The 104127-nt window shown below is 41.8% G+C and overlaps 2 protein-coding genes across 5 annotated transcripts; both read left to right on the top strand.

Annotated features, from left to right (window-relative positions):
• The first annotated feature begins 14789 nt into the window (after positions 1–14789).
• On the top strand, positions 14790–51101 carry ZNF76 (zinc finger protein 76). 4 transcript variants are annotated; one of them, XM_003340368.3, is made up of 15 exons: positions 14790–15036; positions 29290–29456; positions 38625–38705; positions 38872–38949; positions 39417–39616; positions 40606–40674; positions 41023–41139; positions 43754–43829; positions 44814–44939; positions 45207–45386; positions 46289–46522; positions 46627–46787; positions 47989–48150; positions 49018–49131; positions 50224–51101. In XM_003340368.3, the coding sequence occupies exons 2-15, from the start codon at positions 29384–29386 to the stop codon at positions 50326–50328; spliced, it is 1776 nt and encodes a 591-aa protein (XP_003340416.2). In that variant the 5' UTR covers positions 14790–15036; positions 29290–29383; the 3' UTR covers positions 50329–51101. The 4 variants fall into 4 exon arrangements, with proteins under 4 accessions (XP_003340416.2, XP_007483789.1, XP_016286483.1 ...); XM_007483727.2 differs by having other exon boundaries at positions 46687–46787; XM_016430997.2 differs by lacking the exon at positions 46289–46522 and having other exon boundaries at positions 46687–46787.
• A 1183-nt stretch (positions 51102–52284) lies between these two features.
• Positions 52285–103586, top strand: DEF6 (DEF6 guanine nucleotide exchange factor). The gene is made up of 11 exons (XM_001378389.4): positions 52285–52570; positions 67841–67981; positions 68638–68823; positions 86388–86615; positions 86705–86851; positions 89185–89293; positions 89862–90160; positions 96943–97109; positions 99525–99723; positions 102308–102398; positions 102963–103586. Exons 1-11 carry the CDS (start codon positions 52382–52384, stop codon positions 103187–103189), a joined length of 1983 nt encoding a protein of 660 aa, XP_001378426.2. The 5' UTR covers positions 52285–52381; the 3' UTR covers positions 103190–103586.
• The last annotated feature ends 541 nt before the right edge of the window (positions 103587–104127 follow it).

The following is a 104127-nucleotide window of genomic DNA, read 5'->3' on the forward strand; positions in this document are numbered from 1 at the left end:
TCTAATAACAATAGAATCTATCTGCCAGTTATTACAAAGAGATTATTACCATTATTACAAATAAGATACTATTTGTAAAGTGCTTAGCACAGTGCCTGGCATATAATAGGCATTTAATCAATATTTATTTCCTTCCCTTTTTTCCTTATTTTGCTTATGTTTTATATTTGTTTACCTGTGAACATGTTTTCTTCTCATAGGAAATTTCCTTTTAAATTCCTTTAGATATGGGGATAATTTCATCCTTGTCTTTACATATCCAAAACTAAATATAGTGCCTGGCACATAAGAGGCATCAATAAATGTATGATAAATTGAGCACCAAATGACATCACACAAAAAAAAGAAATCTCTTGTTGCTAACATGGAAATAATTTCTAAATCAAAAGCATATGCAAAAGGGGTGGCTAGATGGCTAGTGGATAGAAATCTAGGACCAGGGATGGGAGGTCTTAGGTTAAAATCTGGCCTCAGACACTTCCTGGCTGTGTGATCCTTGTTAAGTGGCTTAACCCCCACTGTCTAGCTCTCACTGCTCTTCTGTCTCAGATTCAATATATCATATTGATTTTAAGAAGATAAAGATTTTTTTAAGTGTATACAGGCAGACACTAGCTTGTTAGAACAAGCTTCAAAATTAACACAAATCTGGAAAAACAAGAAGATATATCATTCAATGAGAATAGTACTAATCTGATCTGTTTAAAGATGATATTGATGCCAAAAAAAAAAAGTAGATGGAGGAAAGGACATGAACACTGACCATTATTTTAAACAAAAGTGTAACCACTATAAATCAACTGTCATAATAAGGAGACAAAAGGAATCTTAAAAACTGCGTTAATGAGTAAATATTTAACTTACTTGCCAAGCAGCTTGGGAGTAACACTAGTTTATTTGAAAAATCTTACAAAGAAAAATGTTGGAAGACTATGGGTAGTAATATTTCATAATATAATAAGAAGTAGTGAAGGTAAAGCTAGGTTTTAAAATTTCTTTATTAATATTTTTTGTTTTTGTACCAACCTCATCTCCTAATTTATCCCCTCACTCGAGTGCTATCCTTTGTAATAAGGAATAAAAAATATATATAGAGAGAAGGAAAAAGCAGTTCAGGAAAATTAAACAACACATCAAGTGGCTGTACACCGTATTTTTACCCATAGTCTTCACTTCTACAGAGAAGGGAGCAGGATACATTTTCTCTCCCTTCATTTGGATCAAGCATGATTATTATTACTATATTACAATTTAGTTTCATTTGGAGGTTCCTTTTATTTCCATTTTGTAGTCACTATGTATACTGTTGCATAATTCAAATAGTGTTCTCATGCTTCTCTGGATTTTCATCACTTTTTTATGTCAAAGTAATCGTCCATTATATTCATATTCCACAATTTATTCAGCCATTCCCCAACAGGTACCTGTTTCATTTACAGTTCTTTGCTACTAAGACTGCTGCTACAAATATCTGGGTGAACATGGGATGTTTCTTTATGTCTTTGATCTTCTTGTAATATGTATGTGACACTAGGATCTTTGAGTCAGAGTATGAGCAGAAAATGCAGTGTAAAGAAAGCCTAGTAAGAGACCTAAAAAGAAGGAAAGTGATCCCAAGAGTATTTAAGGATGAAACTAGAAGGGCAACAAATAGATGAAAGATAGAAAAGATCTGCAAGTACTTTCACATTTAACATCAACATTAGTGACCAGAGTGAATTTGGATTCTAACATCTAACATATTTGTGGAAAATACAGAAATGGTTCCAACGAGAAGAAATATGGAAAAATGTAGGACTAGACAAAATGCACATAAGTCTGTGATACAATGTTGAGAACATCGAGAATTGGTTTTCATTATATCCAGAGAGAAAAGATGCCAAAGGAGTAAAAGGAGTCTCAGATTTTAATACATTAGTATTAGTAGTAATAATAATAATAATAATACTTTTGTGGTGTAAAGAACTGGGTTTAAAAAATGTCTAACTGGGAGCAGCTGGTTGGCTCAGTGGATTAAGAGTCAGGCCCAGAGATGGGAGGCCCTGAGTTCAAATCCAACCTCAGATACTCCCTAGCTGTATGACCCTGGGCAAGTCACTTAACCCCATTGCCTAGTCTTTACCACTCATCTGCCTTGGAATCAATACACAGTATTGATTCTAAGATGGAAGGTAAGGGTTTTAAGAAAATGTGTACCTAGCATTTGGGGAATAACAAAGTAAACAGTAATATATAAATGTAAGGAATATTATTTTATGAAAAAAGAAACCACTGCATTCCCAGCTCAGAAACTCCCTTTTCCTTCCAAACTCTATATGAAACCTTTCCTGATACAGTAGCTAGTGTGCATGACCAACACATTTACTTCATTTCTAATATTAGGAAACCATTTCTGTGACCAGTATCTAGCATACTGTGCCATTACCTTCTGCAATTAGGAGTGTTACCTCTCAGGACTTAGGCATGTGGTCCAACTGGGTTCAGTTCCAGAGGAGACTGACTTCTAATGAGAAGGGTTAAGTTCTCTTTTTTCACTCTCTTCTATTCCTTATTCCCTTATCCTGACACACTGGGGATGTCCTGAGTTGTTTCCCCCATTGGACTATGAGCTCCTTGAGGGTAGCAACTGTGTTTTTGCCTTTCTTTAATATCGCCAGCACTTTACTCTTTAACCTAGCAATAGCACTACTAGGTCTGTATTCCAAAGAGATTTAAGGGGGAAAAAAAGACCTATATGTACAAAAATATTTATAGCAGCTCTTTTGTGATTGCAAAGAATTAAATTGAGAGGATGCCTATCAGTTGGGGAAATGGCAAACAAGTTATGGGATATGATTGTGATGGAGTACTATTGTGCTATAAGAAATTATGAGAATGATGCTTTCAGAAAAACTTGCATAAACTGATACAAAGTAAAATGAGTAGAACCAAGAGAACAGTCTTATAACAGGATCAATTGTGAATGATTTAGCTATTCTCAGCAAAACAGTGATCAAAGACAAACCTGAAGGACTCATGATGGGAAATGCCCTCTAGAGAAAGACATAATGGGGTCTAAATGTGGATCAAAGGATATTTTTAAAAATTACTTTATTTTTCTTGAGTTTTTTCATCTTGTGTTTTCTTTCATAATAATAATATGTAAAACATGTATTATAAACATATTATACTATATACTATATTGTATATTATAAAAACTATAAACTTAAGGATGTTCATCAATGGGGGAATGGTTAAACAAGACGTGATATGTGATTGTGATGGAGTACTATTGTGCCATAAGAAATGACAAACAAAAGGATCACGACTTGTATGAAGTGATGAAAAGTGAAGTGAGCAGAACCATGAGAGTGTTGTACACAGAAACGGCCATAAAGTATGACGATCAACTGTGAATGACTTAACTATTATCAGCCTTGCAGCAATCTAGGACAACTCCAAGGGACTCATAATGAAAAAAGGCTATCCACTACCATAGAAGGAACTGACAGAGTCTAAAAGCAGATTGAAGTATATCATTCTTCACTTTATTTCCTATATGACTTTTTCTGGAGTGTAAGAAATATGTGTCTTCTTTCACAACATGATGAACATGGAAATATGTACTGTATGAGAACACATGTACAGCCTATATCACACTGCATGCCATGTTGGAGAGGGTAAGAGAGATAAGAGATATCTTGAAAGAGAGAACATGAATCAAAAAATGTCAGAAAATGTTTCTTAAAAATTATATCCGGGGCAGCAAGGTAACTCAGGAGGTATAGAAACAGGCCTGGATTCAAATCTGGCCTCAGACACTTCTAGCTGTGTAAGCCTAGGCAAATCACAACCCCAGTTGACTAGCCCTTACCACTCTTCTGCCTTGGAAATGATTCTTAGTATCAATTCTAAGATAGAAGGTAAAGGTTTAAAAGGACTTATATCAACATGTAATCTGGAAAAAAATTTAAAAAATTTTTTAAGATTTAAAATTTAAAAACCCAATAATATAGAAATGTTTTGCATGACTGCACATATATAAACTATATCCAATTGCTTGTCTTCTCAATGAGGGGGAAGGGGAGGGAGGAAGAGAGGGAGAGAAGTGTGGAAATCAAATTTTAAAAAACAAATATTTAAAATTTGTTACATCTAATTAGGAAAAAATTAAATACTTGAATATTGTATAATATATATATATACATATATCCAGCATTTAACACAGTGCCTAGAACAAGTGCTTAATAAATATTTGTTGTTGATGATGATGATTTGGGGCTATGTCTAGGATTTTTCTAAAACAGATTAGAAAGGTATATTCAATCTACAATTTAAGTCAAGTGCAAGATGGGCATTTATTTCTTACACACAAAATTAATAATAAATACTAGCATGTATTGGTAAAAGCAAATTTCAAAAAAGTAATATTAGTCAGAGATTCCTATTCTGCCACCATTTAGGTAGGAGTTGACTAGGACTCAGGACATTTGAATCTCTCAAACTTATAAGTTCACCTCCAAACCTAGATATGTCCATCTTGGGAATGATACCTATTTATCCAAGATCAGGAAAAAATAAACCCCAAAGAAGCATCTCAAACTCGGGTTTAGATTTACACAGGCAGGACATATACTTCAAATATATTCCATGGCCAGGGTAAAGAGAGCACAAGCCTCCTTGTGTCCCAGTCCTCTTTTGGAAAACTTTCAGTTTTCTCTCTTTCCAGCTACAAATCAAAGACATGATTCGTAGCTGTAAGGAGAGAAAACTGAAAGTGAGGATACTTCCTTTTAAAAATCCACTGAAGAAAGATTTCAAGACCAGGCAAGATTTAGAAAAAATTACAAAATGTAAAATAAATAATTTTGATTACATTAAATTAAAAAGGTTTTGTACAAACAAAACCAGTGCAACCAAAATTAGAAGGGAAGCAACAAATTGGGGAAAAAAATCTTTTATAACAAAAACCTCTGACAAAGATCTAATTACTCAAATTTATAAGGAGTTAAATCAATTGTACAAAAAAAGCAAGACATTTCCCCAATTGATAAATGGGCAAGGGACATCAATCAGCAATTTTCAGATAAAGAAATCAAAACTAATAATAAGCACATGAAAAAGTGTTCTAAATCTCTTATAATTAGAGAAATGCAAATCAAAACAACTCTAAGGTATCACCCCACACCTAGCAGATTGGCTAATATGACAGTAAAGGAAAGTAATAAATGTTGGAGGGGATGTGGCAAAATTGAGACATTAATGCATTGCTGGTTAGAATCGTGACTTGATCCAACCATTCTGGAAGGCAATTTGGAACTATGCCCAAAGGGTGCTAAAAGACTGTCTACCCTTTGATCCAGCCATAGCACTGCTGGGTTTGTACCCCAAAGAGATAATAAGGAAAAAGACTTATACAAGAATATTTATAGCTACACTCTTTGTGGTGGCAAAAAATTGGAAAATGAGGGGATGCCCTTCAATTGGGGAATGGCTGAACAAATAGTGGTATATGCTGGTGATGGAATACTATTGTGCTCAAAGGAATAATGAACTGGAGGAATTCCATGTAAACTAGAAAGATTCCAGGAATTGATGCAGAGTAAAAGGAGCAGAACCAGGAGAACATTGTACACAGAGACTGATGCACTATGGTACAATTGAATGTAATGGACTTCTCTACTAGTAGCAATGCAATGATCCAGAACAATTTGGAGGGACTTATGAGAAAGAATGCTATCCACATTCAGAGAAAGAACTGGGAGAGTAGAAATACAGAAGAAAAACAACTGCTTGATCACATGGGTTGATGGGGATATGATTAGGGATATAGACTCTAAATGATCACCCTAGTGCAAATATCAATGATATGGAAATAGGTCTTGACCAATGACACATGTAAAACCTAGTGGAATTTCATGTCAGTTACAGGAAAGGGATGGGGGAAGGGGAGGGAAAGAACTCTTGTAACCATGGAAAAATATTCTAAATTAACTAATTTAATAAAATTTTCCAAAAAAAAAACTTCCAATGCAAAAAAAAAATTATCTATTTCTGGAAAAATAAAATAAAAATAAAAATTCATTGAATCATCAGCTTCTCTGGTTCTGCAGCCATTAAGAGAATTCATCATCATTTAAAGTGAAAGGCCTGGGGGCAGCTAGGTAGCTCAGTGGACTGTGAGCCAGGTCCATATAGGAGGCTCTGGATTCAAATCAGACCTCAGACACTTCCTGTGTGATCCTGGGCAAGTCACTTAATCTCCATTGTCTAATCCCACTGATCTTCTGCCTTCGAACCAATACACAGTATTAATTCTAAGTCAGAAGGTAAAGGTTTAAAAATAAAATAAAATATAGTGCAAATCCTTTACCTTGAGTAATACATGACTGAAAGCAAGATCCAATATTTCTACATGGTCAACCAGAACCAGGAACCAGGAAGGGCAACTCCAGGCATGCTCCATGGGATGGACCTTGTTACATATTCATTTTTTATATATTTATCTATACATACATTGCCTCCCTCAATGAGATATATACTCCTTTGACAAACTTATTATTTTTGTCTTTGTGTGTCTGGGGCCTAGTACAGTGCTTTATCCATTGTAGACTTTTGTTGGCTGACCAACTGCTTGAATGAATATGATAAAGAGAATCATGGTAGATTTAATACAAACTTTAGAATTTTAGAGATGGAAGGGATTTTTGAAGCGATTTAGTCCAACCCATACAAGAAATTAATTCTTACTACAATATACTGGAAAAGTGGTCACCCAGTCTCTACTCAAAGAAAGACCTCTAAGAAAAAAAAAGAACCTACTACCTCTGAAAGCAGCAAACTGGTATGTTTTGGACAGCTCTAATTGTTAGGAAGTTGTCTCTTTGCAGTTTCCATTCTTTGCTCCTTTTTCTTTTTTTTTGGGGGGGGGGAGGCAAACCACAAAATTAATCCATTTTCCAGATGACAGCCATTCAGTTATGTGGATATAATTATCACATTCCTCCTTATGTCTTTTCTTCTCCTAGTTCCTTCATATGGCATTAACTCCAAACTATTCATCTCTCTGATTATCTTCCTCTGGATACTCTCCAACTTATCAAGATCCTTCTTAAATGGTAGCTTCCAGAATACTTTGGATAAGGTCTGAGGAGAGCAGAATACAACAGGTCAACCTCTTCCATATCCCTAGAAACTATGCCTCTCTTAAAATAGCTGCATTAGGTTTTTTAGCTCCTATTCCTCATTCATATTGAGCTTACAGTCCTCTACAAATCCCATATAGTTTTCAGAACAACTACTTTAAACTATTTCACTTGTGTTTTGTACTAAAGTATATATAGGGCATTAGATGATGCAGTGGATGCCTGACTTGGAATCAGGAAGACCTGAATTCAAATATGACCTAAGTTTCCTCATCTGTAAAGTGAGTTAGAGAAGGAAATGGCAAACCATTTCAGTATCTTTGCCAAGGAAACTCAAAGAGAAGTAACAACGAGTCCAACACAACTGACAATGACTAAACAACAACAGGAAGACGTATTTATCTTCATTTAATTTCATCTTATTAAATTCAGTTCAATGCTCTAGCCTGTTGAAATCCTTTTGGATCCTAAGATCCAGTGTATATATTGTCCCTCCCATCTTTGTTTCATCTTTAAACATTTAAGCATTCTATCTACGACCTTATACAAATCACTGATTAAAAAAAAATGTTAAACAACACAGAAGCAAGCACAGATCCCTGAGATACTCCACTGGAGACCCCCTGCTACACTGACACTGAGTTTTGAATAATTTTTTCAGTCTGACCATCTACCTCATTCTGAATCTTTCTGATTAAATTATTTATCATCTAATCCATATCTATCTTCCTGACAAAATATGTAAGAGGAAATTTATCAAAAGTTTACTAAAATCTAAGTAAACTATAATTAATATTTCTCTTCATCTTCTACTTTAGTAAACCCTATCTAAAAAAAGAAATGGAGTTGGTGTGTTCTTTCTTTTTTTAAAAATTTAAAATTTTTAAATGTTTTTCCATTTATTTATTTATTTTTTGATTACAATAATCACTTTATTTCCCTCTCCCCCTCCACTCACCCTTCCCGCAGCCAACACACAATTTCATTGGCTATTACTTGTGTCCTTGATCAAAACCTATTTCCATGTTGCTGTTTGCACTAGGACGTTCATTCTATATCCCCAACAATATCCCTTCGACCCTTGTATTCAAGCAGTTGTTTTTCTTTGGTGTTTTTACTCCCACAGTGTTTCCTCTGGATGTGGATAGTGGTTTTTCTCATAAGTTCCTCCAGGTTGTTCAGGGTCATTGCATTGCCACTAATGGAGAAGTCCATTACATTCGATTGTACCACAGTATATCAGTCTCTCTATACAATGTTTTCCTGGTTTTGCTCTTCTCACTCTGCATCAATTCCTGGAGGTTGTTCCAGTTCCCATGGAATTTCTCCACTTTATTATTCCTTTGAGCACAATAGTATTCCATCACCAATATATACCACAATTTGTTCAGTCATTCCCCAGTTTGTATGTTCTTGATGAAGCCAGCCTGGTTCTGCCATTACTACTGCTCTTTCTAAATGTTCAAGAACCATTTCTACAATGATCTATTTGAGAATTTTCCCACATTAGGCTCTAATTTGAAGCCACTGTTCTCCATCCCTTTTTGAAAATCAAAACATTTGTCCTTTTCCAATCTTCGGTACTGCTCCCATTTTTCCATGATCTTCCAAATATCACTGACAGAAATTAGTTATAGACTAGCATTTCACACCATACCAAGATAAGCTCCAAATGAGTATGATTTAGATAAAAAGGTGACATTGTAAATAAATTAGAAGATAATGAATCAAAGATCAAAAGTCAGACCTATTGTGAATTTTAGATTTACTCCACCCTGCTTAGTCTAGCAATCAGGAATGTATACACTACTACTTAAGGATTAAGTGTTGAGGAGGATGGCCTATGATAGACATGTGCTGGCAAATGACAAATAAGAAACAACTGACAGACCCCCCTGGGCTGTCCTAAGTCAAGCTTAAGCTACCATTGGTACATGTGAGAAGCAGGAAGTGTTGTTAAAAAAAGTCTATATATTTGTGTCACTTCCTCTTGCTGCTCTCTCTTTGGCTGTGGAGGTATTGAGCTTGGAGTCTCTCTCTCTGAGACTTTGGGTTCAACTAGGGTGTGGCTTGTGGCAGCATTTTGGCATCTTGGCTGGGTCAAGTGAGGCGTCTTCTCTGAGCTCTCTGAGTTTAGGCTGATTCTTTTTTTCCTTTACCTTTCCTAAAACGCTATCCTCCTAGGAGGCCCCTCAGCTCGGAGGAGGCCTTGTGGCTGGTAGCCAAGATAGATTAAATCTTGGAGGAGGCCTTGTGGTTGAGGTCTCTGAACTCCCCTTGGCTCAGGCTAGGCCGTAGAAATCTTATGCCCTTTTCCCTCTCTCTTCTTCTTAATTCCTTCCTTCTATATTAATTAACCCACCATAAAATTCCCAAACTGACTTGAGTATTTTTATTGGGATTTGAATTAATCCCTGGCAATCATAAGTATAATACATTAGTCAAAAACCCCTAAATTTACCCCTTACACTATGAATAGGGGAAGAATTCATGACCAAACAAAAGACAAGGAGGCTCACATGAGGCAAAATGGGTCATTTTGATTATATAAAATTGAAAAGTTTTACACAAATCAACACAGCTATAATTGAAGAAAAGCAGGTAAATGAGGGGAGGTCTTTGCAGCAAGTTCCTTTGATAAAGGTTTCATTTCATATGTATATAAAGGAAACTGATTCAAATTTATAGGAATAAGAGATTCTCCAATTGATAAATGGTAAAGATATAAGAATAGGCAGTTTTCAAAGGGAAAAATCCAAGCTACCCATAGTTATATAAAAAGTTCTAAATTATTAAAAATTAGAGAAATGGAAATTTAAACAACTCTGGGGTACCCATCAGATTGAACAAGTTGACAAAAAATTAAAATCACAAATGGCAGAGGAGCTGTGGGAAAATGGGTACATTAATGCATTATAAATGGAGCTGTGAACTTATCCAGCCATTCTGAAAAGCAAATATGCCCCCAAAGTTGTTAAATTGTGCATATTTTTTAACCTGTCAATACCACTATTACATCTACATCCTAAAGAAAGGGGGAAAGGACCCATAGCTACAAAAATATCTATATCAATGATGGAATATTATTGTGCAAAAAGGAATAATAAAGTGGAGGAATTCCATGGAGACTGGAACGACCTCCAGGAAGTGATGCAGAGCGAGAGGAGCAGAACCAGGAGAATATTGTACACAGAGACAAACACACTGTGGTATAATCAAACGTAATGGACTTCTCCATTAGTGGCAGTGTAATGTCCCTGCACAATCTGCAGGGATCAAGGAGAAAAAAACACTATCCATAAGCAGAGGACAAACTGAGGGAGTAGAAACACCGAGGAAAAGCAACTGCCTGACTACAATGGCTGAGGGGACATGACAGAGGAAAGACTCTGAGCGAACACTCTGATGCAAATACTAACAACATGGCAATGGGTTCGAGTCAAGAACACATATGATACCAGTGGAATCACGCGTCGGCCATGGGGGGTGGGAGGGAGGAAAAGAAAATGATCTTTGTCTTTAATGAAAAATGCATGGAAATGATCAAATAAAATACTATAAAATTTAAAAAGAAAAAAAGAAAAAAAAAACGTTAACTGCTCATGAGTAGGATGAGCTAATATAATAAAAATGATCATCCTACCCAAAAAAAAAAATATCTATATCAAAACACTCTGACAGTGGCTCAGCCATGCCATCTGCCATCTCTATCAGTATTCTAGGTTATTCATCTGAGTCAAGTGACTTGAATTAATCAAAGGCAGCCAGTCGCTCTCTTATCATCTGCTTCTATATCTTGGTTATCAACCTGACTATTAGTCATTCATGTTCAGTCATTTCTAGTGTAAAGTTAATTCTCTTTTGCTAACAGGAACTAAATAAAAATTCAGCAGTTCTGCTTCCCTTTTGTCAGTGACCATGGTTCCATCCATGCAAACATCCTAGCCCTCTTCCGAACTTTCTTTTTCTCTAACAATATAGCTATTAGATTTTTCTTTTCGTTTCCTTAACTTTCCTTGTCAACCCCAACTCAATCTGAGTTTAAGCAGTCCTGAAATTATTTTTACAGGTCCATGCCACACTCTTACATTCATTTTCCATTTCTTTGCTTTGCTTCCATCTTCTGTACAAATGTTTTTGAAATCTACAGTGGTTGGTGAGCTACCTGTGCATCTGCCTCAGTCTCTTCATACAAATTCCATTTTTCCTCATTAGAATTCTTGGTCTTTGTGTCTTCAGGATTTAATTCTTGAGTATCTCTCATCCCTTCTGAACTACAGCATCTTAATTCACATGCCCAATTTATTTTTAAATTTTATTTTCTGAATTAAATATGATAATTTTTTAGTTTTATTTTTATGATCATGCAAAACATACTTCCATATTGGTCATTATTGTAACAGCAAACTTATTCAAAACCTAAAACCCAAAATAAAACCAAAAATATGCTGCTGTAAAAAAATATGCTTTGATCTACATCCATCTGACTTCAACAGTTCTTTTTCTGGAGGTAGATAGCATTCCCCATCATAAGTCTTTCAGGATTGTCCCAGATCATTGCATTGCTGAGAGTAGTCAAGTTTTCAGAGTTGATCATAATAAAATATTGCTGTAACTATATACGATTTTCTCCCATTTCTGTTTATTTTGCTCTGCATCATTTCATGCAGATATTTCCAGCGTTTTCTAAAATCATCTTGCTTATCATTTCTTATAGCACAATAGAATTTCATCATCAACATGTACCACAATTTGTTCAGCCATTCCACAATTGATGGACATCCCCTCAATGTCCAATCCTTTGCCACTACAAAAAGAACTGCTGTAAATATGTAATAACAATTTTTAACACTCATTTCTGGAAATTATAAGATCCCAATTGTCTCCCTCTCTCCCCAATCCCTGAGATGAAAAGCAATTTGAACTGGGTTATACATGTATGATGATGCAAAACATATGTTCATATTGGTCACGTTGTGAAAGAATACCTATCACATGTCCAATTTATCCAGTGGGATAAGCAGAGCCAAAAGAAGAATGTACAGTGACTATAAACAATAGAAATTTTAAAATGTTTAAAAAGAAAAGAAATTCTAAGTAACTAATGCCCCAAATAATAGGTAACTACATATAACTCCCTCTTCTTCAAAGAAAAACAAGAGACTATAAGCAAAGAACCTTGCACACACTGGCAAATGTCATTATGGGGCTATTTTTCTTTGTCAGGAGGAAATGAGTTCAAATCCAACTTCAGATACTTATTAGCTGTCACTTTATCCAGTTTGCTTCTTCCTCATCTGCAACAAGAGCTAGAGAAGGAAATGCAAGTTACTCCAGTATCTTCGTCAAGAAAAAATGGGATTACAAAGAGTCAGGCATGACGGAAATGACCAAACAGCAACAAAAACTGGAAGAGGCTATACATTCACATTCAGTACAAACTAATCTCTCTGATAACATCTATTGTCAGATAAAAGAGAGCAGATCACTTGAGGAATGTGGCACAAGAGGAAGAAATTTTACTTAAGATGAATTAGGAGACAGCCAGAAGAAGGGAAGAGTATCACCATCTAGGACCCCATGGTAGGTAGTAAGCAGAATGAACACACTTAATCTAGCAGTGGCAGAAATACCTAAAGAGGTGGGGAAGAGACATCAAAGAAAAAGTGTGGACCCTGAAATTTTGCAGAGTCCTTATTCTTTCTTTCTCCCCTCAGTAGCCTTACAGACTTACTTTCCAATCTCCATCATTAGGACAACTAGTCAGTTATCATAAGAGTAACTCATGTTTTATATAGCACTTTAAACCTTTGCAAAATGTTGTACATGCACTAACTTATTTGGCCATCCTACTAACTTTGCAGGGCAGATAATACAACTATTATCTTCCATATGTACCTGAGAAAACTAAAGCTGAGAGGTTAAAAAAACTTGCCCAGTTAATAAATTGGTGGAGTCAGAACTCAAAGCCACATCTCACTCCAAATTCTGGGCTCAATTCACTGGAATACATTGCCTCCAAAACTACCTACCATTTCTCTTGCTTCTTTCCTAAAAGCTTACATTAACTAGAGTTCCAGTACATTGTATGATCAGGATCACTTATAGAGGAAGGAAAAGATCCCCTGAACCAAAAATATCACCTTCACCAGTATTATTACACTCATGTTTTAAATTTACATTATTATATTTTTAAAAATCCTTCTCTTCTGTCTTATTATTAATTCTACAACAGAAGAGCAGCAAGGGTTAGGCAATTGGTTTAAGTAACTTGCCCAGCAACACACAGCCAGCAAGTGTCAGAGGCCAAATTTGAATCTAAGTCCTCCAAACTCTTAAGCCTAGAGCTCTATCCACTGTGCTACCTAGCTGCTCCCCACATCACAGTATTTTGAAGGATTAACTTTTAAATAACTAAATATGAGGATCCATAGTCAAGTCATTGCCAACCATTAACACTTTAAGTATGAATTGGTCTAACACACTGTAACTTCCCTTAGTCCAGCAACCAAAATTGTAAATCTCTCATAGATTCACAGGATTTAGTGATTGCAGGAACAGTGCAGAAACCGAGGCCCAGAGAGGGAGAAGGGGCAGTGATAACAAGCAACAAAACTAGGATTTCAACCCAAGTCTTCTAAATCCAAATTACAGAGCTCTTTGCGCTGCCCCAAATAATACTTGGCTTTCTGCATATGCCAATTAGGCAGCTTAATAAATATTTCTTAAATGAAGGAATTAGAGCCCTAAGGAGATGTGACAGGAGGTAAATTTTTGTGGGCGGTGGCTTTTATGGGGGGTAGGATAAAGTTCCAAAGCAGAGGTTTCTGTCTGTCCCAAGAGGGTAGCCAAAAAAACAGCATGAGGGCAATGAACGACGGAAGGAAGTATTTATTCAATACTTATTTTTTTTGAAAAGCTATAGGATAGCTAATATTCTAATGGAAGAATTTGGAGGACCAAGTGGCACAATGTGAAAGAGGACACCCAGGGAGCCACTTCACTATCTGACTGGTTTACTACGTGCCTGGGGCGCTGGACAAAGCACTGGAGATGAGAGAGAAAAGAGAGAGAGAGGCAGAGAGAGAGGGAAGCCAGGAGTCTTTCCAGCCTTCTTTCTCTCAATTTCATTTCAACAAATATTTAATAAGCACCTATTAGGGGAAGACCTGAAGACATGAAGATAAAATGCGACAGCCTCCAGTCTTCAAGGAGTCCATATTCTCACAGCCTAGATCATTTGCTAGTAAACTCCTGAATCGCCCATCTCTGTAGATCTGTCTCGACAGACTCCCAGGTCGTGACAGAACTTGCGTCCTGACAGTTCCCAACGTCGCCAGGCTGGTGGCGGCCAGTATAAGAATTCCCTCTTAAAGTCCCAAGCCGCCTCCCAAATCGCCTTAGGAGAACAGTGGAATGAATAATTTATCCCGACCGACTGCGGCTCTCTGGTTGCCATAACGACGCCTAGCATCAGGAACACCTCCCCGACCCAGCGTCATGACGCCAACACGCTCCCTCGCTCTAGGTTCCCCTAGTCCCCTCTACCCTCGCGTCAGCCCTCGGAGGGGGAGGAGCCTTCGAGAGGAGCCTCCGAGAGACTCCGACCGGAGCCCTGGTGGCCCAGGCTTCAGTTGCCCCGGAACCAGGATAAGCAGAAGAATCGCCTCACCAGGGGGCGGAAATCGGGCGTGTTGTGCTGTAGTAATGCAGGTTCCGGGGTGGCTGTAGGGGCGCGGCCGTCAGGCGGGCGGGTGAGGTGGGGGCTCCGGCCCCGGAACCTGTATTTCTGGCGAGGCAGCGCTGCGCGCGGGCGGGAGGGCTATGGCGCAGGCGGGTTGCGGGGCCGGCGCTGGTAGAGGGGCCCGGTGCATGGCGGTCTGTCGGCGGAGTCGGCCTCGGGGGCTGTCAGGTTGGTGGCTGCGGGGGAAAGCGAGGGTGCCGTCCCGGGGCGGGGGAGCCGGGCGGGCTCAGGGCCCAAGGGGGAGCGGAGGCCCCGAGTCTGGCATGCCCAATCTTCTCCAGCCCATATGGGGCATCCGGGCGGGAAGGAGGGTAGGCCTGGCCTGAGCCGGCCGGGCTCCTTCTCAGAGCGCCCCCTCCCCAGCACAGGGTCCGGGCCCCCCCTCGTCCCGCCTCCCGTGACCCGCCCCCTCCGCGCGTGATCGCGCCTCCTCCTCCTCCGCCCCCCGCCGTCCCCGTGACCTTTGCACTCTGCCCCCCTCCTTTACCCCTCCATCTGGACCCACCCGTTTCCCCTCCCCTGATTTGCCGGTTCAGTCCAGACACTTCCTGAGCCTGAAGGGCCAAGTAAGGAACCCCCTACTCCCGCCTTCCGCCGCAGGGCCCCACCTTCCCTCCGCTTGTGCCCCGAGGGTGCCCCTGGCACCTCTCATCCAGGGATCGCTGCGCCCCACATCAAGCTGTCAGTCAACAGCATGAGCCCAGCTCTGTGATATGTGACCTTTGGCCATTCTTTTAACCTGCCTGGCCTCAGTTTCCCATCCGTAAAACCTCTGAGAACCTTTCGAGCCCTAAAGCTATGATTCTATGAAAGGCACAAGATAAGGGCTGCTAAGACCTTTTCCACTCCTTATTCCTTTGTTCTAATAGCCTCTGAAAGAAGGGAAGGGAAATAAGCATTTATTAAGTGCCTACCGTGTGCCAGCCACTATGCAAAGGACTTTCTATAAATATTGCCTCATTTGATCCTCACAACTACCCTGAGAAGTAGAAGCTATTAGTACCCTTATTTTCTAGAGAAGAAAACTTAAGTCAGATAGAAGTTAAGGGACTTGACCAGGGTCATACAGCTAGTGTCTTGAGGTCACATTTAAATTCGGGTCTTTCCTGACTCCAGACCCAGCTCTCCACTGCTCCAAAAGGATACAGAGAGGATAATAATATTATCCAGAAGGGATAATAATAAGTAATAACATTCTTTCTGCAGATATTAGGATATGCATAACCTAACCCTTTATTCACAGTCCTCAGCCTCTTGTTTCCAATAACCCCAGTATCTCTATTCCTTAATATTGATAGTTCCTGTTTGCTCCCATGACTCTCAGTTCTACACCTATACATTCTTTATATCTATAGAACTAATCTTCAGCTTTCACACAGTGTTTGACACATAGTAGTAAATGCTTGTTGACTGACTGACCTTATTAATACCCCATCCCAAAATCATATGATCCCTTGAAGTTCCTATCTCCTTTCCCCATAATGATAATATCCAGTGACCATAAACAATGATAGCTTCCTATGTTAGACCTGTATTCATCCCATATGTTATGCTTCCTTTCAGATTTATTCACTTTTACATCTGCCCTAATTCCAAATTCTCATGGATGTCTTCTAAACATCATTTCTTCTCCATTTCACCTCTGGGCCCCACCAATTTCCCACTATCCTTTCCCTCTCATCTGATCCTATGCTCATCTTTCTAATGAATTGATTTTAGCCTAGACCTTCTTCCCAAAGTTACCTTTCTTACCCATCTTGACCCCCCAGATGCTTCAACCATTTCATTCAATTATAACCATTAGATCACAGCTCTGCAATTTCATCCTGCTCATTTTTGCTCAAAGAACTATAACTGTTCAAGGATTTAAAGCTAGCTTCCAACAGCAGATCTATCACCAAGTTCCCTCACTTTGAGTTCAAAAGAATTGAAGTCATCAGTTCCTCTTGAAAGCATATATCACTGCCACAAATATATTTATGAAGCACTTTCCTGTGTATACTCTTCATATGAGGTGCTTTGTACTTTAGAATTTATATGCAGACATTGCCCCATGTTTTGTCTATAACTTCTTCCTGTGTCACTCTAATCCTGGGAGTATTTACCAATATACTCACACTGGAAAAAAAAGATCTAGGTTGGGGAGTGGCAGAACCTAATCAATAATTAAGAGTTAAAACGGTCCATTGAAATGTTCAATTCAATTATGATGTCTCTCCATTGCTGATGAATTTACTCCAGAGGTGATTTTTATAGCAATAGTAGATGACTTTGTACTTACATATTGAAGTTCCAAATTCAGGAATTCACAAATTCAGAGAGAAGGATGGGGGAAAGCCAATGCCTTCATTCACAGTCAAAAAGAACACTATAAGAGGGGCATAAAACAAGAAACTTGTTTCTGGTGCTGATTTCTACATATATTAAATAAATGTGCCTCCCCAAAGGTCTTCCACTTTCCACTTTAAATATCATGGTGAGTGTTAGTCCTTGGCCACTGAACATTTCTGGCACTGAGGATAAACATATATTTAGGTCATAGTAGTTAGTTAGCATGTATGGACTTCAAGCTATTACAACCACTGGGGAAAAGACATAAGTACCATGTCCTTGGGCTGAGTCAGTTTTTATATAGTTGATGTCAGCCCTCTACCTTAGTCTTTGCAGTCCAAGAGACATTAATATATGGATAACAAAAATTGGCATCCTAAAGCAATTAATTCATCTGGTTGCTATTCTATTCTTTGTTCAATCCTGTCACTAAGCATATAATTAATTGCCCTGCCCTGACCCTACTCCCTAGTTCTACTTTTGCCCACTGACTCAACACCATTCTTCTGCTACTATCATCTGGAATTTCCCATTAGTGAGTAGGAGGAGAAAGTAGGGCTGGAGCCAGGTCAGACCATGGGTCTTAGAGATTAGAGCTGGAGACAGATCCATTTTAATGGAAAGGCCACATAATAAAACTCAGTTTCTGGCCATTCCTCAAAGTACTTTAGATAACTGAGACCTGAAAGGCATAAGCAGTATAGAAAAGGCAGGCAAAATTCCTTAAAATATGAAATAATTAAGGAGCAATTGCAAGGTAATATATAAGCAATTCAATTCAAGGTTACAAGCATTTATTAAGAATGTGTATAGATCTACACTATGACCAGGTAGGATTTATGCCAGGAATGCAGGGCTGGTTCAGTATAGAAAAACAGTCAACATAATTGACTACATCTATAATAAAATATAACAAAAATCATATAATTATCTCAATAGATGCAGAAAAGAATGTATATGGATCCAGCGAGAGAATGTATGTCAAAGCATTTGAAAACTAAACTATGGTAGTGAGTGATAGTAAGACGTTTAATATCTAGATTCACAATGTTGAATCTGGAAGAGACCTTTTAGAGATCACCAATTGTGTGCCTCCATAAGCCATGAAGTAATTTTGGAGTGAAATGTTAGGGAAGGCTTTGTCTTAAAGGAAATTATGCATAGGGATCAAGAGAAGGGAAACAAGATAGGGGTAAGAATGGAGAATAGTAAGGTGACTGACTGCCACAGAGGACCAGCTTGTGCGTAAAATATGCTCAGATTGGGTAAGTGAAAGAGGAGAGGTTAATTGATGGTGGTCAAGAAGAAAAGGATTGGTGGGGAGTTTAGTTTCTATCCTGACAAATAATAAGGAGCATTGGGGTCTGGATTCCAATTTGCATTTATGAACTTAGTTTGAAATTGAGATACAATATTATTTATCATTTATTTGGTCTCTGTGGGCCTATGCTTTGCTAAGATTTTAGTTACTAAACAGTTGTTAAAAGCTTTTTGTGTATTGTTAATTCAACATTTAAGTACCTATTGTATGAGAGTTATTACTCCCACCCCAGTTATTATGATATAATAAATATACCTGTATCTGCATATATATACATATATATTTTTAAATTAATCAATTTCTTGAGAATTTCCTATATAGACATACTATACTATCCTTAAGGATAGCAAAGAAGAGGGTATACATTAGGGTCTGTAGTCCTTTATATGACCCACAGTTATTTTCAGTTTGTTATTTTTAAGGTTACTCTTCATATCATGGGAAGAGTTCATTTGTTCATCTCCCTGGTAGTCTGAGATACCCATTCATATCCTAATTGCTTTTCTGATTGCTGGCAGGAGTCTTTTAAATCCCCCATACATACAGATTATGTTCTCTCACTCCCCATTGGCAGGAAAAATTAGCCCCAGTGAATATGAGAATTGAATGAGAAACAAACATTTGGTAGCAAGATGCCTTTCACACATTCAGTTCTTAGCGTTGTTGAATGAATGAATGAATGAATGAATGAATGAATGTAGCTAACTACCTCAATTGAAGAGATCCCTAGAATTGCTGCTGACATCACCTCATTGTATCTTGGTCCTTGTGGTTTTGATGTAGATAAAAAGCAAAGGCAGTATAGGGATAAATGTAAGCAAGACAAAATATGCTCAGTGCTTTTAAAGCAAAAATAAGGTTCTGATAGCAGCTATCCAAGATCTTCTCTGGGCTAAGAACTATATAGTTGCAGCTCATAATCAAAATGATGCACAATAATTTAATAGCTTAGCCAAGACTGAATGTCACTTTGATATGGTTAACCCATACCAAAAAAAAAACTTTCTTTGGTTTTTCTCTTCCAGTGTTTTCTTTACATCATACATTGTAACATCTGTCATAAAGTTATAATAACTCTTCCTTTGAAAGTCACAAGTAACCTTTGTTATTTTGGTAGTATTTATTTTATTTAATAGCATGTTACCTTTGAAGGAGACTAATTACAACAAAATAACAAAGGTTTAGATGTATATTTATATACATATATATGTATCTCCCTTTAAGGTTTGCTAAGCATTTTCCTTCAAGTTCTTTAAGAAGGGTAGAATGAGTATTTTTATTCCCATTTTACAAATGAGAGAACTGAGGCTCTGGGAATGTTAAGTGATATGTTCACAGTAGAACAACAGGTCCCCTCACTCCAAATCAAACAAACAAAAAATAGCCAGTTTAATACTATTAAGGTCAAAATCAGAATATTCTGTAAATATGTTGTAGGACTCACTACGTTGTTATAGTTGTGAAATATGGATAGTATACTATAAGTTTGACCAGTTTTACATTTTTAAAAGTATTTTATTTTTCTCCAAATACATGTTAAAACTTTTTAATATTCATTTTCTTTAAGATTTTTAAGTTCCAAATTCTCTCCTTCCTTCCTTTCCACTCCTCTCCCCACAGTAAGCAATCTGATATAGATTTTACATGTGCAATCATCAGTTTTACATGTAATTCTTAAGAAATACATATGGATTGTCAGTATAAGATTCTGAGCCAAATGGTATTCCAGAAATGTAATAGCATTTTCACTGAACCAGCAATATATCTCATGAATAGAGAATCTTAGAATTGTCTGGAGCAAAGCATGCTCTGAGGCATTCCTTTAAATGTTACCAAGATTCCCTAAAGGCAAACTTAAGGACATGTGACATCTGTCCTTATTCATGGCAGTCAGCAGTGAAAATGTGCCCCCACACAGCACATAATGTACCACAGTGTAGTCCAGCTGTTTGAAGAACATCAGATTAAGGTTGTTTGTTTTTTCCTTTGTTACAAGGGAAGGCTCTCTTGATCCAAGTGGGGGAGGAATATATCTGAAAAAGACTGATGTAAAAACAAAAGGCATCAATAAAACCTAAAAAAATCTACCCAATTAAGAAAACAGTGAATCTTTCTTTCTGCTGCCTTTCTTATATATATTTCTATTTATGTCTTTTCTCTACTCAGAAATCTTTGGTTGTTCCCTAACGTAAAGAGGGGAAAGGAGAACATTTCAGGCTTTAGGAATAGAGTGAACCAAGACTCATATATATGAGGCCAAGATATGCTTTGGGGGTGGCATGTAACATGAATAGAGGAGAATAATATGAAATAAGGGCAGAAAAATAAAATGGTACCAGATTGTTAAGGACCTTACATGGTAATTAAAGGAATTGGTCCTTTTCTTAATGGCCAGTAGAGAGCCTTCAAAGATTCTGGAGCAGAGGAGTAACATGATCCATATCTGGGTATAAAAAAGATTATTTTGGCAACTATATGAAAAATGGATTGGAGGAAGAAGTGAGTGAACATGAGAAGACTTTTAAGAAGGCTATTCCAGTAGTCTACAAGATGATAACTTAGAATTTGTCCTCCACAAAAGTCTTCTTCTCATTTACAGTGGAAATCACTCATTACTCTCAAAGAATATGCTAGGGGAATGTATGGTAGAACCCTCTTTAGTCTTACTATACTAGAAAGACTTTCAGTATGGTTCCAGCAACAAACTTAGGGTTTGTTTGTTTTTTTTTTTTCTGAGAAATAGATTAGCTAGGGAGCAATGAGGTAGCTCAGTGGATTGAGAACCAAGCCTGGAGATGGGAGGTTCTCAATTCAAATCTGACCTCAGACATTTCCTAGCTGTAAGATCTTAGGTAAGTTATATAACCCCCATTTCCTGCCCCTTACCACTCTTCTGCCTTGGAACTGATACTTAGGTTTGATTCTATAATGGAAGGTAAGGGTTTAAAAAAAAATAGATTGGGTAGCTTCAGAAATCCATTCACCAGTAGGCTAGCAACTTGATGATGAACTCCTTGCCCCTTGAATGCATGAAACAGAAAAAGACTAAATGATTTTCTGTCCTGTGCAATGACACCCTACCCTTCCCTCCTCAGCTTCTACAGTAATGGTAGTGGAGTAGTAGAAAGGTAGGGAAGTGGGGTATAGAGGGTACTCAAGATAATGTAGATATTGGTACTCTAAATATGGAGTCCTTGTCTAGTGACAAACAAATGGACATACTAGTGGATGAACTGAATTGTACCAGGTGGCATACTCATGATAACTGAGACCAGAGGAATTGCTCAAAAGAAGCTGAATAAAGGTTGTCATCAGAGAATTGTATGATGTATGAACAGCAGGGATAGCAAGAATGAGAGTTTATCAACGAACAGCCCAATGCTGTAATAATATTCATGTAATATCAACCAACCTAACGAATGACTTCCAGCATGTTGCATGGTTCACCCAATGGGAGATTTCCAGCAAGATGTAGATAAAAAGTCCACAGTGTGAAAAGGTGTGGATGGATTGTGCCTGCATTATTGGATGGAATAGCCCCATCAGCAGGATCACACATCCATCAGTCATTCAAAGTAACTAGAATAGCAATAGTGGGAGGCATACAAAAGATGGGCTGTAAAGAGAAAAAACAATACTTCGCTGATGAAACTAATAATGAAGACAAATCCACAAACTTTTTGGTAAGCTTATGGGATCCAAAATGTGGCAAACCTGGTTTTAGGAGGGATATCTCTAAATGAGATGCAACTGTTGTGAGCTTTTGCCTGGCTCATGCCAGCAGCAAATTATTTTCAAAGAACAAGATTATTATTATTATTATTATTATTATTATTATTGTTCATCATATTCACCCTATCACACTATAATGTGGGATAACAAAAAATAAAGAAACAAGACTGAGGACCTAAAATTTAAACTCACTGATTCACCACTATGTAAACTGACCCTTAAGATATCTGTGTTCTAACATGTCTTTGCCCCAAACTTTCCTTCATTTCTGGAATTTGATTTTAAATTTAGCCATTATTACCATGTTAGGTGAGGCATATACAGTGATATAGTAAAATGTATTTAAACTTGTGGATAAAAATGTGATTCTCAGAAGTATTTGTTTTAGCTGAACAGATTGCAGTTTGTTATAAAATTCAGCATATTGAATGTTCTTTGGAATGGAGAACAATCCACTTTCCCTAATCTTCATGGCTATAATGCAGATCATGTGTGTAGATTTCTAGCAGCTGAGGGTAAATCATATTAAAAAGTTACTTAGGATCTTAAAATCAATTTGTACCATCACTGTGAGTTGCTTTAGATATGCCTTTAATTTGTGTATTACATTAATGCAGATTTCTGCAATTAATTTCCTGTTTTCCATTTGGTTTTTACTTTGTAGAAACCTCAGAGTCAGATTTTTTGTTTACTATAATCTGTATGTGTGTATATGTGGTAGAAACGTGTCATCCAAGAAAATAACAAATGTTTAATTCATTTTATAGCATGTATTCAAAACCCATTTTTTATTATTTGTCACTTGTCATTAGTCCTGCAAGTTTTCCTACATCCTTAATGAGAAGTTAAGTTTCCCTAGGATGCAGAGGGAAGCATAGAAAAAGGAATCCAGGATTTGAGTTCTAACTCTACCCCTAACTCCCCAAATGACTTTGGGCAAGTTATTTCCCATCTGATAACCTCAGTTCATCTGAAAAATGAGGAGGGTTATACTGGATGACACTTCATGTAAACCAGCTAGAAGCATCTATGATTGGGGGGGTAGGGGCTATGAAAATTTTCTTCATGGACATGGTCTTAAATTTCATATCAAAATGAAATCATCCTCCATCTTTTTTTTTTCCTTTCTAAGCAAACAAGAAGCTTTTATTTACTTGACTTTTGGATTCACTTTCCCTGTGGGATGGGACAAAGCACAGACAGCTTTGTTCCAAATGTTCAGTGGTATCTCAGTGACCCATGTGATGGGATAGAGAACAGGTGCATTTGGTTCAGGATGGCCCTAGACTGGATGTGTACATCAAATTAAAACTCAACAAGATTGGGTTCAAATCTGGCCTCAGATACTTCCTAGCTGTGTGATCCTGGGCAAGTCACTTATCCCCCATTGCCACTCTTCTGCTTTAGAACTAATACACAGTATTGATTCTAAGATGAAAGGTAAGGGTTTAAAAAAAATAAACTTAACTAGAACATATCAACAAAACAAATCCCATATCTATTCTTATATTTCCTGCCCTATCTGTACCTCTCCTCTCCACCCACCTTTAAGAAGAAAATCAAGGGGAAAAAAATGTAGGATTCTTTTCCCCACATGATTTCTAGTCCCCAATATGCTTTTATTTTTGTATTTTGGAGTTTTATGCGGAGTGCTAGGATTAGCAGTCTATTTCACAGCTGGGGAGAGAGCTTAAAATGTTGCCTAATATTTTTCACCGTGTTTACATTAATGAGCATTTATTATATAGATTCAAATTACTTGTGTCAGACAAAAGTTTAAATAAATCAGATTCCTCATCTGACTACTTATTCTGATGAGATCATTGTCTTACCCCTCTGTGGTTATCTGTATTGTTTGAACTTTCAGTACCTTCAGCACTATGGGGGAGTAACTACATCAGTCAACTTGGCTCTAGTGACTGCCAAATCTGGCCAAGCAAGAATATTCTGGAGTACCCCTGTCAATGAGACCAACAATTCATTGCAATATTGAAATCATTGTGGGATGGGATAGAGAACAATTTTCAGAACTCCTCAGACCATCTTCTTTGGCATATCCCCAAAGGCAATGACTGCCTCAGCACTTGCTTTATTTAATACTTCTCAGATTCATGATTCACATGATTTCAGATTCCATCTGAGTGAAAGTCCATTCCACAGATGAAGATCTCGTTCTAACATGCCTTAACACATAAACAGAAAAATATTAGAAGGTCCTAAGTGACCAGGTTCTAAAACCAAGTATAGTTTTGTTTTTTAAAACGCTTACCTTCTGTCTTAGAATCAATATTATGTGTTGGTTCTAAGGTAGAAGAGCAGTAAGGGTTAGGCAGTGGGGGCTAAATGACTTGCCCAGGGTCACATAACTAGGAAGTGTCTGAGACCAGCTTTGAATCTAGGACATCACATCTCTAGGCTTGGCTCTCTATACACTGAGTCGCCTGACTGCCCCCCAAGTATAGTGTTTTAAGAAAAATTGTGACACTAGTTGTGTCATCCTTTGAATGAAAAATCCACTATTTCATCAGTATAGGTACTCTTTCCACTGGGACAGAATCCTAGCCCTAGTAGACATGCCTTAGGAGACATTCTCATAAGTTGCTGTGGTCCCAAACATCCTTTAATCCACTTTCCTTAAACTTTCTCACAGGTCTGAAGCAAATCATGTGTGTGTGTTTTTCTAACAGCTGAGTTGAAACCATATTGAAAAGCTACTTAGGATATTAAAATCAATTGATGCCATTGTCGTGAGATGCTTTAGATAGGTCTTTACTTTGTATGTTATATAAATGTAAATGTCTTCAAATAATTGCATACCATCTGGAGATGAGCCTTCTAGAGCATAACTAAGCAGGGCAGCTAGGTGGCACAGTGATAGAACTGACACTGGAATCTGGAAGATTCATCTTCCTGAGTTCAAATCCAGCCTCAGTGACTCTGGACAAGTCATTTAACCCTATTTGCCTTAAAAAAAATTTTTTTTATGCTCGTCGTAAGACTAGCATAGTCCATTTCTAGGTAGATCTTGAAATCCTTACTACCTTGGTAGTACTGCCAGAGCTTGTATCCCACCCAGACTTAGAGCTTTGAAAGCAGCACCCCTTCCCCAGCCCATGATGATGATTGTGGTAGAACTTTAATGGATTATAATGATATGTAATAGAGGGAATATAATAATATCTGAGAACTGAAAAATAATCCACTATATTCAGTGATAGGTGATAGGGGATGAATGACTGGATGTGAAGGCCAGTTCTGGGGTTAAACCCACTGTTACAACCACAGAGAGAGAGTCAGCTTTACAGTAGGCCAGCTCCTCGCAAGCAAAAGATAGATAAAAGGATAAAAAGTAAGTACCTGAATGACTGGGAGAAATAAAGTTGAGCAGGTAAAATGTATAGCACACAGATTGTAACTAGGTCTTCCATTTATTATGACAAAGAGAAAGGTTTTTTAATAGAAAGTAGAGTACTACGCATGACATCATTTTTAGGGGTGTAACTTTCCCACAGAATATTGTTTATAAAAGAAAACTTTATGCAAAACATTTCTGGGGCACTTCTACAAAGCCAAGCAATTGAAGAATATTGACAATAACTTAGGGGTTTACAGGAACCACAGTAAAAAAGAGTCTGTCTGGGTCATTTGGTCAAGACATACAAAAGCTTTGGTCATCAAAATAATGAACAACTCAAGGACTATTTTGAAGGAAGCTTTCAGGAGATGTCTTTAGCTAGACAGTACTTTTGAGCTGCTATTTTGTGATCTGGCCCTTCCATGGAATCCCAGGCAAACTCACAAGTACGTCTTTTATGACTGTTTTTTCTTCAGTGGGCCTAATTTGTCCTAGGTTCCTCCATAATTCAATATTATCTAGGCTTTATTTAAATTTCTTTTTTTTAGTTATATATATTATATGGTTGTGTACATATATACACACATATGCTTATATATTGTAAAATATGGAGAAGTTGGAGAACAATAAATATATATGAAATGAGTTAGGATTAATTTAGAGAAGACTAGGAGATAAAATTTGGCTTATTGATTTTATTAATATAAGGAATTCTTAGTCAAGAAACTTTCCCTACTGATGTAGATGGCAACTGTTGTACAACTTACTGTTTTTGAGAGTCAGCTGTAGCCCTGGGGTAGGGAGTGTAAGTAGATAGAACTTGATTCCAAGTAAGTACTACAGGTATTACCCCCATTTTACACATTGCTGAGGCAATTTAAGTGATTGATTTACCCACACGTGTCAGAGGAGGAATTTGCATCCAAATCTACCTAATTCATATCCAATCTGCTATACCAGGTGGCCTTTCCAAAACTATCTAAAACCAGTCTCTTTCTTTTTTAAACCTTTCTGTCTCAATAACAATCCTAAGACATATCTAAGACAATAAATGGGGGTAATACCTGTAGTACTTACCTCAAACGGCTGAGAGAACAATGCATACTTTTGAAACTCTAAAGCAATTCTAAGACAGAAAGGCAAGGGTTAGGCAAATAAGGTTAAATGACTTGCCCAGGGTCACACAGCTCGGAAGACTGAGGTCACATTTGAACCCAGGTCCTACCAAATCCAGACCTGGCAGCCCAACCACTATGCTACCTAGATGCTCCAAATCAGTTTCTTTGAAACTTTTTTCTTTGAAAGGGAAAAAATATACACTCTCATGTATCTTTATAGGCATGTAGCAAAATTTATATATTCATCATTAAGATATGTATATATTTACCATTTAAAAATTTTTTTATTCAGATAAAAGGAGGGGGTAAGCATCACTATTCTTTTCATTTTTACCCCCTTTAATTGTCATTATTTTCTCTATCTGTCAATCAGTAAGCATTTAGTAAGCTTTTGCCATGGGGCAGCTGGGTGGCACAATGGATAGAACACCAGGCCTGGAGTCAAGAAGACCAGGGTTCATATCAGGCATCAGACACTTATTGTATCACCCTGGGCAAGTCACTTAACTCTACCTCATTTTTAAAATGAGTTGGAGACAGAATAGCAGATCACTTTAGTATTTTTGCCAAGAAAATCCCAAAAGGGGGCCCAAAGAGTAAGACAACTGAAAAACAACTAAACAACAATAAAAATTTGTATAATGCATGTACCAAGATTATGATTATTCACACTGAGGTTTCATTCAAGCCAAATTAAGGTTGAAGGGCAGGAAGTGTAATCTGTATTCAGACTAATCAAACTAAGTAGTTGACACCAACACCACTGAGGAAGACCTATCCTCACTTGAAAATCTCATTTAGAAGTTTCTATTGACTCAGTAATACCATTATGACAGTTTGAGGGGTTTCACATCATTGATAAATTAAGGTATGAATTCTATCTCCATTTGCATAAGGTTAAATCTTAAGGAAATCCAAAAATAAATCATTTTTCTTAGAATCAATACTGTGTATTGGTCCCAAGGCAGAAAAGTGGTAAAGGCTAGGCAATGGGAGTTAAGTGACTTGCCCAGGGTCACACAGCTGGGAAGTGTCTGAGGCCAGGACTCTAGGTCTCTGGGCCTGACTCTCAATCCACTGAGCCTTCAGCTGCCCTCAAATCCAATTTTTTTTTAAAAACAGTATTGATTCCAAGACAGAAGGTAAGGGTTAAAACACACACACACACACACACACACACACACCAGATTGATCCTCATTGCCTCTTCCATTTTGGTGAAGAGATGGGCTTCTCATCAGATCCTTCCTGTTGACTTTTTGGAGCAGTTAACCCCATGTCATGATGAGATCTGTATGGTGCCTAAGCAGGACAGAAAAATCTTGACCTGGAATCTGGTGAGACAAATTGGCCATCATTGCTGAGCAGTCCTTTAGAGGAGATACAAATATAAATCCGGGTTGAGGGGCTGGCTGGGTCCAGAACTAGCCTAGGAGATAAGCACAAATAGGTTTGCAGTATCCAAGTAGGCAGACTATGTTTAGGGTCAAGAGCTATTAGCAGACAAGAAGAGTTGAGCTTATTTATTCTTCCATAGAAAGAACTGATAAGTAGAAATAAGCAGGATGAAGTTTTATATATATATACACATGATCTATTTTTATTTTATTTTATTTCCCTAGTTACATGTAAAACAGTTTACCACATTTTTCAAAGAATATTGAATTATTGAAAATAAAGAATTCTTTCCCTCCCTCCATCTCCCTAACCCCCTTGAGATAGTAAGCAATCTCATATAGATTTTATATATGCAGTAATATAAAACATTTTTTCATATTAATCCTTTTGTGGAAGGAAACTCAAATAGAAAAAATATTAGGAAAGTGAAAAAAAAGTTTGCTTTAGTCTGAATTCAGACTCAATTCTTTTTCTCTGGAAATAGATGACATTTTTATCATATATATGATCTTTTTGTCAAATGATGCCTTCTCTGGTGTGGGGAAGGGAGGGAGGGAGGGAGATATTTGGGAACTTTAATGTTCCCAAATTCCCAAAATTTAATGTAACAAATACATTTAAAATATTTTAAATTATATATAAATTATACCACACCTAGGGCAGAAGACATCCACTCTCTACTTTGGTTTCTGTCCTTTGGAGTTCAGGTAGGCAAGAATTCACAAGCATATATGTGCCTGCTACTATAAAGAATCACACAGCAGTGGCAGTTAACTCCTATATTTAGCATAAATAGACACTTGGGCTTTTGGTGATATCTTGACATCAAGGATCGCCAGCTCTTATACTCATGAGCCCTGAAAAGAAGGGGCAATAGGAAGTATCAACTGCCTGCTCTTCCATTAAATTTAAAATTTTAAATAGGATTCCATTGGAAAATGGATTTTGATCAATGAATTCTTATTTTCCAAGCCTTTTGATTGTAATGTCTATTTCATTGGTATTCTCTATTTAGTCAATTATTCAACATATTTATTGAAAGTTCTGATAATTATATTGTAATGGTTCACTCTTTTCCCTTCCAGGCCCTGGCTGTTCCTTCCCTATATTCCTTTCCAGTAGAACTGAGCTGTGTAGTTAACTGTCTGTCATTGTTCTTTCTTGGCAGATTTGTGACCTAAAAGGAAATCTGAACCCAGCTGTGGCTTCCAGGGCTGCCTAAAACCAAAATTCATGCCTGAAAGTACAAATAGCAGTGTGCCATGGAGAACTTGGGATTACAGACGGTGACCCTCAGTGATGGGACAACAGCCTTCATCCAACAAGCTGTCAAAGGTAAAGGTTTTAGGGCAGTTAGGTGGCTCAGTAGATAGAGCAGTAAGCTTGGAGATGGTAGTTTTTGGTCTCAGGTGCTTCCTAGCTCTGTGACCCTGCAAGTCATTTAACCCCCATTGCCTATCCCTTATCACTCTTCCACCTTGGAACTGATACTTAGTATCAATTTGAAGACATAAGGTAAGGATTTAAAAAAAAAAAAGGTTAAGGTTTTGGGACCCTTGGTTGCAGAGAACACTAGAGCCACCTAGAAAAAAAGCTACCTGTGTAGCTCCTACATCCTCCCTGCTAAACACGTGCTTCAGAGTCAAATTGTCACAGCACAATTGAAGTACAAATTCAAATCCTCTCAGGCACGGAAAGCGGGATTTATTGTATGTCAATTCTCATTCTCAACATTCTGTCTTCACTTACCATAATAACAATAATTGACATTAAGGTTTTAACTTTATTTTCTCCTTCTATCCTAATAGTAACCATATGAAGTAAGTAGTAGGGTTATCCAAATCACAGATGAGGAATCTGAGACTGAACAAGATTAAGGGACTTGGCCAAGTTTATATAGCTAATGTCAGAAATGAAATTTGAACCTAGGTCTTCTTGATTAAGTACTTTTTAAATTATACCATAACTGCTTCTCTTTAACCAGAAAATCATGGCATTTAAATCTGGAATGGACCTTAGAGATCATTTAATCAGCCCTTTTGTTTTTTATTTTTTAAAAAACCCTTACCTTCTTTCTTAGAATCAATACTGTGTATTGGTTCCAAGACAGAAGGAAGGTAAGGTCTAGGCAATGGGAGTTAAGTGACTTGCCTATGGTCATACAGCTAGAAAGTGTCTGAAGTCAGATTTGAACCCAGAAACTTTTGTTTCTAGGCCTGGCTCTCTAACCCCTGAGCAATTTAACTTCCTCTCTCTCATTTTAAGTGTGAGAAAGTTGAATCCCAGAGAAGGCAAGACATATCCAAAGGACAGAACTAGTATTCAAACACATGTTCTCCAACTTCAAATCCAGTGACCTTCCCACTCCAATTTCTCTTCTTCTATATGTACTTAGTATTTCAGTGTTCCTATGAGGCAACTCAGCACTCTGCACACTGGTAAGACTGATTAGTCAGCATGCATTTGTTGAGTCCTACTCTATGGTGGCCCAGGAAAGATGGGGAGGGAGCAGGATTCAAAGATACATAGGTTTTACTACTTACTTCCTGGCATCAAGGAGCTCACAGTATGCATGAGGAGATAACTGTGAGTTATTATTATGTAGTAATGAGAGTAATTTCCTATGAGGTTTATGGAGAGTTAGCTCATTACCCAAGAGGTACCTCATCTTGGGCTGAACTTATAACTAGTATTTGGCAGCAGTCTGTGCTGCTTTCTTGGGGAATGGAGGAGAGGTAGAGATTGCCAGAAGGTGGTGTGGTCAGGGAAGGCTTCACGGAAGAAGGGAAACTTGAACTAAGTTTTAAGAATTGGGTGGAGAGGGGAAGACCAGACCCTAAAAGACTATGCAAAGGAAACCTTAAATGTGTGCTTCTTCAGATGTTGATTGTTTCCACATGGAACTAAGAAAGCTCAATGATGATATTTGGGAGCCACAGAACATGTTGAGTTTATGAATTAAAAGCAAGGTCTGGCCTATAATTTCTTTTTCTTTTCTTTCTTTTCTTTTTTTTTAAACCTTTACTTCCTTCTTAGAATCAATACTATTTATTGCTTCCAAGGCAGAAGAGCATATGGGCTAGGCAATGGAGGTTAAATTACTCACCTAGGGTCACAGAGCTAGGAAGTATCTAGGACCAGATTTGAGCCCAGGGCCTCCCATCTCTAGGTCTGACTCTCAATCTACTGAGCCACCTAGCTGCCTCAAAGAGCCATAATTTCTTAAAGGAAAGAGAACAGATCAGTAGGACCATGTTGTCATATCAAAGGAGCCACTTAAATCCAAAAGCCTGAATGTTCACAACAGGGTGAAACTAATTCTTTATAACTACCCCAAACAATTGGGATATTTCTTGGTAAAGGTAGAGATGGAATTGAATAAATGGGAATTTGAGTTTGGGGTTTGTTTGGTTTTTTATCCTTCTGAGGTGACCTTTGGCTACAGTTTTATACAAAGCTACAAGTGCTCTCATTTATATGTACGTAAAGAGGAAAGGGATGCTAGTTGAGCAATTTAAGCCACCCTGAGGATCATAGGTTTGGAAAATGGTGATGGACAGCTTCTTGTGATTAACATAAAATCAGGTAGGCCAGAGAAAGAAATTACATTTAGAGGAAATAGATGTTTGAGTACTTATAACTTTTTTGCTTTGTCCCCTTTGACTCCAGTTCTTTAGCCCCGTCTTCTCTTTCTTCTTCCTATCAGAACCTTTAGAGTGCCTCACCCCAGGGTGAAGAATGGAACATAATGGTTTAATTGCTTAATACAGTGCTCCTAATGGTTAAATGACTCTAAGACAAACTACATTTGCATTTATCATTAGCCATATGACATATGCTCTTTTGAGCCTATAATATAAAATTCTAATATGAAAATTAGAAACTTTGAAAAGCAGAAATATAGACAAAAAGGCATTATTTTTCCCAACCATATTTTGAGATAAATACCTTTTTAATGAGTTTCTTGTAAACTACTCATCTAATCCATAATATATATGGCTAGATCCATGTTAAATTTAATTTCAGAGAGCAATACTACAGAATCACAGATTTCAAGAGTTTGAAGGGAATTTAGCAGCTTAGACCAATCCATATATCAAAGAATTCTCCACTATAATATATCTGACAAAGGATTATCCAGCATCTACTTGAAGACCTGCAAGATAGGAGAACTCAGCCATTCTGTGGCTCCCAGAACTGAACACATACTCTGGATGAAGTGTTATTGGGTTGTTGTTTTTTTTTAATCCTTATTTTCCATCTTAGAATGTGGTAAATGACTTGCCTAGAATCACACCTAGGAAGTATCTGGGGTCAAATTTGAACTCAGGACCTCCCTTCTGTAGGCATGCTCTCAATCCACTGAACTACCTAGTTGTCCCCTCTAGATGAGGTCTTTTTTTTAATTATCATGCAAAACACACTTCCTCATTGGTCATTGTTGTAAGAGCACACTTGTACAAAACTAAAACCCCAAAATAAAACTGTAAATACACTGCTGTGAAAGATAGTATGTTTTGATTCATATAAATACGATTCCAGTAGTTCTTTCTCTGGAGGTAGATAGCATTCCCTATCATAAGTCTCTCAAGATTGTCCCAAATCATTGCATTGCCAAGAGTAGCCAAGTTTTCAGTTGATCCAGATGATATCTTTTTTTTTATTTTAATTTTTAATTTCAAACATTGTTTCTTTTAAAAAATTCATTTTCTTTTCCTCCCTCCCCTTACCCCACCCCCCCCATAGCCAACACACAGTTTGACTGGGTATCACATGTGTTCTTGATCAGAACCTCTTTCCATGTTGTTGGTATTTGCAATAGGATGTTCATTTGGAGTCTATTTCCCCATTCGTCTCCCCTTTGACCCATGTCATTAAGCAATAGTTTTTCTTTAGTGTTTTTACTCCCACTGTTTGTTTTTCCTCTGAATGTGGATAGTGTTTTTTCTCCTGTACCCCTCTGGGTTGTTCAGGATCAATGCATTACCACCAATGGAGGAGTCCATTACCTTCGATTGTACCACAGTGTATCAGTCTCTGTGTACAATGTTCTCCTGGTTCTGTTCCTTTCACTCTGCATCACTTCTTGGAGGTTGTTCCAGTCCCCATGAAATTCCTCCACTTTATTATTCCTTTGAGCACAATAATATTCCATCACCAACATATGCCACAATTTGTTCAGCCATTCCCCAATTGGAGGGCATCCCCTCATTTTCCAATTTTTTGCCACCACAAATAGCGCAGCTATGAATATATGTCTTTTTCCTTATTATCTCTTTGGGATACAGACCCAGCAATGCTATGGCTGGATCAAAGGGCAGACAGTCTTTTATCGCCCCTTGGGCATAGTTCCAGATTGCCCTCCAGAATGGTTTGGATCAATTCACAACTCCACCAGCAATGCATTAATGTCCCCACTTTGCCACATCCCATCCAGCATTCATTACTTTCCATAGGTGGATCCAGACGATATCTTAAAACAATTATTAAGGTCTTAAAAGAGTTATTACCTCCCTGTTCCTGGAAGCCACACCTCTCTAAACACAGCACAATATTGCATTACTTTTTATTGCTGCTACTACATCATACTGTTCACTCCACTGATTCCTGTTTACTTTTATTAGATTCAGCCCAATGCTCTAGTCTATCAACATCCTTTTGAATCCTATCATCCAATAGCTAGCCATCCCTTCTCATCTTTGTGTCATCTTCAAATCTGATGGACATACTATTATCTGTACTTTTTTTCCAAGTTACTGATAAATTTTTAAGCAACACAGATCCCTGAGATCCTCCACTGGAGACATTGCTACTCCAACATAACTTACAGGGACTCTGAATCCACCCTTCTTCACCATGCTGAATCCATCTAATTGCATTGTTATTTAATCAGCCTTTCTCCATAATCTTTACAAGAATAGAATGAGATAATTTATCAAAAACTTTGCTAAAATCTAGGTAAATTATATTCATAGCATTCCCCTCATCTACTGACTTAGTAACCCTGTGTTAGATTTGTGGTTGGACTGAACATTTAATTGGTGTTCACCAGGAATTTAATTTCTTTTCTAAATCACCAAATGAATTACTAAAGTAAAATGGAATTTATGGTAATTTATTTTACAATAGAGGGAAAATTTAAGGAAGAGACAGAGAGAGACAGAGACAGAGAGAGAGAGAGAGAGAGAGAGAGAGAGAGAGAGAGAGAGAGAGAGAGAGAGAGAGAGAGAGAAGCGCATCCTCTGAACCAGTTAGACATTCTAAGGCACCAGCCAGGGAAAAGAAGTCTCAAGATGAGACGATGGGCCTTTCTCAGAGGTTCACACCTCCAGAAAGGGTAAGGAACTAAGTCAGCCTTTACTCTCACCATGGTGACTGTCTAAAAGGAAAGCAGTCTGAGGTCTCCTGCAGGAGCTCCTCCAGGGGTCCAGTTCCACAGCCAAGTGTCTTCACTCCAATTCTGAGTGTCTGTTTTCCAGCCTCTCCTCAAGTGTTTCTCTTCTGTGTCCCTCTGAGTGTCTGATCATGAATGATCCCTTGTGTGTCTCTGTTTTCACTATTTAAAGACCTTTTTCTCTTGTGTCACCTCCCCTAATTTTACATCTACCAATCAGCTTTTCTCCAGGATTGCCAATTTTTTCACATGTGGGTCACAGAGCTCCCACTCAATGTATGAAATGGGTATTCACACCTTTTGTGGTTAGTTTATACCTTTTTGTGGTTAAAATGGGTAGATCTACTTTAAATACTGGGTTTACACTTTGGGGATTAAAATCTAAAAATGGACAGGGGATTACAATCTAATCTTTACAATCAAGGAAGAGCTAAGTATCTTTATTGTTACAATCAGGGGAGAGCTAAATCCAATCTTCACACCTGTCTAAAAAGGAAAAGAGGTTAGTCAGGCAGGATCTGTGCTTTTGCTTTTAAAAAATTTATTTTCTCCTGTTACATGTAAAAACAATTTTTAATATTCCTTTTTTCTAAAGTTTTTAGTTCCAAATTCTCTCTCTTCTTCTGACCTTTACTCCTTCCTCACCCTCCTTCCTCCCTGAGACAGTAAGCAATATTATTTAAATTTTATAAGACATAACCTATTCTTGATGTAGCTGACTTAGTCTCTCATCACTTCTCCTTCTATAGATGTTTACCAATTTCTCTTTAATGACTTCTTCTACCAGGAATTGAAAAGTTAAACTCAATGGCCTCTTGTTTGCAGCACTCTTTTTGAAAATGAAGATATTTTTCCTTCTCTAATCTCATGGTAGCTCTCCTGTTTTTTCCACAATCTTTCTAATACCCTAGACAGTGGCTCAGCTGTCCCATCTTCTGTTTCTTTCTTTAAAAAAAAACAACAACCCTTACATTCCATCAGTACCCTTACATTCTATCAGTACCAAGTATCAGTTCCAAGGCAGGAGAGTGATAAGCAATAGGCAACTGGGGTTAAGTGACTTGCCCAGGGTCCCATAGATAGGAAATATCTGAGGCTGGATTTGAAACCAGGACCTTCTGACTCTAGGTCTGGCTCTCCATCCACTGAGCCACCTCACTGCCCTCTCTCCTTTTTTATTCCTATCTGTCATGTATCATTTTTTTCTCCTCTCTCTTATGCATATAACTAGGTCACAGAACTGTGGACAGCCAAGTAAATATTTCCATCTTGAGTAATTGTGGCCATGTAAGGCTTCTTTCTGAAGTCTAGGTTGAATCTGCTTCTCTAGAACAGTGCAGAGTACTTCAGTTTTCCTCCTGAGAGCTTACTTCTCTGAGCTCCCAGGAGAGACATTTTGGGTATTATTTCACTACCAGAATTTCTGAAGTGTTATTTCAAACTTACCTCACAGATTTCCATCTTTAGTTATTCATTTCCTCTCTCCACTATTTCTATTTCTCTCATTTTTAGAAGAAAATTTAGGGGTGAAATCCTTCCTCCATGTAATTCACTCAAACATTTTTCTTGTTATTTTGACATTGTGACTTCATCTACCAGCAGTGACTTCTCAGGGGCTTTTAGAACAGTTAGCAAAACACATTCTGTACTTGCCAAGATAGACAAGGTCAAAATGAAAGGAACATCCAGCTGTCTTCTGGAGGAGATGAGAGGACAGAGTTACTCAGTACTTCATTTCAGAATTGGAATGAACCCCATAGGTCCTTCATTCCAAACCATAACTGAAGAGCATTCTCTTTTACAACATCCCCCGAAACCAATTCTCCCAACATTTGTTTGAAGATTTCTAATTATGAAGAAGCCTTGGCCTTTCCAGGCAGCCCATTCCATTCAATTTCCCTCTCCAAACTGCTTTTATCTCCTTGCTCCAGCCAAAAGCATTTGTTTGGGATTTCTCTATATTTCCCATATTGCATTAACTATCTAATCCCTATTTTCCTCAATAAAAAGTATTTTAAGTTCTAAACTTATAAAGAAAGCAAATATTAAATATAGTGAGCACTCTTCAGTTACCTAGTAATAATTTTCCCTTTCTTATTGGAATTCTTTCAGAAATATAATGATATTCCTACACACATATCCCTACATTCTCTCTCTCTTTCTCTCTCTCTCTCTTTCTCCCTGTCTCTCCTCTCTCACAACTACACACACACATACATATTCAGTGCTCTCATACTTATTCTTTTGCAACATTTTCCTGAATGGACTGAGACAAAGGAAAGCAAGAATTTTAGGAAATCTAGATTCTGATTAATATTTCTACTGGTTGCTATGTGATATTATGTAATTCACTCCCCTTTGGTATATTGGGATAAGAATCCAAAGATTAATGAAAATTATCAAGGATGGCAGATGACGAAAACCTAGTTACTAACAAAACTCTTCCCCAATTTAGAGTTAAAATAGTAGTAGATAAAAAGGAAGAATCATAGGAGTAAACATGGTAACCAATGATTTAAATAGTTGGGCTTTATTTGTGAATAGGTTAACCTTGGGTTTCTTTCTTTGGCCCTTTGTTTCTCTCAGTGAGCTCATCATCTCATATGGATTCAATCAGCTATATGTACATGACTCTGAATTTATCAGTCTAACCATTACTCTCTCTTCTGAATTCCATTCTTCTGTTACCAGCTGCTTAATGAATATCTCTACCTAGAAGACCCATAGGTGTCTTAAACTCAATATGTCTAAAATGGAAAGTATAGTCTCTACCCCTAACCTTAATCCTCCCAACTTCCCCTCCCAATCCCCTCCCAACTTAATCCTCCCAAAATCCTCACCATGCTTCCAGCCCTTTGGATATGAAACTCTGAAATCATCCTAAATTGCCCATTCTTCTTCACTTCCAATGTACATTTGGTTGCCAGATCTTTCTGTCTCCACATCTTTGGCATGGGGCCACTATCCTGTTTCAGTCCCTCACCACCTCTCCCTTGGACTATTTTAAAGTTCTCCTAATTAGTAATCCTACTTTCAATCTCTCTTTTCTGCAATATACTGTCTATATAACTGCCAAACAAGTATTCCTATAGGAAAAATTTGATCATGCATGTCATATCTTCCCTGCTCAAAAAGCCTTAGTAGCTCCTTATTGCCCAAAAGATAAAATACATTTAAAGCCCATCATAATCTGCCTTCAGCTTATCTTTCCAGATTTATTTTATGTTATCACCCCTCACACATTCTGTGTTCTAACTAAATTAGCCTTATTGCTATTTTCCTATGTAATATCCCATCTCCCACCTTTTCCCAGAACCTAGAATCTTCTCCCTCCTCATTTCTACCCTTATAAGGATCCATTCAAAGCTGAGTTCATGTCACTTTTTATAGGAACCCTTCTCCAATCTGTCCATTTCTTATACTTTTCCCTTGCAGGAGCAGACACACTTTCATTCTTGTCTTTGTATTTCCAGCTTTTAGCATGGACCCTAGCAAATAGTAGGTACTTAATACATTTTTGTAGAATTTAATTGAATTACTATGAACTGTTAGCTATTAAGGATATATCTTTCAGGAGCAGCTGGGTGGCTCAGTGGATTAAGAGCCAGACCTGGAGAGAAGAGGCCCTCATTTCAAATCTGGCCTCAGACACTTCCTAACTGGGTGACCCTGGGCAAGTCACTTCACCCCATTGCCTAGTCCTTACCACTCTTCTGTCTTGGAACCAATACACAGTATTGATTCTAAGATGGAGGGTTTTTTTTAAAAGCACCTTATCTTTCCCTCTCCTCGGTTATTTCAGTAACTTTCAGTTGCCTTGACCTTTGCCTCTTGGTGGATACCTGAAAGGACGTGAGAGGAATGAATTGTTTCAGAGTATTGACTTCTTCCCTCATGAACATTCTCTATCCCAGGTTTCTCTTTATACACAGGCTGGGGATCTCGGATAGGGGAAATAAATGCGCATCAGAGTCCTTCCCTGTATGGCTGAAAAAGAGAAACTCAGATAGCCTTGCTGGAACACTGTGATTAGACCAACCATTCCTTAATACATTAGACCAATTGTTTCTTAATCTTTGACTGACTTTCCTTCATTTCCATTGTTATAGGAGAGAAGCTACTTGAAGGGCAAGTGATTCAACTTGAGGATGGAACCACAGCCTATATCCATCAAGTGACAGTGGAGAAAGGTGAGAGAAGGCCTTCCTTGTGCCAAGGACAACCTGGGACAGATCCTCACAGCTAGAACTGTCCCTAAACCCAGAGATAAGCTGCCCCAGGAGAGAGGCCTGAACAGATCTGGGGCAAGGGAGTCCATTGGTCACATTTCTTTTGTTTGTTTGTTTGATTTTATAGAATCTCTCTCCTTTGAAGATGGACAACCTGTACAGCTGGAAGATGGTAGCATGGCCTATATACACCGCACACCCAAAGGTGCATGTCAGCGGGGGCCTGGAGGGAAAGGGGGTGATATAGAGCCAAACACTATCTTCACTCCTAGGAGTTTGCAGGGGGCTAGGGTAAGTGTGGGCATAGGGGTGGCAAGATACCACAAGGTCTTTACTGTCACAAAACAACAATATCCCTTAATATCTAACTGGGCACAGGGTATGATTTGATACTCCCTCTGACTTGTTGTTGGATCATTGTCCTTCAGGGAGGTCAAGTTTAGAAATCACTGATGATGTTTGTTTACCCAGCAAGGTTCATTAGGCAACCCAGTGATGCCCCTATAGCCTAGAAATCTTGTGTCCTTTAGCTCCAGGGAGAAAGAAAGCCATCCCTGAGCCTGGAGAGTCCTCCAAGGGGAAGAGACTCTTTTGACTAAGACATTCATACTGACCTTAACTCAGTAGTTGCTACTGTGTGCCAGCTGTGCTTGTTTTTTAATTTCTCCATAGAGGGCTATGACCCTAATGCTCTAGAAGCTGTCCAATTGGAAGACGGCTCCACTGCCTACATCCACCACCCAGTGGCCATGCCCTCTGAGGGCACTGTCCTGGCTGTACAGACAGAAGTGGGCCTGGAGGATCTGGCAGCAGAGGAGGATGAGGCCTTCAGTGCAGAGGCTGTGGTGGCCCTGGAACAGTATGCCAGCAAGGTGAGATGTTAGTTGGCAGCCGAGGAAAGCCAGCTGCTCAGCTCCATGGCATCTTTCATTGTTACCCCTCTCCCTTCCTCTCCTTCACACAGGCCTCCAACAAAACTGGGGACATGGTTTGGGTTTGGGGGCTGAGCATAGCTTAGCTGTCTTTGTATCCCAGAAGGACTAGACAGGAGATTCATGTTCACATACTTTGTAATGGCTGCTAAAGTCAGTAGCTTTTCTGCTCCCTCTCACTCTCATTTGTACTCTTTAGGAAAGTCATCTCAATAGCCAGGGATCAGGTCAGATACTTTAAAGCCACAACAACTCTTTAGAACAGAAGAATGAGCACAACCTCAGCACATCTACATAAGAAACAAGGCTTACTCTGTGCCCTACAGGTTGATAATGCTTTTTAGGACTAGTTATCATTCCTATTTGTCTAAAGACCTAGTTAGTCAGAGGACCTTCTTTATTCTTTAGTTCAGTGGAAAGAGCCCAAAGCTGAGAATCAGGGGACCTGGCTTCTAGTCTCAGCTCTACCACTAATTATATGCCCTTGAGCAAATTATTTCTCCTTTTTGGGCTTTAGTTTCCTCATATGCAAAAACTAAGCCACTTTCTGTGGTACAGCCTTTATTATTCCCTGGAAACGAGGTCCTGGGTTCAAATCTAGCTTCAGACACTTCTTAGCTGTGTGACTGGACAAATCACTTAACTTCATTTGCCTAGCCCCTTGCCCTTTTGTCTTAAAATTGTTACTAAGACAGAAAGACAAAAAAAATTTTTTTAATTAAATCTTAACACGAAATACTTTTCTTACACTCACCCTGTTGAGGTGATGTATTACTAAAACATTTACTAAGCTTTAAAATGGATAGGGAAGGAGCTCTTATTTTTATTCATTGGCTTTAGGTTCTCTCAGAAGCTTCTGGGTCAGTTAGTGTACTTGTATTATAACCTATTCTGATAGGGAACACCCACGTTCATTCTTCTCTCCACAGGTGTCTGATGTGGGGGAAGGTGTCCCTTCCCAACTGAAGATGGAGGAATCCAGCATTGCTGTTTCCCAGGTATGTGCTGTTCAGTTGGAAGCTTAAGAGCTCACTCAGCCCAACTATGACCATGAAGACAGTTTGCTGCCTGAGGAGCAGTCTCTACCAAGTCAATTCTGCCTTAATTACAGTGTTCCTTTGCCTTTCACCCTAGAGTAAATGTAGCTACTCCTTTCCTTTGCAGCATGCCCCACAGCAGATCTCCCTAGATTTGTCTCCTTGTTGGACACTCAGAGTTCCCTAGCAAGCCAAACCCCATTTCTTAAGCATGAAGTATGCCAGCTGATTCTTTTGGTCCACTCCATTTGTCCTCCACACCCCTCATATGGGAGGATGGGAATGAGGTTCTCTAGCTTTCCTTTGCAGGTTCTACATAATAGCCAGCCCCCTCACAATGGCAAAGGGCAGCAGGTTGGAGATAGAGCATTCCGATGTGGATACAAGGGTTGTGGCCGCCTGTACACCACTGCTCATCATTTGAAAGTAAGTCTGCCACTTCCTAGCTGTGTGACCCCAAGCAAATCACTTAGCCCCAATTGCCAAACCTTTACTACTCTTCTATCTTGGAACCAATACTTAGTATTGATTCTAAGATGGAAGGTAAGGGTTTAAAAAAAAAGAAAAAGAAAAGAAAGTAAGTCGGCGAGCAGATGGCTTCATGTAACATTCGCTGGGCTATAACTCATTTCTTCCAGACTAGCCAAAACAAGGCAAAACATCCCTGGCACAAGCATCCTTATAATTCAGGATGGTAGAGGCTTGAAGTAGGAATAGGAGGCTTGGGGGCACAGGAGCATATAGAAGAAGTCTCAGGGGCAGCTGGGTAGCTCAGTAGATTGAGAGCCAAACCTAGAGACTGGAGGTCCTAGGTTCAAAGCTGTGTGAACCTGGGCAAGTCACTTCACTCCCATTGCCTAGCCCTTACCTCTCTTCTGCCTTGGAACCAATAAACAGTATTGATTCTAAGACGAAAGGTGAGAGTTTAAAAAAAAATAACCTATTTCCATATAATTAATATTTGCAATAGAGTTATAATTTAAAGTCAAAATCCCAATCATATCCCCATCTAACCATATGATCAATCATCTGTTTTTCTTCTGCGTTTCTACTCCCACAGTTCTTTCTCTGGATGTGGATAGCGTTCTTTCTCTTAAGTCCCTCAGAATTGTCCTGGATCATTGCATTGCTGCTAGTAGAGAAGTCCATTACATTTGGTTGTACCACAGTGTATCAGTCTCTGTGTATAATGTTCTCCTGGTTCTGCTCCTTTTGCTCTGCATCAAATCCTGGAGGTCTTTCCAGTCTCCATGGAATTCCTCCACTTTATTATTCCTTTGAGCACAATAGTATTCCATCACCAGCATATACCACAATTTGTTCAGCCATTCCCCAATTGAAGGGCATCCCCTCGTTTTCCAATTTTTGGCCACCACAAAGAGCGCAGCTATGAATATTCTTGTACGTGTCTTTTTCCTTATGATCTCTTTGGGGTACAAACCCAGCAGTGCTATGGCTGGATCAAAGGGCAGACAGTCTTTTAGTGCCCTTTGGGCATAGTTCCAAATTACCTTTCAAAATGATTGAATCAATTCACAACACTCCTCCAGCAGTGTATTAGTGTCGCTAAGATCTTAAAAATTGACATTTTATAGCACCTTAAAGTTTTCTAAGTGCTTTATATATATTATTTCCTTTGATTCTCACAGTAAATCTAGAATTGTTAATTAATATCTATTAATTGTATTATTAATATGACTTAATTGTTAATTTAATTAATGTTATTAATAGGGTTCTTATTAAGCAATAGCGTTTATTTTTCTGTTTTACAGATGAAGAAACAGGCTCATAGAGGTTGTAATTTGTCAAAGACCACATAGTTAGGAAGTGTCATGGCCAGTTTTGACATCTCCTTTTCCACTGCCTCCCTGGGTGGTACAATTGAGACATGCACTGTCTTCTGTTCTCTGGTTGGATATTCATCAGTCATGACTCCCCACTGATGGCTGTCACTTAACCGTTAGTGGGTGGATCAGTACCTGTCCTCCTGTCTTTCCTGTCCTGCTCTAGACAGCTCTGGAAGTTGCCTTTGTCTTTTGGGGCTAGGGAGGGAGGGGACAGTAATCACAGCTCACATTTCTATAGTAATTTGTTTAGAGGACTTGACGTACTCGATCCCATTTTACTGGCACACTCACTCTATGAAGTAGTTGTCCCCATTTTTCAGTGAAGAAGCTAAAGCTGAGAAAAGTTCTTAGTTATAATCAGTAGTAGAGGGACAGCTAGGTGTCTCAGTGGAGTGAGATCCAGGCCTAGAGACAGGAGGTCTTGGTTCAAATCTGGCCTTAGATACTTCCTATGTGACCCTCAGCAAGTCACTTAACCCCCATTACCTAGCCTTTACCACTCTTCTGCCTTGGAACCAAACACAATAATGATTCTAAGACAGCCTTTTTTATTATCCTTGGCAGAGCAAGAGGTTTAATGCAATTCTTCAGACTTCAGTTTTAGGGATCTTTCCTAGATCTATACTATATCATGTACATCTATCTAGTACCACACTACCATTCCAAATATCTCATTTCTGAAATAGGGTATTCAGTACAGTCAACATTTATTAAGCTCCTCCTGTGTGCCAGGCACTGTGCTTATCATTGGAGATATGAATAAGAAAGTGACAGCTCCTGCCCTCAAGGAGTTTACACTTGGGAAAGGAGGCTGAAGGAGGTGAAATCCAAGGCTTAAGTTTGTAGCTGGGTGATATTAGAAGTGATGAGCATATCCTGGGAGAGGCATCTTGTGGGGGGTTGAAACCAGACCTAAGCTACAGATGCAAAGCAGAGAGAAGAATTTGCACTTTCCTTTGAAGTCCATTCAGAGATGTTTAGAGTTCTTCTCTTATTCCTCTTCACCACTGATATCAATCTGAAAACCTTTTCTTCCCTATAATCACTGACAAGAGTGGGGTAAAATGCACAAAAATAAGAAAACAAATTTCAAAACAGGCAAGGAGCCAGGGTTCTGGTGCCCTGAGTCCTAAAAGCAGCCTAGGTCACTGGTTATATCCCTCTAAATACCACCCTTTCTCCTGACCCCACAGGTACATGAACGAGCTCACACAGGTGATCGGCCATACAGATGTGACTTCCCCAGCTGTGGAAAGGCCTTTGCTACAGGTAGAACAATCTTTAATTTAATTTTTGTTATCATGCAAAACACATGTCCATATTGGTCACTGTTGTAAGAGCACACTCATACATAACCAATACCCCAAAATAAAGCCATAAATACTCTAATGTGAAAGATAGTATGCTTTGATACTCATCCATCTGACTCCAACAGTTCTTTCTCTAAAGGTGGATAACATTCCCCATATGTCTTTAGGATTGTCCTGGATCATTGCATTGCTGAGAGTAGCCAAGCTTTCACAGTTGATCAACATACAGTATTACTGTTACTATGTACAGTGTTCTCCTAGTTCTGCTTATTTTGCTCTGCATTAGTTCCTGCAGATCTTTCCAACTTTTCTGAAATCAACTTGCTTATCATTTTTTATAACATAGTAGTATTCCATCACCAACATGTACCGCAATTTGTTAAGCCATTCCTCAATTGATGGACATTTTTTAAAGTTTCTAAATACTGTCTCTGAAGAATTCCACTTTTCTAGGAGGGGGTGGTATAGTCTATTGGAAAGAATGTTTTATTAGGAATCAATAGAACTAGGTTCTTGCCTTGCATCTGCTACATTCTGCAGCTGTGAACTTAGAGAAATAACTTCCTCTCTCCAAGCCTTAGTTTCCTTAACTATGAAACTAGGCCCATAGGCTGAAATGATCTCTATTCCAACTCTGTAATTCTGTTCATAATTTATTAGATGTCTGGAGAGGAGAGAAGTAAGACTGTCCCCTCTAGTACCTTTGTGACTTTCTGATTTAGAACAGATTGGAGGACATGGGCTTTGAAGGGGCAAGAGCCAAGAACCCATAGGCCCAGACTCAGATTGGGGAAAACTAGGATAGGAACACCCAGAAATATTGAGTTTTGGGATGGATAATTATGTCCATCTTGAGAAGGGAAGAGAGTAAATAAAGAAAATCTTTGTGAAAGGTCAGGCATGCAAGTAGTCCCAGTTGATACTCACTTCTCCCCTCCCACAGGGTATGGTCTGAAGAGCCACGTGCGCACCCATACTGGTGAGAAACCATACAAGTGCCCAGAGGAACTGTGCAACAAGGCCTTCAAAACATCAGGAGACCTTCAGAAGCATGTCCGCACCCACACTGGTGGGCCTTCTGCCTTCTCCTTTTATTTCAGTCTTCCCTAGTCTCTGACCCAATAGCCTATAATGCCCCTTTCATGTTTTCCTGTTCCTTCCAAGCATGATTACACTCTCAAAGAAAGAGACCCCATCCCAACTCCTACCACCTCCTCAAACACAGATTGCTCTCAGGCTAGTAGCCTTGGGCACAAAACACTTCCATCACAGTCCCCACCACCTACCTTGGCACAGGTCTCCCATGCTACCTTCATCTGTCCTTATCTTCCCGTAGGTGAACGCCCATTCCGGTGCCCCTTTGAGGGCTGTGGCCGATCTTTCACTACGTCTAATATCCGAAAGGTACATGTCCGCACTCATACAGGGGAGAGGCCCTACACCTGCCCGGAGCCCCACTGTGGCCGAGGCTTCACCAGTGCCACCAACTACAAGAACCACGTGCGCATTCACACAGGTGGGACAGCTGGCACCCAAGAACCCTCCCTAGCTCTAGCCCACGACCCTTCCTCACCCTGTCCCTGCTTTCAGGGACTCCAGCTCTCTTGACCTAGGCAGTTTTCTCATTTTACCATCCAACATCCTTTCCCTATTGGGTACTCCATGACAAGCAGGATGGTTAATGTTCAGGCTGAATCAGCACCTTGGTTCTGGCTGTTTGTTTGTTTTTTTTGTTAATGAGCCTCTCCATTCAGACTGGTGTTGGCAGAACCAGGGCCTACAGAAGTTGCTCCCAGTTTCCTGCTCCTCTTCTCCTACCTCTGCTGAGTTCTTCCCTCTTTAACTATAGCCCCAGAAGAGAAAGTAGGATGGAAATAGGTGGGGGGAAGGCAGAGTGTAATGTTCCCCTTGCCCTCCATCCTTCCACCTGCTGTGGAACTCTTATACATACCAGCCCCTCACATTATTTTCCCCATCTCCTGGTTTCAGGGCCCACCCCCTTAGCCTCGCATGTCACCTCCCCAAAACTGTGGATGCCTTTTCCTTCATTGGTTTCATGTTGTCCCCTCAGACATATCCTCCCTCTCCCCAATCCTGTGCCAAGTCCACAAGCATGCATTTATCACATGTTCCCCTTGATGGTTACATTGTTCCCTCTGGTCCCATCTACTCTTCTCTTCCCAAACCAGCACCCTGGACCAGGCCTGATGTCCCCATTCACAGGCCCAGCCCTCCCCCTTTGTGTTCTTAGCTTCCCTCTCACAGTCCCATCTCCTTGCTTGGGCCCCCTAGTTCCCCTCTCACCACCTCCGTCCCCCCCAGTTCCTCACTCACCAGCCCCATCCTCCCCTCTCTGTCCCCCTAGTTCCCCCCTTGCCAGCCCTAGTCCCCACCCCCCTCACAGCCCAGTGTCCCCAGGGGAGAAGCCGTACGTCTGCACGGTGCCGGGGTGCGGCAAGCGCTTCACTGAGTACTCCAGCCTGTACAAGCACCACGTGGTGCACACACACTGCAAGCCTTACACGTGCAGTAGCTGTGGCAAGACCTACCGGCAGACCTCCACCCTGGCCATGCACAAGCGCAGCGCCCATGGTGAGCTGGAGGCCACCGAGGAGAGCGAGCAGGCCCTCTATGAGCAGCAGCAGCTGGAAGGTGAGGGCAGGGGGCCACCCCCACAAAGCAGGGCCAGGGAGAAGTCAAGCTTTGGTGTGCTGACCAAGAAATAACCTGTGCCTCCCTCGCCCTGCCTCCCTCAGCTGCTTCTGCAGCCGAGGAGAACTCCCTGCCCAAAGGGCCTCACATCACTTTTCTATCAGAGGTGAAAGAAGAGGGGGACATCCCCGCACAGGTGACCATGGTGACAGAGGAAGACAGAGCTCCCCAGGTGGCACTGATCACCCAGGATGGCACCCAACAGGTACAGGCTCCAGGGCTAGGGGTAGAGGGAGGAAATCCCCTATTGCCAATGAAATCACACTCTGGTTATTTTAGGAGAGGACAATAGCCCCCAAGCTAGAAGTTAGAGCCATATGATCCCCAGAGAGTGACCTTGCCAAGTCAAAGACTTAGATGGCCACTTTCAGTCTTTGGAAGCTCTGTGCAGAAGCCCCCCAGAGCATCAATTCCACTCCTCTGGGGGAAAAAAATGGGACTTCTGATTCCAGCCAAATCATAGGGATTCAGAAAGCTCAGGGGAAGCAGCAGGATGCCAGAAGGTGATTCATTGCCAGGGGTTCCAGAGATTCAGTTTTAATCCTTAATCTCTTAGATCAGTAACCTTGGGCAAGTCATTTCACCCCTCTGCTTTATTTCCTCATCTATCAAAAGTCAGCTAGGTGTTACCAGGCCTGGAGATGGGAGAACATGGATTCAAATCTGGCTTCAGACACTTCCTAGCTATATGATCCTGGGCAAGTCACTTAACCCCATTTGCCTAGCTCTTGCCTTATTATCTTAGAGTTGTTACTAAGTCAGAAAATAACGGTTAAAAAAGAAAGATGATAATACCTTCCCTATTTATTTGATGGAGTTACTGTGAAGATTCAGGCTTATAATACTGCCTACATGGCACTGAGCAAGTGCAGTTGTTGATGTTGGTGATAGTGACAGCATCAATCATAAGATTTAGAGATGGATCCAAGATCATGGACCTTGGCCTTAAACATGATCTAATCACCCCCCTCATTTTACAGATAAGGAAACTAAGGCTCAGAGAGGGACGATGACTTGCCCAAAATTATCCAGAGAGTAAATAGCAGAGCTTAGATTCAGGCCCATGTCTTCTGAGGTCCAAATTCAGGATTCTACCATATTCCATAACTCTGCCATACTCCTCCATCCTAAATCAATCTCAGCGGTTCTTAGTGGCTAGTGTATAATCTCCCAGAAGATAGGAGTTGTATCTTTCCTATTCATTTGTGTATACCCCTCCTGTACCTAGCACACTATATTATAAATTGTCAAGAAGTGGTTTAATAAATGTTTATTGAATTTCAAGTAGAGCAGGCCCACATTACACCCTTATAATCCCTACAGGAAAGGGTTGATGGCACAACTAACAAAATCATCCAAAGCCTGGGCAATCTCCTAATTCTTTTTTTCAAACCTCTTATCTACAGGTCAGTCTGTCCCCTGAAGACTTGCAGGCCCTAGGAAGTGCCATCAGCATGGTGACTCAGCATGGTGGCACAACCCTCACCATCCCCAGCCCTGAAGACCTTGCCACCTCTGGTACACATACTGTCACTATGGTCAGCGCTGACGGCACCGAGACACAGCCAGTATGATCAGGGTTTTTTATTCTCTTTGTCCTACTCAGTAGAGGCCTTTGAGTCATTGGTGGAATGATTGGATAGATCAGGATAGATTGCCCAAATTAATATCAGTATCATCCTAAAGATAAATGAATGGGAGGGAGGGGGGTAAGCTAGATGACTCAATGGATATACTCTCAAAGAAAGAGACCCCACCCCATCTCCTACCACCTCTTCAAACATAGATTGCTCTCAGACTTATTAGCCTTGGGCACAAAACACTTCCATCACATTGATTCTAAGGCAGAAGGTAAGGATTTTTTTTTTTAAACCCATACCTTCCGTCTTGGAATCAATACTGTGTATTGGCTCCAAGGCAGAAGAGTGGTAAGGATTAGGCAATGGGGGTAAGTGACTTGCCCAAGGTCACCCAATTAGGAAGTGTCTGAGGCCAGATTTGAACCCAGGATCTCCCATCTAGCCTGGCTCTCGATCTACTGAGCTACCCAGCTGCCCTCAAAAGGTAAGGATTTTTTTTAGCAATTTTGATCAGGAATCAAGAGATCATTAGTCCCAGTCACCCACTGCAGGGTGTTGGGCAAATCACTTCCCTCTCTGGGCTTTATTTTTGTTCTCTATAAAATGTGACTGTGCTAGGTGGGACTAGATGAAAGCTCCAGACTTCATTGATGTTCTAAAACTGTGATTCTAACCCACTGGGCCAGGTTAGACTGGAGAAGGACCAGTCCCCCTTAGCCCTGAGCCTCAGGCTAAGTAGCATCAGAATCCTAATAGCCTTCTCCAGTATTTCTTTGAACTTGCTGCAAAACTTTATTCTGGGATGCTTGAGAATAGGCCAGGAGAGGGGGAAAAAAACACTTTTCTGTGCTTTAGGTTACCATCATAACCTCGGGGGCCATGGTGACTGAGGATTCAGCGGTAGCATCCCTTCATCACCAGCAGGTGGCACTGTTGGCCACAGCCAATGGCACTCACATTGCAGTACAGGTATGTGACTATAGCAGAGCAGGATATCATGGAGTCCAAAAAAACAAAAAAAACATTTGAAATGGACCTTCAGAAAGAACTTCTTTCAGGGGAGCAGATTCTGTGACCTCCTTCCCGCCTTTTCCACCCCTACCAAAATAGGATTATAAAGCATCTTGGGGTACTTTTCTGAGCAGAATATCAAGTATAATCTGCCTGTTCCCCTTTCTGCACTACCAGATCCTCCCTAGAAGCTTCATGCTTCCTCTCTGTAGCATTATTCATCCTTGTCATTCTTTCCTTCCCATTCCCCCTTCTGAGAAGCTTGGCCTCCCAGGAAACAGTTGTCTGCCCTGTGTCATAGTACTGATGCCTTGGTAACAATTGAAGATTTACAGAGAACTTTATGTACCACATCTTACTTGCTCATCCAGAAAGCTGTGAGGTGGTTGGTTAATGCAAATGTATTCTCTCCATTTTACTTACCATTTTATGGGGACTGAGATTTGGAACAGAGAAGTTTTTCACCCAAGGCCTGGTATCAGAAGAGGCGGGCCCCAGCCCCAGCCTTCTGATTCCAAACTCAATGTGATTTGCAAAAGCACAGCTGCTTCCTTTTCCCTGCAGCCTCTTTTCCTCAGTCTGGAGTGGTAATGTGTTAATGGCATTGGTAGGAAAGTCACTGGGCCAAGTTAGGAGGCTCACTGAATTCGAGATTCCTGGCATCTCAGATTTGGAGAAGAATCCAAAGGCCAAGTAGTCTGACAAACTATCAGTGTCACCTTGGAAATGTCAGCCTCTCAGAAGCAGTTTGTAATCTCATCTGTAAAGTGAGGGGAAAGAAGAGATTAGATCATCTCTAAGGTCCTATTCAGCTTAGAAATTCTGTGCTTCTGTGACTCCTTTGATCCTAGAAAATGACCTAGGCCCATTACTCCTTCACAACCTCCTTGGCCATGTTTATTCCCTTAAGCTATGTATCAACCAACCAATAAATATTTGAGTATTTGAGGTACAACTAACACTATAGTAGACTTTGGAACATGCAAAAGAGTTGAACAAACCTGCTTCTCACCTACAGTGTCTTCTCTTTCTCTTCTCACCCACTTGTAGCTGGAGGAGCAGCAGACTTTGGAAGAGGCTATTAGTATGGCTACCGCTGCTATGCAACAGGGGGCTGTGACCCTGGAGACATCCATATCAGAGAGCGGCTGTTGAGACCCTAAAGCAAGCTGGGTCCCACACAGTGGCAAAGAAGATGCTATGTGGTACAGGCATCACTGTCTCCAAGCGTCCAGGCTGTGGATGAACCACGGAAGGTTGCCACGTAGAGGTCGCTGAGCCACAGAAGGCAGCATTGAGAGCAGCATAGTTTGGGGAAAGGGAATGGTTTTGCCATCAGTAAGGATGGCAGCTGAAGTAGGGGAGTTCTAGTCATCCTCAGGAGGTGAGAAGGACCCACTGGGTCATCAGACTGCCCTGGGTCTCCCACTGAAGCCTCCCTGGGTACTCCTCTTCCTCTTAAGAACACCTTGTTGCCCCTTACCCCTTTCCTTAGGACAGCAAGCAGAGGTCAAGGATGCCTTGGGGGCTGGCCTTCTGCCCTCAGGTAGTTGCTACCCACTATGTGGGAGCCCCAGCAGAAGCAGGGGAGGGGGGAGCACCTGGCTCCACCAGAAGATATTCTGGAGCCCCTCTAGCTACATACTGCAATAACTATGGCAGAGGGAGGCCAAGATGTCCAGGCAGATGGCAAGAATTTCCTGAGGGGCCTATAGCAAACAAGAAAGGAGCAGTCTCCCTCAGCCCACCTCCAGCAACTCATACTGTGGCTGGAGTAAAGAGTGGTCCCTGCACTTAGATTGCTGGGTTTGGGATTTGTGTGTGTGTGGTTTTTGTTTGTTTTTTAATTCCATTTTTATAATTTTTTTTCTGCTAAGGGTGATGGTGGCGAGTGGGTGGATGCTTATTTAATAAAAGTCCCAAATTTCCATATGAGTCAGTCATTCTCCCTTTGTACTAGACCCTGACCTCAGTAATTCTGAACCCTCACTTGGAGCCAAGGGAACCCTGGGTTTCTCTAGTTATGACTAGGATGAAGTATCAGGACTGAGATAAGGGTAGGGAGACAAATTGTTACAGAAGATTTGACCCTTTTCGAGTGTGGAGCCATAGGTCAGGTCAGACTTCCCATCCTCTCAGACCCTCTGCCCTTCCCAAGAATTCGAGGCTTCCTTTGCTATCTACGGCTTCCAGACTCCAGGAGAATTTCAGTCCCGTGTTCATCTCTGCTGAGAGCCTTCCCTTTGAGGCACCCCATTATACAATGCAGCAAGCACGCCTTCTGGCTAGAAACAAACCATTTACATGGTGTCTTGAAGATAGCACTGAACCAAATGTCTGATGAGACCACATGGGTCTGAGTCCCTACTTAGCTGGGTGATACTGAAAAAGTCACCCAATTCCTCCTGAGAGTTGAGTTTCTTCACCCATCTAGAAAATGGTGACAGCCATATTTACAGTGCACCCCAACCAGGGTTTGTATGTATGGCTAGAAATGCTCCCAGAGAACATTATAAGGATGGGAGAGCCCTCTTCCTCTTTATCCGCAGCAAAGGATAATTAAATGAGTTGGCCTTTGCATTTGGGGAGCCTTGTCCTTTCCCCAGCTTCTTGGAGGCTTCTAGAGATCAGTATCTCTGATGTCACACTCTTGGAGTGTGATTCCTGAAGTTGGACTAAATATCTCTCCCACGTGGGTCAGGGAGAGGCTTCTGAGTTAAGACCCGGGTTGGGGCAGGATCATGCTCTAAATTCCCTGGAGGAGAAGGGGGGAGGGCTGCTCTGGCCGAGTTTCAGTTGTTTCATAGGAAGAGAAGGTGGATTCCTGCTTTTGGACAAAGCTTTTCCCCTTTCTATTTATGCCAATTTTCCCCACTTCTACCCGTTTCTGCTTGAGAGGAGGTGAGGGCTCTATTGTGGTTGCATTGGTTTCTGAGGTGTCCCCTCAGGAGCCCCATGGCCATATCTTCCACTCCTTCCTCCACCCCATCACCAAGGCATCTCTACGGACCAAAGAGCAAGGGTTCCTTTACTGTCGTGATCTGTGGAAGCACCACTCCGGCCCGCCCTTCAGGTCAAGGGAGCTCTTGTTTGAAGTCTGTGCTTTCAGGGGCCGGCTCCTGTTCATCTTGGCCGCCCACCCCTTCTTCCATTCAAGGAGGAACCTCTAGTACTTCAGAGCAGGCAGGTGGAGCTAGTGCTCTGTAGTATGGCCCCTCTGCGGTCTCTGAAGCCGTTTGCATTTCCTGAAACCGGATCTCCTGGGTGTCAGAGCGGCCTCCGGGTCCCAGGCTTCTCGGCCATGGCCCTCCGTAAGGAACTCCTCAAATCCATCTGGTACGCCTTCACGGCCCTGGACGTGGAGAAGAGCGGCAAGGTCTCCAAGTCCCAGCTCAAGGTGAGCCAGAGGCAGCCCGAGGGGTCGGGCTCGGGAGGAAGGGACCCAAGGCCAGGGCAGAGGTGCCTTTAGCTGCCGAGGCTATGAGCGGGCTTGTTCCCATACCGCCGCCCCCAGAGAGCGCCAGCCGGGCAGCCCAGGTACCCAGAGCCCTACCCCGGGAGGGCGGGAGCCCCACCGGAGCGGCTGGTCTGATGGCAGCCCCACCAGCCTGGTCTGGGACTCCTGCTCCGTATGGGATAGCTCCAACAAAGCTGGGGCGATGGGCTCTGGACTGCACGGAGAGATTGGGAAGCTTTGGAAGAGGTGGGCCAGGCTAAGGAGTTCCATACTCAGACTCTGAGCACACATGGCCCCCCCCCCCCCACCCCTCGTTCGTGCTGGGACGTGTAGCCTGCATCTTCCTGCCCCATTTCCTCTGGCGCCTTTCAAAGGAGACAGTTAGAAAGCTCTTCAGTCACTTCCTCTCAGGGCCTAGGGGCTGCATCTCCCCTGCCCACAGTCTACCGAGACCTAGTTGGCCCCCTACTCCCAGGACACAGAAAAGACGCTCCCCCAAGCACTCTCCCAGGCCCATCAGAGCCCTTCCCGGCTCTCCCAGGCAGACAGTCGAGGCTGAAAAGTTACTGCTTGAAGCTGAGAGGTAGCAGTTAGCAAGGGGTCCGTGGGTGTCGTCTTGAAAGGCATTGCCACCTGAGTGACCATAGACCGCAGGATTTCCTTCCTTCTGTCCATGCCTGTAACAGGTTGGGCTAAGAGGCAGGCAGGGGTGCAGCTGCCCAGCTAATGAGGGCTCCCATGGGCCCACCGATCCTCGAAAAGCTTTGCTGACTTGAGACAATCCTCAAGGGAGACTTTTCAAACATTCAGCACTGTGCTAGGCACCAGAATGACAAAGCCAAAAACGAAATCATCTCCAGCCTGGAGGAACTTGGGTTTTGTCTAGCAAAACACCTACTCATAGAAATGTATACAAGGCCATTTCAGGAGTGGGAGGCACTCACAACTGGGGGGATCAGGCAGAGGGCCTCACAGAAGAGGTGGCTCTCTGAGCTAAAAGAAGATCCAGGGATTTTAGGAGGCAAAGGTGAGGTGGGAGTACAATCCCCGTGCAGAGAGATGGAGGCGGAGAAATAGACTATCTGTTAGGATCTGCAAAAAAGCCTTTGGTTGAACTGGAGTGCTTTCATATGTAATGAGCTTAGAAAAGTGGGTGGGAGCCAGATTGTGAAGGGCCTTCATTGCCAAACAGAGGTGGTTCTATTTGACCCTAGGGACAGGAGTTCTCTGGAGTTGTGGGTAAAAGGTTAAAGGCTAAAAAAACATTCCTTCATAGAATCATGGCCCTAGAACTGGACGGGATCTCTGCTTCCCTCTAGTCCAAACTCCTCATTTTACAGGTGAAAGAAATGGAGTCCTAGAGATGAATGGAGCTATAGAATGATTAGGAGGGAGGGAGCTACCCAACGACTGCCTAATTGAATCCAAGGCCAGTTTACAAGGAAGAGTTCCAGCCTCTATAACCTCTACTACTCCCTCTATCCCTCAAAGAGTTTGTTGTTATCGTTGTTTTTCAGTCACGTCATGTCTGACTCTTTGGGACCATTTGAAGGTTTTTGGGCAAAGATGCTGAAGTGGTTTACCATTTCCTTCTTCCATGATGAGGAAACTGAGGCAAACGGTTACCAGGGACTCATTTCTGGCAGTCTGATTAGTCAGTGGGAGACAAGAAAAGTCAGCCTCTTTCCCAGGCTGGTTCTCTCTTCTCCCCATCCACCCAATGACACAAAGCTCTGAGTTTTCCTCAGGCAGAATCCCTGACCCAGGGAGGCAGGGAGGGCTGGCTATACCAGACGCCCTTTGTCTGACTATTCCACAGTCCTATTCAAGCCTGCACCCCAGTTAACTCTTCTGAAAATCTGCCTTTAGGATTGTCAGGTGCCTCTGACTGGCAAGGGATCATTACTGATCACTCTCGGGGAGGCAACCAACATTTATTAAGCGCCCACTATGTGCTGGAGTCTGCTTCTATTCCATGCTAAGTGCTGGAAATGCAAAGAAAGGAAGCACTGCCCTCAAGAAGCTTACAATCTAACACAGAAGACAGTTCATGATAAGAAACTACGCAGCCTGGGGGAATGCTGAAGTCCTGGGAGATCTGGGAAAAGGTCCATTATTGCCCCCAAACCAGGACAGTTTCTCTCTTAAGCAGCACCATTCAAGTTTAGGGGTAAGTCATCACTAAGGAAGGAGATTCCATGGCCTTCCTGAGTATTGTGCTAGAATAATCAACAGAATTCGTGCAGATTTTCCCTTTTATTCCTTATGCTACAGAAACATGTAGGTTTGATTCTGTTGCCTGAACACCACCCCAAAAACTTATCCATTATTATTATTCAATACCCGCCAACTCCATCCTCAACCCAATACTTTCAGCTTTTCCCAACTCCTTTAGTTCCCCCCCATTACCAGGGGCCCCTCAAGTTTTTCTCCATGTTCCCTGTGCCCCCTTTATGTAGAAGCTCTAGCCCAATGTATAGTCCTTCCACTCTACATGGTCAGCCTACCCAGTCCAGACCCATGCCCAGGCCTATACTTTAGTGCCCTAAAGCATTTAGAGACAGCACATTCCCCAGGGAAGAATATGCCAGGAGATTAAGTCGTTTGGGTTATGTTCCTTTATGAGCATGGGGGTCAGCTATATCTTTTTTTTTTTTAAACCCTTACCTTCTGTGTTAGAATCAATATTAAGTATCTGTTGGTTCCAAGGCAGAAGAGCAGTAAGAGCTAGGCAATGAGGGTTAAATGACTTGCCCAGGGTCACACAGCTAAGAAATATCTGAGAGCAGATTTGAACCCAGGACCTCCTGACTCCAGGCCTGGTTTTCTATCAACTGTGCTACTCCTTAAACCTGCTTTATTTTTTTTTTCAACTCTTACCTTCCATCATAGAATTAATACTATCAGTTCCAAGACAGAAGAGTGGAAAGGGCTAGGCAATGGGGGTAAGTGACTTGCCCAGGGTCACACAGCTGGGAAGTGTCTAAGGCCAGATTTAAACCAAGGACCTCCTGTCTCTAGATCTGACTCTTAATCCTCAGCTATGTCTTCACTTGGATGAGAATCAAGCTGAGCACCAAATGCCATAATAGACAAGTCATTCCATTTTCCCGAGTCTCAGTTTCCTCATCTGTACAATAAGGGAGCCAGGTTAAGTATCCCCTGAGGCCCCTTTCCAACTCTATATTATAATACTTTGGCCAAAATAGGACAGTGGTACATATAAAATGATAGGATTAGGTGGAATGATCTCTAGCCTACCACCTTGTAGGTATTGTCTAGTTTTTGATCCTTGATTGTCCCCTGAGATTAATTATAACAATAATGATGAGCCCCGGGGAAAGGAGAGCTGTTGATGGACTTTGTGACAGGGTGGACCAAGAAAAGCCCAAGGAAGCCTCGTCAGTGGTGACAAGGGAACTAGTATGGGAGGAAGTGATGGTCAGGCCTAGGAGGCCGGAAAGGACAGAAGAGCAATAGAGAAGTGGTCAGAAAACAGAGGAAGAAGTTAAGAAAGGAGATAAATAGTACCAACACCAGATGGCCAAAATGGAGAATTCCTCCCTTCCTTTCTCCTCCAACTTTCCCTTCCTTCCTCCTTAGCATTGGTGTTTCTGGTCACTATGGATGTTCTGTTGTTCAATCTGGGGCTGACTCTGCCTTAAGTGCTTTTGTCCAGTCCTAAGAGGGACACAGAGAGAAATCAGGAGAGGAAAGGAGGAAAACATGGTCTTTTAGGAAAGACTGAATGAGCAGGAATTAGTCAACCTGGAAAGAAGAAAGCCAAGAAGGCATCCAATAATGCTCTTTGAAAGTTACTTACAGGAACAGGTAGGTGGCTTAGTGGATAGAGAGCCAGACCTAGAGACAGGAGATCCTAGGTACAAATCTGGCCTCAAACACTGTCTAGCTATGTGACCCTGGGCAAGTCACTTAACCACAAAATTGCCTAGCCCTTACGGCTCATCTGAGTTGGAACTGATGCTTAGTATCAATACTAATATAGAAGGTAAGAATTTTTTTAAAGAAAGAAAAGTTACCTACAGAAAGTAGAAAATGTCCTTTTATCAGGGCAACTAGGTGGCTCAGTAGATAGAGAATCAGGCCTGAAATTGGACGGAACTAGATTCAAATCTGGCATCAAGTTACTTCCTGGCTATGTGACCCTGGGTAAGTCACTTTACCCCAGTTGCCTAGCCCTTACTGCTCTTTTGTTGAAACCAATACTTTGTATTAGTTTTAACTAATCCTTAGTATTATACTTAGTATCGATTCTAAGACAGAAGGTAAAGGGTTTTTTTTTTTCAATTTTTTAAAAAAGAAAATGTCCTTTTTGTCCATTTATAATGCTAACAGAACAAGAAGAAAAAGATTTGAGCTGCAGCAGGATGTGGATATTTATGATTTCCCAACAACTGAGCGCTATTAAATTTTCGTTTTTATTTGACTTGGTCTTACGAATAGACAATGTTATTGTTACGCGGAGAAGGCTAGCTGAATGTAGCTCAGATGATTCTAATTTTATTGGAAACATCCAAAGTGTCATACATAGCCCCTTTAGGACAAGTCAGACTTGGGCCTTCCTAATTCCATCAAGCCCCATCAGTATTGGTGTCAAACCATTACAGCCTCTTTCAGCTAAGGTTTGTTGGTCTTGACCTCCATGATGAATTCCAGGGTTCCATTGTCCTTGGTCTTGTTCATAGCAGATGAGTGATCAAGGAAAACTTGATGGCATAGTCAGCCAGTCAATAAAGATTTATTAAGTGTTTACTGTGTGCCAGGCCCTGTGCTAAAAGCTAGATTGTTGCCGCTAAAGGCACTTTTCCAAGGTTTCTTGGGCTATCTTCAAAACCAAAGTTTCTTGGATTACTGGAGAGTAAGTAAGAGATGTTTGAGTTTGATTCTTATGTACACCCTTCAACACTGCCTTCTTGGCCTTTGTTTTCTATTTGGCTTCCGACTTGAGGGAAACAAATCCTTCCTTCTTCTCCTTCAATGCTATCTCAGGAGAAAGAAAGGGTAATTATGGGTATAAAGATTTTTTCATTTAAAATTTTTTTCAATTGACAAAAATATTGTTTTCTCTCTCTCCCACCAAACTGGAAAAAATACCCCCCAAAAGGCACACAAAACCTTTGTAACAAATATGCATAATCGAGCAAAACAGATGTCTACACTGGCCGTGTCCAAAAACTATGTCTCAGTACAGACCCTGAAGTAAGGAGAATCCTGGCTGCTCTGAAATCATGGTTGGTCGTGTCATTGCTCAGTGTTGTTAAGCTTTTCAAAGTTATTTGTCTTTACAAAATTGTTGTTTAAATTGTTCTCTTGTTTTGAGAGCTCTGATGTTTTGGGATGGGTAAAAGGGTCATAGGATTGGAACCTGAATTGTTGTTGTTCAGTTGTTTCAGTTCTGTCTGATTCTTCATGACCCCATTTGGGGTTTTCTTCGCAAAGATCCTAGAATGGTTTGCCATTTCCTTCTCTAACTCATTTTACAGATGAGGAAACAGAGGCAGAGGTTTTGTAACTTGCCTAGAAAGTACCTAAGGCTAGATTTTTAAACCTGGATCTTCCTGACTCCAAGATCAGTACTGTATCCACTGGATCTCTTAGCTGTCTCAGGAGAAAGATGAAAGGTATAGCAGATTCAGGCACCTTCCTCCTCTCTGCAGAAATAGGATCCTAGATTATGGGCTGATGAGGACCATAGAAGTCATTTCATCTTTGGTTATTCAGTCATTTCAGTCATGTCGGATTCTTCATGCACCCATTGGGAATTTTCTTGGCAAAGGTTCTTTGCCATTTCTTTCTCTGGCTCATTTTTTACAGATGAGGAAACTGAGGCAAACGGGAAATGACTTTCCCAGGGTCACACAGCTGGGAAGTGTCTGAGTCTGGATTTGAACTCAGGAAAATGAATCTTCCTGACTCCAGATCCAGTGCTCTATCCATTAGTCTACCTATCTGCCATCACATCTAACCCAATTCATTTTACAGGTCAGAGAAAGAAGACCTAAGAGAAATTTAAGTGACCTCTCTATGTCACATAGATATAATCTCAGAGGTAATAAACATCAGAGTTAGATCTGACCCTCATTCCCAGTCCAATGTTCTTTCAACTGCCCCATTGGACTTGCTTTTTACTCTATTTGTTGGAGGGAAGGGGATTGGGGAGAAATTCCTGAACAGAGAGAGTTCGACCCTTCCCATACTTTAAAGAGTTTCTCTCAGAGGGTGGGATTGAAAATCTTATAGTCAATGAGAATTTGGTGCCCTTTCCCTAAGTACAGATCTAATGACAGCAATCATCATCAGAGATCTCCAGCAGCATCCTATTGCCTTTAGGATCGAATAGAAACCCTTCTCCTTGGGCACTGAAACCTGGTTCCATAACACTTTTCCAACTCGGACACTTCTCAGCTGTGTGACTCTGGACGTCACTAACCCCCATTGCCTAGCCCTTACCACTCTTCTGCCTTGGAACCAATGCATAGTATTAATTCGAAGATGGAAAATATGGGTTTTTTTTTTTAAACTTCCAGTCTCATTTTGGATCCCTTGTCCTCTGCGATGTTCAGTCTTTTCAGCTATGTCCCACTCTTCGTGACCCCATTTCTTTGCAATGATACTGGATGGTCTGCCATTTTCTTTTCCAGCTCATTTAGATCTTGCTCAGATCATGGTCCTCAGATGAGGAAAGCGAGGCCAACAGGGTGAAGTGATTTACCTAGGCTACCACAGCCAGTACATGGCTGAGGCTGGATTTGAAATCAATTCTTCCTGACTCCAGCTCTATTCATGGCACCATCTAGCATGTAGAAGGTGTTTAATAAATGCTATTTTCTCCTTACATAGTATTTTTTAAACACTTGCCTGCTGGCAGAGAATTAAAACTAAGTATCAGTTCTAAGGCAGAAGAGTGGTAAGAATTAGGCAATGACTGTCGAGTGACTTTCCCAGAGTCACACAGTGTCTGAGGCTTAGATTTGCACCCAGGACCTCTCCTCTCTATCTACTAAGACACCTAGCTGCCCCTCCTTACACAAACTTTTACAGTAGTGGTGTCAAACTCGAATAGAAAGGAGACCACCATACAGCTTCCATATTGACTTAGAAATCCACATAGTAACATCATCTATTTTCTGTCCTATGGTATTTTTATTTATTTCATTAAATGTTTCCTAATTACATTTTGTTCTAGTTTGTTTCCCATGATGTTTGGTGCTTTTGCTTTAACATCTCATCCCAAACTAGCTGGAATGTCCATTAGCAGCCTTGCAGTCTGTGCTAATTTAATGCCCAATATCACCTGCCCCCACCCAGGGATGGAACTGAACACAATGGCCAACTTCTGAGTTGGTGGAGAGGTTCCAGAAGGAGTTGGGATGGGCCCTGAGGGTTCTCTTTAATCCAAGGGGACTACAAGGAGAAATCCTACTTGGAGAGGAAAGAAGGAGAACAGGGAAAGTCATGTTCATGGCAAAAAGGGAATCAACAAGCAACTCCTAGCCAAAACATTCTCACTTAGGACAAGTATTTGTTCTTCCCCACCTCCTTGGGGGACTGAGTGTGCCAACTTTCCCCTGAGCCAGGATTTACTCTGGCTATTGTACAGCCCTAACTTGGGTGTAGAAGCATGAGGATTTATCCAAGGAGAGGGCTCAGCAAGACTTGAGTTCAAATGCAGCCTCACACACTTACTAGCTACACAACCTTGTACAAGTCATTTAAATTCTGTTTGCCTTCATCTGTAAAATGGGGATAGTTATAGAACTCTTATGAGGATCAAATGAGATCACAGTAAATCAGCATATAGTAGACATTATATAAATGCTAGCTTTTAGGAATGATAGTAATTAGAAATGGGCTAATATGGGGAATAGTAAAAAAAACAAACCAAAAAAACCTCTAATCTGGAATCAAAAGACCTGAAACAGAGTCCTGAATTTACCCCTCATGAGCCTTGGGCTCTTGGACAAGTTACTCTATGCTTCAACTTACTCTTCCATAAAAATGATCCAAATATTGTCATTTTTCAGTCATGGCCAAATCTTTATGACTCCATTTGGAGTTTTCTTAGCAAAGACACTGGAGTAGTTTGCCATTTCCTTCTCCAAACTCATTTTACAGATGAGGAAACTGAGGCATCCTGGGTGAAGTGACTTGCTCAGGATCATACAACTAGTGGTTTGCCATTTCCTTCTCTAGCTCCTTTGACAGATGAGGAAACCAGGCAGCCAGGGTAAAGTGACTTGCTCAGGATCATACAACTAGTGGTTAATCATTTCCTTCTCTAGCTCCTTTAACAGATGAAGAAACTGAGGCAGCCAGGGTGAAGTGAATTGCCCAGAGTCGCACAGCTAGTGGTTTGCCATTTCCTTCGCCAGTTCATTTGAAAAATGAAGAAACTGAGTCAACTTGCCCAGGTCTCACAGCTAGAAAGTGTCTGAACTCAGAAAAATGAGCCTTCCTGACTCCAGGACTGGTGCTCTTATCTTCCTAGCTCCCATATGATCAGAAGAGATGATTCTAGGGCCCCCTCCAGCTCTAAATGGCTAAAATTCTATCCCGTATTTCCCTACGGAGAGTAGAGGAGAAAGTGGCCCTAAACGGAGGGTTCTACTACCCCGCAGCCTGGCTCGACCTCGCTCAGCATCCTCGGGATCCCGGGGTCCCTGGCGGAACACTCCTAGGTGGCCACACCCCTTTCCTGACCCCAGCTGCGAGCTAGCCGAAGCACACCCTGTTCAGGAAGCCCTCGCAGTCTGAGGTTTGCCAACCTCTCCGTCTGGGGACCGGCTCGGAGGCCCTGGCTTCCTGGAGCCCTCCCTTTCTCATCATCCTGATACCCCACGAGGCTCTTTGAGCCCACACGGATCGCCACAGCCCTGGAATCGAGGCGCTGCAGCCCTTCCCCCAGCCTGGGTCTTGCGTGGGCCCGGTCTGGGGAAGGGCAGTGGTCAGAAAGAGAAAAGAAGAAACTGGTTGTTTCAATTGGGCCCAAAGGAGATGGCTGGTGTGATTAGAGTTAGGTGGGGACAGAGGAACTGCCCATACATGGATAGAGACAGAGCAAAGAAGCCGAAGAGGAAGAAAGAACGTTAGTTAGAGATCTTCTAGTCCTTGGGTTCAGACAAAACAAAACCAACAAAAAAATTTTTCTTTAAATTTTGATAACTATATTTCCCCACAATTGGTTTCCTTTGTTAGCTTATGCATTTTACTTTATGTATTTAAAAATACTAGGTTTTATTGGGTTGCTGAAGGATTCTGTTACATTAAAGGAACTAAAAATTGTTCATTATTATACATATATTCTGGAAAGGTGTAGAACAAGTTTTACTATTTTTCATGTATATTTACATAAAAATTAAAGGCGCTTGGATAAACAGAAAAAAATATTATTTGAACAACAAATGTTAAGAACCTTTCATCTTACCAAGCTTGGTGATGGAAAGTTGTGGGTTTAATGTGGCCTCAAACACTTCCTAGCTATGTGTTTGGACAAGTTATTTAACCCCAATTGCCCATCTCCCTTACAGTATTGATTTCAAGACAGGAGGAAAGGTTGTTGGGTTTTTTTTTCAAACTATCTAGCCTTATTTCCCCCATTTTAATGAATGGGGATGCAATTTCTGCAAGAGGAATGCAACCTCTTTTTCTTTTTTGCCTCAGTATGTTTTATTTTTTCCTGATTACACATGCAAACAATTTTAGCATTCATTTTCTTTTCTCTCTTTCTTTCTTTTATTTCTTTCTCTCTATTTCTTTCCTTCTTTCTACCTTTACCTTCTGTCATGGAATCAATACTGTGTGTTGGTTCCAAGGCAGAGGAAGGATAAGGTCTAGAACAGTGATGGCGAACCTTTTAGAGGGGCAGGTGATAGTGAGAAAAATGCCCTCAGTTGAGAGGAAGGGGAGTATCTCAGAATCCCTCTGGCTTTCTAGTAACAAACTCCAGTGAACTCTATGCTGGGGTGATGGCAGACATGCCCACAGAGAGGGCTCTGAGTACCTCCTCTGACACACATGCCATAGGTTCGCCACCACAGATCTAGGCAATGGGGGTTAAGTGACTTGCCTAGGGTCACCTAGCCAGAAAGTATCTGAGGTCAGATTTGAACCCAAGTTCTTCAACTTCAGGCCTGACACTTTGCTCACTGTGCTACCTAGCTGCCCCATGTCCAACTGAAATTTAGAATTTCCATCAATTATGAATATATAGATATTTTTAACCCTTACTGTCTGTCTTAGAAACAATACTGGATATTGGTTCTAAGGCAGAAGAGCAGTAAGAGCAAGGCAATGGGGGTAAGTGACTTGCCCAGGGTCACAAAGCTAGGAAATGTCTGAGACCAGATTTGAACCCATGATCTTCCATAAAAATGATCCAAATGTTGTCATTTTTCAGTCAAGTGCAACTCTTCATGGCCCCATTTGGGGTTTTCTTGTAGAAAATACTGGAGTCTTTCCCAGATTGTCTCTAGGTCTGGCCTCCATCCACTGAGCTCCCCAGCTGTCAGTTTCCAACATTTTGAGTTCCAAATTCTCTCCATCCCTCTGTCTCCTCCCCACTCCCTGACATGAGCAATTCAGTATTGGTTATACATGGACTTATCCCACAAAACAAATTTTCCCATTGGTCATAGTGTAGAAGAAAAAAAACAGGAAAAAAATAAAGTAGAAAATGATCTGCTTCAATCTGCTACTTATTCAAAGTCACACAACTAGCTCTCTCTTTCTACATAGCATAAACAAAAAGACCGAGACTTAAACTGACAGCAGGAGGGCTTTGAGCGAGACCTGAGAAAGTCTGTCTGGAGCATTTATGATGCCTTCCTGTGCTCCGAGTATGGTACTTAAGGAAAAAGGAAGCTGGAGCCTTGTCCTGAAGGAATGTAACACACATGCCCAAACCTGAGGCAGCTCAAGAATGATCACATGGAGTGACATCCTGTGAAGAAGGGAGGCACAATTATTTTCAGTCACTGTTCAATCTTTTTTTTCAGTCATGTCTGACTCTTCACGACCGCATTTGGAGTTTTCTTGGCAGAGATATTGGAGTGGTTGGCCATTTCCTTCTTAGCTCATTTTACAGTGAAGAAACTGAGGCAAACATGGTGTAGTGACTTGCCCAGAGTCACACAGCTAATAAGTGTCTAAGGCCAGATTTGAACTGAAGAAGATGAGTCTTCCTGACCCCAGTCCTGGCACTCTATCTGGTCACATCACCCAGCTTCCCCCTAGAAGTCCCTCTCTTTTCCCAGAAAACCTATTTCCATGTTGTTGGTGTTTGCACTGAGATGTTCATTTAGAGTCTACATCCCCAGTCATATGCCCATTGACCCATGTGATCAAGCAGTTGTTTTTATTTGGTGTTTCTGCTCCCACAGTTCTTCCTCTGGATGTGGATAGTGTTCTTTCTCATAAGTTCCTCATAATAGTTCTGGATCACTGCACTGCCACTAATGGAGAAGTCCATTACATTCGATTGTGCCACAGTGTATCAGTCTCTGTGTACAATGTTCTCCTGGTTCTGCTCCTTTCGCTCTGAATCACTTCCTGGAGGTTGTTCCAGTTCCCATGGAATTCCTCCACTTTATTATTCCTTTGAGCACAATAGTATTCCATCACCAACAGATACCACAATTTGTTCAGTCATTCCCCAATGGGGGGCATCCTCTCATTTTCCAATTTCAAATCACCTTTTAGTGATGTTTTCTACATGTCATTCATGGATTTTCCTGGATTTTTCTTGACCTCATTCAATATAATAACTCCTAGATCAAACATGGAGATCTATGAGATACACACCACAACTTGAAGTGAGGATGCCATAGTGATCAAGGCTATAGAACAAAACTCATGTGAGCAGGTGGAAGAGGGGGGACTCTGTCCCTTGGCACTCACTGCCCCTAATCTTCTGTCTGCAACATGGAGTGGAGTAGATAGAGCACTGATCTTAGATCAGGGCTTCTTCACATGGGCTCCACAGGTTCCCAAAAGGTCCATGGATAGATTGGGGCATGAGTTTGGACAGGAAAAAAAATTATAATTTAATTTTCATTAACCTCTAACTGAAAAAAAAAAGTTTATCCTTTATCTTCTCTCTGAAGTATCAACTGTAAGACTGAAAGGTAAAGGATAGGAAAATGTAGGTAAGTGACTTGCCCAGGGTCACATGGCTAGAAAGTGTCTGAGGTCAGGTTTGAATCCAAGACCTCCTGTCCCCAGACCTGGCTCTCAAACTACTAAGCCACCAATTATGAATTTTCTTAAAAATTTATTCTGAGAAAGGCTGTTGTTGTTGTTCAGTCATACCCAACTCTTCATAAGCCCATGTGGGGTTTTCTTGGCAAAGATACAGGAATGTCTGTCATTTCCTTCTCCAGCTCATTTTACAGATGAAACCAAGGCAAACTGGATGAGGTGACTTGTCCAGGGTCATACAGTTGAATCTTCCCAACTGAAGGTCTGGCACTCTCTTCACTGCACCACTTAGCTCCCTCTCTGAGAAGGGACCCACACAGACTTCATCAGATTGCCAAAAGGAATCCATGATACAAAAAAATTTAAGAAGCCCTAATTTAGAGGCTCAGAGACTTAAATGCTACCTCTCCCACTTACTAGCTTTGTGACAGGGCAAGTTATTCAACCTCTCTGATAGTCATCAGGCAATTTTAGCACCTACCTCAACAGGATGATTGGGAGACTGAAGTAAGGTGAGGGAAAATGCTTCCAGAAATGATAAAGATCAGTTGTTATTAGCTGGTAGGGGGGAGCAGAGCTTGGGGGCACATTCCTCTGGAAAATACTTTGTCACGCCTCCCTGTACCCACTTCCATGGCAGTGAATAAATGAAACCTCGGCTGTTGGCTCTGAAAAGCTGAACGCCTGACTTTGAGTACAGAAAAGCAGCGCTTACCCTTATTTACCAGAAATATTTGCCTCTTAAGCTTCAAGGGGCCCCCTTGTTCTAGTAGGGCCAGGATTTCTCAAGTGAGCCAATGTTTCTCCTGCCCATTCCCGTCATGATTTTATAAACTTTGATCTGATCTCTTCTTGGGCTTTTAGAATCATATGACATAAGAAAGTCAAGCTCTGCATGGTAGAACTTGTTTCCTGTACAATATTCTTTCTCTATTTTAAGGTGTATATTAAATGTTCATTTTATTTCATGTTTGTGATTTCAAAATTAAAAACATCAAGCATTTTTTAAAAAATCATACAACATAGGATGTCATAGGACCATAGTTTTTAATGCTGGAAGAACCTTCTTAGAACATGTATGTTCTCTTCATTTTACAGGGGAGGAAACTGAGGCCAAGAAAGACTAACTAGCCTGCCCAATTTCTTCCCCAGTCAGTTAGAGGGAACCTCTGAGAACATCTACTCCAAATCCTCTTCCTGAATTCAAATTTAACCCCAGACACAATCTTTGTGACCCTGGGTAAGTCACTTAATCCTGTTGGCCTCAGTTTCCTAACCTGTCAAATGAGCTAGAGAAGGAAATGGCAAACCACTCCAGTATCTTTGCCGAGAAAACCCCAAGTGGGGTCACAAAGAGTTGGACAGGACAAAAACGACCCAACAGCAAGTCAACAACAAACTCCCAACCCCTTTATTTTATAAATGATGAAATGAATGCCCAGAGCGGTTAAGTCATTTAGGGCACATGTACAAACATGAGATATCTGGAAAATAATTTAACAGAGCAATATGCTAAGAAGTGCAAGTTCTTACAGTGCTGTCTTTGTTCTGAGAAGCACAAGCATAGATTAGTGGAAAGAGAGTTGGCCTCTAAAAGCTAAGGAGACTTGGGTTCTTCTGCCATAAATGGGTCAAATGACCCTGGGCAAATTATTTACCCTCTCACTCTGAGACTTAGAGACTTAGAGACTATAGAGAAGGTGTGAGCTTCCTTCCTTTGTTAGCCTTAGTTAACCCTCCCAGGAGTTCCCAATACCTATGAAAACACACGTCCACACCCTATCCTTTCCCTGTTTGTTGTTGTTCATTTGTGTCCAACTCTTCATGACCCCATTTGGTTGGGATTTTCTTGGCAGAGGATACTGGAGTGGTTGGCCATTTCCTTCTCCAGCTCATTTTACAGATGAGGAAACTGAGGCCAAAAGAGTGAAGTGATTTGCCCGGGGGCACACAGCTAGTAAGTGTCTGAGGTCATGTTTGAACTCAGTCTTCCTGATGCCAGGCTCAGCATCATCTATCGTCTGCGCCACCTCGCTGCCCCCAGGATGGTGGTTTGTTTAGTCGTTTCAGTCATGTCTGACTGTTCCTAACCTCATGTGAGGTTTTCTTGGCAAAGATCCTGAAGTGGTCTGCCATTTCCCTCTCCATCTCATTTTACAGATAAGAAACGGAGGGAAACAGAGTTAAGCGACTTGTCCAGGTAGGAACTGCACAGGTAGTCAATAAGTATCTGAGGTCAGATTTGAATTCCCTTCTCTACCTTTGTGTTAAGTGTGAAGGCACATAATGTGCTTTTATCCAAACAGGCTTTCTATGGATGCGAAGTCACAGGGATCATTTAGTCCAACATCTACGTTCTTCATAGGGGGAACCAAAGAGGAAGTGGCTTGCCCAGCGTCACACAATAGCTAAATGAGAGAAGGGAGGTGATTCATGCAAGGTCACACAATGGTGGTCCTAGAAAGAGGAAATGACTTGACTTACCTAGTCACCCAATGGCAGTACCAGAATGGGGATGTGATGGCCCATGGTCATGTAACAGCAATGCTTGGACTAACTAGTGGCTGATTCGTGTCTCCAGGTTCCCCGACCATCGCTTCTCCCACCGCCTCTCAAAGGGCCATTCCCCCAAGCCTACCCCTTTGACCATTTGAAATACTCTCCCCTGGACCTAATCTTCATCTTTAGGTCTTTCTGGAGGTGCTCCAACTTGACAGTCCTTGCAGGCAGAATTCCAGTCCAGACACACCTGGGTGTGGAAATACTGCTGGGGAAACAATGAGCATTGGAGAGAAGCCAGGCTAAGTCTGGGGGCTCTGTTGCATTGGGGGGGGGGGGTTGAGGACCAGAATTAGGTCCCTTCAACCATTCACCCTAGAATCCTGTGATCTTCCTAAGCGTAAAAGGTGCGACAGTCTTGTGGACGATGGACAAGAACCTTTGGTAAAGTTTCCTTTGGGAACTGGAAGATTTAAACGATGACCCTTTTCCCAGGTCTTGTCCCACAACTTGTACACGGTGCTGCACATCCCCCATGACCCCGTGGCCCTGGAGGAGCACTTTCGGGATGATGACGATGGCCCAGTCTCCAGCCAGGGTTACATGCCCTATCTCAACAAATACATCCTGGACAAGGTGAGAACCCTGGCCATACCCCTACCCTCACACACACTTCTCTTAACCATCTTTGAACCTCTCCTCACCAAGCTGCAACCTCCATCTGCTTCCAACCCTCACTCACATTCTCCTTGTCCAATCCCCATTCCAGACTGCAACCTCCTAAAGCCATCCAAACTCCCCCAAGCCTCCCACCCTCCAGTTCCCTTGACGTTTCTATCCACCTTCTTCATCCTCCATCACACTGGGCTGCCAAATTGACATTCCTAACTTTCCTCATGACTAGAATCCTTTGGTGGTTTGTTTAGTCGTTTAGTCGTTAGTTCTCCCAACCTCCTCCCCCCAAAGCTGGCTCCTTCTGATGGCTACATATTCATCTTTACCAAGATGACTCCAGTTACCTCTTCTTCCTGTCCAGTTTTAGCTACATCTTCTTCCCTCCACTTCCCAAGTTCCCCTGAGCTTTGCCTTCCCCACACTCCCCTAGTCTCCCCTTGGCTGGGATGGGACTTCTTGGCTGATTCCATCAGCTCAGGTGAGTCTAAATCTGCAATTCTGATATCCTAAAGGCTTGGCAGGGTAAATCAAGTTGAGACCAAGTTGGGGCTCATGATGGGAGTCCAGTAAACCGTTGCCCTCCTAAGACTGGGCTGATGTCTTGGCTCTGATCCCAGGTGGAAGAAGGGGCTTTTGTCAAGGAGCACTTTGATGAGTTGTGCTGGACTCTGACGGCTAAGAAGAACTATCAGCCCAACCGAAACGGGAAAAGCACATTGTCCAATCAGGATGCTTTCCGACTCTGGTGCCTCTTCAACTTCCTGTCTGAGGACAAGTATCCCTTGGTCATGGTACCTGATGAGGTAAGGGGATGGAAAGGGAAGAGGGGCTCAGGTGATTGGATAGGTGACAGACAGTTCCAAGGAGGACTGACCCCTAAGAGGTCACTGACCTCTTCCCTTTTCCTTTTGTCATCTTTTCTTCATCCTGATGGCCACCGTTTCCCTGCTCCCAGATGGCTGGTCTCTAGACACTTAAAATACCCTTAAAAAGACATGATTTCTTCAAAAAATCAATCATCAGGAAAAGCTAGATGCTTCAGTTGATTGAGAGCAAGGCTCAGAGACAGAAAGTCCTGAGTTCTAATCTGTCCTCAGATACTTCCCAGCTGTGTGACCCTGGGCAAGTCACTTAACCCCCATTGCCTAGCCCTTACTGCTCTTCTGCCAATACACAACATTGATTCTAAGATGGAAGGTAAGGTTTTAAAAAATAAAAGGAATTGCTGGGGATGATGAGAGGTTAAGTTATTTGTCCCAGGTCACAGAGCCAGGAGGTGTCAGAGGAAGGAACCATGGTCCTCCTGGTTTTGAGGCTAGTTTTCGATCTGTTCCATCACGTGTATAAAATATATTCAAAGCAAATATAAGGCAACCTTTTTATTTTCTTTTTTGAAGAGGGAAGAAAAAGTAGAGGGATCTGGAAAGATTCACTAGAAAAGTGGTGCTTGAGAAGAACATTAAAGGAAGCTAGGAGCTAGAGATGAAGGCTGATCAAGGCTCTAGAATCATCTCTTTCTAGATCCTCAGTCCATTAAGTCATTTCAGTGACTGCCCAACTCTTTGCCAGATTCTTTACTGACTCTTTTGGGGGTTTTCTTGATAGAGATACTGGAGTAGTTTGCTATGTCCTTCTCCAGCTCATTTTATAGATGAGGAAACTGAGGAAAACAGTTAAGTGAGTTGCCAAGAGTCACACAGCCAGTAAGTGTCAAAGGTTGGATTTGGATTCAGGTATTCCTGACTCCAGGCCTGACACTCTGTCTACTGTGCTACCTAGCTGTCTCTCAGCTCTCTTAGTCCCCAAGCTATTTTCAAACAGAGCTGATGTGAACAGAGCTCACATGAACACTAAAGGTGGCACAGTGGATGGAACAGTGGACCTGGAATTAGGAAGATTTGATTTCAAATCCCACTTCAGACCTCCTATCTGTGTGGCCCTAGTCAAGTCACTTAACTTCTTTCTCCCTCAGTTTCCTCAACTGTAAAATGGGAAGAAGAAGAAGAATAGCATCTACCTCCCAGGTTATTGTGATGATCAAATGAAAATATCTGTAAAGCACTTAGCACAGTGCCTGGCACATAGTAGGGGTTTAACAGATGCTTGGGTTCTTGCCTTCCTTGCTTTTAAAGCCCAAATTACATGGTAAGATAATTGAGAGCTGGACTGGAAATTAGAAAGGTCTTCGTCCAGATTCCCCCCTCTGTCACATATTAACAGTGTGATCCAGGAAAGTTACTTAACTTGTTTCCATATCTGTAAAATGAGGATAATAATATGTTACTGGCTGGTTGGGTGGCTCAAAGGAGATAATATATGTCAAGTGTTTTTACAAGGCTAAATATCAATTATCGTAGTTATTAAAGGGTTAACGTTGGCCCCAGTGTTTGCATTTTAAGAGAAGCTAGCAGGGGAGGCCCTTTCCCCAAAGGAATGAATGGTAGTGACTCAAATTTCCGGCACTTGGTGGGGCAGGTATTTGGGAGCCAGGGGGTTCCATGCCGAACCAGTCCAACTGTGGCATTTAGGCAACTGGGACTGTCTCTGACCTGGGGCATTTCTTTTCTTTAAAAATTATTTTCCTTGTAAATGTAATCCCAATTGCAACAATTTAACTCCCATTTACAGAGCACCATAGACTTTCAAATAAAATCAGGAATTCAATCGCCAATTAAAACTGCGAACTCTAAATGGTTTTGGTTTCTCTAGGTAACCTTGGGCAAGTCATGTGATGATACCCATGTATATACATATATAAGAGACATTAACAAAGCAAGAGTTCACTTAGTAACAGGATTAGATCAGAGTTCTAGAGCTGGAAAGGACCTTAGAGGCTATCTAACCCTCTCACTTTACAGATGAAGAAAATAAGGCACAGAAAAGTTAAATAATTTTCCCGGAATCACACAGCCAGCAAGTGTTTAAGGTTTGTGCTTTCCTCATTTGTAAAATTAGGGTGTTGACCTCAGAGATCCCTTCCAGGTCTAAATCTAAAATCCCATGAGCCTTTCTGATCACTTCTTTTTATCAGCTATGTATTTTTCTCTTAAATTCTTACCTTCTGTCTTAGAATCAAGACTAAATTATTGATTGTAAGATAGAAGAGTGATATGGGGAAGGCAGATGAGGTTAAGTGACTTGCCCAGGGTCACACAGCTAGGAAATATCTGAGATCAGATTTGAACCCAGGTCCTCCCAACTCCAGGGGTGGAGCTCTATCCACTATGCCACCCGATGCCCATTGAGAGTAGTTCTAATGCTAGTCCTCTCTTAGTTCAGATTTGATGTTGGGATAAAATGAGGTGCTCAAAAGTCATTGAACAGTTAACGTTCAATGTTTGCTTTGCCCTAACTCAGCAAGGGTATGTGACAAGGAAATGGTGGCACTTAACTTCTCTATAAGAGGTCCCTTTCATCTCCATATGGAAAAACATTTAGTCATGAGAGCAGGATATGATGAAGGGTATACCGAGTCAAGTGGTCTTCATAAATCTACCAGCTCAAAGGAAGCTCTAGCTTTATATGGCAGTTTTTTTACCCCCTCCCCCAAGTAACCAGGAAGTTTTGCCTGGGACTCTAGGACCAAGCTTACTTAGGATGGGTTTTTTCCTTTTAGGGGAAAAAAGAATAGAAGTCCTAGGAGGAAAGGAGGGCTTAAGCCATGTTGTGCTGAAACACTGGTAGATTAGACCTGTCACAAAGTGGGGAGAGATAAAGCATTCTAAATTTTGTTTTCAACCCTTACTTTCTGTCTTAGTAACAACTCTAAGATAGAAGGGTAAGAGCTGGGCAGTGGAGGTTAAGTGACTTGCCCAGGATCTCACAAATTGAATGTATCTGAAGATTTGAACCCAGGACCTCCCATGCCTGACACTCTATCCATTGGGCCACCTAGCTACCCCATTTGGGTTTTGTTGTTGTTGTTAATTATTTTTACTAAAGAAGCCAAGGAACCAGATAAGGGAAGAAAGGAAAAGGATTCTAAAGAGAAGGAAAGAAATTTCCTTTTTGTTAGAGACAACCTATTTATTTCTTCTCCTGTCCTTTCCTCTTTAGAAAGTAGTTGGGTAGCTGACCTGGCTGATAAAGTTTCTAAAATGCTTTATGTGCATCCTCTGATCTGACCTTCCCAACAACCCTCCAAGAAAAGTATCAGAGGTAGCATTGTCTTCATCTTCCAGGTGAGGAATCTGAGGCTCAGGGTGGCAAAATCACATAGCTAGTAAATGTCAAAAGTGGGATTTGAACTCGTGTCTTTCCTGGCTCTCCATCTAGTATTTTTTTTTCTACAACACCATAGATTCTAGTCTTCCTCCTCATAAATAGTGATGATGGGAATAGTGTACAAAGAAAAGCAATTTTCCTTAAGCTCACATCCCAATGAACTCACAATCCAAAATCTCCACAAAGAACTACAAACAAACAAATTATATACAAGAGAATTGGGAGATAATCGACAGAGGCACTAGCTAGCATTTAAGGGGACTGGAAAAGGCTTCTTGAGGAAGATGAGATCTGAAGGAAGCCAGGGAAGCTGGGAAACAGAGATGAGGAGGAAAAGGCTGCCAGGCAGGAGAGAGAACCAGTGAAAATGCTCAGAATTCGGAGTTTCTGATGTGAGAAACAGCAAAGAAGCTAATTTAAGGTCAGGGGGAAGTTAGGTGACTTAGTGGACAGAGAGCCAGACCTGGGTTCAAATCTGACCTCAGACACATCCTGGCTGTGTGACCCTGGACAAGTCACCTCAGTTGCCTAACCCTGACTGCTCTTCTACTTTGGAGCTGGTACTTAGTTTCAATTCTAAGACAGAAGATAAGGGTTTTAAAAAAAAGAAGAAGCTAAGGTCACTGGATCACACGAGAATGAATAAGATATGTTATACAGGGCTTTGAATACCAAAATAATAATAATAACAACAACATTTTCGTTCAGTTATATCCATTTCTATGTAACCCCATGAACATGTGATATTATCTTGGCAAAGTTTGCCATTTTCTTCTCCAGTATGTCTTCATTTTACAGATAAGGAAACTGAGGCAAATAGGAGTTAAGAGGCTTACCCAGGGTCACACAGTTAATAAGTGTCTGAGGAAGGATTTGAACCCAGATCTTCCTGACTTCGGACCCAATGTTCCATCCACTGCATCAACCAGTTGCCTTTAATAATAATAATTATTATTATTATTATAGCATTAAAAGCCAATTCTAAGGTTTGCAAAAGTACATTACAAATATGATCTCATCTTATCCTCACATAATAGCCCTGGAAAGTAGATGCAATGTTCTCACGGACTGGAGTGGAGAGAAACTTAGAACAGGGATACCAACCTAACAGCCATTACAGAAGTCTAGGCATGAGGCCATGACAGCTTGCTTCTCTAGCAGCCTTGGAGTCAGTAACTAGGCTTCAAATTCTGCCTCTGTTATTATATTGGCTGTGTGACTCTGGGAAAGTCACTCAGTCTCTCAAAATCCCGGGCAATTTTCTTTTTTTTTTCCTCCCCAAACCCTTGCCTTCTGTTTTAGAATTGGCACTAGATATCAGTTCCAAGGCAGAAGAGCAGTAAGGACTAGGAAATTGGGGTTCAGTGACTTGCTCAGGGTCACATAGCTAGGAAGTGTCTAATACCAGATCTGAACCCAGGACCTCCCAATTCCAGGCCTGACTCTAATCTAATGAACCACCTCGCTGCCCAATAGACAATTTTCTAAAATTCTAAATTGCTCTGCAGGGACTGATTTTCTTTTTGACTCCCTTATTTTTCATGGTCCCAATTAAATCATAGATCTATTTAAAATAGCTAGGTGATACAATAGAGAGAGTGAAGGGCCAGGAGTTGGGAAGATTCGTCTTCCTGAGTTCAAATCCAGCTTCAGACATTTATTACCTAAGTGACCCTAGACAAGTCACTTAACACCATTTGCCTCAGTTTCCTCAACCATAAAAATATCCAGAGAAGAAAATGGCAAACTACTTGAGTTCAAATCTGGCCTCAGAAACTTGCTGGCTATGTGGCCCTGAGCAAGTCATGTAACTCCATTTGCCTTAGTTTCCTCATCTGTAAAAAATGAGCTGGAGAAGGATATGGCAAAGCACTCCAGAATCTTTGCTAAGGAAACCCCAAACGGGGTCATGAGACAGATTGACAAAGCAACAAACAAGCTTATTAAACCAAGAGTTGTGAGCATCCAGAAGGGGGAACATTCACTTCTGGTTGAGAAGATCGAGATAGCTTTTATGAAAGAAGTAGCCTTTGAAGGATTTCAGTGGTGTCAGATTTCAGCTGGTGGAGATGGGGGGAATAAGATGGGGCTGGATAAGGGCGTTCCAGGGGAGAACCACCAAAGCAGGAAGACCAAGAGGATGGTAAAGTTGGGGTGGTCATATGGAAAATATGGGGAATACAGTGTTTAGCCTGATAGAGGCAATGGACTCAGAATGCAGACTGAGACATTTTTCTAGACATAGTCAAACAGGAATTTGTTTTACTTGACCATACATGTTTGTAACTGAAGTTTTGATTTTCTTTCTTCCTCAATGGGGAAAGTGGGGGGTGAGGGGAGAGAGAGAGAAAAAGAGAGGAGGGGGAGAAAAAAAGAGAAAAGGTGAGGGGGAGAGAAGGAGAGAGGGAGGGGAAATAAAGAAGAGAGAGAAGAAGAGAGAGTGAAGGAGAGGGGAGAGAGAAGAGAGAAGGAGAGAGAAGAGAGAGGAGAGGGGGAATAGAAGAGGGAATAGGGAAGGGGAGAGGGGGAATAGAGAAAGAGAGAGAGGAGAGAGAAGGATAGGGTGAAGAGAGAAAAGAAGAGAGGAGAGAAAGATGAGAGAAGATGAATAGAGAGAGGGAGGGGAAGAGAGAAGAGAGAGAGGAGAGGGAGAAAGAGGAGAGAGAAGAAAGGGAGAAGAGAGAGAAGAAGGAGAGAGGGAGAAGAGAGGAAGAAGAAGAGAGAGGAGAGAGAGAAGGAAAGAGAGGGAGAAAAGAGGAGGAGAAGGAGGAAGAGAGAGAAAAAAATAGAACTTTATGAAAAAAATGTTTAATGTAATTTTAAAAAATACAAGTGTAAGGGCAGCTAGGATAACAGTGGATAGAGCACCAGTCCTGGAGTGGGGAGGACTTGGATTCAGATGTGACCTTGAACATTTCTTAGCTATGTGACTCTGGACAAGTCACAACTCCATTTCCCAACCCCTTCTTCTTCATTCTTAGAAGTGATATGAAGACAGAATGTAAGGGTTATTTAAAAAATGAAAAAAAAATACAAGTATATTAAGCATTTCCTAGTGAATAGAGTGCTGCATTTGGAATCTAAAGGACCTGGGTTCACATCCTGCTGTAGACACTTTTTAGATGTGTTACATTGGGCAAGCGTTTGCACTTCAGTTTCCTCATCTATAAAATAGGGGGAAGAATGGGCTAAGTGGCTTCTGTGGTTCCTTCCAACTCTAATTGAATGATCTGAGGGCAGAAAAATAGTGTTGCCTCATGGTCAGAGAGCTGTTCTTAGAGTCAGGAAGTCCTGGCTTCAGACATTAGCTGTATCTCCTTACCTCTAGGTGAGGTAAGTCACAGAATCTCTAACTATGGCAGATCCTCCACTCAGCAGTCACATTTTCCTAAAACACCAGTCTGATCAAACTACCACCTTCTCCCTCATTCAACCAACTCCCTAATTGTCTCCACGATCAAATATGAAATGCTCTGTTTGTCCTCCAGAGCCCTTCATCATCTAGTCTTCTTTTGCCTTTCCAACTTTTTACATAAAACCTCCTTCCACATACACTGCCATTTAGTGGTCCTGGCTCATATTCTCACACCACTCTCTCTAACTCTGTCCCCGATGCCTGGAATGCTCTCCCTCCTCATCTCCAACATCCGCCTTCCTTTAAGTCTCAACTCCAGTCCCACCTTCTGGATGAAGGCTTTCCCAGCTCTCCTCAGTCTTAGTGCCTTCTCTCTGAGGGTACCTCCCATTATATTGGTTTCTGTCTCCATAATTGTTCCTGTTGTCTCCCTGTTTAGACCAAGAGGTTCAGTCATGTCAGTCCTATTTGACTCTATGTGACCCTATTTGGGGTTTTCTTGGCAGAGATACCGGAGGGGTCTGCCATTTCCTTTTCTAGTGAATGAAGGCAAACAGAGGTTAAGAAACACACAGCTAGCAGGTATCTGAGACCAAATTTGAAGTTGGGTCTTTTGGACTCCTAGCCACTGTGCTACCTGGCCACCCCCTAGTCTATAGGCTTTAATCAATGCTAGTTGAATTCACTCTTTATCAATTTGTGATTGTTCTTACTGTTTTCGTTATTGTAGTTATTGTGTATATTATTTTCTTGGCTTTGCTTATTTCACTCTGCATCGGAACATGTAAATCTGCTTGTCTGTATTCATCATATCCACATTTTCTTATAAATTAAGAATATTCCATTGCAATCACATTTGTATAACGATTCCCTAATCAATGGACATCTGGCTTGTTTCTAATTCTTTGCAACCACGAAAAATGTTGCTATGTAAAAATAAAATATGATAAAATAAATGCTAGTTGACTAAATGACTCTGGCATTTCCACAGTAGCTATTACTTTTACCACTGCAGGGAGAGCAGGAGAAGGAAGGCAAGGAGGAAAAGGAGGAGAAAGACAGAAGCCAAAGGGCATTGCCTGAATAATAGATCTGAAAGGGGATTGAGAGGGCATCTGATCCTTCTCACTGTCCCACATGGTAGAAAGAGCTGGGCCAGGTTCTGAAGCAACCATTATCAATCAATAAATCCTTATTATAATGTACCTACTGTGTGGCAGGAGCCTGTGTGGGAGGCTCTAGGGCTACAAGGACAAAGAAAGAAAGAACCTCCACTCACAAGGAGCCATCATTCTAATGGAGGAGATAAATGCATAGAAAAATATATACTATATAAATATAAGATTAATGCATGCATATTTATAAAAGACATAAATATATAATCAATGCACATATTTATTAAATACATATAAAATCTAAACACTATAAATATATAATTGACATGTGTATATATTACTTAAATACATAAATATATATTTATAATTCATAACATGAATTATATACATAATATATAATTAAATATTAAGAAGTAGAATTATAATAAATGTGTAATTAATTAAATATATGATGTATGCATGTGTCTATATATTGGCTAAATACATATAAAATATGTGGCATAAATATGATTAACACATGCATATATAAGTAAAATATATAAATATATATGCTATAAATATAAAATTAATACAAGCATATATTACTTAAATATGTAAAAAGATATATAGCATACATAGAAAATTAATATGCACAAATGTATATGAGTTAAATGCAAGATCCATTGGGTGGATCAGGAAAACCTTTATAAAGAATATAGTGCTTGAACTAAGTCTTTTTTTTTTTAATCCTCACCTTCTGTCTTAGAATCAATTCTGTTTATTGGTTCTAAGGTAGAAGAACAGTGAGGACTAGGCAATGGGGGTTAAGTGACTTGCTCAGGGTCACACAGCTAGGAAGTATCTGAGGTCATATTTGAACCCAGGACCTCCCATCTCTAGACCTGGCTCTCCATCCACTGAGCCACCCAGCTGCCTCCTTGAACCGAATCTTAAAGGAAAGCATGGGATTCTGAGGCAGATGTAAAATGAATGAATTTTAAGCATATGATGGGACAGCTAGTGCAGAGATACTGGAGATTGTGTGTGTGTGTGTGTGTGTGTGTGTGTGTGTGTGTGTGTGTGTGTGTGTGTGTGAATGAGGCTGGAAAAGCAGGTTGGGGCCAGGGTCTAAAAACTCCACAGAGGAATTTGATATTTGACCCTAGATGCAATAAGAAGCCAACAGAGTTGACTGGGTAGAGGAATCACGTGGTCAGATCTGTGCTTAACACTGTCCAGTGGATCAGAGTGGGGAGAATCTAGGCAGAGAGACCAATGCAGAGAGGATTGCAGTAAAGTAGGCAAGAGGTAGCTGTGGGAGCGAAGGAAAGGGTGTGACATGTGAGACGTTGCGGAGGTGGAAAGAGAACGTTTGAAATCTCCTCTGATACTTGGGGTGAGGGAGAATGGGAAGTCAAAGATAATGCTGAGTTTATAAATGGCGATGCCTGATCCGGGTGGTGGTATATTTGACCGAAATGAGGAAGTTTGGAAGAAGGAGAGTTCGAAAGGAAAAGACAATGAGTTCTGATTTGGATGGTTTGAGTTTAAGAAAACTACAGAAAATATGGTTTGAAGGGTCCAATAGGCAACTGGTAATGGGAGACTGAAGCATGGGGGAGAAACTGAGGCTAGATACACAAATCTGTGAGTCATCTGCACAGACATAATACTGTCTCTGCCTCACCCCCAGTTGGTTTGAACATCTCCTGAAGAAACCAAAAGAACATTATACACGGCTACAGATTTAATACTTGAAGAATAAATTGTGAATGTCACTTCCAGAGTATGAGCTGAAAAATGGAAATGTGAAAGGCATAATGTATGATGAGACAATGCCTCCTGTGATGCAGGGAGGGGAGGAAGGGTCTAGACACTTGTAATTTTTTTTAAAGAGAGAGAATGCATAACAATTTTATATTTAATGTGAAGTAAGAGAATGAGAAGCCAAAAGAATGCTGAGTTTATGGGCCTCACTGACTGGAAGAATGGTGATACCTTTGATGGAAATGAAGAGATTTAGAAGAGGGAAGGTTTTAGAAGAAACACAGCACCAAAATTAGGAAGGAAGGAACGAATGAACAAACGAACGAACAAAGGAAGTAAGGAACAAAGGAAGGAACGAAGGAACGAAGGACAGAAAAATGGAGTGATGATGTTGGAGAGAGCAGTTTTAGATGAGTAATAAGGTTAGAAACCAAAGCTTTAAATGCCAAAGGAATTTACATTTGATCCTAAAGGTAACAGGGAGCCCCTGGAGATTATGGAGCAGTTGGTAGCACAGTGAATACATTGCTTTGCCTGTAGTCAGAAGATTCATTTAAATTCAGCTTCAGACACTTATTAGCAGTGTGAGCCTCAGCAAGTTACTTTACCCAGTTTGCCTCAGTTTCCTCATTTCTAAAATGAGCTGGAGAAGGAAATGGTAAACCACTCCAATATCTTTGCCAAGAAAACTGCAAATGGGGTCACAGAGAGTTGGACACAGCTGAAAAAATGACTGAACAAGGAGTTTATTGAAGAGAGCGATGACTCGTCAAATCTGCTTTTTAGAAGGAAAAAAAAAACTAAGTTTGGCAACTGTTTATAACATCTTCCTCCCTGAAACTTCCACCCATTGATTCTAGTTCTGCCTTCTGTCTCATGAAATAACTTTTCCATAAGACAAGCCTTCAATTTTTTAATGATCTTCAAATCCTAAAACGTTAGAACTCAAAGGAAGCTTAGAGACCATCCAGCCCAAACTCCTAATGTTAGGTTCTACATAGAATGAATTTACCCACTTGCTTTCCTCATACGTGGTGCTTCCTCTTCTGTCTCTGTGCCTGAGTCCTGTCTGTCTCCCACACCTGGGATGCTCTCCTCCTCACCTCTGCCTCTTAAGTTTCCCTGGCTTTCTTTCAGACTCAGCTCAAACCTGACCTTCTGCAGATAGCCTTTCCCAGTTCCTCTACCTGTTAGTAATGCCTTCCCCCCTGAGATGGATTTCACCCCACTCTGTAGACTTCCCGTATGTCTTTATTTTCATGGCTATCTCCCTCAGATAGAATGTAAGCTCCTTGAAGGCAAGGCTGTCTTGGCCTCACACACACACACTTTTTTGTGTGTCTTCAGTGCTTGGCACAGTGCCTGATGTGTTATTGATGCTTAATAAAGTGACTCATTGGACTGATTTGCTCGGTATCTCCCTGCCTTAAATCTTTCCTCACTCTAGTCCAGATTCCACTCAGCTGTCAAAATAATCTTCATAAAGCACATATCTGGCTATGTCATCCCTCACTCTATTCAAGAAACTCCAGTGGTTCCCTTTCACCTCCAGAATCAAATATAAAATCCTTTGTTTGGCATTCAGAGTCCTTCATATCCCTCTTACTTTTCCAGGCTTCCTATGCCTTCCTCACCCCAACATACTACATATATCCACATACATCCAGTGACAATGGCCTCCTTGCTATTCCTCTCACAAGATACTTCATCTCCAGACTCTGCACATTTCTCCAAGCTGTGCCTCCTACCTGGAATGCTCCCCTTCCTCATCTCTACCTTCGGTCTTCCTTAGCTTCTTTCAAGTTCCATCTCAAAATTCTACCTTCTACATATCATTTCCAAATTGCCATCAATGCTGGTGCCTTCCCTCTAGTGATTATCTCATTTATCTTGTCTATAGCTTGTTTGTATGGCAATGAGGTATCTCAGTGGGTAGAGTGCCAGGTCTGGAATCAGGAGGACCTAAGTTGAAATCTGACCTCAGATACTTCCTAGCTGTGTGACCCTAGGCAAATCACTTCACCCTGTTTGCCTCAGTTTCCTCATCTGGCAAATGAGCTAGTGAAGGAAATGGAAAACCACTAGCTGTGTGCCCCTGGACAAGTCACTTCACCCTGGTTGCCTCAGTTTCCTCATCTGGCAAATGAGCTAGTGAAGGAAATGGAAAACCACTAGCTGTGTGCCCCTGGACAAGTCACTTCACCCTGGTTGCCTCAGTTTCCTCATCTGGCAAATGAGCTGGAGAAAGAAATGGTAAACCACTCCAATATCTTTGCCAAGAAAACACCAAATGGGACCACAAAGTCAGACATGAGTAAAAAATTACTAAATAACAATAGACCTCTTATTTGCACAAAGTTGTTTTCAGATTGTAGCTGCTTAAAAACAGGGACTGTCTTTAGCTATTCACTGTATCCCCAGCATGGTACTTGGCACACAGTAGGCATTTATTGGCTGATTGACATAGTCATTAGTGGTAGAGTGATAATTCTATCTCCTACCTCCTATGTTTTTCCTATTATATCATTACTGGCTTTGTCTACCAAAATCTACTGGATAGGGATCAGTTGGGTGGCTCAGTGAATGGAGAGCCAGATCTGGAGCCAGGAGGACCTGGATTCAAATGTGGCCTCAGACACTTCCCAACAGTGTGACCCTGGGCAAGACATTTAACCCCCATTGCCTAGCCTTTATTTCTCTTCTACCTTAGAATCAATACACAGATTGGATTCTAAGACAGAAGGGAAGGGTTTAAAAAGAAAAAATCTACTGGATAGCTCATGGGTGGAGGCAGGGAGAAGAGAGACACAGGCTGGTGTGTTGGGCTGGAGGGGGGCTCGGCTGGAGAGGAGTGAGGTGGGTTTCCAGTCAAGCTCCCCGAGGTGCCGAGCTCTCTCTAGAAAGAGACCTGACTAAGGACAGTAAGGAGCTCTCTAGGAGCCATCAGCAACTTTGTGTGTCGGGGAAGTAGCAGGTGTAGCTCAACCACTTCCTGTTCCTCTGTGAGAGGCCTTCTTGGACCTGCCCTGTGCCCCACCCTCCCCACACTCCCACCCTAGGTCCCCTCACCTTCCTTCTAAGTGGTGGATGTCATGGGTGTCATGGAAAAAAAGTCCTGGGGGGAAAGGGAGGCGGGTATCTAAAGACCCAGGCTCTGTGCCCCAAACTTTATGGTGTGACCTTGGGCAAGTCACTTCTTTTTTAAGGGTCTCAGTTTCCCTCCCTATACATGAAGGGGTCAAATGACAGGATCTCTCCTTAAGGTCCTTTTCAGTTCTAACATTCAACCATTTAACGTGTTTATTAAAAACCCATTTACTTCCTGTTTTGCCTGATTTCACTTGCCTTCTTGGTGGATGGGGGAGGAGTTGGAGGAAGGAGAGAATTTGGAACAAAAATTTGTTGTTTTTTTTATTAAAGTTATAATAAATCACATTTTCTACTTTTCTCCCCTTCATTCACTCTACAATTCAGCAGCAGTGGCCTTTATTTGCTTTCTTTTCCTGTCTCCAGAACTTTGTCCTGGCTGTTCCCCATGCCAGAGGATGTTCCCCATGCCTCTTTAGTTTCCCCCGATTTCTTGGAGACTCAGCTCAAATCCCCCTCCTGCAGGCGGCCTTTCCCAGAACCTCCTACCTGTACCTGTTCAGAGGGCCTCTCCCTCTGAGATGGCTTTCCATCCACATGGGATTTATCACCCATTTCTCTATATATTTCCACTTCTGTCTCCCAGGTAGAATTCAAACTCTGTGAGGACAGCAGTGTTTGCCTCTCCTTGTCATCCGCAGTGCTTAGGACAGAGCCTGGCACATCATCAGTGATCAATAGATTCTTATTGATGGGTAGTCACTGAGGACATAAAGATGAAATTAATTAATCCCTGCCCAGCGTGGACTATGTTATTGCTGAGTCATGGCTGACTCTTCATGACCCTGTTTGAGATTTTCTCAGCAGAGATACCAGAACGGTTGGCCATTTCCTTCTTCAGCTCATTTGACAGATGAGGAAACTGAGACAACCAGGGTGAAGTGACCTGCCCAGAGTGATACAGCTGGTAGTTTACCATTTCTTTCTTTAGCTCATTTGACAGATGAGGAAACTGAGGCAAAAAGGTTGACTTGCCCAGGGTCACACAGCTAGAAAGTGTCTGAGGGCAGATTTGAACTTGGAAGGTGAATCTTTCTGACTTTAGACCTGGTACTCTATCCACTGTGCCACCTGGCTGCCTCAAATAATAATAGCTAACATTTAAATAGCACTTACATGTGCCAGGCACTGTGCTAAGCACTTTACAATTATGATCTCATTTGATCCTTATAATAACCCTGGGAAGAAGGTGCTATTCTTATCCCCATTTTATAAATGAGGAAACTGAGACAAAAAGCGGTTAAGTAACTGGTTTACACAGCTAGTAAGTGTCTGAGGTTAAAGTTGAACTAATGTCTTCCTGCCTCTAGGCCCATCTCTCTATCTACTGTACCACTGAGCTACCTTAGTGATAAGGACTCTCTGGTGAGCCAAAGGACCCTCATGATGAGGTATTAAGAAGCCTCTGGTATTGATTGAATGAGAGAGTCATGGGCTTAAAGAATATTACTTGTGGGGGGAAGCTAGGTCGCTCGCTGGATTGAAAGCCAGGCCTGGAGATGGAAGGTCCTGGGCTCAAATCCTGACTCAGAATACTTCCTAGCTGTGTGACCCTGGGCAAGTCACCTTATCCCCATTACCTAGCCTTGCCACTCTTCTGCCTTGGAACTAATATGCAACATTGAGTCTAAGATAGAAAGAAAGAAAGAGAGAGAGAGAGAGAGAGAGAGAGAGAGAGAGAGAGAGAGAGAGAGAGAGAGGGAGGGAGGGAGGGAGGAAGGAAGGAAGGAAGGAAGGAAGGAAGGAAGGAAGGAAGGAAGGAAGGAAGGAAGGAAGGAAGGAAGGAAGGAAGGAAGGAAAAGGGAAGGAGGGAAGGGAGAAAGGAGGAAGGGAGGAAGAAAAGGAGGGAAGAGAGAAAGAGGAAGAGAGGAAGAAGAAAGGGAGAGAGGGAGGAGAAAGAGAGAGAAAGGGAGAAAGGGAGGGAGAAAGTTTGGCAGCTTATATGGACCAGAGTGGGAAGGGACTTGAGACAGAGGACCAATTGGGAAGCTGTTACAATAATCTGAGGTGAGAGGGATTGAGGGATTGAGGTAGCTGTGAGTAGAGAGATAATATCAGATGCCAGAAACATAATGTGACAACTGACTGGATAGGTGGGAAGAGAAAGAGTGAGGGGTCAGGAATAATGCCAAGATTATGAACTTGGGAGACAGTAAGAATGGGGGTTCCTTCCAAAGAAAGAAGGAAGTTTGGGGGGCAGCTAAGTGGCCCAGTGGCTTGAGAGCCAGGTCTAGAGATGAGAGATCTTGGATTTAGATCTGACCTCAGACACTTCCTAGCTGTGTGGCCTCCTGGGCAATCATTTAACCCACATGGCCGCTCTTCTGCCTTAGAACCAATCCATAGATTTTAAGATGAAAAATCAAGGTGTTAAAAAAATCATTTAAAAATAGAAAGGAGTGATGAGGGTTTATTCTAGAGGAAACTGAATGGAGGGGACAGATATGAGATGTTGTTATGAGGCAGAATCAACAAGATTTATCAACTGGTTGGATCTTTGAGAGACGGAAGAATCAGAGATGATTCCAAGATTTCAGCTGAAGAAGAGTGGAGCTAACAGAAATAGGGAGATGAGGGGGAAGGAAAGGTTTTGTAGGAAAGATGATGAGCTTACTTTACGTTTGGGCATCTGAGTTTGAAGCAGGGCATTCAGGTAAAAAATCTCCAGGTGGCCGTTTGAAATCCTAGGCTGGAGCTCCAGGAAGAATTCAGTGGTGGAACTCTAGACTCCAGAGTCATCTGTGTAGAGATGGCAACCAAAGCCTGGGTGTGGTTGAGGTTACCAAAGGAGAAGTGAAGATGGCCTCTGATAGAGCTTTGGGGGTTCCCCACACTTGAGGAATTGCAGGGGAATGGAAAGAGAAAGATTAGTCAGAGTCAAGGGGAGGGGTGGAGGTGAGGGAACTTTTAGCATGAAGTATTAAAGGAATCAAAGTCAAGTCTAGGTGGTGAAGTGGATAGAGAGCTAGACCTGGAATCAGGAAGACCTAGGTTCAAATTTGATCTCAGATACTTCCTAACTGTGTGACCCTGGACACGTCACTGCACCCTGTTTGCCTCAGTGTCCTCATTTGTAAAATAAGCTGGAGAAAGAAATGGCAAACTACTGCAGTATCTTTGCCAAGATCATCCCAATAGGGGGTCATGAAGAATCAGCGATGACTGAAAACTAAAAACCAACAATATGTGCCCAGCACTCTGCTAAATGCCAGGCACACACTTCAATAAAGGCAAATGAAGTAGCTAAGTAGCACAGTAGATAGAGCTCCATGCCTATTGGGAGGACCTGGGTTCAGATCTGACCTCAAACATTTTCTAGCAGTGTGACCCTGGGCAAATCACTTAACGCTGTTTGCTTCAGTTTCCTCATAAGTAAAATGAGCTGGAGAAGGAAGCAGAAAATGACTCCAGTATCTCTGCCAAAAGAAGAGGGGGAGGTCATGAAGAGTTAGATGGGGCTGAAAAAGGACAGAACTTCTTGGCCCCCATCCCTGGGCTCTCTCAGCTATGGCACCTTCCTCTTTCCAGTCTTCTCACACATTACTGCCCTCCAAGGGTTCTCCTCTATAGCAATATTGGTTCACATTGTCCTAGATACTACTCCATCTCTCATCTCTTTGCATTTGCACTGGCTGTTTCCCCATGTCAGGAATGTTCTCTTTCCCTGCCTCTACTTCTCAGGATTCCTGACTACCTTCAAGACTGAGCTCATGTCCTTCCTTCCCTGTTTATCACGACTGGCTATTAATCATCATCATCGTCGTCGTCGTTGTCATCGTCTTTGTCATTTCTTTAAGCAGAAAAGAAAGAGATCCAGGATGGGGATTAAATAGAGCTCTGAGATGAGTTGGGTTCTCTGGAGGTTCTCATTAGTCAGAGAATCATAGACTGTCAAAAGGAACCTTAGAATTGGGTCTCCTCTGGTATAATGGAAAGAGTACTGCGTCGGGTGTTGTTGGAACTGGCTTCAGATCCTACTTGAGATGCCAAATACTTGGGTGACCTCAGACAAATCTCTTTGCTTCCTTGGGCTTTAGTTTCCTTATGCATAAAATGAAGTGACTGACCTCTGAGGTCCCTCTCAATTGATAAACTGATAATCCTATGATTTAGTCCAATACCTTGATGATGATGACGATGTTATATAGCTAATGTTTATATAGTGTTTTAAGGCTTGCAAAGCACTTCATACATATCTCATTTTATTCTGACAATTATCCTGGGGGTGGGTACTATTTTTCACCATTTTGCATGTGAGGAAACTGAGGTAGAAAGGAATTAAATGACTTGCCCAGAGTCACCTAGCCAGGATGTGCTAGAGGCAGGATTCAAATTAAGGTCTTCCTGACTCAGGATCAATATTCTATCTTAAAAAAACAAAGAAACAAAAAACCCTTTCCGTCTTGGGATCAATACTGTGATCCCTTTGAACCAATACTGGTTCCAAGGCAGAAGAGTGGTAAGGGGGCTAGGCAATGGGGGTTAAGTGACTTGCCCAGGGTCACTAGGATGTGTCTAAGGCTAGAATTGAATCCAGGACCTCCTGTCCTTAGGTCTGACTTTCCACCCACTGATCACCCAGCTGATCCCTATCCAGTAGATTTTGGTAGAAAAAACCAGTCATGATAGTCACCCCGCTGCCTTGATGAAGCATGAATCCTGCCCCCTATAAAATCCACACCGAATTAGTCCCTGGCCCTTGGTAATCCTCCTCCCAGCATCTTCTACTTTGAGCCCTTGGTCCTTGGGCTCGCTCTCATCGACTCTCCTGCCCTCCCAGGTAGAGTACCTCTTGAAGAAAGTCCACAGCAGCATGAGCCTAGAGATGGGATTTGGGGAGCTGGAAGAGCTGCTGGCCCAGGAGGTCCAATCCCCAAGCGGGATGAGCGTCTGGCAGTTATTGGAACTCATCAACTCGGGCCGATGCCTGCGCGGTGTGGGCCGAGACACACTCAGCATGGCCATCCATGAGGTCTACCAGGAGCTGATCCAGGATGTACTTAAGCAGGTCAGCCGGGAGGGAAGGACACTGGTGAGTTTGGGGGTGGGGCGGTGGAAGACAATGAGGACTCAACAGCACCTCTGTGCCCTGTACAGGGATACCTGTGGAAGAGGGGGCATCTGAGACGCAACTGGGCAGAGAGGTGGTTCCAGCTATTGCCCGGCAGCCTGTGCTACTACGGGAGTGAAGAGTGTAAGGAAAAGAGGGGAACTATTCTCCTGGACCCTCAATGCTGTGTGGAGGTGAGGAGGAGCTAGCAGAAGAAAGGGGATTGGGGGCGGGGGGCAGGAAGGTAGGTAGGCAGCTAGGTGGATTGAGAGCCAGGTATAAAGTCAGGAGCTCCTGAGTTCAAATCTAGCCTCAGATACTTCCTAACTGAGTGACCCTGGGCAAGTCACTTGACCCCCATTGCCTAGCCCTTCCCACTCTTCTGCCTTGAAACAATGCATAGTATTGATTTTAAGGTGGAAGGGAAGGGTTTAAAAAGAGGGGGAACCTCAGTTTCTTCTTTAAAATGAGAGGATGGGACTAAAGAGCCTCTAAGATCCCTTCTGGAATTCTGAATCTATTTTCTACAGAAATCTCTAGAGATTTCCTGGCTTCTGGACCAATATGGAGGCAAGGGGATTGCCCAGAGGAATTGGGGGGTCAGGGGTAGGAATGGGAAACGAGCACAGTTGATGGGCAGGCTAAGAAGAAGGGGGATGAAAAGGATGTGGGGATATTTAAGTCCTGTGAAGCAAAAGGCTAAAGCAGTATCTGAGGGCCAGGACCCAGGACAAGCTTGGACCAGGCAAGGCTACCAACCCTCTGGTTTCTCAGCTCGAAGTGAGCTGAATCTCTTCTTAAAGAACTTACTATGTGCCCAGCACTGTACTAGTCCCTTTGGGACCTAGGAAGTAGTGTAAGATGCCATCTCTGGTTCTCAAGGAGCTCTCCCAAGCTGATCCCTGGCCCAGTGTCTCCCCTCATTTAATTATTCCTAGTCTTCTTATATATAGCTTGTACATACCTGTTTGCAGCTTGTCTCTCCCATTAGACTGTAAGCTCCTTGAAGGCAGAAACTCTTTTGCCTCTTTTTGTATCTTTCATATTTATAGCATGGTGCCTGAGCTGACCTATACCAGGTGCTTAAGAAATGTTGTTAAGGGGACAGTTCAGTGGATTGAGAGCCAAGCCTAGAGATGGGAGGTCCTGGGTTCAAATCTGACCTTAGACACTTCCTAGCTGTGTGACCCTGGGCAAGTCACTTGACCCCCATTGCCTAGCCCCAACCATTCTTCTGCCTTGGAACCAATACACAGTAACCATTCTAAGACAGAAGGTAAGGGTTTAAAAAAAATGTTGATTGATTGATGGTAGAAAGAGGTCCTGGTCTTCCAGCAGAAGACCTAAGCTCAAATAAGTTGACTCTGATATTTACTAGCAATGTGACCTTGGGAAAAATTGCTTAACCTGTTTCTTCATATGTAAAAAGAAGATAGTAAAAAAATGGGGATAATTCTATTATTTATTGGACAAAATTAGGGAGAAAGTTCTTTTTATTAACCTTTACCTTCTTTCTGTCTTGGGATTGCTACCAACTATTGGTTACAAAGCAGAAGAGTGTAAAGGGCCAGACAATTGGAGTTGAGTGACTTGTCCAAGGTCACACAACTAGGAAATGTCTAAGGTCAAATTTGAACCCAGGACCTCCGATCTCCTGTTTGGCTCTCTATCCACTGAGTCACCTATCTACCCCAAGTTCATCATATTTTTGTAAAGTGCAATAGAAATGTAATTTTTATACCTATCAGGGAGGCAGCAGGGAACAGGGAAAAAAGTCAGAGGACTTAGGTCCAAATTTGATCTTTACACTTACTGACTAGAATAACTTGGGCAAATCATTTCTATGCTCTAGCTCTCAGTTTCCCCATCTGTAAGATGAGAGGGCTAGATTAGATAGCCATCCAACAAGGTCCCTTTATAGATCAAAGGGTCTGTGAACTTGTCTTTTTGTTTTTCTTTTTTTTTTACCTTTACTTTCTGTCTTAGAATCAGTACTATATATCAGTTCCAAGGCAGAAGAGGCTAAGGGCTAGGCAATGGGGGTTAGGTGACTTGTCTAGGATCACACAGCTAGGAAGAGTCTGATTTCGGATTTGAACCCAGGACCTCCCGTCTCTAGTTCTGGCTCCCACTCCACTGAGACACCTGTCACTTCATTAACTTGTTTTTTTTCCTCAGAAAATTATTTTAATAACTATTTCAACAGAATTGGTTTCTTTGTAATCCTCCGTTCAATTTTATACCTTGAAAAACATTTCTGAGAAGGGATCCAGAGGCTTCACCAATTGGCCCACAGGGTCCGAGACCCCACAAAAGAGTCTCCAAATCCCTGTTCTAGATCTAAGAGCCTGGGAACGCGCAAAGATCACTCTCACTACAAGTCGGGCGCCATAGGAACCTGAGAGGGGGGAAAGCTCCCTGGGCAGGGTGGGCTTTCAGTAGGCTTCTGACCGAGGTTCAGCTCGGAAAGATCCGTGGGACCAAGGTGACCTGTGAGGACGAATGACTGATCCATCTCCCCCACCAGGTGCTCCCGGACCGGGACGGAAAACGCTGCATGTTCTGTGTGAAGACAGCCTCCCGCACGTACGAGATGAGTGCCTCGGACACCCGCCAGCGCCAGGAGTGGACAGCAGGTCAGTGCGGAGGGGCTGCCGGGAAAGGAGTCGGGAAGCTGCAAGCCTGGGCTCAGTTCCACCCCTCGCTGGCAGGACCACCTGGAGCAAACTCCCGGAGCCTCCCGTAGTTACCTCATCCGTAAAACGGGCATCGTAAGGCTTTAACCGGCTCAAGGAAGGGGTGGGTCCAGATAATAATAATAATTAAAAAAATAACCATAATGCTATTACTCCTCCTGCTACTATTTAGCATTTATTTAGTGCTCAAAAGTTTTCAAGGCATTTCACAAATATATAATATATTCTAACAACAACCCTGGCAGGAAAGCGCTATTGTCGCCCCCATTTTGCGGGTGGGTTAATTGAGGCCCACAGAGGGTCCCCCAGCTAGGAGGTGTCCGAGGCCAGCTTCGGACACAGGCTGGTGGCCCGGCTCTCTACCACTGCGCCGCCGAGATGCCCCACTCTAGTGCCTTGTGGAGCATCCCACGTTGTTTCTCAGGCTTCCTCGCCTCCCGTCCCCACCCTGCCCTCCGACCCCGGTCCCTCCCGGCCTAACCGCCTGCGGCCCCCGCTGTCCCCTCAGCTATCCAGACGGCGATCCGGCTGCAGGCTGAGGGAAAGACCTCCCTTCACAAGGACCTGAAACAGAAACGTCGGGAGCAGAGGGAGCAGCGGGAGCGGCGTCGGGTGGCCAAGGAGGAAGAGATGCTTCGGCTGCAGCAGCTGCAGGAGGAGAAGGAGCGGAAGCTGCAGGAGCTCGAGCTGCTGCAGGAGGCTCAGCGGCAGGCAGAGCGGCTGCTCCAGGAGGAGGAGGAGCGCCGGCGCAGCCAGCACCGCGAGCTGCAGGAGGCACTGGAGGAGCAGCTCCGAGAGGCTGAACAGGTGAACGGAGATGCTGGCAGGGCACCACTAGGTGGCTAAATGCTTAGGGGCTGGATTCCGGCCCGCTGAAGCCAGCTTAGAAAGAGGAGGTGGGGAGCCCAGGAACCGAATTCGATTTCCAGCTCTGCCGTTTATGGGGTGACTTGAGGCAAATGCCAAATACTCTGCCAGACTGCCAAGACCACAAAACTCTAGACCAGATTAAAATATGTTTGGAAAATGTTTTGTTGTTGGGTGGTGTCCAACTCTGTGACCCCATTTGGGGTTTTCTTGGCAGAGATACTGTATGGTTTGCCATTTTCTTCTCCAGTTCATTTGACAGATGGGGAAACTGAGGCAACCAGGGTAAAATGACTTGCCCAGGGTCATACAGCTGGGAAATGTCTAAGGCTGGATTGGAACTCAGATCCATCCTGAGTCTGGTGCCCTGTCCATTGTATCACCTGGCTGCCCCTTGGGGAATAGGAAACAAAATAAATAACGATTCAATACCACATAGATAATATTAATTTGTGAGGTTTAAGTCAATATATGGTCTTCAGGGATCCCTTTCCATTCCAAAAGAACTCAGTCTTTGGGAAATGAGTTTGGGAACTATGTTGGAGTGTGGGGTCTATGACTGAGCAGAGAACAAGTATAAAAGGGGGCAGCCCCAGGTAGCATGATAGCTCGAGCCCCAGGTATGGAGACAAAGTCCTGGGTTCAAATGTGGCCTCAGACATGGCCCAGCAAGTCACTTAACTTGGATTGCCTAGACCTTGCTGTTCTTCTGTTTTAGAATTAATATTAAGACAGAACGCAACAATTAAAATAATTTTTTTTTTTTAAGAAAAGAAAGGGACAGCGAAGTGGCTCAGTACTGGAGATAGGAGGTCCTGGGTTCAAATGTAGCCTCAGACACTGTGTGACCCTGGGCAAGTCACTTAACCCTCATTGCCTAGTCCTTACCACTCTTCTGCCTTGGAATTCAATGGAGTTGAAGGCAGAAGGAGAGAGTTTTAAAAAAGGGGTATATAGAAGGCCTCTGCTTGGGGAGGGGGTGGGGAGGAGAGTATTAGTCTGGGTGCTCTTTCTCTTTGCCTGGTAGTTTATTCTCTTTCCATTCCTCTTAAGCTCTTCAGAATCTGTCAGAACCCTCATTTTCTGCCTGTTCCTGGCCCAGATTACATAAGCTTTTACAGTTAGAGTACAGAATATTTAACACAAATGATACAGCCCAATAAAAAGAGGACCATAGAGCCAGAGCTAGAAGGGGCCTCGGGGACTATCAAGTCCAGCTTAACAGATATGGAAACTGAGATCCAGAAAGGAATAGTAAACTATTTTTTAATAATAATCTATTATAATAATTTATTATAATGCATCTATATATTGACATTATATAACATATAATCTACTGAATAGGTTAGTAATTAATGTAGTAATAATTTTATATGTTAAATGTATTACTTGGTAATATAATTAATAATAATACCAGTATATTATAAAATAGTAAGTGAATAGTAAACTACTATTGTTATATTTATTATATATGTATAATATAACATAATAATATATGTTATAATTTATCATATAATTTATTAATTAATAATCAATCATGCTAGTTTATTGTTATTAAATAATAAAGGAATTGTAAATTATTTGGTGGGGTTTGACCCCAAATTCTCTGTCTCTAGAACCAATGCTTTTTTTGCTAGACTTAGAATCAGAAAGATATGGGTTCTAGCTCCTGTTTCTACCATTGCTTGATCTTGGCCAAATCATATTTTATTCTCTGGGCCTCAGTTTCCTCATCTCTAAAACAGCAATCGGTGAGATCAAGAAAGTTGATGTTTGTCAAAGTCTTTGTATCCCTAGAAGCTAGCATAGTATTGTTCTGTATTAGGATCATAGATCTAGAACCATATTTACTCCTCCATCTTCTATATTACACGGGTTCTCAATCTGGCCATATTTCCTTGAACTACTTAGCTGTCAGGGGATTACGATATGAGGCTATTCTCCCCAAAAGGAATTTTTCAGATTTTTATAGTCCAGAAGTGTCAAACACACACCAGATTCAAATGTATGGGAAATATTTAAAAAAATAAATTAAAATATAATGAAACATTGGTAGTTGGTAGTATGTTGGTAGCTTTTAAAGTCAATATATGGCCAGCAAGGATGCTTAGGTATGATCTAGTACAGTGATGGCAAACCTTTTAGAGATAGAATGTTGTGCCCCATCCCAGTCAACTGCTGGGTACTAGCTATGCCCCTCCCCCCTTACCCTACACAGGGGAGGGAGGAAGCTCTCCCATTGGGCTGCTGGGTAGAGGTGTGGAGGAAGAGAGGAATGTCCTCAGTGAGTGTAAAGAGGGGGAGGGGAGTGGCCCTAGCGCTCTGCTCTCCTCCAGCTCTGCTGCCTGTGAGCCACCCAATCTTACCCCCTGTGTGCTCCCATTGGCTGCTGGGCAGAGGGACAGGGATGTGAAAAAATGTCATCAGGCACAGTGGAGAGGGGGAAGGGAACAGCTCCACCTCAGTCCCTCAGCCTCTCTAGTAATAGACTGCAAGGAAGGGGGCAGTTGCATGTCCATTTTTTGCATCCATGCCATAGGTCTGGTGTCTCCCATTTTCTCTTTGAGTTTGACACCACTGATCTAGTCTAACAATCTCATTTGACAAATGAAGAAACTGAGGCCCAGAGAGGGTAAGTCACTTGCCCAAGGACATACAGATAGTAGTAAAGTTGGGATGTAAACCTAGATCCTCTGACTACAAATGAAGTTTCAGGGATATGTTCTTCCCTACTTCAATGCCAAACTGCCCCTTATACCTATTGTTTTGTAGTTTTTCAGTCATGTCCAACTCTTTGTGATCCCATTTGAAATTTTTTTGGCAAAGTAACTAGAATGGTTTGCCATTTCCTTCTCCAGTTTATAATTCAGATGTGGAAACTGGGGCAAACAATGTTAAGTGACTTGCCCAAGGTCACACAACTAGGAAGTATCAAAGGCTGAATTTTTTTCCTTTTTTTTAATTTCTTAATTTAATAACAAATTTCCACATGCATTTTCCAAAGTCATTTGAGCCATATTATCTCCCTCTCTTCTTCCCTCCTCCCTCCCAGAACTGACAAGCAATTCAATCTGGGTTATATATGTATTATCATACAAAACCCATTTCCATATTACTCATTTTTGTAAGTGAATAATCCTATAGAAACAGAACCCCCAAACATAAACCCAAATAAACAAGTGATAAATCATGTTTTCTTCTGAATTTCTACTCCAACTCTTTCTTTGGATATGGATGGTATTCTTTTTCATAAGTTCCTCAGAATTGTCCTTGATCATTGCATTGCTGTTAGTAACAAAGTCTATCACATTTAATCATTCCACATTATTGCAGTTACTGTTTACAGTGTTCTCCTGGTTCTGCTTATTTCTCTCTGTATCGGTTCTTGTAGGTCTTTCCAGCTCTTTCTGAAATCATCCTATTCATCATTTCTCATAGCACAATTCTATCACCAACATATACCATAATTTGTTCAGCCATTCCCCAATTGAAGGGCATCCCCTTATTTTTGTGAGATTTAAAAGAGTGGGATGCCATAAACTGTTATAATTAAAATGGTTGATCTTGTAAACTGTAGTGAGTTAAAATGGTGGAAGATATAAATTGTGATAGATATAAGAGAGGGTGAGTAAATTTGACTGCAGAAAATATGTTTCACTACAGTGTCTTGGTTTTTAAATCAAATATAAGGTGGTCGCCAGGGAAATATTCCCAATTATTCAAATACCCAAGTCAACTGGGTTTTATAGAGATTTTAATTAATACAAATGTGGAATTAAAGAAAAGAGAGAAAGAGAGAAAAAGGAAATAAGTATGAAGGGCCTTAAGCCAACATGGCCTAGACCTGAGTCTTAAGAGAGAGATCAGTCAGTCAGTCTTTTAACACTCACCACAAGGTTTGTCTAAGCAAGGATTCTAGTGACACCAGGCCAGCTCCATCTCAGCTGACTTCACCAGAGAGAGTTCCAGCCAGAGTCCTCCTTAAAGAGCCTTCCAGCCAGAGACTGTTCCAAAGGGCCTCTCTCCAGAGCCTCCAGAGGGACAGAGTCCCCTCAGAGGAGCTCCAGCGAGACCTCCTTAGAGATTGTCCTCCAAGAGCTTCCCTTCTCCAGAGCCTCCCTCAAGAGATTCTTCCCAAGCGATCCTCATCAGAGATCCTCCAAAAGGATTTTTTTCTCAAGAGATTCTGCTTTTTCTTATATAGGGGTTTTTCTCCTATGTCACCTCCCCTAAGTCCTTACATCTACCAATCACGGTAGATGTTTTCCAAAGGACTGCCCATCTGAATTCCTGCTAAGTCGACTAATCTCCTCAGTAAATCTGAACCAGTGAAAACACAGCTGAGTCAACTAATTTCATTAAGAGAAAACTTGCCCGACCCTTTTAGGTACCTAGCATCCCATTGCATCAATTCTAAAAATCAGGCATGGCTCAAAGAACTCCTTGCCTTATTATAAGCATGGGTCCAAGTACTTTCATTGTTTAGCAAGGAGTTTTCTCCCCTAAAGCAGTCTTAAGTACGGGTGGAGTGGAGGTCCTCCCTTTTCTGATCCTGGCGAGTTCTCACATCAAAATGGGGAATGTTTCCCAGTAGGGAATTTGTTCCAATGGAGGATTCCTCAATGTGGAAATTTTTAACATTCACAAGTCTGAGAAATTTCAAGATTTACATTTTCCAATTTTTTGCCACCACAAAGAACGCTGCTATGAATATTCTTGTACAAGTCTTTTTCCTTATTATCTCTTTGGGGTACAAACCCAGTAGTGCTATGGCTGGATCAAAGGACAGACAGTCTTTTAGCGCCCTTTGGGCATAGTTCCAAATTACCCTCCAGAATGGTTGGATCCATCCACAACTCCACCAGCAATGCATTAATGTCCCAAGTTTGCAGAGGCTGGATTTGAACTTAAGAAGAGGTATCTTCCTGACTCTAGGCTGGTGCTTTATCCACAGAGTACCCCTTAGAGTAGGCATTTCCTGAGTGTTTTTTTAATTCAGTTCTTTGCTTTTGTTTTACCATATATAATATATATCTAGAATCATGAACATTATTACTAGTTCTTCAATATATTGAGGATCTGTGATTTGATTGGTGTGGACCTTCCCTTCACTGATGCAGATCGCAGCTCTTTTGTGCCTGAGGAGATGGTTTTGTTAGTTGCTGAGACCTGACCCTTATGGACAAAGCCAGGGGGATGAGCCCTTCTAAACTTAGTGAGGCTGGTTCTTCGACTGTCCTCCAAGTGGCACAGTCTGACCAGCACTGGCTTCAAAGCCTTTCCAGTCTGAATGAATTCATTAAGTACCTTCTATGCACCTGGCACTGTGCTAAGTAGGTGTTGTGGATGTAAAGACAAAAGTGAAAATAGTTCCTGTATTCAAGAAGCTTAGAGCCTGGGGATCAGGGGAGAACACCAAGTGTATGTATATAGATTCCTAGACATAAACGGCAGGGATACAAATGTGCCAGGACAAGCTCTCCACTAACATAGCCTTCAAAAATCTGGAATCAGGGGGTAGCTGAGTGACCCAGGGGACTGAGAGCCAGGCCTAGAGACAGTAGGGCCTGGGTTCAATCTCAGTCACTTCCTAACTGTGGGACCCTGGGCTTAACCCCCCCCCCCACTATCTAACCCTTACTGCTCCTCTGCCTTAGAACTGATACACAGTATTGATTTTAAGACAGAAGGCACAGGTTTTAAAAAATCTGGAATCACCAAAGAAAAGAGAAAAGGACTTATTGGTACAAAAAAAAAATCTTTGTAGCAGCTTTTTTTTTGTGGTAGCAAAGAATTAGAAGTCAAGAAGATGCCCATCTGTTATGGAATGGCCGAACAAGTTGTTGCTACATGATTGTGATGGAATATTATTGTGCAATAAGAAATGATGAACAGGATAATTCCAGAAAAGCCTGGGACGTCTTATATGAACTGATACAAAGTGAAGTGGGAAGAACCAAGAGAACATCATACATAATAAAGGCAATATCATAGGAGCAGCTAGATAGCACAGTAGATAGAGCACCAGGTCTGGAGATGAGAGGTCCTGGGTTCAAATTTGACCTCAGACACTTCTTACTGTGTGACCCTGGACAAGTCAGTTAACCCCCATTGCCTAGCCCTTACTGCTCTTCTGCCTTGGAACAATACTGAAGATAGAAATTAAGAATTAAAAAAAGAAATTTATTATTGCACAGGTTATTGTCCTCGATGCTTAGATCATTTTCTTTAAGGCTCAGCTCAAACACCACCATCCAATGAGCCTCTCCAACTAACTGCTAACTTCTTCCCCAAAATCACTTTGCTCTTGTAGACTCTGATTTCTATATATGAACATGGGATCTCCCTCTATGAGGTTCTTTGATGGCAGAGATTATCATCACTTAAAAAAAAAAGACCAAAAAAACCCCAAGAAATCCTTTTAGAATGAATACTATGTTTTGGTTCCAAGGTAGAAGAGCAATAAGGACTGTGCAATAGGGGTTAAGGGACTTGCCCAGGATCACCCAGTTAGGAAGAGTCTGAGGTAGATTTGAACCTAGGACCTCACATATCCTGGTGGAGATCTCTCTCCACTGAGCCACCTCACTACCTTTGTTTGTCACCTGTGTTTATTGATTGGGGATTATGAGACTGCCCCTGGATATCCTCAGAAACTCGGTCAGGTTCTGTACTGATTCTGCTGGGCCCTCAGTGACTCTGTGCTTCCACTTCTGGTCCAGGCCCGAGCCTCCATGCAGGCAGAGATGGAGATGAAGGAAGAAGAGGCGGTTAGGCAGCGACAGCGGATCTCGGAGCTGGAGGAGATGCAAGAGAGGCTCCAGGAGGCCCTGCAGCTAGAGGTGAAGGCTCGACAGGATGAGGAGTCCATGCGCTATGCCCAGACCAGGTAGGTCATGCCTGCCAAAGACCAGGGGACATCCCTAACCGGTCCCATTCTCAACCCTTTTCCTGAACCTACAGGGACTTGACTTCATGCCAATTGCTCTGTAGTTCTTATGTAGTCCTTGAGTTTCTTAAAACAGCTCTATGTAGAAGGGAAAAAATACATACTATATATGAGAACTTTTCTATTTGTTATTAATATTAAATTATTTATTATTATTAAAGCTTGGATTTTTATAACAACCTTGTATAGAAGAAAAATAATAATACCATACTCTGTATCATAGGCACAAGTCTGCCAGAAACAATTTTTAAAAATTAATTTTAGGTTAATGTCAATCATTTAATCTTTTGGCTTTCCTTTGGCCATTTTCCTAAAACCACTCAATCCTTCTCTGATGTTCCCTTCAAGGGTTTTCCTCTTCATCTCAACAAAAAAGAATTGAAGTTATGAAGAAATTTTTCCCTATTCCCTTCAGGGCACAGGAGAAAGCCTTGACTTTAATTTCCCTATTAACACATCTTAACTAGACAAGAGCTTCCAGCAGTCTGCCCCCAACACAGGCTTTTAAATGTAATCTGCATCATTCACATTTTCTCCATCACTTTCTTAAATCAAGAGATTAACAAAAAAAAAAAAAGTCAAGCCAAGATTTGTTGCATTTGCTGTTTGCCAGTTTCCAAGGGGTAGATAAATGCTCACCCAGAAAATCTAACAATTGGCTCTTTGCAGTCAAGGTGAGCTGACTCCAGCACAGAAGGGTTGGATTAGTTAGTATCCTTAGCATATTAGTGTACTTCCGGAATAGTATTTCCATTTTAAGACTGGTTGCCACCCTTAATCCATTGTCTAGCTTTTTAATGACCTAACTTGTAAATACTTTACCAAAAGATTGAGATTAGTCCTAAGAGAAAGAGGAAAGGGATTTAGTGGAGGGCATTGTTGCCAGACAAATTAAGTACTGATAAGTTTTCCTTTTTTCAGGTAAGTCTGGAAAGGACTTCAGACTGGAGAAATCATTCTCAGTGAGTTAGGGAGTGCCAGAAATAATAGCAGCACTTTTTACCTTTTATGTCATTTAACAGATGAGGAAACTAAAGCCCAAATTGGGAAAGTAACTTGCTCAAGGACAAGGAAAAGCTAGAACCTAAACTCAAACTCAAGTCGACTGATTCCATATTTACTGTTCTGTCTTGTGGTGCAGTGAGCTTAGAGTCAGGAAGACTCATCTTCCTGAGTTCAAATCCAACCTCAGACACTTACAAGGTGTGTGACTCTAGGCAGATCACTTAGCCCTCTTTGCCTCTGTTTTCTCATCTGAGAAATGAACTGAAAAAGAAAATCCCAAGAAAACTCCAAATGGGCAGCTAGGTGCAATGGACTAGGTCTAGATGACACTAGGTCTAGATGTCCCTGGTTCCAATGTGGCCCTAGACACTTCCTAGCTATGTCCCAGGGCAAGTCATTTTAACCCCAATTGCCTAGCCCTTACCATTCTTCTACCTCGAAACCCATTCTTAGTATCAGTTCCAAGACAGAAAGTAAGGGGAGAAACAGAGACAGACAGACAGACAGACAGAGAGAAGAAGAGAGAGAGGACAGACAGAAAGAGAGAGAGGGAGGGAGAGACAGACAAACAGGGAGAGAGAAGGAAGGAAAGGAGAGTGAAAGAGGTGGAGAGAGAGAGAGAGAGAGAGAGAGAGAGAGAGAGAGAGAGAGAGAGAGAGAGAGAGAGAGAGAGAGGACAGACAGAAAAACAGATAGAGAGGGATAGAGAAGGAAGGAGAAAAGAGTGAAAGAGGTAGAGTGAGAGAAAGGGAGAGGGTAAAAGGAGAGAGGGAGACAGAGACAGACAGAGGAGACAGAGAGACAGAGACAGAGGAGACAGAGAGAGAGAAAGATGGAGAAAGGTAGGAGAGAGAGAAAAGGAGGGAAAGGGAGGGAGGAAGGAAGGAAGGAAGGAAGGAAGGAAGGAAGGAAGGAAGGAAGGAAGAAAGGAAGGAAGGAAGGAAGGAAAGAAGGAAGGTCAGTCAGTCAATGAATGACAAGTAGCTTTTACACTCTCCTTCTGGCCACATTTCCTTGACACTACTCATTTCTTAGTGGACTAGGCTATTATTGTTAAGCTATTAATATTCAGTCGTGTCCAACTCTTTGTGAAAACCCGCTCTAGATAAAGATTCTGGAGTAGTTTGCCATTTCCTTCTCCAAATCATGTGACAGATGAGAAAACTGAGGCCTCTATGGTTAAGTGACTTGCCCAGAGTCACACAGCCAGCATGTGCCTGAGGCAGGATTTGAATCTAGGAAGATGAGTCGTCCTGACTCCAGGCCAGGCATTCTGTGCACTATGGCGCCACCTGGTGGCCTGATGTCAGGCAATGTACCTTTCCATTAACCCTCTCCACCCCTGGACAGGCTTTTAGAAGAGGAGGAGGAGAAACTGAGGCAACTGATGCAGCTGAAGGAGGAGCAGGAACGTTACATCGAGCAGGCCCAGCAAGAGAAGCAGGAACTGCAGCAAGAGATGGAAATCCAGAGCCGCTCTCTGCAGCAGGCCCAGCAACAGCTGGAGCAGGTGCGGCAGAACCGGCAGCGAGCGGATGAGGATGTGGAGGTAAGAACCAGGATCCCAGATCTGCTGCCATAGGCATCATCACCCTGGGGGTCCCATCCATGTCCCCTCCACCTATGCTGGGTACTGGTCTTCCAACAACAATTTATCAAGCATCTACTGTGTGGCCACAGTTAGGGCATCTTGGAGAAGTATATGAAGTTGTCCTTGTCCCCAACACATTGACAGTCCAGGAGCAGGAGAAAAAACCTATATGCTTTGTTTTATTTTATTTATTTTTTGGAGATTTTTACAAAGATCATAATGGGATGCACCAAAGACCAAAAGGGCACTAGTTGAGATTAGCCACCCAAAAAAAAATGACAAAGGCAAAGCTAGGTGGCTCAGTGGATAGAGAGCCAGGTCTAGAGATGGGAGGTTTGGGGTTCAAATTTAGCTTTAGACACTTCCTAGTTGGGTGTCCCTGGGCAAGTCATTTAACCGCCATTGCTTAGTTGTTCCTGCTCTTCTGCCTTAGAACCAATACTTGATATTGATTCTTTTCCCCCCCTTAAACCTTTACCTTCTGTCTTAGTAAGTGTTAAGAAAGAAGAGTAGCAAAGGCTAGGCAATGGGGGTTAAGTGACTTGTCCAGAGTCACACAGTAGAAAATGTTTGAAGAATGAAACCCAAATCCTTCTATCTTTAGACCTGGCTCTCACTCCACTCAGCTACCTAGTTGCTTCCCCCCTCCCCCCATTGCTTGATATTGATTCTAAGACAAAATGTAAAGGTTAAAAAATAAAAAGACAATCATATTGGGGTTGGTTTTTTTCAAGCATCTTCTTCCCTAGTAAGGAAATGGTTACCAGCACAAACCAAACTCTATTCTTTTATTTACTGTATCAATCTTTAGTGGGACAGGAATTGTTGGGGGGGGGGTAAGTGAGACCAGGGAGCCCCAGTTTAAAGGTTTTGCAACTTTGTAATAATGGCAGTGGTTGGGAATTTTTTTTTTAAATCGTTGCCTTCTGTCATAGAATCAATACTAAGTATCAGTTACATAGCAGAAGTGTGGTAAGGGACAGGAAATTGGGGTTAAGTTTTTATTTGCTCAGGTTCACAGAGTTGGAAAATGTCAGAATCAAGTAGTTGAACCCAGGACCCCCCTGTCTCTAGGCCTGGCTCTCTATCCTTTGAGCCACCCAGCTGCCCCTGTTTGGGAATATTTGATGATATTCCTCTTTGCAGGCTTCCTGATTGAAATCAACCACTCAGGGCAGCATTCAGTGTCAAATGTCAATGTCAAATGAAGTGGTTAATGAAATAAAAGGGGAGAGGGAGAGACAAACAGACAGAAAGAGACAGACAGACAGAGAGAAAGAGAGACACAGAGAGAGAGACAGAAACAGAGACACAGAGTCAGAGATAGAGAGAGAGAAAGTAATACTTTTTTCCCTGCCATCCTGCCTGTCAGACTTTGTACCATTCCAGGGCAGGTTCTCATACCCCTTTCTCCTTGGCTCTTGGCCAAGATCATAAAATCATTTATTTAGATTTTTTAACCCTTACTTTCCATCTTAGAAACAATCCTGTGTATTGGTTCCAAGGCAGAAGAGTGGTAAGGGCTAGGCAATGGGGGTTAAGTGACTTGTCCAGGGTCACGCAGCTAGGAAGTGTCTGAAGTCACATTTGAACCTGGGACCTCCCATCTCCAGGTTTAGCTCTCAAACCACTGAACCACTTAGTTGTCCCCAGTTTAGAGTTTTAAAGAACCTCAGAGACCACCTAGTCTAACCCCCTTATTTTATAATTGAGGAGATTGAAGCTCAGGGTGCCCAAGGTCCAATAGGAAGGAAATCATGGATTAGAACCCAGATCCTTCTCCAGAACCAGTGATTTTTTTTCCCACTGTGCAATAATTTTGGTTCTCTAATTCCATTCTATTCAATGCACATTTATTAAGTACTTGTATTTTACAGATTATTAAGTTGGTACTGAGATACAGCGTTCAATAAGTTCATGAAGCTGAATAGGTAGAATTATATGTTGGAACATAACTATGGCAATACTGAATCACTTAAGTACTTAGGAAAAGTATAAATAGGAATTTTATGGAGGATTCCAGCAAGGGAGACTCTACCTGGAACTTGCTCCTGGCCCCTTATACCTACCACCATGCATTACAACTTATTGGGAAAAGTGGCCCCATGCTATCTACCTCCAGAGAAAGAACTGTTAGAGTTGGAATGCAGATGGGAGCACATGATTTATCACGTGTTTATATGGGTAGATGATTTGGGGTTTGGGTTTTAAAAGATTACTCTATCACAAAAATAAATAATATGGAAAACAGATTTGGAGTGATAATACATGTATAACCCAGTGGAATTGCTTGGCAGCTCCAGGAAGGGGAAGGAAAGAGGGGAGAGAGAGACCACATGAATCATGGAACCACAGAAAATGTGTGTGGAAATTTATTACTAAAATAATATGAAGAAAAAATAAAATAACTATATATATTTGATCTGAAAAAGAAAAAAGAAAAGTGGTCTCAGGAGCCACAGTCTTGCCATGCTCCTCCCTCCACTGGGCCCTTCTCTGGTTCAGACTCTCCAGCAGCTTTGTCCGCTTCTTCTTCCTGCAGGCTGCCCAGCGGAAGCTTCGCCAGGCCAGCACCAATGTCAAGCACTGGAACGTCCAGATGAGCCGACTCATGCACCCTATCCGGCCTGGAGGTGAGAAGGGGCAGTGCCTGGCACTGCTTACACCAGGGGGCTTCCAAAGGCCTGGGTAGACAGCTGAGCGGCACAGGATGGAGACAGAGACAGAAAATACAACATGTATACAGAATACATACCAAATACAAATACAAATACTACAGAATAGTTTCACGAGGTGGGGAGAGCGCCAAGAGCCTGGGGAATCAGGAAAGACCTCATGTCAGAGGCAACATTTCAGCTGAGGCTTGAAGGGAGTCCCAGACATGTTCTGGGAGAGATGGCATCCTAGGGCTGGAATAACAGCAGATAACCAGCTGTACTGAAACCTCGAGTATATGAGGGAGAATCATGAAATCAGGTAAAGTGAGAGTTTATTACTACAGTGTTTGGGGTAGAACGTCTATAGGTAATACCTGGCTCTAGACATTAAAACAGAGAGCCCCTTCCTTCTGCTCTCTATGGCCTGGGAAGGTTGGAGACACGGAAGAAATAATAGGATAGGATGGAGTGGGGAGAAACTTGTACCAGCCCTCCCTTCATATGTCCACCCTCCATTCTCCCACTCTTCTTCCCCACCAGACAAGCGTCCTCCCAACAGCAGCTCCTTTCCTGGCTTCCAGCCTTCCCTGCTAGCCCGGCGAGACTCCTCTCTGAAGCTTCTGTCCCGGAGGGGATCCCAGGACAGTGAGACACTCACCACCAACAGTTGTGAGCTCCAGGAACCCCTGCACAAAGAGGATGAATCCTCCACCCTTGCCTCCACCTCTCAGGAAGAACAGGAGCTCAATTTGGAACCACCCAACTAGTCCCCTAAGAGCCTCTGCCGTGACTTACACAGCTGGACTGTGGATGAAACCAACCATCTGCTAGAAAAGACCCTTTAGACCAGCATGTCCAGGGATTCCATGTTCTCAAACGCTGTACCAGGCCAGATGGGGTCAAAGAAAAGCTTTTCCATGTGGCTTCTGGCCTCAGACAATTGAGGGTCCCCAGGATACTGTCCTATGACTTAGCCCTAAGAGCTTAACAGTGGAAGCTGAGTTTGAGGGACCAGAGGAGGGAGAGAGGGAACCAGGGAGCCTGGAGCTCTCTGTCCCCTCTTAACCCCCCTACTCCATCCCTCCCAGGCAACCAATCAATGGATTTGTTCATGTATTAAAAAAAAAACAACCCTAAATAAAACCTACTTTGAGAATTCATCAATGACGTGGGTCTATCTACCTTTGCTTGGGTCCCCAGTTTTGCTCATCTCTCAATCATCTTAATCATCCATTTGACATGTATTTATTCTGGGCCTGATGCTGTCCTAATCCCTGTGTGGGATACAGAAATAGAACAAGGCATAGTCTCCAACTACAAGAAATACATACATATATATATATATATATATGTATATATATATATATAGTATGTAAGTATAGTTGGAGAGATAAGGTTGGCCCTTGCTTCGGGCTGCTGAAGACCTAGAGCCAGGTATGATACTGGTCTCTTGACAATCTCACAAACAAGGCACTCCATCTCTCAGTTCCAGGTCTGGAACATTTTTTCTCCTTGGCTCTGACTATTGACCTCTCTGACTTCCTTAATTAAAATCACGCCTCCTCCAGGAAGCCTTCCCCAACCCCTCTTCATTCCAGTGCCTTTTCTCTGTCAAGTATCTCTTTTTAATCCTGTATTGCTTTGAATATTATGTGTTTGTATATTGTCTCCTTCATTATATTTTAAGTTTTTTAAGGCAGGGACT

Source organism: Monodelphis domestica, chromosome 2 (genome assembly GCF_027887165.1).
Source record: "Monodelphis domestica isolate mMonDom1 chromosome 2, mMonDom1.pri, whole genome shotgun sequence".
Lineage (NCBI taxonomy): Eukaryota > Metazoa > Chordata > Mammalia > Didelphimorphia > Didelphidae > Monodelphis > Monodelphis domestica.

Excerpts from the sequence above, each read along its gene's own strand:
- DEF6 (XM_001378389.4), top strand. The coding sequence starts at position 52,382 with ATGGCCCCTCTGCGGTCTCTGAAGCCGTTTGCATTTCCTGAAACCGGA. Across the intron at positions 89,294-89,861 it reads GCGCCAGGAGTGGACAGCAG|CTATCCAGACGGCGATCCGG; the intron begins GTCAGTGCGGAG and ends CTGTCCCCTCAG. Across the intron at positions 90,161-96,942 it reads AGCTCCGAGAGGCTGAACAG|GCCCGAGCCTCCATGCAGGC; the intron begins GTGAACGGAGAT and ends CTTCTGGTCCAG.
- ZNF76 (XM_003340368.3), top strand. The coding sequence starts at position 29,384 with ATGGAGAACTTGGGATTACAGACGGTGACCCTCAGTGATGGGACAACA. Across the intron at positions 38,706-38,871 it reads TCAAGTGACAGTGGAGAAAG|AATCTCTCTCCTTTGAAGAT; the intron begins GTGAGAGAAGGC and ends TTGATTTTATAG. Across the intron at positions 38,950-39,416 it reads TATACACCGCACACCCAAAG|AGGGCTATGACCCTAATGCT; the intron begins GTGCATGTCAGC and ends ATTTCTCCATAG.